This window comes from Barbus barbus (genome assembly GCF_936440315.1).
Source record: "Barbus barbus genome assembly, chromosome: 4".
Lineage (NCBI taxonomy): Eukaryota > Metazoa > Chordata > Actinopteri > Cypriniformes > Cyprinidae > Barbus > Barbus barbus.
Window position 1 is genome coordinate 31,824,427 of NC_136732.1, and position 101,329 is coordinate 31,925,755.

At 37.5% G+C, this 101,329-nt stretch overlaps 3 protein-coding genes across 5 annotated transcripts; 2 read left to right on the forward strand and 1 right to left on the reverse strand.

Annotated features, from left to right (window-relative positions):
- Positions 1-1,857: 1,857 nt before the first annotated feature.
- Positions 1,858-15,353, forward strand: LOC306860836 (phosphatidylinositol N-acetylglucosaminyltransferase subunit Q-like). 3 transcript variants are annotated; one of them, XM_079402786.1, is made up of 11 exons: positions 1,858-1,936; positions 3,126-3,835; positions 3,924-4,055; positions 4,428-4,548; positions 5,107-5,233; positions 5,320-5,473; positions 12,558-12,669; positions 12,741-12,821; positions 13,884-13,998; positions 14,212-14,273; positions 14,500-15,353. In XM_079402786.1, the coding sequence occupies exons 2-11, from the start codon at positions 3,159-3,161 to the stop codon at positions 14,650-14,652; spliced, it is 1,734 nt and encodes a 577-aa protein (XP_079258912.1). In that variant the 5' UTR covers positions 1,858-1,936; positions 3,126-3,158; the 3' UTR covers positions 14,653-15,353. The 3 variants fall into 3 exon arrangements, with proteins under 3 accessions (XP_079258912.1, XP_079258911.1, XP_079258913.1); XM_079402785.1 differs by lacking the exon at positions 1,858-1,936 and adding an exon at positions 2,539-2,790; XM_079402787.1 differs by lacking the exon at positions 1,858-1,936 and adding an exon at positions 2,549-2,798.
- A 2,587-nt stretch (positions 15,354-17,940) lies between these two features.
- On the forward strand, positions 17,941-38,234 carry LOC306869125 (ras-related protein Rab-40C). The gene is made up of 6 exons (XM_079415740.1): positions 17,941-19,120; positions 28,512-28,572; positions 32,049-32,109; positions 32,415-32,492; positions 34,389-34,611; positions 35,709-38,234. The coding sequence occupies exons 1-6, from the start codon at positions 18,979-18,981 to the stop codon at positions 35,981-35,983; spliced, it is 840 nt and encodes a 279-aa protein (XP_079271866.1). The 5' UTR covers positions 17,941-18,978; the 3' UTR covers positions 35,984-38,234.
- A 659-nt stretch (positions 38,235-38,893) lies between these two features.
- On the reverse strand, positions 38,894-48,320 carry LOC306868698 (transmembrane channel-like protein 5; the record flags this gene model as incomplete). Its single annotated transcript, XM_079414989.1, is given in 17 exon segments — positions 38,894-38,956; positions 39,357-39,440; positions 39,566-39,644; positions 39,747-39,911; positions 40,968-41,124; positions 41,127-41,257; positions 41,349-41,444; positions 42,582-42,679; positions 42,775-42,850; positions 42,945-43,114; positions 43,199-43,354; positions 43,433-43,580; positions 43,990-44,132; positions 45,326-45,580; positions 45,680-45,749; positions 45,838-45,940; positions 48,230-48,320. Coding segments are annotated over 17 exon segments (2,085 nt in total).
- Between the last annotated feature and the right edge of the window lie 53,009 nt (positions 48,321-101,329).

Below are 101,329 nucleotides of genomic sequence, written 5' to 3' on the forward strand. Positions count from 1 at the left end.
ATGGAACATTGTGGAAGTGCTTTAGAATCAGAATTCTGATTCTGTTTTTATGGAACATTGTGGAAGTGCTTTAATAAAATTTTGAAAAAAAAAAAAAGAATTCTATATTTGAACAAAAAACAGAACACATTGTGTTACTGTATGGCACAATTAAACAGTTTCGGTTCCTATTGATTGTATTCATTTGTTCATACAATGGCAGTCAATATTTAATACATTTTCTTATGTTCTGCAGATTAAATTTATTTATTCATGTCGACTATACCTTCAAAGAGCTGCAGGCTAAAGTTAACTCTATTGAACTGTACTGAACTAAACATCTGATTTACATTCGGTCTTCCTGTAATTAATTTTCTCCTTCACGGAAGTAACTTGTACCTTAATAAGCAAACAGTGATTAGTCATGTGAGTATGTATGTTTTGTCTTAAAGCTTTTGTGTCTGTATTGAATTTCCTTTTATTGCAGTTTAGCAAACTCCTGTTATTCCCATTTAAGTTCCATTTCAACATCCTGAATATTGAATATTTTCATGCATTTTCATGACTTCATCATTGTTATTGCAACTCTAGCGCCATCTTCTGGAAACTATACAATGTCTACCTCTATCAGTTAACACCTCATTACTCCAAAAATGTAGGCCTAATTTATTACTCGTTACTAGTTACTCCTTTCAAAAGTAATATTATTACTTTCTGGCAACAGTAATTAGTTACACTATAATTACATTACTTTTCCTTCCACTTAAGTTGTAATTGTGTCTTTCCCACAAAATTCTTCTAAAATGTTACTAATAATATATTTCTGCCTAATCATTTAAGCAAAATCCACATTGGATCGCAGTCAAAAGTTATTACAAACACTCTTTTATGATTTCTCATTTACGCATATATGATTATATTTAATGATGTATTTTATCAAAAGAAGTGACGTGTTTGTAAGATTTTTAATTATAGTAATACAGTTTATAAATCACAATCAGAGGGATGTGGGTGGGCAAGCCATGTAATGCCAAAACTTACACATTGGTGTTCAGATCATTTTTTTCTCCTGACAAAATCAATGTAATGGCAATATTTTCATCCGCTGAATATAATCTTTTCCGTATTCCAAGCTTGCTTGATGCACTGCTGACTTCATGTGAATTATGAAAATAAATCTAGTAATTATTGCATTGTTGGATTTCAAATCAGCAGGGTTTAAGATGGTTAAGGCATCAAAAGTAACTAACCGGCTGTTTTATGGATGGTAACTGTAATATTACAAAAATCTTATTAGTAGTTAGTTACACTACTAGTTACTGTAAAAAGTAATATTATTAGTTGCTAGAAACTAGTTACCGCCCAACACTGGTTAACACATAATTTGAGATTGAAAAAAGGCAAATAATGTTGCTAATAATGTCTAGTGACCAGTGTAGACGGATTTGGGCTGATATATATATATATATATATATATGTGTATATATATATGTATATATATATGTATATATGCATACATACGTATAGATAGATAGATAGATAGATAGATAGATAGATAGATAGATAGATAGATAGATAGATAGATAGATAGATAGATTTCCAACATAGTTTTCTCATTTGTCAAGGATCATGAAACATTTCAGTGCAGATGGTGTTATATGAAGTTTAAAAAAGTTCTGTACACCTTTGAAAAAAAGGTGAAAAACATAAAAAAGACAATTTACATTTGCAGAGTGACTTAAATAAATGTTCATCCACAGCTCATGTTCATATTTGCTTCGGTTCCCTCATGAAATTCAAGTCTTATCATGTGTGAAGCTGTTATCAGGAAAGAAAGGCTGGTTGTTTAGAGGACCTGTTTGTCTTGAATGTTAAGATAGCTAACGTTTCATTTAAGTCCCATTCAGACACATTCACCGGTCAGCAGTTCATGTGACTCTTCTGGCTTTTAAACGAGGCGAGTATATTTAGCAAATTTCATAATGGTAATAAGTGCTTTAAATGAAATTAAGTAATCATAACAGATGTCTAAGAAAAAAATATTAAAAACAAGGAAAAAAGAGAAAAGAATAGCTACATAAGATGCTACCGAGCACTCAGAAGGACTCATTCAGTAAACAGATGTGTTTTTAGTCTGGATTTATATGTGAAGTCTGTACATCTGATCTCTTCTGGAAGCTGCTTTCTTCCAGCTGACTTGCTTTGAGTAAAACCTTGGTATTTCTAACTGGTCCTAATGATCCTAATGGTCTGTTAGGTTTACATAGGCCTATAAAACAAAGACAAAAATGTGTTTGAGTACGACGAGATCAACACAAAATTACAATGGTTTGTAGAAAGAAAAATACCACCCTAAAATGCTATGATTGTTATTAATGATTTATTCGCCTTTGCTACAAAATTGGTGAGCAATGAGCAATATTGATCTCTTCATATACTATATGAATATATTCTGTTTACTTCTGGGTTAAACCTGTTGTTGTGAAATAAAGTCAAATAAAGCAAACGCTACTTGATAATTATTTGGGTCGGAACTGAAAATGTCCCTTGAGTTCCCCCGACGGATTTCAGTGACGGACTATCAACAATACGAGAGGTTATGGTCTGTCTACTCCTGTGATAAACCGGTTTTCAGTTAGCTTAGCAGGAGTCACAACTAGACTACTATCTCGGCTGCTATTTTCTCATGCTTTTTTATTTTTTGGGAGCATGCCAGCGTTGGTTATCGCACATGGTAGAATTAACTTGCACACTGTCGGATACCAGATAAGAGCAACTTCTCAGAAGTCTTAGCCCTGTAAATCCCACAAGGTAACTTTGTGAGTACTTAACTACTAATTACAACATAGAGTAGCATGTCCCTGCGTTTGGTCACGGTAATAGTGCGAATTAAATCGATATGAGTTTTGCCCGGAGCGTGTGCTTTCCATAGAAACGACCCAAATTCATGTTCAATTCATTTGAAGGGCACGAGTACAACAGAACTGTTCTCGCTAGATCCGTGGAGTCTTCTAAGCAAACTGCATGTTTATTTTTGACTTGACGATTTAAAACTTTGCACTATTAGTAATATATATATACACATGCATATTAAAATGCAAGTATTCTTGTTTCCAGCCCTTTAATGGTGCTTTTTGCCCATACAGGAGTGTATCTTTCGGACTTTATAGCACACCATCATGGTGCTGAAGATCTTCTTTCCCCAGTGCTGCAACACTGCTGACAGCGGCCTGCTAGTAGGGCGCTGGATCCCAGGTCACAATTCTGCTGTGGTGCTGGCTGTCATTCACTACCCCTTCATACCGGGTCAGGTGAAGAAGTACTTGAGTGAGCTGCAGAGCCAGACTCAGGTGGATGTGACCGTTCTGGGATCCTGGAGTATGCCCAAAGAAGGCCAAGAGGGAATGGACAGCTTCCTAAAAGACCTGAGTACCATCTTTCCTCAGAAATCTTGGCTGCAGTTGAGCCGTGAGATTGGCAAAAGAGGCTTTACTTGTCAGGAGGTCCAAAACAACGGGAAACTTCTGCAGGAGCAGAAGAACGGCGACGATAAGATCGTCCTCATTCACTACGACCAGAGGAAGGTTATGCTGTCCCAGCTTCACCCGGTACAGGATGTCGGACAAAATTCTGATGTTGGGCCCTCAGAGCTGCGCTTGGTCTTCCAGACAGTTGCTAATAGTCAGCCTCTCTTTTTCCTGGACAAATATGACGACGGACCTCTCAAACTCACCCACTGGCAGTCTGAAGGCAGGGAGGCTAGTATTATTGCAGAGCTTCTAAAGCAAGCCTCAGTTCCAGTCTGCATCTTCCTAACATGGCTGCTGTCTCTGTGGCACTGGTTGTGCAGCTTCAGGTGAGTTGATGTGTCTCGGCTTGAACCTGTTGTTGAGACTGAAGAGTGATGATGAAAATTCATACTCGGATCTTTTGGTATTTTACAGGATTTTGCATTTGCGTCCAGTGCTGTTCATCTCAAGCAAGCTGTCCACCTGTGTTCAGTCGGGATACAGAGCAGTTCATTTCAAGACTGTTTTCTCTCCCAAAAAAGCTGCCACACACATGGAATTCATGAGGTACAGTACTTGGATCAGTGACGTACAAGAGCATCATCGGGTTTAAAATACATGTGCCAACTTCTTAGAAACGTACTTTTTGAGTTCATGTTGGTTTCATATGGTTTTGAAAAACGTTTCACTAATTTTGAGAAAAGTTTTAACTTTATCATGAGTTATTAATTGCTAAGTATCATTACACTAACCTTGCCGAAGTCATAAAAAGGTTAAAAAAATCTGATACTCATTTTTTAAAGACTGTCCTTATTAGTTTACATTTACACAGTAAACATGTTACTTATTATTAAAATGTTATTTTATCAAATTATTATTATGTTGCTCCTTTATTTAATAAATCATATTCTCACACCCTTCTTTTTTGATCCTCTGCAGAAAAGCAAACATTTTTGTGTCCTTTCTTGTGGACATGGCCCTTGGTTTGCTGCTTATCTCATGGCTTTATAGGGAGAATCGTATCAGCAAATTAGCAGATACTTTGGTACCTGTGGCTGATGTAAGTGTGACACATTACATCACATTTGCAGAAAAGTTTGGGATCAGTAAGATTTTTTTTTTTTTTTAAGTCTTGTATGCTTGACAAAGCTGCAATTATTTAATGAAAAATACAGTAAAACAGTAATATGGTGCAATATTATTACAATAACTGTTTTCTATTTTAATATTAAGTAAAAAAAGTAATTTATTAATGTGCTGGTAAAAGCTGAATAATCTTTAGTGTCACACGATCCTTCAGAAATTATTCTAATATGCTGATTTTGTGCTCAAGAAATATTTCTTCTTATCGTTAACGTTGAAAACAGTTGTGCTGCATATGTTTATGGAAACCATAATACATTTGTTTCAGGATTCTTTGATGAAAAGAAAGTTCAAAAGCACTGTATTGATTTGGAATAGAAATTACAATCTCTTTACTGTCCGTTTAGATTTTTTTTTACTTGCGGAATAAAAATCTGAATTTATTTCAAAATAAACATCTTACTAACCCCAAAGATTTAAAGGGTAGTGTGTGTGTATATATACATGTGTAGACAGATCTTGGGTTATCTCACAGCGTGTGGCTAAAGAGCTGCAGGAGCTGTTAGAATGGCTGATGGGAGCTCCTGCTGGACTGAAGATGAACAGAGCTCTCGACCAGGTGCTGGGGAGATTCTTTCTCTACCACATTCATCTGTGGATCAGTAAGTAGATCTTCAGTTCAAGCATTCTCATAGTGTTCCATGTTTAATGAATGAATCACATCTGTGTTTTGTGATTGCGTCCGCAGGTTACATCCACCTGATGTCTCCTTTCATTGAGAGGATCCTGTGGTATGTTGGACTCTCAGCCTGCTTGGGATTGACCTTTGCTCTTTCCATATTGTCCGACATTGTGGCCCTCCTCACTTTCCACATCTACTGTTTTTATGTATATGGGGCAAGGTGAGGTTCAGTTTTGTTGCGACTTACTGTCATGTTTGTGCTTTTCCAGTAGAGGGCAGTGTCAGCCTTTATATTTACATTTACATTTATTCATTTAGCTGACGCTTTTATCCAAAGCGACTTACAATTGCTATATATGTCAGAGGTCGCACGCCTCTGGAGCAACTAGGGGTTTAGTGTCTTGCTCAGGGACACATTGGTGTCTCACAGTGGATTCGAACCCGGGTCTCTCACACCAAAGGCATGTGTCTTATCCACTGCGCCATCACCACCCCATATTTGCGCCTCCTTAATGGATAGTTCACCCAGAAATAAATATTCTGTACCCATTCACTTTATTTTGTCATTCCAAACCTGTATGACTTTCTGTTTTCACAAAATGTCCAATGTCCAGGCTGCTGTTTAACGTATTATAAAAGTGGATAGGAACCATAGACCACTAAAGTCACCATTACCTTTCATTGTATGAAATAAAAGTGAATTTTAGGTTCCATTCTAGAAAGAACGTTACACAGGTTGGGAAAGACATGAGTGAACATAAGCCATGATAACATTTTAGGTGTACTATCTCTTTAAGGTTCTATCTCAGATCTGTTTGGGCAGTTACTTGTCATTAGGGCCCAAGCCAGTAAGGCGCAGGGCCCTATTGTTCTTCTAAGGATTATTAGGGCCCAAGCCAGTAAGGCGCAGGGCCCTATTGTTCTTCTAAGGATTATTATTATTTTTTTTTTTTTTTTTTTTTTTTTTTTTTTTTTTTTTTTTCGACTATCCGGGCACTTTTGGGGGCCTTAACGTGCCCGAAAACTCTTGAAAATTGGCACGCACGCTGGAATCCGCGGCCATTAGGACGCCAAAGAGGCTGGGACCCGGGCGTGGCACAAGGGCTCTACGGCGCCCCCTGGAAAATTGTCAGAAAGCTTGATGTATAGCTCACACATACTTGCACGTATTCATATGAAACTCGGTACACATATAGAACTCATTGAGCCGAACAACTTTCGCGCAGCATCTCATAGGCTCCGCCCAACAGGAAGTCGGCTATTCAGGGCTGTTTAAAAAGCGCATGCTCTGGAATTTGATATACTCCTCTGAGGATTTCCATACGATTGCCACCAAACTCGGTGAACATGATCTCAAGACATTGGGGACGCTAAATTGCGAAGATATTTTTGATATGTCGAACGGTTTGCCCGTGGCGAGGCGATGAAGTTATGGCGAAAAATGAGACCCAGGAAATGCCTAATAACGTCCACATACATTGTATGATGTAGATCAAACTCCAGTGGTTTGTTCGTTGTATGATACCGATCGGATAGATGTGACTATAATGACTGAAAGTTATAGCGCCACCAACTGGCTGCAGGAAGTGTGTCGTTTTCAAAATGCTTTGAATTCAGCATCTTCTTTTACCTCGATTTGCTTCAAACTTCACCAGAATAATGTCAAAACAGGGCCGATGTAAAACTGTGAAGGGAATATTGATATCTAAAAGTATGTTGCCATGGCAACGTGTCAAAGTTGAAAATTCGTTTCTGGTGATTTTGAGGCAGATAACATGTTTAGAATGTCATGAAACTCAACACACATATCAGTATTAATGATAGTTAGACACTGGAAAAAGCTCATAAACGGGCGTGGAAGAGGCACTCTATAGCGCCACCTTTTGTCAAAAATGGGGGGGTTAGTTTTAGCTACAGAGACCAAACTCGGTACATAAATTGTTCTTATTAATCTGGACAACTTTCTAATTTACAGTCATTAGCTACGACCAACAGGACGTCGGCTATATTTATTTTAATGTGGGTTTTTAAAAAAAACGGGCTGTAAACAAATTAATACTCCTCCAAGCAGAAACACGGAAATCACACGAAACATTTTTTATCATGATGCCAAAATACTGAAGATGCTAAATTGCGGACGGATTTAGGATATCTTGAACGATGATTTAATGGAAATTTATTAAAGTTACAGTAAAAAAGAGAATTTTTTTTTTTTTTATCTTTTAAGAGCAGCTTCCAAACACTTCATAAAAAATTACATACACAGAACAATACAGTCTGAGGATATGTGATTAATTTCATGAATTTACAATACACTATGCAGAGGAGAAAATTAAAAAACTATCAGCCTGCTTCTGAGTGAGAGCTCCCTGTCACTGCTACTGAGTGAGGGGTGGGGGTGGGGTGGGGTGTGAGTGACTGTGTGAGTGACTGTGTGGATTGAGCCAGTGGGTGAGAGAGAGAAAGAGAGAGAGAGGGTCTGTTTTTTAAAATCTTTAAAAAATGCTTATAAATCATTAAAGATTTTGATAACACTTTATAATAAGGTCTCATTTCTTAACATTAGGAAATGCATTAACATGAACTAACAATGAAAAATATATTTTTACAGGATGTTAATTCTTCCATGATAGTATGAACTAACAAAGAACAATTTTTTTTAAAGCATTTATTAATCTTTTTAATGTTAGAAAAATAATCATGTTCAAAAGATAAACTTTAAAATGTAATAATATATAAACACATTTTGGAATTAATATTGATCAACATTAAATGGTATATAATTATTAATGATTATATATATATATAATGATAGCTACAGACACCAAACTCGGTACATAAATTGTTCTTATTAATCCGGACAACTTTCTAATTTACAGTCATTAGCTACGACCAACAGGAAATCGGCAATTTTTTTTTTTATGTGTTTTTTTTTTTTAAAACGGGCTGTAAACAAATTCATACTCCTCCAAGCAGAAACCAAAAATTCACACCAAACATTTTTTCACATGCTTCCAAGATACTGAAGATGCTACATTGCGGACCGATTTAGGATATCTTGAACGGTGATTTAATGGCAATTTATTAAAGTTACAGTAAAAAAGAACACTTTTTTTTTTTTTTTTTTTATCTTTTAAGAGCAGCTTCCAAACACTTCATAAAAGATTACATACACAGAACAAGACCGTCTGAGGATATGTGATTAATTTCATGAATTTACAATACACTATGGAGAGGAGAAAATTTTTTAATTGATCAGAGTTCTCCTGTCTCTGTGCTTATAATGTGTGCGGTAGGTGACTGGATGAGTGACTGACTGTGTGAGTTCAGTGAGTGTGGAGGGGGAGAGAGAGAGAGAGAGAGAGTCTGTTTAAACTTCTCAATAAAATCCTTAAAAAATGCTTATAAAGCATTAAAGGTTTTGATAACACTTTATAATGAAGTCTCATTTGTTAACAGTAGGGAATGCATTAATTAACATGAACTAACAATGAAAAATATATTTTTACAGCATGTTAATTCTTCATTGATAGTATGAACTTACAATGAACAAAATATTTTTAATATTAGAAAAATAGTCATGTTCAAAAGATAAAACTTTAAAATGTAATAATATATTAACACATTTTGGAATTGATTTTGATCAACATTAAATGGTATATATTTATTAATGATGTAAATTAACAACAGTTAAATAATGTTGTTTTTAACATTGGTTAATTCACAAATAACATTAAATATTAACAATATATTTTTTACTTTATTCATTTGTGTTAGAAAAAATTATTCACGTTAGTTAATGGAAAAATAAATCATTAAAAAATGCTTATAAATCATTAAAATCTTTGGTAACTATAATAATTTCTCATTTGTTAGCATTAGTAAATGCATTAACTAACATCAAATACCAATGAAAAATATATTTTCACAGAATTTAAAGTTTTATATGTTGTTCTGTGTGTCTGTGTTTCACAGAGTTGATGGTTTGGATTAACCCTTTAATTGCCGTATCCCTTAAAACCAAACTGCCAGAGGGTTACTGTGATGCTTGTGCTCGCTGGGCACCGTTTTATCGATGCCACCGGGGTGGCGTATGCTGACGGCTTGGGCCCGTCATCGCTGCTCGCAGCTATATTTATTTATTTTTTTTTTTTTTTTTATTTTTTTTTTTATTTCAATCATCCGGGCACTTTTGGGGGCCTTAACGTGCCCGAAAACTCTCGAAAATTGGCACGCACATTGGAACCTGCGGCCATTAGGACGCCGCTGAGGCTGGGACCCGGGCGTGGCACAGGGGCTCTACGGCGCCCCCTGGAAAATTGTCAGAAAGCTTGATGTATAGCTCACACATACTTGCACGTATTCATATGAAACTTGGTACACATATAGAACTCATTGAGCTGAACAACTTCCGTGCAGCATGTCATAGGCTCCGCCCAACAGGAAGTCGGCTATTCAGGGCTGTTTAAAAAGCGCATGCTCTGGAATTTGATATACTCCTCTGAGGATTTCCATACGATTGCCACCAAACTCGGTGAACATGATCTCAAGACATTGGGGACGCTAAATTGCGAAGATATTTTTGATATGTCGAACGGTTTGCCCGTGGCGAGGCGATGAAGTTATGGCGAAAAATGAGACCCAGGAAATGCCTAATAACGTCCACATACATTGTATGATGTAGATCAAACTCCAGTGGTTTGTTCGTTGTATGATGCCGATCGGATAGATGTGACTATTATGACTGAAAGTTATAGCGCCACCAACTGGCTGCAGGAAGTGTGTCGTTTTCAAAATGATTTGAATTCAGCATCTTATTTTTACTCGATTTGCTTCAAACTTCACCAGAATAATGTCAAAACACGGCCGATGTAAAACTGTGAAGGGAATATTGATATCTAAAATTATGTTGCCATGGCAACGTGTCAAAGTTGAAAATTCGTTTCTGGTGATTTTGAGGCAGATAACATGTTTAGAATGTCATGAAACTCAACACACATATCCATTTTAATGATAGTTAGACACTGGAAAAAGCTCATAAACGGGCGTGGAAGAGGCACTCTATAGCGCCACCTTTTGTCAAAAATGGGGGGGTTAGTTTTAGCTACAGACACCAAACTCGGTACATAAATTGTTCTTATTAATCCGGACAACTTTCTACTTTACAGTCATTAGCTACGACCAACAGGACGTCGGCTATATTTATTTTAATGTGGGTTTTTTTTTAAAACGGGCTGTAAACAAATTCATACTCCTCAAAGCAGAAACACGTAAATCACACCAAACATTTTTTCTCATGATGCCAAAATACTGAAGATGCTAAATTGCGGACGGATTTAGGATATCTTGAACGATGATTTAATGGCAATTTATTAAAGTTACAGTAAAAAATAGATTTTTTTTTTTTTTTTATCTTTTAAGAGCAGCTTCCAAACACTTCATAAAAAATTACATACACAGAACAATACAGTCTGACGATATGTGATTAATTTCATGAATTTACAATACACTATGCAGAGGAGAAAATTTAAAAACTATCAGGCAGTTGTTACAATGCTTCTATGAGTGAGAGTTCCCTGTCAGCCTGCAGCTGAGTGAGGGGGTGGGGGTGGGGTGGGGTGTGAGTGACTGTGTGGATTGAGGAGCTGGGTGAGAGAGAGAAAGAGAGAGAGGGTCTGTTTTTTTTAAATCTTTAAAAAATGCTTATAAAGCATTAAAGGTTTTCATAACACTTTATAATTAAGTCTCATTTGTTAACAGTAGGGAATGCATTAATTAACATGAACTAACAATGAAAAATATAATTTTTTACAGCATGTTAATTCTTCATTGATAGTATGAACTTACAATGAACTAACAATGAACAAAATATTTTTAATGTTAGAAAAATAGTCATGTTCAAAAGAGAAACTTTAAAATTTAATAATATATTAACACATTTTGGAATTAATATTGATCAACATTAAATGGAATATAATTATTAATGATTATATATATATAATGATAGCTACAGACACCAAACTTGGTACATAAATTGTTCAACAACTTTCGGACAACTTTCTAATTTACAGACATTAGCTACGACCAACAGGAAGCCGGCTTTTTTTTTTTATGTTTTTTTTTTTTTCAAAACGGGCTGTAAACAAATTCATACACCTCCAAGCAGAAACCACAAATTCACACAAAACACAGAACAAGACAGTCTGAGGATATGTGATTAATTCCATGAATTTACAGTACACTATGGCGAGAAGAAAATTTTAAAACTTATCAGAGATATCCTGTCACTGTGCTTCTAATGTGTGCGGTGGGTGACTGGGTGAGTGACTGACTGTGTGAGTTCAGTGAGTGTGGAGGGGGAGAGAGAGAGAGAGTCTGTTTAAACTTCTCAATAAAATCCTTAAAAAATGCTTATAAAGCATTAAAGGTTTTGATAACACTTTATAATTGAGTCTCATTTGTTAACAGTAGGGAATGCATTAATTAACATGAACTAACAATGAAAAATATATTTTTTAAAGCATGTTAATTCTTCATTGATAGTATGAACTTACAATGAACTAACAATGAACAAAATATTTTTAATATTAGAAAAATAGTCATGTTCAAAAGATAAAACTTTAAAATTTAATATATTAACACATTTTGGAATTGATTTTAAACATTAAAACATTGATTTCAACATTAAATGGTATATATTTATTAATGATGTAAATTAACAACAGTTAAATAATGTTGTTTTTTAACATTGGTTAATTCACAAATAACATTAAATATTAACAATATATTTTTTACTTTATTAATTTGTGTTAGAAAAAATTATTCATTTTAGTTAATGGAAAAATAAATCATTAAAAAATGCTTATAAATCATTAAAACCTTTGGTAACTATAATAATTTCTCATTTGTTAGCATTAGTAAATGCATTAACTAACATCAACTACCAATGAAAAATATATTTTCACAGAATTTAAAGTTTTATATGTTGTTCTGTGTGTGTGTGTTTCACAGAGTTGATGGTTTGGATTAACCCTTTAATTGCCGTATCCCTTAAAACCAAACTGCCAGAGGGTTACTGTGATGCTTGTGCTCGCTGGGCACCGTTTTATCGATGCCACCGGGGTGGCGTATGCTGACGGCTTGGGCCCGTCATCGCTGCTCGCAGCTATATTTTATATTTACAGTCTTGCATCTTTTATTTACATATTAACCTTTACACAGCGTTCCAGGGCTTTTAATCCTTTCTAAGAATTGCAGTACAGATTCTTTGTTTGTGAAGTGTACTTTGCTATCTCTGCTGTCAGACTCTACTGTCTGAAGATCTATGGTCTCTCCTCCCTGTGGCGGCTCTTCAGGGGAAAGAAATGGAATGTATTGAGGCAGAGGGTTGACTCGTGCTCATACGACCTGGACCAGGTACATTTCCTGCACCACTATTTAGCACATCCCTACAGAACACGTATGACACGACTCTGTTTCCTTTGCAGTTGTTCATTGGCACTTTGTTTTTTACGATTCTGCTGTTCCTGCTTCCCACCACTGCCCTGTATTACCTCGTCTTTACCCTGGTGAGTCTATTTTCACACTTTTTCCATCTCACATTTTTTTTAAATGTTACATCAGGCCAGAAGTCAGCTACATTTCTTCGTCTCTATATGTGACCCTGGACCACAAAACCAGTCGCAAGGGTCAATTTGAAATTGGAAAGCTGAGTAAAAGAAAGCTGGAAGCTGAATAAGTAAGCCTTTCCATTGATGTATGGTTTGTTAGGATAGGACAGTATTTGGCCGAGATACAACTATTTGAAAATCTGGACTCTTGAGGGTGCAAAAAAATCTAAATATTGATAAATTCGCCTTTAAAGTTGTCCAAAGCAATGCATATTACTAATCAAAATGAAGTTTGATGTATTTATGGTAGGAAATTTACAAAATATCTTGGAACATGGAACATGATCTTTAATTGATATCCTAATGATTTTTGGCATAAAAGAAAAATCTGTAATTTTGACCCATACAGTGTATTGATACAAATTCACCCGTGCTACTTATGACTGGTTTTGTGGTCCAGGGTCATGTATGATTATTTTTTTATTTTTGGGGGGTATTATGAATTTGGTCATTATGAATATTAAGTCATTATATGGTAATTATTAAGTTTTAGCTCTTGATGATTTTATTGCTTGCAATGGCCTATATAGTACTGTTCAAAGGTTTGGGGTCTGTGTGATTTTATTTTTTATTTTTTTTTATAGTTAAGTATATAAAGGTCTTTTATACTTACCATCACTGCATTTATATGTCATTACAGTGTCACGTGATCCTTTTAGAAATCATTCTAATGTGCCTATTTGCAAGAAACATTTACTTTTTACTTTTAGTCATTTAACAGATGCTTTTATCCAAAGCGACTTACAAATAAGAAAAAGTAACTAAAACTAAAAGTCAAAACTCTGTAAATACTATGTACACACATTTAAGAAAATTACAAAATTGCATTTCTTATCAATGTTGAAAAAAGTTGTTGCTTAATTATTGTAGAAATCATAATGCAGTGTTTTTAAAGATTCATAAAAATCATAAAGAATTTTATATATTGATAACATAAGTATCATGTTTTTGTGTTTGTAGCTGCGGCTGGTGGTGGTGCTGTTTCAGGGAATGATTCATCTTAGTGTGGACTTCATCAACTCCTTCCCCCTGTTTGCCATCGGCTCACGTATCTGCAGACCATACAGACTGGCAGGTGAGCCATACTGCATCACATTGAAGAAATCAATAAAAAAAGTCATAAATTTTGTAACTTTCTCTTCTTACGTAACACTTGATAATAAAGATGAAACTATGAATGTACTTCTAGGCCATGTACTGCAGTCATATACTGACCTTCTGAGAAAACCACTTGCTTAATTATGTTTATACAACTGATAAGTACTTTATGAATGTCTTTGTATTCCAGAGGGCGTTAAATTCAATGTGCTTTGTCAGGAGCCGGGAACTCCTCTTCACCTGATGATGGAGGTAGGTTGATTGTTGCTAAAACAGCTTGTCGTCCCATAGTTTATTTATGCTTGGGTTTCATTTATGGTTTGGGTTTGACCTGTTGATTTTGTGGGATGGATATGAGGGTTCTTGAATAGCTTTGTTCAGCTCACTGTGCAGTGCAAACACTGGACATCCTTTACTTGTCTCTGTACCAGATGAGCAAAAATGAATGAAAAATGTCTTTTCTTTTCTCCACCTTCAGATCAACCCACTGAAATGTAGCTCTGTACTGCAATGTTACCGGATGCCCACCTATAGCTGTTACCCTAAGGATTCCTGGGCCGCATTGTGCAAGAAGCTGTTTGTAGGAGAACTCATTTACCCCTGGAAGCAGAAGACTGCCAAGACCGACTAACTCTGGGACCTACAGCCAGACACATGAACACTGGGAGAATGTTGCTCTATTGGTCAGACTCCACTGAAGCTCAAAATAGTCTTACTTGGGTTTTTAAAGGAAGTAGATATTCCTTCATTGTAGATTTAAATCACAATCTTTCCTTTTCCAAACATTGATTACAATCTTTGATTGAAACTGTGATTATTTTTTGTATTTGTTTTAAAACTTCTACTTTTATAACACTCAAGATGTACCATTTAAAAAAAAGAGTATTACTTCTATTATAACTTTGATATTTAAAACGTGTTGCTCAATCACAACCATAATTTAATGAAGATCATTTGAACTGGAAGTGACACTGTTGACGTCGTCTCAGTTGTTGTTTTTTTGCTGCCTCTCACGATGGGCAGATAGAAAGGGAATGACTGGTAAAACTGAGCTATAAAATGTTAGGCATTTATGAGTCTAATCTATCTGACTAATATGTACTGGCTCTGAATGTTGAATTTAATACAGATTAGTGTAAATTATTTGACCATGAACCACTTATATGTCAGTGTTGCCAAATTGTTGTTTTGTAGCTATTATTATTAATGTAAATGACTGAATAAATACTAGATTTTTATAAATGCAGATGAACATGATCAAAATATGCATTTGTGCTGTTGATTTTCAAACTCTACATGTACCTCAATAAAGTTTATTTAATAACTTTTTATAGATTGCCGTATCATTTTTCATCTTAGATCATATGATTCATGTTTGGACTATAAACAGTTGGTATTTAAAGTTTACCCAATTTCCAAAACGCTCTAGTTTAACTAGTCTTGCATATTTTAATTGAGAGAACAGCCTTTGAAGAATGTGCTCAGACTGGACTGAGAGCACAACACAGCAATGACAGGCTTCTGGCTATTCAATGAAAGTTAAAAACATCTGAGCTGGGGATTCACCTTCATGTTTTATAAGGGCAAAATACCCTTGTGTATATCTGACACAAAGATGGGTAGTCGAAAACGGAAATATATATGTTATTCCAAGTATAACTATAACTCCAACTCACTTTCTGTCTCTATATATACAGTATGACAGTAAAGACTTATATAGTGTTACAAAATATTTCTATTTCAAGTGAATGCTGTTCTTTTATTAATCAAAGAATCATGAAAACAAATGCATCATAGTTTCAACATAAATATTAAGCAGCACAACTGTTTTCAAAATTAAAAATAATATGAAATGTTTCTTGAACAGCAAATCAGCATATTAGACTGATTTCTGAAGGATCACGTGACACTGAAGACTGGAGTGATGATGCTGAAAATTCATCTTTGATCACAGGAATAAATTACATTTTAAAATATATTCAAATAATAATAAAAAAATTGTAGCAATATTTCTCATATTCTACTGCACAGCAGTTCTTCCAAAAACATAAAAAATATTTTGTATTATAACTATTGTATAATATATTATTTATTATTAGTATGTCTGTGTTTTACAGTGTATATAGTCATAGTTTATAGTAATTTATTATAAGTTCTCTATATATGACTGTAAAAATGGAAATTGACAGAATTCTATTCAAAACAGCTGTCTCATATTTCATCCTAGGGGAACAAGCGCTATTATGCATGTGTTGGGGGAGAGCGTTTATGTTTTTTAATGGCTGGTATAGAACTTGAAGCAGGGTCCAGATGTCCCCTTGTCTCCCTTGAGACCCTCATGTAGCTGTAATCTCGATGGGCTGACACAAAGACTTCATACAGCAATTTGCATTTTAATCTATTCAGGGGGAGGGGGATTATCTTCTTTTGATCCCTGAAAGTGCAGAGACCTCTGGCTTGTCCCAATACATTAACCCTCCTGCATCTGCCACAAAACCAACAACCTGTAATATAAGTACTGGAAACAGAAGGTGAAAACAATACATTTAGATTTTTTAAAGATAGATTTAAAGGGATAGTTCACCTGAAAATCATTATTTACTCACCTTATGTATGCAGAATATTGGGTACTGACAGCCTCAGTCACCATTCACTTTCACAGCATAAACATTTTCCATACGCTAAAAGTGAAGGATGACTGAGGCTGCCATTCAGTCTAGCATTTTCTTTTGTGTTCCACGGAAGAAAGAATGTCATACAGGTTTGGAACAATTCTGGCTATTCAATGAAAATAAAAAACATGAAAAACATCTGAGCTGGGGATTCACCTTCATGTTTTATAAGGGCAAAATACCCTTGTGTATATCTGACACAAAGATGGGTAGTCGAAAACGGAAATATATATGTTATTCCAAGTATAACTATAACTCCAACTCTCTTTCTGTCTCTCTATATATATATATGACAGTAAACATGAGTGTTTCTAATACAAAATATTTAACAATAGACAGACAAAAAGAAACACTCTCAACTTAAACAGTTTCATAATTATAAAAGAAAGATTGTTGGACATATGCATCACTTGTCTTTATACACACTGAGAACAAATAATAATTTCCTCTAAACAATTTATCCTTAGAAGGGTTGTGGTTATTTATTTGTTTATTTATCTTATGTTAATTTTGTCTAAATATTTTAATTATGCTTTATATTAAATTATTAACATTGTTTATTAATTATTTGTTAATTTACTGTATATCACAATATTTTAATTATACTTATACTGTATTTATTTATTATAATATAAGTATTAGTTTATATATTTTTTAATATAATTATTCAAAATATTCTTTATATTAAATTAGTAACATTGTTTATTTATTTTTATTATACTTATACTGTATTTATTTATTATAATTTAAGCATGTTAGTTTTTATTATGTTTATATAAATATTTTAATTATTCTTTCAAAATAGGTTAAATCAAAATATTTTAATTATGCTTTGTATTAAATTATTAACATTATTTATTTAGTTAGTGTTCATTTGCTGTATATCGCAATATTTTAATTATACTTATTTTATACTGTATTTATTTATTATAATTCAAGTGTATTAGTTTATATTAATTTTATATAAATAATTACATTATTAACATTCAATATTTTAAATATTCTTTCAAAATAGTTTAAATAAAATATTTTAATTATGCTTTGTATTAAATACCTTATTAGCATCGTCACCTTATTTTATTAATTTGTTTGTTTTTATCCCTGTTTGTGGTTTTATTGTGTGTATTGATATTGATGTAAGCAAAAATAATTACAGTACTTTGATGCCCAAATCTCTCTCTCTCTCTCCCTCTCTCTCTCTGTCTCTCTCTCTCTCTCTGTATACTGGGGGAGGTACAGTTAGAGTCAGAGCGCAGAGGTGAAAGCTCAGCGTGACAGTTTGTGTGTGATCTCTCCTCTGTGAGTGAACATGGGACGTATTATACGTATTTGGATATCCGAGAGCATTTACAGCACAAGAAATAATATCCAGCGGCTCGGATTATCGTTTAATAATCCCTCACCTTCCGCGACTCGCCCCAGAGCCGCTTGATAACGCGCACAGATCCCGAGACGAGACGCGTGAACGGAAAACAGAAAAGGAGCCGTGATTTCTGCCAGACGCGCTAGCATCTGCTGCTCAAGCTAACTCAAGCGCGACTGTGGATATCCTTAATTTTGTCAGCCTAACGTTTCTTTCTCACATTTCAACAGGAATATATTGTAATCGTGAGGAGTTTATGCTGGAGCACAGAATTATGGTATAAAATCAGTGTTGTGCGCCTGTTGTTGACTCGCTAGGCTCATAGCTAGTAGCGTTAGCCGATGCTGTGTTACTACACCTGAACAACGACTCATCTTAATTGGGTTTTAATTAGTTTTACGATAACAAATATACATTCTTATTAGTAATATTGACATAACCGTGCAGGTGGTTACTAGATACAATTGTAATAAGATTATTTCTTTGTGTTGACAGCTTGGCAGGCGCATGCTAACAATGCACTAGCTCGATAGCCCAATTGCTTTTCTATCATAGCAATAACTTGCCATGATGAGGTATATGTCTTTGTAAATGTTTTTTTACGTGTGTTCTTTTCATTTTGTATAATTAACGATGATTTGAGCTCGTGTGAAGAAATTAAAACAACCTAGCTGTTCAGTTTGCCAGCCATTGAAGCATTTGTACACTGATATTATTTTAAGACTGGACATTTTTAAGACTAAACACTTCAGGGTCTGGACTGGAAGGGAAATTATTTGATTTGGTCTGTCTGTAGATTTGGCCCTGCACCCTTTCAAAGATAGACCTGACACAAGAGACTCATAGAGCTCTGGAGCAATCAGAGAGGGACACACACAGTTGTCTCCTATTTTTTCTGACTCTGGCTCTGATGTGAGCAAACATGGGCACCCAGGGCAGCCCTGTGAAGAGCTACGACTACCTGCTCAAGTTCCTCCTGGTGGGAGATAGCGATGTGGGGAAAGGAGAGATCCTGGACAGCCTTCAAGATGGATCTGCTGAGTCTCCATATGCCTACAGCAGCGGTGAGTTAGTCAACACTTCCCACACATCTTCACACAGACTGCGAGTAACACATCCTTCAGCCAGAATAATCTCACAGCAAGGCTGGCGCTCCGCGAGCCATTCATATAATTGTGATTTTAACAGGTTTACCAACTAACATGGTCAATATTGTTTTTTTGAATATGGCAAGTCATTCAGCGGGTGCCATATTGTTGCAGTCAGCGACTTACAGGAGGTGGAAACACAGTTTATTCTCCTCTTTATCTTTTGCAGGATTTTTTAGATGGTTATATAAAAACTGCACGTTTTTCTGCTCAGTGGTTGTATGACATACACTTCATGTTTGTTGGAAGAGATCCGATAATCGGTTTGAACAATATCTTTATTTAAAAAAAATATTACCCAACTTCAGTTTAATTGGTTATTGGTCCACAAATATATGGCTCAGTGAACTTTGTAATGACTAGCCATTCATTTTCAAGCAATGATTTATGCAAATCAACTTTGCATATTTATATATATCACAAATAAATCTGATATTATTAGTAATAAAATATTTATTATGCATATGATTGTTATATTACAATGATCAGTAAGTTATTATTGTGTAAAAAGTATTAAATCATTAAAATCAGTTCCACATTTTGCGTATTGGACACTTAAACATAATAATTGGATTAACCCATATTGTTTTTTATGACTGATAAGTGCCAATAACCGATCTATTTGAGAACCGGTCTTATAAATGACTTTTTTTTTTAAAGAATTTACTAATCTTCCCGTTATAATCATTATAATACATAGTTACTGCACGGCTGAATGTTGTAATTAGGTGCTCCTTTATTCAAATGGTATCTTTTTTTTTTTCTTTAGGTAACTCTTTCACTTAAAAAGTATGAAATGAAACCCCCTTATCAGTAGTTCTAGGACACTATCAAAAATAATATGTGTTAGTATTGGTCATAAAGTCAATATTGATTGACTTTTATTTATTCAAAGGCAGCAGACGTTGCTCAAGTTGCAAAATCACACAACACTGAAGTTGCACAACACCTCAATGTTATCTATATATGGTTTCCGTGATGGGATAAACGTGAATGGAATCCAGTCATAAAAATGGAATTTACTGTAAAACGCGGAGTCAAATTTGACAGGCTATTAGTGTTATAGTTTCATTAAAATAGTTGCGGTCTTCTTTGCAACTTCTACAATGGAGTAGAGGACTTCACGGAGGACCCGGGAACCGACCCTGGACCCGTACGGGTTCGGGTCTATATTTTAAATGGTCAGCCGGGTCGGGTCCCAATCTATTACTTCGGGTCCTGGGTCATTGTGTGTAATACAAAGTGTAACGAACTTCTAATTCTGTGCGTTTTAAAAAAAAAAAAAAATAAAATTCTTTATTACAACCAACTAAAAGTATCGTTATTGTAGTTCAAAAGGGTAAACGTAACAGTCCAAGTTGACTCGAGATGGAAAAAAAACTGCAAAGTTGCATTAGTCATCGGTCTCCGTGACAGCAAGTACACTTTTGAAGCTGGAATAATGAGTGGATTAAGAAGGCTTTTTCAGACGGCAAGAGAGAGGAACAGCCTAACATGAATGGAAATTTGTTGGCAAGGAGGATTGTATGCATCGCAGTCAGGGAGAGGGCTACAGTAGTTAAGGCAAAAAGGGTTTTTTTTCGCAACGTGTTTATTGACTTAATAGCATTCGCTGTGCAATATGTGCCGATCTCGACGGGTGCAGTCGGGTCTGTGTCTTCCCAGCTGGGTTCGCGTCCAACTTTCGAATAATGGTCGGGTCCGCGGCGGGTCCGGGTAGTACATTTAAGGCATTTCTCAGGTCAGAAATCATTTGCGCAGCACATTTTCGGGTACGAATTTTTGGACCCATGAAGACCTCTACAATGGAGCTATAAAGACAATTAAATTATTTACACTTATTATATACATTGTGCTTTTTAAGTTAATCAATTGATGCGCATTAGATGATGAATTGAATAGTCACCTCTTGTAGGTTATGATTTAGTCATCAGCAAATAATTAATGAAGAATTATGAGAGGTTATGCTATTACAAATACATTTCTAACATGTAAATTATTGAAGCCAAATACTTACATTTCCCCAAGCTGTTTAGCTGTAGTACAGTATTCATAGGCTTCATCATGAAGCATACAGTGGAAGCACCCACTTTTAACTCTCTCTTTATATTACCATTATTGCAGATGGATGCACGGAGGAACACAAGAGTAAGAACCAACAACCAGGGAAGGTGGTTTTTGTCAGAGCCCTTGTTATTCTTAATTTTGACATACATTTTTGTTTTTACACCAGACATATATATCGGTTCATAATATCGGTTAGGGCTGGGCGATAAAACGATAACGATATGTATCGCGATAGACACGTGAACGATATCAATAAAAAATGAGTTCGATAAAACGTTCGATATTTTTTATTCTTCATCGGAAGAAAACAAAGGCTGCGAAGCAAGTTTGGTTGCATTAACAAAGGCACTCGCTCTCTGGTAACCTAGCAACGTAGGGAGTGACACGCTAACAGCCAATCATGTAACAGTATCATGTTTGGTTGCGCCATATCGTTGTCTCGTGTCTAAGTGCGCACGCGCGGCTGAGAGTGCACGTCTGCAGCCAGACCCTATTGGCTGGTCTGCTGGATTCCTCTTCATAAGCAGAAAATGAGTGCCGCAGCGAGCGAGGAAATTGTAAATAAAAGAGAAAGTCAGCTCGCCAGTATGGCAGTTTTTTGGATATTATAAGTCTGACCGTAGTCAGACCAAATGTCGTCTGCAAATTATGCAAGACCGTCGTCCCCGCCAAGACTGGTAATACCACAAACTTGATGTACCACCTTAAAAAAAAAATCAATAATTATCGATATCGACCGATATGAAACACTGATATCGTGATACAGTTTTCAGCCATATCGCCCAGCCCTAATATCGGTTATCGGTCTACTTGGCATGTAATAATCGGTATAGGCATCAGCCCTGAAAAACATACATCGGTCGACCCCTACTAAGAAGTGTGAAGTGTATTCTTTGAACAGGTCAGTACAGCACTTCGTCAAGACAGGTTATGCACAAGCTTCTTTTGATTTTATTTCTTTCACAGCTTTCCATTTGCTGTAATGAGATCATCCACGGTCTGTCATTAGGCTGAAGCCATTGAGCTGATAGACCAATTATAGACAGATATGCCTTTCATATCCAAATGAGCTTCATGTGTGCAGGCGAACAGGAGCTGGGTTGCTCTTGTTCTGTCCCTTTTCATACATATGGGCTGCTGTTTATCTTGTTGGTTGAAGCTGTTAGGGGACAGTGTGTGTTTTATGGGTGTGAGAGATCTCAGCGGGATGGCTCTTCTCTGAGATCTCCTAGGGGAGCTTGCTGGTCCAGCTTCAAACGAGTTGCCTTGTACCATCACTGAGAATCAGCACAGATGGCTCCACGATTTGTCCGTGGATTCAGCGATGGTGAATTACGCTGCAGGCATATATATTTCCCTGAGGGAGATACCATCCTGACGTGCTCAGATGGTTTAAATTTTGAAAGGCTTTTTTTTTTTTTTTTTATGAATTATACATAGGGTGAGTAGAGGAACTGGCAGTGTGCAAGGTGGAATATTAAAGCCTGATGCATAGAAAAGCTTCCTTTTTTTGGTTTAAACTTCATCTCATTATATAAAACTGCTTTTAGATTATTTTTTTATGGAGGACATGTGGTTGGTGTTAAGGAGCTAGACTGGCAACCCCCAATGGTCATGGTCATTTAACCCCAGTTTGCCTCAATGGGACTGTCGCTATAATAAGTGTACTGTAACTTGCTTTAGATAAACGATTCTACTAGATTATAAATTTCATTTTTGATTTCTTGAGTTCAGAGAAGCCTTTTTTTAAACTGCCTTATGCAGTGGTTTTAGATTGTGCAGTTTGCATTCATATAAATTGGGTCTTTGCTGTTTACGCTGATTGATCTGTCTTTGCGCTGGTTTTGAGTGGACATCTGTAAATATTTAGAGTCTAAAGTTGCAGATGCAGACATCTTGGTTGGCTGCTAGTGATCGGCAGACGGATTTGGCACAGACAAGCACAGCGGTAACAACATGACCAGAGAGTGTTTTCCCTGTAGACAGTACTTTTCCTTTCCTTATTTATCTGTTCTGTTCTGACTAAGTCACGGAATGAGAGGAAACAGCAATGCAAGTGAAATAAATGTAAAATGCAACAAACTATATAATTGTGTATTGTAAGGACAGCATAATAAATGGGCGCGTTGACCTTTAAAAAGGAGGAGATGTATATACTTTCCCATATCCTCTTTGCTTTGTTTGGTTAATTATTGTTGGCAAGACCATGAAATCTTTTAAAGTCATCAATCTGGAATTTACATTTTTCCATTTCAGCTTATGTCATGTTGATTAATTAAGTCACTGTTATTTGTGTAGCGCTTTTAACAATACAAATTGTGTCAAAGCAGCTTTACAGTATTTAGACGGGGAAATAGTGTGTCGAAATAGTGTCATTCTCCTCTGGCCAGACAAAATCAGCAGTTTAAATCTAGGCTAAAGCAGAATCAGATTGTGCAAAGGACTCATCTGGTTCCTGTGGTCTTGTCCCGATGGCCGTCTTGGAGATAGGGTCTTCACTGGGGTTCGGTCTCTGGGGCTCATCCAGTTGTCCTGGTCTCCGCTGACGTTCAGGGCTGTAGAGGTCATCTCTAGGTGCTGATCCACCATCTGATCTGGATACGGACTGAATCCACGTGGCTGCAGTTACCATCTGATCTGTATACAGTCTGGAGTATATTAATGGATTTTTGTGGTTCGTAATTCTTTTCGGTTGCCATTGTCCAATATTAAGGATGGGTCTTAGTGGTTGACTACAAACAGCAAGTTGATTAGAGAGTTGTCTAGTTTATCTTTTTTTTTTTCTTAACTACATAACTTGCGTTTTGACATCTTTAGTGGCAGGGCTTTATTTAGTATGCTGGTAGTGTACTTGAGTTGTTTAGACCCTCTCAGAAATGTGCATTTTTGAATTTATCCCAGTGTTTTTTAAGACTTCATGTCAAGTTAAAATTGTCCACAATTTAAAAAAATGCATCTTGAGATTAATTTTTGTTGCTCTGTGCCTAAATGTTTATGAATCCATGAATGAATGAATGAATGATGCATTTATATAGTGCTTTATTGTTTATTGCTGTACACCCAAAGCGCTTTACAATTATGTGGGGGGGTCTCTCCTCAACCACCACCAGTGTGCAGCATCCACTTGGATGATGCGACGGCAGCCAAATGTTAAATGTTTTTAAATGTTTTTTTTTAAAGTCTCATGCTAGACAAGGCTTGTTTATTTGATCAGAAATACAGTAAAGATATTTAATATTATTAAAGTTTGAAATAACTGTTTTGTGTATTAATATATTTTAAAATGTATTTTTTTCTATTATAATATTAAAATATACTGATTTGGAGTTTAAAGTCTGTGTAAAGTGATATTAAAATGTGTTCTGAGTTTGCCAAACAACAGAAAAATGTGTTATTAACCACCCAGCCAAATTTGAATGATAAAAAAAATCGCCACTAAAATAAGTTCTTTGTAAAATATCTTTGAAAAATAAGCAGGACTCTCTGCTCTCAAACGCTGGGGGTGTGTCCACTGTCGGCACTAAAACCACGCCCACTCGCAGGAAAGCGTCCATCTCTCTCAACTGTCAAATACCACTACAACCTGAATGGATGCTACTGATACTATCTCTAGTAGCTTAATCGGATTTATACATGTTTAAGCGTGCAAGTTCTTTATGTAATTAATGACTTAATTATCTCAGAATTATGAGATAATTTTTCATGAAAAAAGTTTTTTCTCTGTTTTTCTGAATTAATGACTTAATTATCTCAGAATTACGAGATAATTAAGTCATTAATTCAGAAAACCGGGCAAAAACTTTTTTTTTCATTAAAAATTATCTCGTAATTCTGAGATAATTAAGTCGTTAATTCAGAAAAACAGAGCAAAACCTTTTTTTTTCATTAAAAATTATCTCGTAATTCTGAGATAAATAACTTGTTAATTCAGAAAAACAGAGTAGATTTTTTTTCCTCAAGTGAATGCAATACGCTTCCGTACCTTTAAGACCAATTAGTTGACCAGTCCATTTTGAAAATATGTAGCACTGCCCTAGTCCTGGTACAAAACCACTGCTTTAGACTTTTCCCCCAGTGTAGTTATAGTCAAAGTTTCCATTAGTACTTCAACCAAAATTAGGCCTAAACTCTTAGCGTTGCAGCTAAACCTCAGAGTTATTCTGAATGTTATTTTGAGCAAAACCCTCAAAAAGACATCATCATGTCACTGCTGTCATTGTATTTAATTTTTTGTGAAAAGCGAGCATCCGCAGTTCTTCTCCTTCTGATGAATGATAAAGTGGTTATCAGATATGGAAGTCAGAGTCATGTTGTATGCTGTTTAAACACACACACAAGCTCCTGCTGAAATGCATGGTCTCAATGAAACCAGCTTTTCTACCTTTCTCAGCCTCAGGCATGTTTGTTTCATTGCCCTCATGTGCTCGTAGTCTTTGAAATTTCCCTCAAAATCAGACGCACCCTGTTCTAGCTCACCAGCATAGCTGGGCACATTACAATTCACAGCATCTAAATATGTCATAAATAAACCCATCAATGAGACAAAGACATCATGCTCTGAAAGTAAAGGCCTCCTGCTATGAAAAAAATCCAATGTAGTTACAATTTTCCAATTTAATTAAATTTTTTGTTTCCTCTGTCCATTGATAATAGGCTGTTTAAATCAAATTAAACATGCCCACACATGCCCCTGTCCACTTGATCCCTCTCAGGTGTCCTCAAGTCTTGCTGGATCTTTCCCTTCCAGGCTCTTCCTCAAAACTAGCCTCTTCAGGCTGTCTTTGCTCAGCGTGGCTGGGAAGTCTTGGCCTGCGGCCCGAACTGGAACTTGAGATAATAATTACACCGTACTGCCCTTGTCAGGCTTCGTAGCCGAGCCATCTGCCCATACAATTACCCAGAACGAAGGACGAGGGATGCTAGAGGATGGAAGTGCGATGCTTCTTTGGCTTGATGTGCTGCCCTGCTTAAGAGCAAAGCTTTTGCAAAATGGAGAGCAGCAGGAATCAGCCCCAGTGAAGTGCAAGCCATGTTCCCTCTTGTTACATTCTCTTGTAGATGTTTAATAATGGAGGACTGAAGAAGTCTATGGGCTCAGAAGCAGCTGACATTCGCCTGTCAGGAGATCTTACGCTGCCTGTGTAGCTTAGCGTGAGAGGAGACCCTTATTCAGACATGTTTTGATTCAGAGTCATCAAAGCTTTACGAAGTATCTTAAAGATGACCGTCCCATCTCTCCCCTTTCTTTTCTCTCTTTAAAGCCTCTACTGTTAGGCTGCATGACTAATCAAAATAGTGAAAGACTGAAAACTGCATCTTGACTGTTTCCAAAATAAAAACATTTGAAAATGAAGAAATTAAGGTTTTACTATTGTAATTTACTGTTGTGTTGTAACAACAAAGTAGGTTTTAGCCAACAACAATATTAAATGTATCTGCATTACTGTAAGGGTAGGTTTAGGGTTAGTGTGGATGTAGAGGTTAATAAACCATAATTTTACAGGTAGCATTTTCCGTTGTCGAATTGTACTACCTACTGTTTTAATAAGAGGTGGCAAAATCTGATAGGGTAAGTTAGCACAAATCGACAGAACACCGGCAGACTCCAAAGTTGAATATGCATCACAAAATTAGATTGCATCCATTTGTACCCCTCCAGGCTTTTGAAGAGTCTCCGGAGTAGGACGAGGGAAAGTTGATGAGGTAGTTTAGATATCAGGATACTGTAGGTCAGGAAAGCTATCCGTTCCTTTATTGAAACACGTTAAAAGCACCCCAAAGGCATTACAGGGATCTGTTCTGTTTTATCTAAGTTTTGCTATGTACAGATCTATGTCTTTTGAATTAAAGTGCGCAGTGTTCTCTGTTGCCTTGAAACTCATGCTGGCATGGTGGTGTAAACCGAATGGGTCACTTGATGTCTGGAGCTCTATATGTTACTTGCCAATCCCCCCATCGTTTGGATTTTTTTTATAGTAATAAAAAGAATTTAGTTCAGCTAGAGAACAGACACTATAATTAAAAACTGAATGCGGCTGCTCAGTCGAGCTGACTGACAAGAAGAGGTGAGACACAAGACGATGGCAGAAGATTTAGTTTTGAAACGAAATGCAAAAGCGCCTGTTTGGCAATATTTTGGATTTTGAAAAGCCTGTTTTGCCGTTTATCTAAGGTGATTTTGGAAGTTTTTTTTTAAACATTCGTTTCTTATTTATTTGGTTCCACAGTGTTTGCTGATTTTTACTTTGTGTAATTTATTTTACATCAAGGTGTTTGCCGTGCCTCCAAGCTAATACTTGCTTTAATTTTAATTTAGTAACAATATTCTAACCATATTGATTTTCAATTGTTATTTTTATGATAAATATTGTGATTTAGTTTTCTTCCCTAATTCATGCAGCCCTACTATACTGTGTCCCTTCTTTTATGACTTTGGAGGAAGTAAACAGCAGATATAAAAGTGGAATAGATGACCGAAGGGTGTGACTTTGTTTTTGCCTCTAATCAGAGAGGAACAAAGTTGATTTCCTTTTTAGAACTGGTGTACCAGAGGAAGCAATGGCCAAAACCACTCTTATGATGAATGAACTCTCCCGACTACTCCAGGTTGGGGACAAGTCCATGTTGTCAGCATTACGGATAATCAGATTTTTCAAGTGTGCATAAAGATGATCCACTGAGACCAGCGCTTTTGGCATGGTGAATATTACAGTCACTGGCCTGTATAAAAAGAGACGCAGTGAGCCTTTGTTAGAGACAGAGCTGTCTATTAAAATGCAAAACAGGCTTGAATGCTGACCTGCTGTGAAGCGCCCAAAAATGCAGATACTGCCATTCAGTTGATGGAGCTTGTACTGTGTTCATTTTTTAATTTTTTATGAATGATATATGTAGATAAGCAGTCAAGGTAATCGCCTTATGGGAAGCGTCCTGGTCACATTTCAGCTATGATAGCATTAGGTAACAGCAGATTGGTTGCAGCTGTCAAGCTTTCCACTGAATGTGCACAGTCACTATCAAGATGGTCATTTCAGCTTTAGTGCCTTCTAATGAAAGGAAGAATTGGCTGAGAATTAAATTAGGTAGTACACCAAATGCAATTATGCTGACGGCCGAAGCTTTTCGAGTTTCCCATCCTGTCTAGAGTATTTTCTTTTCAGTAGACAACCTTGTGTGATATCTGATGACAGACAGACAGGTATGTGTCTTATCTAAATGTTCTCTGTCTCTCATTCTGCAGGAATCGACTATAAGACCACCACAATCCTGTTGGATGGGCGGAGAGTGAAACTAGAGCTTTGGTAAGTGCATCACAACTCCTGTTTTTTTGTTCTCCTCTAGACAGAACAGTGCTTCACGCGCTTAAAGCACGAAACTGTCAGTAATAAGCGTGACTGGTGTAAATAATGGTAAAAGCAAGTGCTGCTTGCTTTGTATATCCACAGTTCTTGCTTTTCTGGTTTCTCTGATTGAATGCTGAATACAGACTACTGCCACCTGCTAGTATGGTAGAGTTATGTTCTCTCGTGCAAACGCAGAGCGTATACGCCATTTGGGTGTCAACTGTAGTCTGTCCGGTGTGTTCTAGTACAACTTTTTTTGCCCCGATGCAGGCGATGTGAGGCAACGCCACAGTTTGGTGTGTCCCTACCCTTGAGCGCAGTCGTGGCCTAATGGTTAGAGAGTCGGACTCGTAACCCAAAGGTCGCGGGTTTGAGTCTCGGTACCGGCAGGGATTGTAGGTGGGGGGAGTGAAAGTACAGCGCTTTCTCCACCTTCAGTACCACGACTGAGGTGCCCTTGAGTAAGGCACCGAACCCCTAATAAATGGCTGCCCACTGCTCCAGGTGTGTGCTCACTGCTGTGTGTGTGACTTCACTTCACTTTCACTTTGAGTTGTGGTATAATAAGGATTCGTTCTACAGACAGCAGGCTTTCCTTCTCAAATGAACGCAGAGACAGAAGGAATCTTGATTTGCGAAATAAGTAATCCGTGTCCATGTTTACCAACTTTACGGATATGTGTGTTTATTTCCCAATCGTCAGGAAATATGAAATAGGAAAATCATACATTTTAGATTTATTTCATTTATTAATTATATTAAATTTCATATCATTATAAAATTGTTTCTGCTTCAGTTTGTTGTTTTAATATGTGGCTGTAATAGCTTATCATAACGGATTTATGTAAACAATTAAGATATCTCTTTCAGGTTAAGCAAAATATAATGAATACATAGGCTAATATAGTGCATATATTAAGCAAAATGCCCTTCTCTAGACTTCATTTCTCTCTCAAACTGACGAGCTATTAACGCCGAATGACTTTTCTGAGGTAAATGTGACACATTGTTCACAACTGGTTTATTGACCTCTTTTCTACAGTTGAAACACTGATTACATGGGACATGATGCATATTAATAAGTTGTTCTTTCAACATACTTTATGTATTGATATTTGAATGTATTCATGTGTATTTCGTGCTATAAGTAGTAGTAAAAAAGGAAGGGCAGGTCGCGTTCAGTCATGCTCTGCACTGCGTTGTGTTTTGGGTCATTATGCTTTGGCACAGTATCTGTCAAACTAATTAGAACCGAAAGAACAATATGGCTTAATCCCTTCATCAAGTCTGTTTTCGCTGTGTGTTTCAAAGCGAAGTGCTCACATTATTGAGGCGATCAGCTTGTGATCCGCTCTTTTCCACGCCTCAGAACGGCTCAGTTCACAGTCGTTTATTGCATGTGCTGTGAGTTTAGCGTGCATTTGGGAACGCAAGAGCCGCCAGTTAGGCTTTATTTTCACGGCATTTCACTAGATTTACAGTGAGCCGCATTTTTGTAATCATGTTTTCACTGAAGCTGGAGTTTTTCTTCAAAATAAAAGCTCTACTGCAGTTTACTTCAAAATAAAAGCTTAAAAGTGCAGTATGAATTGCTGACCGCTAGCGGTTTAAATGCAGTCCAAATTCAAAATGTCTCTTTCAAGTGCAGAAATTAGGAAAGAAGTATTGTAATTTCCCTTCTGTATTGTAAATAATATACCTGTGAAATATAGATTTTTATTTCATTTGCTGTGCAATTTTTTTACTACATATGGCTATTACTGTCATTCTTGTTACTATTATTATTATATTCTAATTTGTTTGGCTTCCTAAAACACCAGTGTGAATGTAATTTAGACTGAAACAGTATATCACAAATAAAAAGAGGGTTGAGTCCCCTTTAAAGTTCAGGTACAAGTCAATTAATTGACTTTAGTTTTCTTAGTTAAGAACATGGGTTGGAGCTCTTCATTTTGAGATCCCAAGGTGCATTAGATGGAATAATTAAACTTTAAAATGTAAAAAATTTTCTTCTTTTTTTCAATTCTTTTATTTGTCTTTTTTTGTATATCACAATAAACATCATCATATCGCGGACTTCATTTCATCGTATCGTATTTGATATCGTTACACACACACACACACACACACACACACACGTATAAATGTACATTAAATACATAATTGCAAGAGCTCATAAATCAAGTAAACATTCCATTATCTGAAGGAGGAAAATAAATCTCGAGCCCACTTTCTGTTATACATCCATAAAAGCATTTAGCCACTTCCCCAGAGAGAAAGAAAAGTTACCTAATCAGGGAGGCATTGGAGTATAAGACAGCAGAATTACACATTATGAAGACAAACAACAAGCTCATTAGCGTTAACACACAGTGTGGTAAGTGCCTGAGGAGCAATTCTCAAAACCCTTTAGGAAATTCCCATGGTCCGCTGTAATGTGCTGGGCTGTATATAATGTAATGCTTTATAGTAATTGGGCTTCTTAGTGCATATTCTTTATAGAGCCACTCCACAGGGCTTTAATCTCCACCTACATCTTTGCTAATGCACGTTTCAGAGATCCCAGGTATATCTGATGAGCTCTCTGACGTGAATGTGGAGGTGCAGCTCTAAACAGCTTTCCCAAGTGTGGGTTCAGCCCCACAACTTCAAAAATGCAGCTGCCATTTGGATTTTTTTAATGCAGATTTATTTAACACTTTCCACCCCATTACAGCCAGCTTAACTGTGTGAGAAAGTTTTCACTGATAGTGTAGGCAGCTGGAAAGGTTATTTGGGTGCGGATGTGCCACAGTGGAAAACTCGTTTTTCTAGCCTGTGACGCCAACACAAGTGCCTGAGTCATATTGTATTTGGGTTAACTCTAAGCTCAGCATCCAAAACAGTGTCGATTTCAAACACATGGTTTTGTTCCAAAATACAGTGAGCCGCCTATCTATTTACTGCCTACATAGGCTGCTGCCTTTTAAGGGAGCATTGTAACTGAAATAGAACCTCTTAAGAGACCGATTTGGAACGCTTTTCATAGGCAGAAACTCTCAGTGCTACATATATAGTGCTGAAGCATGGTGCATTAGTTTGACGTTAGCTTGTTATTAAGTTAATGCAATGCTCTTAAAAGCAGAGGAAATGGATAACACAAATAATGTATTTTTATTTAAGTTTTTTTTTTTTATATATTCATCTGCCATATTGGATGAAGAGTTTGTCACAGTGCATTCTGGTATTGCCTTGTTTGCTAAGGAATTAATTGTGGCCAAAAGACCTTTTAGAACAGCTTTCACATTATAAATGCATTTATGATGCCTTAAAATGCTATGAAAGAAGCTCACAGTGTTTTGAAACGAAGCTCATGTGTCAAGCTTAACTGATCTAGTATTTACCGGCTGTTTGCTCTGTGATTTTTGTCCTGACTTGTCTTTGTTTGCTTCCAGGGACACTTCGGGACAAGGCAGGTTCTGCACCATTTTCAGGTCGTACTCCAGGGGAGCGCAGGTAAAAGCATTTTTAGTGTTCGAGCTTCACCGTTTGATCTTGCTCGGAGGATTGACTTTGTACTAAGTGCTTTGCTGAAGGCAAAAATGGACAAATATGACATACTGTTTACATAACCTACAAGGATACATACAAATGTTTATGGTAAAATGTTATTTGGTCCAACAAGAAAAAAATCACTAGTGGTCTAGTGTGTTGAAATGGTTTACGGAGTGCAGTTCATGTCCTGTAAGTGCTGTTAACGTCCCTCTTCACTGCATGAACAGGATACCGGCTAACAATACATGTTTGTTTGTCCTCTACAGGGGATCCTGTTGGTGTATGACATCACCAACCGCTGGTCGTTTGACGGGATAGACCGCTGGATCAGGGAGATTGATGAGGTAAAATTAAGCTGCTCCTTATGATAAAGTGAGGTCAGTAATATACCCATAGTCCTGTGGGCTATAAGATTTAGACTGATAGATAGATGTCCCTGCTTTACTGCATGTATGTGTATATTATGCACATTTGTGTATTCATAAAAGAATATTGTTCAGTATAACAGCAAGGTGAACCCAGAATCATAGCATACAGTGTTACTGTGACTCTCCTTTCCTTTCCTCCCCCTGTTACCGTTGTTGTTTTTGATATCCAGAGAGGATGTCCTCTCTTACTACAGCCCCCTTCCTTTTAGGCTACTCCGTTACAGTTTCTTCCTTCCTTCCTTGTTTGAGAATTGTATGTTCTTGTGTATGTATAAGTGGATATGTGTGGATATTTGTGCTTAGGGAGTGTGTTTGTTGCGTGGCTGAAGATTTCTTCACACAAAGAGCTGCAGAAAGCACAAACCGCACATATGACGGAAAGAGGGAGTGTGTTGTATTAGTTGGCAGCAGAGACTTAAACTTGAGGACTTTTGACCTGCTTTGGTAAACATTAGAAGAATACTTGAGGCTCTGCTTTGACTTTGCTGCATTTACTTGAGTCAGACATCTAAGCTGATGATTCACAGTGAGTCATTTCATTACAGAATGAGCTTTGACCTTGCTGAGCTTCAGAAGGGTGCACGGTGCAGTGCTTTGCTCAGTAAGCTTCGAATTAGTGTAGGGAGGAAACTATTAAGGTCTCTTGCAGTCGGTTGATAAACATTTTGTAATCTAAGGTTGAGACAGTTTAGGTTCATAGTTATGTTCACAAAATATTTACTCTACCGTTCAGAAGTTTGAGGTTGGAAATATATATTTTTTATGTTTTTAAAGTCTCTTATGTTCACCAAGGCTGCATTTGTTTGATCAGAAGGAAAAAAAAAGAAATTGTGTGAAATTATTACAATTTAAAATTGTTATTTACTATTTAAATTTATTTTAACATGTAATTTATTCCTATGATGGTAAAGCTACTCAAAAAATAAAAGCTCTTCAGTGTCACATGATCTGTCAGAAGTTATTCTAATACACTGATTTTCTGCTCAAGAAACATTTCATATTATTATCGATATTGAAAACAGCTGTACTGCTTCATATTTTTGTGGAAACTTTCACTTTTTTGTGGAAAGTTCAAATGATAGAGCGTTGATAGTATTGGTAGTGTAAATATATTTTTCCATGTGTATATTACTGGTGTGTACTTTTTTTCTTTTTTTTTTTTTATTGGTGCCAATAATGTAACATTATTATGTATTCATCAGTAAGAAATCATCAGAATTTATCATTAAAAATGAAACCATATTTTACTAATACATAATATAATACAATTTAAAATTAAGTCCTAAAAAGTCAAATCAATCATTTTGTTTTAAATGTAAAAAATAAGTTTTGTCCACATTGTAATGCACAGTTTGAAAACGGTATGAAAAATGTATTTTAGAGTTCCTTTAAAATTTGCTAAAGATTACATTGAACTGTTATTAAATTATTAGTGTTTTCACCGATTAAAGGAAAGAGCATAATTATTCAATATCCGATATCAACTTGTAACTGATATGATACGTGTTTCAGAGCATTATTTGAGATTCAAGATTCGAAGAATAAGACTTGACTGTGATTTTATTTGAACACACTCGTTCTGTACTTGCTCAGTACAGCTCCTAGAGATGGGTGAGTGCTCTTTTCTCTGTGGACTCGAGAAAGGCACAGATATGACAGGCCTCATTGAATAAATAAATGAGACAGGCCAGCTGTGACGCTGTTTGAGATTCACTCAGCCTGACAGGACTGTGTATCTGCCTCGGTCTCATCTCTCCGGTCCTCCCATCCCCCTTTTGTAACCCACTTTCTTGTCTCTTTGTCTTTCCTCAGCACGCACCTGGTGTACCTCGTATTCTTGTGGGTAACCGGCTGCACCTGGCGTTCAAGCGACAGGTCCCCACAGAACAGGCACGGGCTTACGCAGAAAAGAACGGCATGACGTTTTTCGAAGTGAGCCCTCTCTGCAACTTCAACGTCATCGAGTCATTTACAGAGCTGTCGCGCATCGTGCTGATGAGGCATGGCATGGAGAAGTTCTGGAAGCCCAACAGAGGTGAGTCTTCCTCAAGCATGTGTTCTTTAATAGTCCGATGATGCACCAACATCTCTTCACTTTGAAATCAGTAAAAAAGTGGCGAAAAGGTCCATTCTTTCTGCTATTTTAGATTGTAATTCCACAAATACAGTGGAAATCTTTGGTTTTAGCCTTCTGGGTGATGCAGGAAGACTGGCACGATCAGCATAGCTTTCCATTAACATAGAAAACCACACTGTATGTCGTCCAGAGCTGCGTAATTAGAGGCAGAAGGCTTTCAGTGAAGCACTTCTTTCTCTGTCTGTTTCCACTATTATGTGGAATTTTCCCATGAGACCTCACAGTGCCTCAGATGAGCTGTTTAGCAGAAGCAGCGTCCTGCAGTTCTGAGAACGGGAAGCGCTTTCAACGCCTTTCAAAATGGCAGAGATTTACACTCTTTATTGCTCTCCTATTCTATTCTATTCAAAGATTTGGCAATTTAAATAGATCAAAAGTTTCAGATATTTATAATACAGAAGTTACAGAATATCAGTTACAGAAGATTTCTATTGCAAATGGTTTTTTTATATATATTTACATTGCATTTTAAAATTTTAAATGTAATATTTCACTATTTTTTACTGTACTTTTGATCAAACAAATCCTTAGAGAGTGCAAGATATTTCTTTCAAAAACAAACAGTACTGACCCCAAACTTTTATTATATTATATTATTTTATATTATATTATATTATTGTTGAAGGCTTGCTAAAAGCACGTCGCTTTTTTTGCTAAACATACCAAATGTTTTTCCTTGTAGATCACATTCTAACACCGTTAACCAATATTCCCATGTCAGGCTTCCCATGTGAATCTCATTTGCATTCGACTCCATCTGAACAGAAATGCAGGCAGCGTGTTAACATCTGCTGAGGGAATGTTGAATAATTTAAAACATTCTCATTACTTTTGTAAATGATCTCAGCATGCAGATGCATTGAGGCAGCTACTGTTGAATCCCTGGAGTATCACATGCTTATTTTTTTTTGTTTTTATGGTTCGATTATGTAATTTTGATTGCCTTTGTCTTGTAACTCAAGTGTGTGTGTTTTGTCTTTTGTTTTTCGTTGCAGTTTTCAGTCTGCAGGACTTGTGCTGCCGTGCCATTGTGTCCTGCACCCCTGTGCACCTAATCGATAAGCTGCCGCTTCCTGTGGCCATCAAGAGCCATCTGAAGTCATTCTCCATGGCGAACGGCATGAACGCTGTCATGATGCACGGACGGTCCTACTCACTAGCCAATGCCGCCGGAGGCAGCAAAGGCAACAGCCTCAAACGCTCGAAATCCATCCGGCCGCCTCAGAGTCCGCCACAGAACTGCACCAGGAACAACTGTAAGATCTCCTAGCTTCTGGGCACAGGGGCGGGGCCACCCCCTTCCCTTACCTTACATAACACTCAGGTGCACACGGACAAACACACAAGGAAACCGACACGGGGCTGGGCCGCTGACGCAACAGAGGTGTGGCGCCTCCCGGTGCGAGGAGAGCAGGATGTGACCAAACACATCCTGCCTCCACAAACGGCTACATTTCTCCCCTCACATTGCTGCAGTACATTTGATTCCTCACTCACAGGTCGTGAATAAAAACAAACCCTTCGTCAGACTCTGATTTTGTTGCAGTGACCACTGACAGCATGTTTCCTATTGCGCTAGCGCCCTCTGCTGGAGAGTTCATGCCGCTCTAACCCTGCATTGGCTGGGAGGCCTCGTTTTTAAGTTGTTTTATGGGCTTATAATACGCTTTGTGTTCTCATTTGCTCATACTCATTATCCTCACTGCTCTGCATATGGTGTTCCTCTTTTTTGCTCTTTGCAGAGGCCTATTCTCCCTGCAAAACCTGAAGTACATCGGTCACATGGTCTTGCATGCTTGCCAATGAGAGAGGGCTGATGCGAAATGACATGTAGTGCTTAAGTATGAACTGATGTATTAAAAATGTGATTTGCACTGCAAATTGGTGGTCTCTGAATTTGCTGATCTTTTGCACAATGACTGTGTTGTTGAATGTGGACTTTGGGACCACTCGGCTGAGAGCGATGGCACATTTCCATTTCCAGGCACCTTCTGTTCAAAATCTTTCCTCGCTGAAGATCCAGAAAATGGTGTTTTTGGGTCAGAACTGTCTTCTCCTTAAACGCGGATTACAGGAAATTTCTCCTCAGGGGACAGTATTGGCAAAGTTTTTTTTTTTTTGTCTTTGTTTACTCTGATTTGCTTTTTCCTGCATGTCTTGTGGGATTATTTGTCATATTTACAATAGTGTTAAGCTTATACTGTAATTACCTCTCTTCTCAAGTCCAGAATTCGATACCACAACTGCCTTGCAGCCCGATTTTCTCACTCAAACCCACGCATTTCAGTACTTTCCCATTACACTTTCCGTGCATTTACAAGTTTCCACCCTTTTCTGGCTAAAATGTGCAATGATTTCAAAGTCCACGTGTTCTACCAGTTTTCAGTGTTGTAGCATGAGTTCAAAAGTCAGGTTTTTGCTCGAAGCCCTTTTAATCTGCATATACAGCATGGTTTCTCTATAGATGTATGTCAGAATGAAGGATAATAAACCCATTCAAGCTTGCTTCTAAATATCAAGCACAAACCAAACAAGTGGCGTCACAAGTGGAATCTACAGCACTTCTTTTGCTTCACAACGCATTTCTTCCAGGTCTGATCAGCCGTAGTTGTTGAATAATGGATGCTCTTCATTTCATCAAACCTCCCAACAGTCTTTTCCCCCTCTCTCCTCCACCCCCTTCATCTCAGGGATGAGCCCTGGCCTCCAGCGGCAGACCTGCCCAATGAAGCCTGTTTAAACCGGGCTGAGCGAAGGGCTGCCAGCAGGGGGCCTTTAAACTTCCCCAGAGGGCTGTGAGCTCTCAGTGTTTAACCTATAAGCTATTTGCCACAGGCCTTTTGCAGTCGCTATAGCTGATAGAATGATCCTGGCACATGTTGGCTGTGTGTTTAGAGCAGTTGTGCATATTGGTGTCCATCTGTTGGGTAACGTAAATGTTAAAGGGTCCACAGAAGGTGTTATTGCCCCCCTCTTAATCTTTGAATCCCAAAAGGTTGTGGTAATAGAAATACTACAAAGAAGTGTTGTTTTATTCCTTTTTGGGCACCTGTAGGAATTAGTTTATCCCTCTCGCTTGAGAGCAATGGTTGTTCTTCTCTGTTATATGCACATCATATAGTGCAAAGAAATTCTGTGACTTAGTTAGAAGGTTCCATTTCAACTTTTTTTGTATTGTAAAGTGTTTTTCCTCTTTGTAACTGAAGACTGATTATATTTTAAAAAACACGCTCGTGGTTTTTAAATCGGGCGGTGTGATGGGACCCTCCTGGTGTTGCCAAAGGGGTGGTTTCTTTAATTCTGTTTGAACGGGATAAAGGGAAATGTGATTTGGTGGAGCAGTCGGAACACAATTGTAAACACTATTTTCCTTTGGTTGAAGCTAAAAGCTGCTGAATAACTTGCGTAATTATCAGACGTTCTTGCAACAACAACGAAAAACATTTTTTTTAAATTATTGATTGTACAGTTCTTAGTGTATGAAAAGCAATGACTTTTTCACAATAAAATTGAAAATGGTATCAGTAAAACAAAGCTTTGAGGTTCTTTGCATCCAATATGCTCTTCACAGATGACACTTACGGTATTTACATATTCAAATATTTATTTGTTATTTACACATCACTTTAATCAGAATAAATTATTGATATGTATCAGAATATGTGTTGAGGAAAAAAACAATCAAATTACTCTAGGTAAAATATTAGGTTTTCTCCTAGTACAGTGTTTTTCCTACTTGGAAATGAGGAAATTATGGAGCATTCCACGTGAATGTGAATTGTTCTCTTGTTTTAGTCATAGCTATTATTTAACTAAATTAAAAATGAATGAAAATTCAACTGTACTACATGGCCATGATTTATCTAAAATACAGTGTGATATTGACTTAACTAAAACAAGGGACTGAATTAATAAAACATGGCCACAAATAAATCTTGGGAACACGTTTTTAATTTGTGCCCGCACTAATTTATTTCACACATATATGTGAGACTCAGAAAACACATTGTCACCTAGTAGACAAGCACAAAATGCAATTCCCATGGCATTGCTGCTAATATTTCCAAATCATTCCTCTTCAGTAGAGAGATGATAGTTGGAATTTTCTAAATAAGTTACAGATTAATGTAATATTTATAAAAAAGGCATTTACAGTATAAATATAATTAAAGAATATATTTCACATATCCAAGGGCAGCGTATTCATCCAGTTTGGGTTGAAATGTGGTGTCTGGTCAAAGTCCTACATGACAGAAATTAAGATCACAATGTGTAAAAATGCTTTCAAATGAGCAAAATGACTTTACAATAGCAACTTAAGCAGAACTGATCAAACCCATAAGCTCCATTTCAGTTTTACTCAATATATGATCTATAAATAAATGCTGTAGGTACTTTTTTCTGCTTTTACAGGCCATCATAACAGGTGAGATACATAAATCTAGCTTCCTGTCTGGTTGTGGTGTTTGAAGGCACAGCCCCAGGAAGTAATCTTCATTAGGTAGGTGCCCTATTCTGGTGTTTGTTGGGCTAAAATCTCCACAACTACAATATGTTTCTCTTTCTTTTGAGTACAGCATTTTACTAATGACAACTAGATGCAAGGAGGAAGCAGAACAGACAGAACACATGAGAGCAAGCACCTGAGGTCTGTAGGATGCCATTTCCCTTCTCTCCTTCTGTAGATTTTGCAGTTTATTCAAGAGAAATGCTTTGTCCTTTCCTTCCTGACAGGCAGATGGAAGAAGAATGGAGTCAGTGAGGTTAAAACTATTATCCATATATAGTAGTTTCTGATGACACTGAAGTGCGGTGGATGCTAGAGTGAGGTTCGTATGAGCTCAGGACTCACATTCACAATCTGCTCTCGCAGAGTCTTGATGAGCTGTTTCCGTCCCTGAGTGATTTGCCAGAGAAAATAAGTGATGACTCTGAAAGAAGAGAGAGAGAGAGAGGAATGAGAACAGATCAGAAAGTCTCAGATCTGCCCAGTGGGAAAAAAAAAGGTTTCCTTGAATATCTTGTGGACTTACAGGACAATGAGGCTAATCAGGAAGTAGAACAGTTCACTTCTCAGTATGTTTTCAAATATCCACCCGACCCAGTGATATTCAGGCAAAGAATCAGTCCAAGTGAAAATGGTGTGGAAGGGGGTGTCGAGACCCTGGAAGGGCCCACACTGATCTGAGGGCTTCAGACTGTAAGACAACCAGAAAAAAACTAACATATAGGAGTCTTGTTCACACAACGCATTTTTTGACCCACTGCACTACTTTTGAATTGTTTTTCTATGTAAACAGTGTACTAGATCAGTGGTTCTCAAAGTTTTAATGGCAGGGTCCCCCATTGTCCATAACAATTTTCAAAGGCCCCGTGACCAAATGTTCATAATTTACTGGATAGGGATTTAAAAACTTTTTTGGACTCCCATTATAGATTTGGTAGCTTGGCGTAATACAAAAATGTATATTATTTACATTTAAATGATATAATTTTTTATCTCATGTCATGTTATATCATTTTTAATTGATTCAGTTAATTTACACATCTTTTCTAGGTTCAGAATTCACACTTTAAGAATAGGCTTCATCGATGTTTCGATTTTTAGTTGTTTTGGCTTATTTTAATGCTCGGTTTGTCTTATTTCAAATTGTTTTAAATAATCTTGAAGTGCCCTTGGAAGTTGAAGTGCTGAGGACCCCTGGTTAAGGAGCAATTCATCTAAACGGATGTCTTTGACTGTTACACACCTCTCACCGATTTTTTGGTGTCTCACGCACAAGTGTCTTTCCTAAAACCTAGTATCAAATTAAAAGATGTTCAGCTTTTAAAATGTTTTTTTTTTGCAATGCATTTTTTAAAAGAATGCAAACGGCAGCCTATGATTTAAAACACAAGGTGCAGTGGAACTGTCTTGAGACATGTTTATTTTTAACTTGACAGTTATTTACTATTTTGTTCTTTCCATGAACATAAGAAAAACAACAAAATGAATCAATTTGACATGGTTTTTAAAAAATATAGCACTTGCGGAACAAAGTGTCCATTGAGTGCATGTTTACATAGACAAAAGATTAAAAAAGCAGCACAGTGGAATGCAAAAACACTTTGCATTTATTATATTAACTGGTGCCGCTCTCCAGTCTGTCATCTGAAAAGCAGCTTATGAGTTCAAATTGAAAGTGGCAAAAAATTAACTTGGTATGAAGACAATTGATGGACCAAAACTGAAAAAATCAAATGAAGGGGTGCACCTCCACACTGTGAATGCTACCATGGACAATGCTCCCACAAACGAAGGGAAGAAGAGTAGGCCAATGAAGACTGTTTGTATCTGAGCGGCTCTGCCAGTGTGTTTGGGAGGCTGACAGTTCATACTCAAACTGATCTGAAACAGGAACCATAAAACTAACAACATGCAATATAATATTGACTGCAAGTGCAAAGTGATGCTATAATGGTGTTTACCTTTTTCAAGTAAAAGATTATAAACAATTTTAGGACTTGCATTACGGGAAGTAGCGGGGAGAAGTAAATTCCAATCCTGGACAAACAGGAAGAGAGATAAGAATCAGTGCAATCAGCTGGAAGGAATATCAAAGTATAGAGCTGAAGAGATGCAGATATTGACTTACCAAGCCAGAGTCTGGGCATAGATCAGATCAAGTACATTCCTAGCAATGTCAAACTCTGGGACGCCAAGACTTTGGATGCACATGGTTCCGATTACACTGTAGCAATTTTGAAAAAGTAAAATGAAAGGGAATCTATTGATTCTGTGTCATGAGTAATCGGTATTTACTCTTCATATGGAAGAATCCACAGTATGCACATGAATAGAACTGTAATGTGAACCATTTCCTTAGATTTATTTATTTATCAGTTTGTAAAAACAGTTTATATACAAAGTAGACGGCAAATATATTATTTACAGCATACACTACCGTTGAAAAGTTTGGGGTCAGTAAGATTTTTTTTTTAAATGAATATTTAAAATAATTTTAAATACATTTTATGCAGCAAAGATTAATTAAATTGAACAAAGTTTAACATTATAGATATTTGAAATTTCACAAAATAATTGTATTTTAAATCAATACTGTTTGTTTGAACTTTGTATTTAGACTATGCCTGTTTCCACTTATAATAATAATAAATGTGACCCTGGACCACAAAACCAGTCATAAGGGTCAATTTTTCGAAACTGAGATTTATACGTCATCTGAAAGCTGAATAAATAAGCTTTCCATTGATGTATGGTTTGTTAGGATATTTGGCCGAGATACAACTATTTGAAAATCTGGAATCTAAGGCTGCAAAAAAGTCAAAATATTGAGAAAATCACCTTTAAAGTTGTCCAAATTAAGTTATTAGCAATGCATATTTTATATATTTACAATAGGAAATTTACAAAATATCTTCATGGAACATGATCTTTACTTAATATCCTAATGATTTTTGGCATAAAAGAAAAATCAATAATTTTGACCCATACAATGTATTTTTGGCTATTGCTACAAATACACCCCAGCGACTTAAGAATGATTTCTCAAGGATCATGTGACACTAAAGGCTATAGTAATGATGCTGAAAATTTAGCTTTGCCATCACAGAAATATGTAATATGTAGAGACTTTTTCAAATTTTACCAACCCCAAACTTTGGAACAGGTAGTCTGTTTATTATTTGGTAACTGTGAAACAACAGTAAAGCTGCAAAATATTTTTAACTGTTGTAGCGTTAGTATAAGGTGAAAGTTGTCCTAAATAGTTACTTTTAGTAGCTGTCTTTTTCTAGCTGTGATCAACTGGTTTTTGCAGACCTACTTCAACAGCCAAAATGTACTTGACTTGCTGTGTTTGACTCACTTGCGTAGGAACTCCCCAAAGAAAATGCCAAGTAGACAGAATATGAAGTCAATTATCAGCAGTCGATACACGCTCTGCCCCACAAAGGACTCCCAACACTTGAATAAAAAGATCACAATCGAGTAAAGAGAGACATAATCATGCTTTGCTAGAAACCCATAATAAAATGAACTCTTAGTGCACCTACTAAGTTGGTACGTTGTTTGGGAACAAAATCCAGCCAGTAAAAGCAAAGGATTCCAAGAATGGACATCTTCAAAATAACATTTCTAGGAACAAAAGAGACAATAAAGGCGAGGTCATCTGACATTGTTAGCAATGGAAATCTGATGCTTCTGGTAACTAACGAAACAATGATCACACCTCACAATGCTGATGTAGATCTTTGCGCGTGGGTTGGAGTAGCTCTCTATTTTGCTGATGAGAGAGTAGAGAAGAGGCACTATTAGGCTGATGAGCGACACAACCACAGGCAGAAGCAGAGTAGATGCCTCAGCCCCTAAATCACTTGGATCGGGATTGAAACTGAAGGCCTGCAGCAAAACATAAGCACGGGAGTATTAAATGCAAGCAAAATACATATTTCTGTGATAATATTACACTGTAAATTAACTCACCAGTTCTTCATTTGTCCCCAGGAAGTAGATGCCTGCACCAGATCCTAGGGCAAGTCCTAAAGAGAGTAGCCAGGCCAGAAAGTGGAGAGACAGACGCTTTATTCTGTCAGACAGAGACATTTTGTTTTTCTCCTGTAACCTTTCTGATAAGGACTCCTGGAAGACATGTGCAAAATGAGCCAATGGAAACAGAAAAGGGATGACATCTACAAGAATATACGAATAGGTATGAACCTTCAGCTGAATGGCGAGATTGTTCTTGTTGTACTGTATGGCTTTTTCATTGACAACACTGAAATCCCAGCTGCACAGGAGACGCCATGCTCCTCCAGAGATAGGTCCTGTCTCGAGCACAAAGTTCTTCTGAAAGGATCTGGACATGCTGAGGAGGAGGAAAAAGAAAACCAGATCTTTCTGCATTCCCTTCTGGCATTGAAATGGTAGTTTGTTGCATCATTCATTACTTCTATTCATATGGTGACCTTTGAGTCCCAGTATGTAAATATTCAAACATCAACCCATCCATGTTTTTAGGGAAACAATCAGCCATTGACTTGAATGTTCAGTATTCAATATGGCATTCAAATGGCACATATTCCATGTGTGAAGTCTGGGAAAATGTTTAGATGCTCAACAGGAAGTGATCTAGCTACAAAACAAGCTTTATATTGATTGTATGCTGTAAAGGCCTTAACCCTTTAAGCCATGAAGGCATTTTCAAATTTAATTTTTTTTTTTATCTTATGCTGAGAAACTGCTAATATAAGATACTGTACTGCTAAATATGTTACCTGTAGATAAGAGACACCCCACACAGCACCAGATATGCAGCTATGGTGAAAAAATAGGCCAACTGCATGTTGTAGGCTGGTTTGGATACGATCACTTCACCATTGTAACCACCATAGAACAAGACCGTCTGGTTGAAATAACCCTGTTGACAGAGATATTGCCACTCCATAAAACCAGTTTTGTATAATGTTTTGTATATTGAACATTTGACAATTAGGATGATTTATTTAAATGAATACTTTTTACTTACTCTAAAGCCATCCAAGATGAGTTTATTTTTGAAGATTTCATATGTAGATCTGGAGAAATTTACATCACTTGCTCACCAATGGATCCTCTGCAGTGAATGGGTGCCGTCGGATTGAGAGTCCAAACAGCTGATAAAAAAGCATCACAATAATCCACAAATAATCCACGTGACTCCAGTTCATGAGTTAACATCTTGTGAAGTAAAAGTCCATCAATCAATGTAATGTAAAGTGAAAAGCTGCCTGTTTGTAAGAAACAAATCCATCAAGACATTCTCACATTCAGACGTTGTTTCCAGCTAAAATTCAAGTAGGCTACTCATAGCATTTCTTTCTCCAGTGAAAAAAAGTCATCTTGTCTGAATCATGAGAGAAAAAGCGAAAAAGTCCAAAACAGTTCTAAACTAATATGTTAGTGAATATTGATGTGAGAGAACAACAGCGGATGGACTTTTTTCACTGGAGAAAGCATTATGGATTATGGATTGTATATTGGCCAGACGTGACGATTTAAATTAAAAATGTCTTGATGTATTTGTTTCTTAAAAACACACAGCTTTTCACTTCATATTACATTAATTAATGGACTGGAGTGTGGATTATTGGATATGGAGGTTTTTATCAGCTATTTGGTCTCTCATTCTGACGGCACCCATTCACCTCAGACTGAGGATCCATTGGTGAGCAAGTGATGCAATGCTCAATTTTTCCAAATCTGTTCCGAAGAAGAAACAAATTTATCTATATCTTGGATGGCCTGAGGGTAATTTTCAGCACACATATTTGGGTGAACCATTCCTTGAAGATAAGTTAATGCATTAATTAACATGTTGTTAACAATATTTTTACAGCATTTAATACAGATCAAGGAGAATATCTACATACATGCTAATATATTTTTAACTTTTAAAGCTGTATAAATTAAGATGAAACTATTATGAGCAAGCATGAATTAACAATGAATATTATTCAATCATTTACCTTAATACACACTGTAAATGCTTATTGTTAGTGCATGCTAATGCACTCGCTAATGTGAACAAATTAAACCTTTTTGTAAAGTGTTAATTAGTATATTTGGACTCACCACACCAGTGAGGAGCTCAAGTCCTCTGAACCCCGTGATGCTGCTGATATTGGGCTTGTGTGCAATTTGTGGGATTGTAATGAAGCAGAAGTTGATGATGAGGGAGAAGAGGTTGAATTTCAGCAGCCATTTAAGGAACAAGAAGTAGGAGAGGACAGAAGTGCCAAACCTGCTGCCGATCTCCTTCAGAGAGTCCTGCCATATAATCAAATGCTGCCTGGCTGATGCCAAGCTGGCACAAAATCTGCGGAAAGACTGGAAGTGGGGTCTCATTGGATTTGAAATATCATGCAGCACTTTTAGGAATGTGAAACTTAATAATAACAAATCTGTATTTAAAAATTGCATTTTTACCCGAGACACCTGTTGACGACAGTCTGCAGCGAGGATGGTCTTTGAGAGTTTGACAGAGTTCACTCTGTTCCTGTTGAGACATGTACAATTTCACGTTTAGATAAAAGTTAGTATTGTGGGCAATACTGCATAAATGTATAATCATAAAAGAGGTTAACCTGATTGTTTTCTTCTCATTAAATGGCATAGGTAGTGATCGTATGGCTTGAAATCTGGCTCTGGCTGACAGGTTAACCATGTCAGATACAAGTTCAGATGTATCTGGGATAACAAGTATCTTCAGTTAGTTCACATCTAAAATGTAATTCTGTAGATACATATACATATACAATACATATACATTTATATTTTTTATATTTACAGTCGTGGCCAAAAATATCGGCACCCTTGATAAATATGATCAAAGGCGGCTGTGAAAATTAATCTGCATTGTTAATCCTTTTGATCTTTTATTTAAAAAATTCACAAAAATCTAACCTTTCATCGCATAATAAGAATTTAAAATGGGGGGAAATATTATGAAATAAATGTTTTTCTCAAATACACGTCGGACACAATTATTGGCACCCCTAGAAATTCTTATGAGTAAAATATCTCTGAAGTATATTCCCATTCATATTTACAATTTTGAGCACTCCAGGGTGATTATGAACATGAAATTATCCAGCCATGGCTTCCTGTTTCACAGAAATATAAATAGGAGGGAAAACAAAGCCCAGATTCCCTTAATCATCCATCACAATATGGAAAACTAAAGAATATATTTCTGATGTGCAGCAAAAGATAATTGAGCTTCACAAATTAGTGAAGTGGCTTTAAGAAAAGAGCTAGAGCAGTGAAAATCCCCATTTCCACCATCAGGGCAATAATTAAGAATTTCCAATCAACAGAAAATGTTACGAAACTGCCTGGAAGAAGACATGTGTCTATATATCGTCCTAATGCACGGTGAGAAGGAGAGTTTGGGTGGCCAAAGACTCTCCAAGGACCACAGCTGGAGAATTGCAGAAAATAGTTGAGACTCGAAGTCAGAAAACTTTAAAATAAAATTGTCAAACAGCACCTACATCACCACATGTTGTTTGGGAGGATTTCAAGAAAAAGTCTCCTCACTCATCCAAAAACAAACTCCAGCATATTCAGTTGTCAGATACGACTGGAACTTCAAATGGGGCTGGCTTCTATGGTCAGATTAAACTAAAAAAATGATCTTTTTAGCAGCAAACACTCAAGATGGGTTTGGTGAACACAGGGATACAAGTACCCCATGTGTCCAATGAAATATACTGCTGTATTTTTGATGTTGTGGGCCTGTATTTCTGCTGGAGGTCCTGGACATCTTGTTTAGACACATGGCATCATGGATTCTATCAAATACCAACAGATAAAAAATCAACAAGTGACTGACTCTGTTAGAAATCTTATAATGGGCCATGTTTGGATCTTCCAACCGGACAATAATCCAAACTCAAACCTCAAAAACAACACAAAAATGGGTCACTGAGCACAAAACCAAGTTTCTGCTGGCCATTCCAGTCCTCTAACCTGAACCCTGTAGAAAATGAGTGAGGTGAACTGAAGAGAAGAAGCACCGTCATGGAGCTGTGAATCTAAAGGGTCTGGAGTGATTCTGGATGAAGGAATGGTCTCTGATCTCTTGTCAGGTGTTCTCTAACCTCATCAGGCATTATAGGAGGAAATAGAGAGCTGGCAAATGGAGGTTTCAAAAAGGATTGAATAAAAGGGTGTCGTTAATTGTGGCCAATGTGTATTAGAGAAAAACATTTATTTCATAATGATATTTACCCCCATTTTAAATTCTTATTATCCAATGAAAGGTTAGATTTTTGTGAATTTTTTAAATAAAAGATCAAAAGGATTAACAATGCAGATTCATTTTCACAGCCGCCTTTGATCATATTTACCAAGGGTGTCGATATTTTTGGCCATGACTGTATATATATATTTTTCCTTTACATAAATCATTTATATTTATATACTACAACTATGATTTTTTTTTTTTAAAGAAAAGACATTAATACATTTATTCAGCAAGGACACATTTAAAAGTGACCGTAAAGACATTTATATTATGTTACAAAAGATTATATTTTAAATGCTGTTCTTTCGAACTTTCTGTTCATCAAATAATCATGAAAAACTAATGTTTTTTGATTTTCACAAAAATATTAAGCAGCACAACTGTTTCCAACATTGATAATAAGAAATGTTTTTATGAACACCAAATCAGAATGATTTCTGAAGGATCATGTGACACAGAAGACTTGAGTAATTGCTGCTGAAAATTCAGATTTCCATCGCAGGAATAAATTACATTTTAAATGACATATTGTAATAAATAAATAAATGCAACCCTGGTGAGCATTTATAGACTCAATGTTTCAAACTTTCAAAAACATAAAACTTTACTACACCAAACTTTTGAACGAGTGTGTGCAAATATATTTACATTTATGTATTTAGGATACACCTTTATTTAGCAACTTACGTTGCACAAAAGCTATACAGAGTCTGTAAACCATGACTTACTGTTTTCAGTTTCCTGTCGGATTTCGTTCGCAGTAAGTCCCAGGTTTCCCAGAGCAGTGCCATGCTGAGGGAAGACACTCATCCTCCTCATCCTGCTGTTTTGATCATAGATTTGTCTTGACAGAGAAGAAATAAATTCATTTATTCCAGAAATAGCAGACTGCTGGGTTTGCTGGCCTCATTGAGGAACAAGGAAGTTGTGGTTTAATTGTAGGGCACAAGGTACAAGTGGGCTGTATCTTATTTTATCTTTATGTCCTGTTGTCCGGGTGACAGGTTTCACCAAGCAGGAGGAACTCTGTGGCCAGGTGTTGGATTACATTTAAAAAGGTAGTCATTAGTTATTCATTAACTGTCTTCCGACTGGTCAGCAGCAATATAAGGAGGACATATACAACTGAACAACTTCTGTTGTTTCTTTTAGAAAGGACGCATAAAATCCATCATCCTTGGCAGAAAGTTGTAGCCTAATTGTTGGTTAAGAAAAACTTGTCTTGATTGTTAAATCTTTCACATTGGGACATACAGGGTTGCCAATACAGCAACCTGGTTGATTTGTCATCCTTTTGTTTCCTTTTTGGTCATTTTACGATTTTGATTGTTCTGTTGAAGAGCACAACGTGTGCAAGTCAAGCCATTGTGTTTAAGATTTAGCATCTTAAACTAAGATTTAGTTTAAGATGTGTCTCTGCCACCTTTTTCTTCAAGATTCATTCATGTTGTTGATGTTAGTGCAGTTAGTTGTGTTAAAAAAACGAATAGCCTATAATTCAGCACTAAATGATCAGTTAAATCAATATATTTTAGGCCCAAATATTTAACAGTGGCTATGCCTTGTTTGCCTTATTTGTATTTTGTATTTTGTTGGGAGTAAATATTAAAGTAAAAAAAAAAAAAAGTCACGTGACGTCCAAAATGAAACCAAAACATTATAGGCTATTCGCATTGTTTTCATGTAAATGGAAAACGCTTATGAATGCTTTCTCCTGGTAGACATGCGTACCTAAATTTTAACATGAATGATTGAATGATGAATGATGCTTTTTGGAGGAGTCACTGCATGAATCAATATCCCCTCTATTTCGGCTTTCTTTGTCGTGAAGGACTACTTTACCTATTATGGATATTCTCGGGGATGATATGTTATGACAGGTAAACTAAACGCTATCCTGAAACTTGTATTGTTCTTGGGTTGCTGCTGTCGAACTCACTGAAAGGCCACAGTAAAAGTGTTCATTTCATTCATTAACCCACAGTTATTGTCGAACACTATAACACCATAAAAAATAAAGCATTTAGATTTCTCTCAACGGTTTTTACCTGATTTACTGTAACTGCATTAGCCACCGTTGTCATTCTGAATAATTATGAATGTTTGAATGATATTACATTATTTAAATGATGTTTTGCTGTGAGAATGCAGAAGTCTTCACTGCGACTTTACAAGCACACTTATGCAGCTACAGCACACACCAGGCAGCAGATGGCAGTATTGAAACATTCATCTTTTTTCTTTTTTTGACATGTCAGTCCTCTGCAGCTGCGAAAGCGGGCATTTATAAAGTCAAATAGTTTTTATTATTGCTTTAATAAGTTTAAATGTAGGCTAGGCATGTGCAAGAGCTGAATGTGTATGAATGCTTTTAGTTGGGGTCACTCCTAATGGCAGTTTTTGACACAGGCAGAGCAATTATACTGTTGAAAATGATAATGGGGTCGAAATTAAAATGTTCACTCTAGATTTCATGAAGATAGCTTGGATAATCTATGCCTTTTCTTCCTTTCAGCCTGGCTAAAAATTAAAAAAAATAAGAGGAGTACTGATAATCGTGGTTAACAGTATGCCTTGCATAATTCATGAAAATATGTGAAGGCTTCATTGAGATTGTTTTAAAATATACTTGGGATAATGCATGTTTAATGACATATTATTATCACAGCTCTTTTCTGAATTGTCTTTATAGTACAATGCGCATTCATTGATTTTGCAATGAGGACATGAGGCAGACAGATTGGATAGTGTTCATTACTTTTAATGCTTTTTGTTCAAATTAAACATACACTGCAATCCTATAATGTAACATCGGATCTGGCTTATAATTCTGAGAATCATGTTATTGTAATTGTATCATTACTTTTGCCCAGAAAACTCCAATATATTCATTCCACACCCATCTGACCCTTCGTATCTCTTTCAGGGTGGCTATACTTGCAGCTGACAGTAATACTCCGACATGTGATTCGCAGGCTTGATCAAGGGCCATTTAACTGGTGTGAAGCTTTCAGCGGCAAATCCAGGCCCTGCCAGAATCCGGACCGCAGCTGTGTGATGTGTCTGACCTGAGTAACGTGCCTGTCCAAGGGCAAGCCATTCACACCAACACATGACGGCATTTCACACTAATCTACGTGCCCTGAAGGATGTGCCGCTCGACGTGCCACACAGCATCATGCGCAAGGTGTGTAGTATATCCAGGCTGGTAGATCCATGGCATAGGCCAGGGCAAAGCAACAAATCCTGCCAATTCAGAGATTCCCCTCAGCTAAATGTCATGGGGTTTAGTATCACTAGGACTGAATCACGTCGACCCTGCTGCACACAGACATATTTGTAGAAATAGCTGTATGGGTTTGAGCCAATACCACTGTGCTCCTTCAACATGCTTTCAGTCGATCGTTGCGGCAAGGGGTCACGGCCATGACAAATGTCATTTGCTTCTGGGAGACGGCTGAAATGTGCCAGCGCAGTGACCGTTCAGGGCAGGGGTGACACTGGGGGCAGACCAGGCCATGGGCCATGTGCCACTTAGCAACCAGTCACATTTGTTGATGAATACGTAAACAGTGTTAGACAGTGGCTGGGACTGATAAGAATGGGGGGTCGTTATGGTGACAGGATTGGAGGATGAAAACCAAAAAAATAAATAAAACATCATCGGATTAATATGAGGCCTCAGTGACTCCTTTATTCTGTCAAAATGATTCATGAAATATTTATGGCAATAATGGGGAGGATTATTCTAGTGCAGTGAAACCCGATCAGAATGGGTAATTGTATCCACTGCCTCTGTGCTGGCTAGCAGAGGGTGCAGCGAGAGAGGAGGGTTGTGCCTCTAAATCTGAACCAAATAGTACTTTATGCCAGTCAGAATGAAGGCGAGGGAACACACTCTGTCACTGCAATGGGATGCGAGTCAAGGATGAATATCTTGGCATAATTAAATGATATCGTGGCCTCTTCCTTTGCCTGGGCACTTCACTGATTTGTTGTTTATTGTCCGTCAGCTCTCTTATTGGGCACATGCAGGCAATCTTACACGACCCCTGGTTAAAAATGTATATGTCAATACATAGCATTGTTTTTACTCTTGACTTGAACCATTAGATGAAAAATCATAAATATTGTCTAGAATGGAAATTAAAACAAAATAAAGCTAAATAGAAATATTTAAACAAAACTAATATAAATGACAAAAGCACATGATAAAATTACTGAAACTTACAAAAAATACAAAATATAATTCAAATTTGTAATAAATACTATAATAGTAAATAAATAATAGTAAATTAATACTGATACATAGGTCAATACTTATGTATCAGTAATATATTTATATGTATATATATATACTGCTGTTCAAAAGTCTGGGATCAGTAAGATGTTTAATGTTTTTTAAAGACGTCTCTTATGCTCATCAAGGCTGCATTTATTTGATCAAAAATACAGAAAAAACGGTAATATTGTGAAATTACTCCACTCCATTACTTCGTTCTTCAGTGTCACATCATCCTTCAGAAATCATTTTAATATGTTGATTTATTAGCAAGGATGGGAACAGTTGTGCTGCTCAATATTTTTTTGGAACCTGTGACACTTTTTTTTCTGTATACTTTGATGAATAAAAAGTTAAAAAGTATTCATCAAGCAGCACAACTGTTTCCAACATTGAAATGATTTCTGAAGGATGACACTGAAGACTGACACTGGAGTACTGATGCTTTTTTGAATTTGCTGACACAAATTCAGCTTTGTGTCACAGAAATAAATTATATTTTAAAGTATATATATATATATATATAAACATTTTAAATTGTAATAATATTTCACAATATTGCTGTTTTTTCTGTATTTTTGATCAAATAAATTCAGACTTGATGATCATAAGAATCCTATTTAAAAATACGTTAAAAATCTTACTTTTGAACAGCAGTTTTTAGAAATTATAGGGTCTGTAATATACTTCTGTCATGATTGAGTAAATAGTAAGATTATCACACTTTAGTTTTTCTTTCTTTATTGCAGTATTGTATGTACTCTTTTTCTATGTAAGTTTATTTTTTCAGGACTGTAGAGTAGATAGGATGAATGGGATCTGGACATGACGGAGGCCAAACTTGAACCTGCAATCTCGTAAGTCAACAGCTTTTATGTCACAAATGTGTACTACCCATTGGGCCATTCCTCTGACACAAAATGATTAGATCTTTGCGGTAGTAAGTAGAGTAATTGAGATGCAGTATCAGCACTAATGTAGCAAGCCATATGTTCAGTTTACATAGTAATTTAATCTTAAATTAAGTCAATCCAACCACACTAAACACAATTTTTTTTAGCAAATCATTGGCATACTGTAGATCAAGAAGATACAGCCCTATAGCTACAGTTTTCTACAAGCAAAAAAAGTCTCTTTTGCCACTGATGGCGTTTTAAAAATATTCTGATTATATACAGTGGTGGCCAAAATTGTTAGAACAGATCTGAAAATGATGACCTTTTTTGCCTCCAAAACATGATTTCATTTCATAATGTTCATGAAACATGCAGATGTTTGCTCTGAGCACAACAAATATCAGATGAAGTGAGTCATACTGTTTTTATCCACTTTTAACTTGACATTTATTTGGTATGTCCACCTTTTGAAGCAATTACAGCAGCACATCTCTCAAAATATTTCAACACTAACTTCAACACTAATGTTATCAGAATCAGAATCAGAAATCCCATGCTTTTTGCAACTCAAGCCAAAGGCTTTCCTTTGAATGTACAATAGATCTGTCCAGTTTATTTTCCAACTCGCCCCAAATTTGCTCAATGGGCTTGAGGTCCGGACTTTGGGGGGCCAGTCCATCATTTTCAATGATCCAGCAGATTCTTTCCATTGCAGGTAGTTCCAGCATTAGTTCGTTTTATGGGTATTGTAATGGCCAATTCAACAAAAACAACTGAAACCTCTTAAATATGCCAAGTCTTCTAACAATTTGGCCATAACTTTACATTTTCACAGCAATCACAAGTATTTCATTATATTATAGTAGATCTTTTACCAGTGACAGGTTATTTTTGAAGGACTCATAAAAGTGTGAAATTTACTTATTCTTCCCTGTCTGCTGCCTTTAATATCACAACCCATGACGCTAGTGAAGTGTGTGTTCTTCAGCCTTGTCATATATCATTTTCATCCAGAGTGATTAGTTACACAACATATACAGCAGGGGGTCAAGCTGAGCAGCTGCCATTAGGAGAAATGGAAATGCTAACGCATAACTCTCTTCAGGTAATGTACACCTCCTTGGCATGAACAAAGTGCCAAAGTCACCTCTGAATATCTGATTATTCTTAGCTTCCAAACCATGTAACACTAGTCCAACCTTGAGACCCTGATAGCAGCATTATGTCCATCACGGTGCTTTATGGACAGTCCGAAGCAGAGCGGTGGTGATGCTGGGGTGACCAAATCTTTCGTTTAAAAACTCCCAGGTAAGCGTGAAACAGCAGCTGAAACTTGTATCAGTTAAGGAGGAGGGAATCCAAACTTAAGTTCAGTATAGCTTTGTATTTCCCTTCAGCCTATCACCATGAACGAAGAGTAGATAGCAAGCCTGCCAGAATGTCCCATAGCTTCTGCTGGCCTGTGCTTTAAAGAAAAATGCTTTCCCGTCTCTGCCTTTAAAGGATGAATATTTTACATTTATCAGTGCCGACAAGATTTCAGTGACAATTTATTTGCTCCTCCAACTGAATTTTAAATGCTCGGTGTTTCAAGTTATAAACCTTCTGTCTGAACATGTGGCGAGGTGAGGTACTTATATCTGTGTTCACATGAATTTTCATTTGTTCTGCATTGAAAAACATTTCCATGCCTCAGCATAGGGAGTTTCGGACTGCCTTCCAGCTGCACGTTGTCACCATAAATATGTGTTTTCCAGGAAAGCTTGTAAGCGTCAGATGCATCAGCAAGATGTGCCCGTTTTCTCAGCCATGAGTCTGTTTTATCTCAGAGTGGAAGAACCTCTTTGGCTCCCCTGATCCTCCACATTGCATAATCGAAGCGGCCATGGTTTCGCAAGCTAATGACATGGTTCATGAGAGGGGGGTCTTTCTCACTCAGCCAACGCCTGTACCAGAAACGGCATCGAAAATGCGTAATTTGAAATTCTCGGCCAGCATAATTTGTCAGGCTGGCTGCTCTGTCATTACTCACTGTGTCAGGTCAGGCAAATATTTATTGGGTGCCTTCAATAATAAATGGAACATTGGAGCATCTGTCACTTTGGGTTTGGGAGATGAGTAATAAGTCCATGTTCAAGGGGCCGTACGGAAGATGTCCTCTGCGATCGGTAAAGCTCCACTGATACGAGCCCCCCCACAGTCCATCAGCTAACCGCCGCCATGGGGCATTAGTCATGAATGAGCTCCAAAATAATATCAAAGCTCGTAATGAGGTGAATTAATAAGGTTACAGTATAAGGAATGTGCCTCGGTATTTAAAATGCATCAGTGTTCAATGTACCCTGAATTCCCTCGTCCCATCTTTGCACATTTACTGTATATTTGCCTGGTTTTTCACTCTAAAAGGGGAACTAATGGCTGCAAATATGAAGCCCGGAAAGTCACACGCTTTACGGCAACCAAATCTTCCGCTTTTTAACGTCTAATGTGGCAGGATGGGTTGTTATGATAATATTTCTGCCAGCAGTACAACAGTCGGTTTTGCTTTAAGCCACCTGTCACACGAGTGCTTGTTTCCCTGGACATGCCGCTGAATGAAATCCTACAAAATATATATGTGCTGCCTTCTCCGCAATATTAGAATTCAGCCTTTTTCCAGCACCGCTAAAATGCCAAATGTTCAGATTCATGCACACTGTGAATAAGTGCATAAATGTCAAATAGATTGTAAACAGCCTCCTGTATTATTGTACGGTGGGAGTTCAACCTAGAAATGGTTCATTTAATTCTGACCAGGTGGTACCTGACTCTACAGGGCTTCAAAACAAACATTCATCATGCGAGCGAGAGTGCTCAACCACTCAACCGCTGGCTTAATATCTGTCCTGCCGTGCGCACGTGACCACACACAAAGCCCAGGTTGCTCCCCTGAGTGGAGAGACCACAGGCCAAATGCGTCTAGGTTTCATCATATTTATCTCCTTTTTTCAGAGTGCCTTTGAAAACCGTCCCCGCTGGTACAGTATGTTTGTCGCAGTTTTATGCTGCCGATGCCCCATTTGTCACACACGTCAGGAAATATTTCCCCTCCGCTAACACAAATACCAGCATTATGCATATGCAAGTTAATTCATGTTCATCCATTATGCCATCATTACTGTGATTAATTCTCATAACAAGCACTGTTGCCTGCAGAAAGCAAAGCCTTGCCCCGCAGTTTTGTGCCATTGGTGAGAATTGCTCAGATGCCGTGGAAGGGATGCATGTTTTTTCAAGCAGGCACCTCATTATCATCTGCGCAGGGCGTGTAATGCTCACAGTGAGCGGGTTGAGTACAAAGCAGCAGATGGAGGGATAGTTAGGGCCGCTTGATTAGATCAGTGTCTAAGATCATTTCATGATTTTGAGTGTGGTTGGGTTGTTAAAGTCAGAGCCTGTTGAGGATAGGATTAGTGACATTGAGGTCTGTGATCTCACACCAGTGAAAAACAAAACAGGTCTTGTTCCTGTGTTGCGTCGACTTCAGCACTTTCTAATGGGTGGAATGTGCCTTAATTGAATCCAGCTAATATATCCCATGCAGATGGTGCCTCGCGACAGCATAATCTAAACTGCGCTGGCAATTTTATGGCTAATTTGTATTTATAGTTTTCTCCCGAAACAAATAGAGGTGGTGTAGATGTTCCATGGGATTGCAAGCTCATTTAGCAGGCAGAATTGATCTTCTTGGCGGTGGGGACGCAGAAGGGGCTCCTCCTGGGAAGGGGTGAAGAGGAGCCAGAGACGTTTCACTTAATTGAGGCTTAAACTTGGCTGCCTCTTTTGCCCTGCTCGTACAATAAAGGCACCTCTGAGCATTGCTGGGAAAATGTAGGATATTTGTTTGGAGGGGTATTCAGATTCTTCCAGGCCATTAATCTAATTTCTTTTCCAATCCAGATCGCTATTAACGATAACCTTCTTGGCACATGGCTGAATCAAATTTGCACATCATTTGCAAAATTTGAAGATTAAATAAAGCAGAAGTCACTCTCTCGACACACTGTGCTTTTGCACGTTATAGCTCTTGGTCAGCTGTGTGTGTGATATTGGCTTAGTCTATGTATTATTCATTCAACTAATTATAGAGATATGCATATCTGATTCTGTCTGTTTCATGTCTTGTGGCACCAAGACAAACCTGATGTATGTAGGCTATAATATATAAAGACCCTCTTGCCTTTTCTCTTCTACTATCATGCCTTTTGACAGGCTGCTAAGGTTGGTGATAGGAGGGGCTCCTTGCTTTTGCAGTAAAAGGTTGACATATTTTATTTACATGAATATTGCCTGTTAGAAGTGTCAGCCAGTGATATATTTGGGATGTTTCAGAAAAACAGCAGAAAGACTGAATGAGAACGCAAATTCAGTCTCTGACAGCAGGTGGCGCTTATGGAACAGCACTAATATGATTATAAATATGATGTTAAACAGAGGAAGATGAAAAGAAAATACCATCTAAACTTCTCTGAAGACGCTCAATTCCCCTCATTACTATAAACCCTACCCCCATATGTCTCCCGAATCATTTAACATCTCAACGGACATGAATCGTCATATATTTTTTATCGATTTTCAACGCTGTTACATCCCTAATGAACAGATATAAAGACTGATAGATGCATAGACTGATAGAAGGATAGATGGATACAAAAGCTGATGGCTTGATTAATAGGTATGCAGGTAGGCAGATAGATTATGTATAATGCTGTTTTCATTGCATTTCCTCTAAAAAAAAAAGCACATTCTGTTTTCCTCTCAGCCAATCAGATAAGAAGTAACGATCAGCAGTGGAAGCCTGCATTGACCTGACCTTTGGGCTTATCTTTCCTTAAAATTTCCTTTATAATCGTGTGTTTTGGTTTCCTCCGGGAACGTTTGATATCTTATTTCTTCCCTCTTACAGGAAACAACTTCAGCTTTAGAACTAAAGCTCCTGCTGTGCTCGTATTTGTGAGTGAGCATGCAGGCTGTAATGGATGATAAACTTTATACTAGCTGCTGCTAATGTGGGCGCAGCTCCCTTTGTTCACCATTATGTGAGTATCGGTGTAAGAGTTTGTTCAGAGCTTCGCAACACGCCATATCGTGCATGCATCAAATTAAGCCAACCTGATCCCCAGCAGCACTGAACTCAGTTAATATGAGCTGCAAAAATGGGGAAATTTGTCAATACTCACATGCTCAATCTGTCTCCATTTCCCATTTGTGGGAAATGTTTGCCTCAATGAGCGTAATGGTTGCTGATTTATCCACATCAGACGGGTAATGGAAAGTTTTCCTTTTAGCTAATGGGAACGTAAACATCATCCATTTGAGTTTATATAAATACACAGTTAAATTGTAAGAAACTCAAATTGAATTTTCTGCTATTAATAGTTGTTATTTATTTACAGGTACACAAAAATCTCATTTGCTGTGTATATGTGTGTGTGGGGCAGATTTTTTCTTCATTTTTAGAACCAAATGTCCCCACCAGGTAAAACCTAGAGGAAAACGTCTCTCCAAAAACAATATAAAAGTCAGTTGACTTGTCTGGAGTTAAATGTTAAAAGTTCATCTTGGTGCTCCAACTGCCCAGGTTTTATGATCATGACACCATATATATATTTTTAAAAAATAATAATTTCTACTTTTAAAGTGCCTTTCCAAACCCCAAGGTTGCTTAATTAGCATTGGATTAAACTTTTAACACTCTTTCATGCATGTTGGCTTTATGAAGTTCTCTGTTGCCAGATTTTGTGGAAACAGGGTCTTCAAGGTGAATATTGAGGTTTGTTGTCACTTGCAGTAGTTCTGTATGGTTTGAACACAGTCAGTCTTTCTATTGTTCTTCATTGATGAAGTCTTGCCATGCTCTGTGCATGCAATCATAATTGTAAAGACTGTTGTTCTTAAAATACTGAAGAATTGGACTGTTAAGATTACAGATGCTTTTTTATGATTTGCCCTCACCCATTTCACTACACTGATAGAACAAAAAGATAAATAAAAGATAATCACAATGGGGTTTTTTTCACTGTAGCCCACAAAAATATATGAACCATTTTAATAATAATGGGGTTTTACATTATCTTGTCCAACCCCTGTTTATATACTCTGTATATATAGTGCTAATTTTTTGCAACTTGCAATATGTGTGTGTACAGTACATGCATGAATGTCTATTTCTGTTCATTTTAATATATATTTAGTGTATGCACGTGTCCACAGTGAGTGGGGGGCTGCGCAGGTGGCACCGCAGGACTTCCTGTCAGGGCTATCTGACAGCTGTTCAATAAGGCCTGATGTGCTGGGCTGCCAGTGCCACATTTATCTTCTGCCCGCATCTTATCTGCAGTGTCTCAGCACTGAGAAAGTGTCAGCCATTAATCAGTTTCATCAGTAGTTAATGCTGCCCTCTGCACCCCCTCCAAACACACACACTAAACACTGCTCACCTGGCCTTGTGTTGTTCCTATGTCTGGCAGTCTGCAAAGAGGTGGGAGTTTTCATTAGCTTCTTGTCAAGGTTTAGTCTAATCCAGGCAGTGGGTTTGAAGCTGCACTGCGGTCCTGTCTGTCAATCAAAGCAGCTTCACATTTTTGTGGGGAATATAAAGGTTTAAGTATTAGAGTCGTAAATAAAGTATCTCTTTTAATTGATCATGCAGTCTGATGCTGCCCTAGAGAACTGATCAATATATATAAATTTCCACTAAAATTCATTTTAATAATGCAGTGATGTATCATTTCTTCTGCTTGTACTCAAGAAGTAATTAATGAATTAACTGAGTAGTGAATTACAGGTTTTGTCAGTATCTGTGCTTTTTTACATTTAGAAATGTTTAGAATGCTTATTTTAGTTCATCTGTCAAATGCCTCTTACAAAGTTCAGATGTAGCTCAAAGGGCTAAGTTTGCATACTAAGGCTGCAGAAGCTTCAAGCTACGCAAGCTCAATTTCGTGCGTCATCGAATTCCAAAATATGTCAGATCGTAATTCATAATGCAGTGCAAGTACAGATTGCATTCTTCTAAGTGTTATTCTTGGTGTCATGGTGAAGCAACAGTTTAACGAGAATCTTGCCACAGAAGGTAGCTAAAGTCAATATGTTTTGAGCAACTTACCTGAATAACAACACATTTGATTCAGTGGTACAGTCTTCAGTGTCACACGATCCTTCAGAAATCAGTCTAACATGCTTTTTTTAGGCTTAAGAAACATTGTTAATATTATCAATGTAGAAAACAGTTGTGCTGGTTAATATTTCTGTGTAAATTATACATTACAATAATGCAGTATTTTTTTCAGTATTCTTTGCTTAATAGAACAGAACAGAATTTATTTTAAACTAATTTATTTTTTACAAATGTAAATGTCATTATTGATCATTTTAATGCATCCTTGTTTAAATATCTTATTAACTTCAAACCTTATACCTGATAAGTAGTTGCATCTTTAAAGCTGTTATATACTGCATTTAATGGAACCTACAGATTGGGAAATTGAACATGTATCATTATTTGTGTGTTGTTGTTGTTGTTGTTTTTAACCACGTAGCAAATTAGCCTATACCTAAATGTACAGCAAAATGTTTTATTTGTTTAGGCATTACGAACAGCTTCCCCCTGGGGTCCTAGGAAGACTCAACAGGCAGATGGAATTGTTCATAACATAGACTGATCAACGCAAGAGTGCACATTATCCGTGTGTTTGCGGTGCATCGGCTATGCACTTGTATCTGTGTTTGCATACTTGTTTGAGTATGTTTTTGGCCAAAAGCATTGATATACTGTTAGGATTTTACAGATCCATGTAAATTCTCTTCAGGGACAGCACCTACCTTTCACCTACCTTTGGTTGCTGTTGAGTTGATCTTTTAATTACGTTCCTCTCTTGATTTTAATCCCAGATACAATTTTAGAATTTCACCATTTTTATTTCAGCTGCAGCATATTGTGACAGTGATTGAAAGCTTAAAATGTTTTAAACAGGGTGGAAGGCCTCCAGTGCAGTTTAGATTAATGTCGCCACCCGGCTATGAAAAATATTTGCTTGAATAATTCATCGCACTTCCTTCCTTTCTCCTCATCATTCATTTATTCCTTCATTTTATTCTGGAGCAATTACTGTAGCCCATGTCCTGTTCATCAGTCCAGGGACTATTATTAAATCCTCTCCTCTTGTTTTTCCCCTTTTATAGCGCAGGTACAGCGCAGACCAGAGGTTGCGCCCACCTGCTTGATTTAAGACTCCTCTGAACAATTAATGACCGTGTCACATTATCACAAACAGAGAGAACAGAAGCCAGAGGATTTGTTGAGTGTTTTTTCAGCATTCGAAAATGGGCACCGCAGAATAAATTAGCTCAGTATTGACTTGGATCACGCTATTTCCTGCCAAATGCTAAAAAACATAAAACACTCCCTGCAGTTAAACAGGCCCAGATCCAAGGAGAAAAAGCCGCCCTGGAGGGACTGGTTTCCTAATGCTTCACATGCATACAGGGTTCATGTTTACAAAGACCATCAGTGCCACAGGTAGCATGTTAAACATGGAAGCAAATATGAGCTTTTTGGCTATTTTTGATGCACCAAAGATGTGGTGTCTGAGCTTGATGACTTAAAGAATAGGTTTGTGCCTTGTGACAAACCACAGTGGATGATTTAGGACAAATATACTGTTGGGATTTGCATTGGCAGGCTTGTACAGCATATGTGTCTTTGCTTTATAATCTTCGATTTGCCCCGGCTGGATTTCTGCCTCTTTCATGTTTGTGAATTAATTTGAAGTGCTAGGCAACTGAAGCATTTCAGAGAAACAGTGTTAATCCTCAATTACTTTAAAGCAGCACGCTGTTCCATCTTTATAAATTGAGCCGCTCACCTATGCTTTCTTTTAAAATGCTGTTGCTACACTTTGTGCAGCCTTGTCTCAGTTTTCATACACGTAACATTTATCTTGAGCTCAGTGCGACAGCAACAATAATTGGTAAGAAAGCACAGCTGGGATTCAGTTTTTATTTAGATGATTTTTCTCTTTAGAGAGAAGTTATTTGTTATGATGTGCTCCAATCTCCTGTTTGTATCAGAGCAGTGTGCCTGTGGATAAAAATACTAAGGGACTAGGAACTTTCTGTCAAAATTAAGGGGGTATTCTGGATGCTTGTTAGTGCATTGGGCTTTGTAGTTGCTTGGATGTTCTGGGTGATTGTTGGGTGTGTCTGAATAGCAGATTCAACCAAGCAACAATCTAGAACATCCTATCATGTGTATGGCTGTTAAGATGAAATGGTATAAATCCAAACTTTCTTCAAGCTTTTATCATATACTTTTTTAGCTATGAAAATGCTGACAGGCTTGTGTCCTTCCATCAGTGTTAGTATATATGTTACCACCTATCTTAGCCAAAATCGTAAGCCTCTTCTTGTCAAACTGCACAGTCTGAGATCTCATTCATTTCCATTACTCATTGACCCTTAGCAAAGACCCACCCTCCTTTGTTACTGTTGTTATGTCTGACATGCCAAGCTGCTCTCAAAATAACGTATTGTGGCTCTTTAATATGACGTGACAGATCACTGTAGCGCCTCTGATCAAATGGCACGTGAAGTGATCATCTCTTCCTCTTTACTAGTTATAGCATGAAATAAACATGAATAAACATCAGAAGGTATCTTCTTTCAACCGTGGAAATATGTCAGTTCACACCATTTTTCAAGTTCAAGTCCACCAACGTTAATCTACTCTCCTGCCTGGTTTGTTTGTCGGACAAAAATGGCAGATTCAGCATTATGATTGGTCAGATCACCTGTCAATCAAAATCCCTGTGAAGGGTCAGTTGGTGTGTGACTAGTTATGAGCTGGAGTTTAATACCCAAGTATAAGCAATAGCAATAGTTACTGTTCGATAAAATAGTGTTGTCATTTGCATTGTAGCTAGAACATCAATTCTATATTATGGCGAGATAAATGAAAACTTATCATCCGAATAATACTATTATTAGCATAATGGTTGCATGCATTCCATTTATTGGGATGATGCATATAAGTACTTGAAATGCAGAAGTAACACATTCAAATCGCTAATGAAATGTAAGGATGGTGGAAAAAGAGTGGGTGTTTTGACAAGTGTTAACAATCACATTATGTTTGGTGTTTATAATGGAAAACTAAAAATATTAACCCAGACTCATTCAAAAAATGTGCCTGTGCTGACTTTTCTGATGATATTGTGTTTCATCTTGCACATTTCACAACACTTTCAAAGTGAAACGTCCAGTGAGTGCACTAAAAGCACGTTTAATTTGATCCTAAACAGATGAACGTGAATGTGGCAACAATTTATTACACTGGTACTGGTTGTTGTACTGTATGTACTGTGTCAGAAAAGCCATGCATATTTTTGCCATGCATTTTATATATATATATATAAACTCGATAATCTGCCCCTTTTATTATCATTGCATGAAAATGAATAAAAGTTCTTTGTGCTTTACTGCTACTAGTGTACATTTCAGCATGGAGACACATTTTTACAATGAGCCTAGGTTGTGCAAAATATCGCTCTGAAATAAGTAATCCTGTCATGAAAAGCACCTCTAAATAAGATTTATATTTTTGTTATGAAGACTTTAATATACTAATTGATGCATTAAGCACTAAACATATGATATTATGGTGTTTATCATTTCTTTTTCCACCTGCTAAAAGCTGATATGCATTTCAAAGGTATGAGTTATATAATTACTGTTCAGAGAGAATAATTAGTCAAGTAACACCCATCACAATTAAGAGAAAGTGATTAAAGCATCTTCTGACTCTAAAATGTACATATTTTAAATAAAATTGAAATATGTATTTTAATTGCTTACATAGTTGTGAAGTGACTGAAGCTTTCTAGGCAGAAGCGATTTTGTCACCTCTTCACTTAGATCAACAGCACGCTCAAAAGACATAAACACTTCACTTCTTACTGACGTCTGACACATCTTCTCATCTTCCAGTGTGAGAAAGTGTGTCGGGCAGCGTTCCATCTGGTGCCGTGCTTCTCTCTCTCTGGTTCTGGTAAAGAGCAGCAGGCCCATTATCCTCTTATTTGTCTGACATTGTTGTTCATGTTGGCTTAATGATTGGAAACAGCACGGCTCTTCATTGGCAGTCTTGTCATTGTGTCACAATGGATGAGGTTCTGTAATTAACGGCGTGGAATTAGACAAGCTCTGTGGAACATGGTCCCCAGAGGTTAAAGCCGCAACGCTCACCTCGCAAAAAGCTGGCCAAACCTTGAGTTTAGGGTGGGCCCGTCTCGACTCGCTGGCTCCAATATATGTTATGATTCAGGATGCCAGTATTTTTAACGAAGTTAAAAGCCAAAGTTTTGTTTAAAGCCACACTGCGACTGTTGTAAAGTGATCAAGGAGGGCAGATGTGATGATCATTTAATACTTTATATATATATATATATATATATATACTGTATATATATATTGTGACGAGTCGGCTGCCTCCCCCTGTCCATCACCACCCCGTCCCGTATTCGCCGCCCTTCACCAGGCTCCCGACGGGAGTGGGTGTGTGAGAGAGGAGGGGCGCTGAACACCCAGGGCTGGCGGCGTGTGATGAGGCGCACCTGATGTGAATGGAGCCTCATCATCGCCGCTGTTTAAACGCCGAGCGCGCCTCTCCTCGGGAGACCGGTCTCTTCCCCGTGCATGCACGCTGGTGTCCTCGTGGGTCCAGGAAGGGTGCGTCGAGGAGGACTGCCGCACCCGCGAGACGGCTGACGGGCCAGGATGCCGGGCCGTCGAATCCCCCAGAAGCGCCGGGGGCTCAGGAGATGGACGTCGCCGCGCAAGAGACGCCGCCGCCACTCGCTCGCCCGGCCACAAGAGGGGAGCGCCTGCGGCCACCGGACTCCGCCCCTTCCCTGGACCCTTCCCTGTCGAACACTGCCTTCCTTCACAAGCCCCGCGGCACAACGAGGACACCAGGTTCCCTGTTTATTTGGACACTTTTCCCCCTTTTGGACACTTTATTTCCCTTTTTATTGTTTAATAAAAACCTCTCCGAGGCTTGACGCCACACCGACTGTGTCTGTCGTTTGCTCCTCCCGCCACTATATATATATATATATATATATATATATATATATATTTATATTTCATCTCCCGTGATATTATCCAGCCTGGGCGTAAACTAAGCCAAAACGCTGATGATATTGAACCCGAAACCAGTCAACAAGGACAGGAAGTGTTTGGGCTATTCTTAGCCAATGAAGCGAGGCAGCGGCGTTTGGGTCATATTTGGGTTGACTCTAAGAAGTGTGCATTTGTGTAGGGCATATTGTCCTGTCTAGATGAGGTATGGTTTGTTCATTTTCTTGTTTAGGAACGTTGCCCGTGGCTGGCGAGAGGCTCCCGTCTTTGACAATCTGTAGTGAGGTCATTTCCTCTGGCCCCTGGCTGGACTCGCTGTGCTCTGTTCTGATGGGCGCTGAATCTAAACAGCTCTGCCTGTTAGCCAAACTGTTTATCTCTCTGTTTCTGTCTCTCTTTCTACACCGTCAATTTATCATTTGTCTCCCCGGCCATTCAGCCCATGTTTGCAGCTACAAAACCAAGCCTTTTTGTTCCCCTCTGGTTAGAATTCACGTCACTCTGTTAATTGGCTATATTAACTGTGTCTGATTGAAGCACATTTGCTGAGGCAAAGAGAGAAAAACGCACAAATAGCCAACTCGGGGGACAATTATCTTTTAAAATTGAAGGGACATCTCCATTACATGTCAGATACTTTGTAGTTTAAATGATTTGCAGTAACCCCGGGCTCTGTGGTGTTTTTTTAATATTTTTTTTCATATTTAAATAACACACTGAATTCTGCTACTGTGTTTTTAGCAAGCAAGCAAAGCCTTCCCTCATTTGAAATACAGCTAGTTGATGCTTATTTTAATTAGAAGCTCATTCATACATTAATGATAATATAGTTTTGAACTCTGGGACTCTATATGTTGACTTTGTTTTTGAATGGACACTTAAGGTTTTTTTTTAAAGAAATTAATATTTGTGTTCAGCAAGGATGCATTGAATGAATCAAAATGGACAGTAAAGACATTTACAGTTTTACAAAAAAAGAAGTTATTTTTAAACTAAATGTTGTTCTTCTGAATATTCTGTTCATTAAAGAATCCCGAATAACAGTGTTTTGTGATTTCCACAAAAATATTAAAGATTAAACTGAAATATGAAAGACAAATGAGTAAAATCACAACTATAAGTAAGACATAATTCCTACACTATTGTCATCACTGATAATAATAAGAAATGTTTCTTGAGCAGCAAATCAGAGGGATTTTTAAAGGATCATGTGACACTGAAGACTGAAGTAATGGCTGCTGGAAATTCAGCTTTGCATCACAGGAATTAATTGAATTTTAAAATATATTCAAATAGAGAACCACTATTTTAATTATAATAATATTTCACAGTATTTGTGTTTTTACTGTATTTTTGATCAACGAATGCAGCCTTAATGGAACTTCTTTCAAAAACATAAAAAACATACCAACCCCAAACTTCTGAACGGCAGTGTAAAAGGAATCATTCTGCAGTGTAGTCATTAAATTTCATGTACTGCTGGTTGCTGAAGCACCTGCTGTCAAAGTGTGACAGTGTGAAACAGAGAGGCATAACACAATTGGTTTAATATTAAAGTAAAGTAAAAAAAAAAAATCCATTTATTATAGAAACAAGTAGCCAAGAAGATATTTTTATAATCTGAACTTTTGTGTTGAGAATTTTATATACGGATTTTTTTATTTGGAATGACATTAGTGTGTACATATATTTATTTTAATATTATATATAATTTATATTCAGTTATTTTTTGATCATTTGATCATTTTCACTTCCATTTATTTCATACAAATGGACTAAATTGATGCAAACTGTTGTTTCAAAAGAAAGATACTCTTGGTCTTTGCATTATTTACCAGACTATCTTATGTGTTAGAACACACACGTGTGTCTCAGTCAGGTGTTATAAAGGGTGTGGTGTGCCATCAAGGTTTTCCGTGTCTCGCTGCATGAAGGAAGAGGTGTTGGAGCGTCGTGAGCTTTCAGGCCTGCTGCTATAACTGTGGGGGTTATGACACTTGTCGTCGTTTAATTGCCTGCAGCTCTGTGTTGCCAAACTCCTGCAAACTTTTCTTAATTAGTACCACTGCCAGCTCTAACAATCACACAAGAGCTAGCGACGAAGGAGAGGATGAGCGAAGATATTTTGGCAAATAAGAAGCATGATAGATGATGTTCTTCTTGAGGGGGTAAAAGGCAAACTGTCTCTGCATGAGCCTCGCTTTTAAGATTATGGATGTCTTGTAAAGATGAGAAACACGCAGCTGATGCATGAAGGATCAGTAGACAATGACAAGTATTTGATAACGACGATTAATGAATTTAATTAACTGGTTATATGGAGAAGTACAGGAAATGGAAAGATGAGATATGTCATAAATGACATATGTCTCATCAGCAAAAGAGCAACGCAGAGAGTGTAAAACATTAGGGAAGAATTCAGTAAGAATGATTTGTGCCTGCTGATAGCGTTGATGTTGTTGTCTGTGTTTTTGTACCCAATTCACTAAAGGAATTATGCAAAACAGTAAATTATTGCTCTTATGGAAATTTATTTGGATTAGTTCAGACAGATTAAAATAGGACGTGACGTTCAGTGGATATATGGAATTGTTGAAATATAGCTTATAGTAAGTAACTTCTGATGAAACTGATGTTTTCAAAGTCGACAAGCATGAAACATGACAGTTTTTCATAGAAAATCCATATGGCCATGATTTATTTTTTTCTCCTTAGCAGATAGTCATGAACAGAACACATTAACAGCCTATGCAAGTGCATATCAACAAGAATTTACTGTGTGTAATTTTCTATTGGCTGTTGTAATAAAGATAAATTAATTTGTGGAAGACAGTTATTGGAGAGACAGTCAAAAGTACAAAATGTTTATTAAAATTAATAATGGAAGAAATGTGAGTGTGTGCGTGGCCAGTTTGTTGTCAAACTGTTTCTGTAAAAATGAACTAAATCTAAAGGATGGTAATCGGCATTATTTTAGTACCGTTTATATACGATTATAGTATTTATTAATATCTTAATTTTTCATTTTAGTTCATTTCCTTATGTTTTTGTCTTTTTTAATTCTTTTTTTTAAGTTTTTCATCTAACTTATATTTTATTTATATAGCCTACACTATATAAATATTTTATTTATATATAAATATATTTTATTTAAACTATTGTTTTTTTTTTTTTCAATTAACGAAAATGAATTGTAATAGTTTTAGTTAACAATAACAGGATTGTTGATAATACTGCACTTAGACACCCTGAATTTGATCCAGAACAGCACTTAGTACCACTAACAGAAGGAATTTGTTCATCATGGTGCAAAACACAAATCATCTGACACTGATAATTCCTGTCACAGAGCATAATTCAGCAGCAGTCGAATTGCCTTAGCTAATGCATTCGGAGAAAAACCTGAAATATAAAGACACAGAGGGTGAAGTTCTTTCATTAACAGCCACTCGGTAGTGTGAGGATAATATAATACATGGCTGTTGTCATGACAACTAATTTAGTGAAAAGCACTTCATTTGAGTTAAAACGTTTTTGTTTTGTGCTCTTCGGCAACCTGCTTTTGTGACACACAACACTAGTCATTTGTGACTGGTTAGAATGGAAATGATGGTCAATAATATGATTGTCACTGTGAGTAGATCGTGTGTATGGTGACCTAAAATGACAAACCACCAGAACAGGATGTTAAAATCCTTACAATGGGACTTATTTGACCAAAAAACCTGATTCTCAATAGGCATAAGTAATGTGATACAAATTCTTACTTTGTACTGACACCACCATGTTTAAGAAGTTATGTTAAGGCAAAGCAGGAACCGAATCACACTTGGTTGTTCATTCATGCATGTATCCACTGACCTTAAAAATCCCAGGACCAACAGTAGCAGATGCAGGGGATGAACCAAATATGTCTCAAGTTCATTTGAGTACTTTATGGAAGCTTGTTTTTGCCACAGAAATAAAATATTTAAAAGATAATTGTGATTTCCCTAGTAACAAAAACATAATATATATAAAATACTTTTATTTAGTTCAAAACTATTAATGTAGCATATCACTTGAGACTTTCTGATATAAAAATTATAATCAAACTTTATTTGGAGTACTACTTGTACACAATGCACATTTATTTCTTAATATTAAGCCTAAAATATGTTTTAATATCACTATTGATGAGGATTGAAATATACAATGAAATATACTCCCAGTATATCTTTAGTTGGACTTCAGTACTACTTCTGCACAATTAAAGTGCATTAAGCACAAATTTAGTTGATCCAATTTAGCAGATTTTAAGTATACCAGTTAAGTATACAAAAAGTACAACTGCAGGGTAATTGTCACGGTGCACACAGCAGGGAGGATCAAGGACACGCAAACGAGGATATAACTTCAAATAATAGTCTTTACTGATGACATCAAGGCAGGGCAAGACACAGACAGGAACACCGGGGAGTAACGAGTAGACCAGATAACATGAAACTCAACAAGCAGGAACTTAAATACACGCGCTAATGAGACAAACACACCTGAACAGAATGAACTAATAATCACATGAAACAAGGACAGGAAACAAACCAAATAAGGAAACATGAGGCGGGAACACATGACAGACACGACAGAACCCTGACAGTAATTTTATTAAGTACTAGTATTTGTAGTATACTTAGCAGGAAATAAATGTATTTCTAATAGATTTTAGTATATTTATTTACCCAATTCTGAAGAAGAGTCAGGTCACAATTCTGATATTTTCTTACAATTGCGCATTTGTCACAATTCTGACTTTATAACTTGCATTTGCAAGTTTATTTCTCGCAATTCTGACTTTATTTCTCAGAACTGTGAGTTTATATCTCACAGTTCTCACTTTATAACATGCGATTGTGAGTTTATAACACACAAGAGACAAAAGGTCACAATTACCTTTTTTATTTTTTTTATTCAGTGGTGGAAACAAGCTTTCATAGACTTGAATTGGTTTAAAAGTGATTCAAATCACTTTATATTTTGTTTTACGTTAAAAACACTAAGGTAATTATTGAAGTTTAAATGATTTTGACATTTCAAACCTTAATATTGTCATTTACATTTCAGATTTGACTTGGAAATTAGCAAATATTTATCTACAAGCCTGATCTCTGGATCAACAATAATAGAAAAGGCTAAAATATTTGAGCACATCACAGCCAGCAAGTTGTGCTCCTAAACACTTTGTAAAATGAATTGACCCCCATGTTTGGTGTCAGTATGATCTCAGATGAGTAAAATGGGAATTTTGAATTCCACAACTGGCACGAGGGCCGCCACCATCTGAGATGCGTTCACTTGCCGTTCACACACTTTTCCCAGCCCTCAGCAGCTCATCAGACCTGCGTTGTTCCTTCACGTCACCTCTCTGTCTGTATGCAGAAAGCTGGAGCGAGGAGGAGGAGAGTCTGATGTGTTTTGACTAAATCCTAGGAGGCAAAAGGGGTGATTGGGGGGCTGCGAGCAGATGCCCAGCTCTCTGAGAGTGGGTGGGTGTATCGCGTAATTGGATTTGTCAGACATGAGCCGTGTGGTGCGGAAAGAGACAGAATGAAATCTTTGATTAAGCTTGTCGCCCTCCCTTCCCTATAATGCTTATGGACAGAGCAGATATCCCAAATGCCATCACACAGAGCCAGTGCCCCAGCTCATTTTCAGCAATTTGATATGCTCATTCTCCTGAGGTTAAAACACACACACACACACACACACATATACACTCCTCTAGAAAACACATATATATGAAAAGATTCTGTGTGTGGCGAACAATTTGATTAAAGATAATAATGGAGTATCAGTCTGAGCCACATACAATTGCCCCAAACTAATTTGGATGATAGAGCCACACTTAAAGGGGTCCTATTAAGCTTTTTCACTTTTTGAATTTTAGTCAGTGTGTATGTTTGGGCATAAAAAAAGATCTACAAAGTTACAAACCTCAAAGTCAACTCCAAAGGGAGATATTTAATTTTTAAAAAAATCCCTTTTCAAGAACTACAACAAACGGCTCGTTTGGACTACAGTGTTGTTTTCCGGGGGTTTTGTGATATCACAAAGAGGCCCATCAGAATATCATTAAAATAAATCCCACCTACAGAAATTTGAATGGTTGAGGAGGGCTAAGGTCGTAGTTAGAACGCTTGGTTGAGTGCATCAGACAAGACAACGACGAAGTTTTCGCCATGTCGAAGAAATGCTATTTTTTTCACCCCCGTTCCCAAAACAACAATAACGTTACCACTCTAATATGTCTTGCAACATCCATGTGTGCAAAGGTTCTACGCGATCCTCTTGTTCAATATTCTTTGGGTCTGAATCCGGCTCAAATTGACATGGCAATATTGATGCTAGGGATGCACGATATTGTATTTATTTGTTAGAATTAAATAAACAATAATGAAGTTAATTTAAGCTTTGAAAAAAAACTATAAATAAACTATATGTCAATCCCTGCATTTTTTTTTTTTTTCAGAAAGATGCAGTAGTAACCGTAACATTTTATTTTAAGATTTAACATTTGTAGATGGTCTAAAGCAAACAGTGGAAGTGGAAGTGGAGTCTTTTAGAGCTCATAATTTGTTAAAAAAAAATATAACATATTACATGAATAAATCAGTATATATAAAATTATTTAATTTACAAGTGTTATGTTTGTGATTTATTTTTTGTTCATGTAAGCTATAGCTTCTGACTTTTAAATCAAAACATACTCATGATTTTATTACATAAATTACTGCTTTATTTAATCAGAAACACAGTCTAAATCAGGGGTGTCAAATGCAGTTCCTGGAGAGTTTTGTTCCAACCCTGCTCCAACACACAAACCATCTGGTTTTCAAATAAGCCTGAATGACTTGATTAGCTTGATCAGGTGTGTTTAATTAGGGTTGCATCCATCCTTAACTATACCGGAGCAGACTGTACTTGACAGAATTTGCTGCTTTGGCAAGGGGCGGGGCAGTACTAAAACACTGTCTAAGCTGTTCGCCAATCACAACACATTTCGTTTTTCGGAAGGCGGGCCTTCATCAAACCCAGAACTAATCGAGCCATTTGTACAAGGCTGGGGAGAGAGGTATTGCAATAATGTAAATTATGTGAAAAATAATGCGTTTTTCGAACCACCATGCATGACAGCATGTTCTAGTACACCCCCAAAACAAAATCGAGACTTTGTAAAAGAGCATAATAGGACCCCTTTAAAATGAATGCAATTGAATTTGATTAAAGTAGACCTTAGACCTTTTATATAATATTTTAGACCTTTTCTCAGAACTAATTTAACTTCTCTTAGTAATTTTTTGCCTAAATAATTGTTTATTCTGTGTCTAAAACTCAGATATATAGTATGTGAAATAGTGGAAAAATATTTTTTTGAACAATATATTTTTGCTAATGCTATTTAATATATATACTGTATGTGTGTGTGTGTGTGTGTGTGTGTAATTGTCATTTTAAATATAATTATATATCTATGTATAAAATATAATGAAACAAACAGTTGGCTGTTTATATACAGTATATTTATAATAATTATTTTGAACAATATATCCAACTATTTGCTATATGCATATATTATAATGATTATATATTGCTTCAGAAATATTATTTAATAATAAATGTACTTAATGTAGCAATGCATGTATCTAAATTTGTAATAACCCAAAGAAATTATGCCTTATATATTCAAATACTTTTTGGAAGTGACAGTACTTGTATACACACAAGGAATGAAAACCACTTTATCTTTTAGCAACTTGATTAAAGCTCAGCTAAGTTAGATCTTAGCTGAGACCTTTATTTCTCATTAAAACTGCATTATTAGTGCCAATATTCTGACAAATGCGGACTAATTAATGTCCTGTGCCCACAGAATGACAACGACTGAATGAAGATTCGGCTTCAGGGATTGTCAAGCTGTAATAAAGCAGCGCAGCAGACAACAGGCCAGGTGGGAACTGTCCCCAACAATTAAACCACATTGGCCCGGTAATGTTTTAGTCACTGTTAAATTGCCCTTGATCTCATGACCTTTTTAAAATGATGTTATGGACAGTGACTGCCAGCCATGCAGGGTTAATGCGGCCCATCTGTTCGAATCTGCGGAAAGCGGGCTAGTCTAATGGCAGGGGACACATACAACTGGCCAGTGCCCTGCCTTAATTGCCTTCAATAAAGAGCTCACCGCTGTACCTTGATGGGGGTATTTCACAGGAACGACATCTCTCTTGTTAGTCAGGGTTGTTCTACTTCTCTACATTACCCTTGATTGTCAAAGTTAAATGTCTTTGTGTGTGTACATAGATAGAATCATCCGTAGGAGTAAACTGCATCGGATGCACCGGAGGAGGTTGGTGCCTGTTTGACAAACAGCACAGGAACATTTATATGGGCCTGGAGGCATTTGCATAAAGATGGAAATCAATACTACGGGGTGCACAATTCAATGTAGCTCTGCTCGTGTATAAATCAGACTGTCTGTAGCTCCTCTGGTAAATTAGAGACAGAGGAATAATGAAGGGAAAACCTGAGCTGTGCATAGCACTGGCTCTAGGAGACAACAGAGAAAAGAGAGATACAATTGCACACAGTGGCCTGTGGATGGAGGGGATTTGTGGTGGAGGTAATTTGTGGGATGTGAGCTGAAGCCGATGCTAAAATCCCAACCTGATTAAATTGCATTTCTATAAGAAGTTCAGCCGTGCATGATGTCTTAATGCATAAAAAGCAAACTGGAGTTGCTTAAGTTTTCCTTTTTCTTACACTACACTTTATGAACAATATGTTTTTTTATGGAAACTGGGCCCCAGCATGGGATGCTAATGTAAGGCCTTAACCACCATAGACACCTCCAATAATCAACAAACTGTCCATTTAATTGATATTTTGATGCTACTCTGCTCCACTCCATTATACACTGTAGTCAGGTTAGATGCCATATTTAATTTTAACACGGATGAAAACGAGGCTGTGAGGAATAGACTTACGTTCTTCACAACAATACACGCTGTATAAAGGTCCTCGATCTTGTAATGTTTCTCAACTTTCAATACTGTTTTTATGGAGTTTTTGTCTAGTAACTTTTTTCAGAAAGATGTTTCATCAGCTGAACAATCGGTATGGTGTTAAACAACAGAACAATCCACTGAATGCGTTATACATTGTTCTATTCTCCATAGTCTTGTTTTCATTCTTGTCAAAAATAAAATATGGCACTACCCTGACTAAGATCTATATGCACTGCCGTTGTTAGGATGACAAAAAGTTTAAAAATTAAATTTTTAGGCTGATCTAAAAAAGGTTAAACAATGCTCATCAATATCAAATTCAAAATGATTGGGGTGGCCAAACAAGTCAAAGAAAGTGAACTACTGTTCACACAAACCAAGCTTCAGTTTATATTCAGTTTTAACAGTGAATTAGCACGAGGTAAGAAGCAACATTTAATAACCTTTAATAACCATTTTAAGATAGAAATGTTAAACAACCAACAGTACTATCCTGTAACTGCTTGACTTTTTTTTTTTTTTTCTGAAATTTGTTTATCATGCAGTTTTTGAATGAAGTTTTTTATTACGAAGGGAAAACAAAATCCAAATCCACATGGCCCTGTGTGAAAAAGTGCTTGCCCCCTAAACCTAATAACTGGTTGGGCCACCCTTAGCAGCAACAACTGCAATCAAGCATTTGCGATAACTTACAATGAGTCTGTTACAGCGCTGTGGAGAAATTTTGGCCCACTCATCTTGGCAGAATTGTTGTAATTCAGCCACATTGGAGGGTTTGAGCATGAACCACCTTTTTAAGGTCATGCCACATCATCTCATTAGGATTCAGGTCAGGACTTTGACTAGGCCACTCCAAAGTCTTCATTTTATTTTTCTTCAGCCATTCAGAGGTGGATTTGCTGGTGTGTTTTGGATCATTGTCCTGCTACAGAACCCAAGTTTGCTTCAGCTTGAGGTTACGAACAGATGGCCGGACATTGTCCTTCAGGATTGTTTGGTAGAAAGCTGAATGCATGATTCCATTTATCACAGCAAGTCTTCCAGGTCCTGAAGCAGCAAAACAGCCCCAGACCATCACACTACCACCACCATATTTTACTGTTGGTATGATGTTCTTTTTCTGAAATGCTGTGTTACTTTTACGCCAGATGTAATGGGACACACACCTTCCAAAAAGTTAAACTTTTGTCTCGTCAGTCCACAGAGTATTTTCCCAAAAGTCTTGGGGATCATCAAGATGTTTTCTGGCAAAATTGAGATGAGCCTTTATGTTCTTTTTGCTCAGCAGTGGTTTTCATCTTGGAACTCTGCCATGCAGGCCATTTTTGCCCAGTCTCTTTCTTATGGTGGAGTCATGAACACTGACCTTAACTGAGGCAAGTGAGGCCTGAAGTTCTTTAGATGTTGTTGTGGGGTCTTTTGTGACCTCAGTCGTCGCTGCACTCTTGGGGTAATTTTGGTCGGCCGGCCACTCCTGGGAAGGTTCACCACTGTTCCATGTTTTCGCCATTTGTGGATAATGGCTCTCACTGTGGTTCGCTGGAGTCCCAAACCTTTAGAAATGGCTTTATAACCTTTTCCAGACTGATAGATCTCAATTACTTTCTTTCTCATTTGTTTCTGAATTTCTTTGGATCTCAACATGATGTGTAGCTTTTGAGGATCTTTTGGTCTACTTCACTTTGTCAGGCAGGACCTATTTTATGCATAATATGTATGAACTGTATGAAATGTCTTATAAGCAATTTTGCAAAAAAGCACATTTGGCTTGATCCCCCCAACTGCATGCTTACGGCCTTCTGCTAGTGTTCAGGTGTCTGATCACAAACACCATTATTATTTTTTACCATTATTATTTTTGCTTATGTTTTTGCTGTTAAAAATAAGATGTCAGTCTACATTGACAAGCAATCAGTTTTCTTGCCACTAAAAGCTAACAAGTTTCTGGAGCAGAAAGTTTCTGTGTATAAATAGCTGCAGTGCATGATACATCATATGTGATGAACGATTATCAGCGCATGAGTCCAACTTGGAATGCTGACAATTTCTGTCACCCTTCATTTTATGAAATCAGTGTTGACTTCCAGTGTTGTGCAAGATCTTTTTCTTCAGAATCTAAAATCTCTTGCATATTTATTCTGAATATGTTATAAAAATGCTAAGTTTTAAATGACAAATTATATTACTGAAGCTGAAAATGGTCAAATAAAACAGCTGTCTTTTTTGTTTTTCTTTAGCATAGCAAAAACTGGTCAAGATACGTTTTTTGAGTAACTAGAACAAAATGAAACGCTACACTTTTGATCTTTTCGAATTCTGTGAGCAGTCTTGCAAGACACTAGTCGCTTTGCCACTGCAGAATCACTGTGTGAACGTCCTTCAAGATGGTCTATTTATCAGTGCAGCGTGATTGCAGTTATGCGTTAGAGCCATGTGATTGCCTAAAACGGTCACAATTCTTCTCTAAAAGTGCAGTTTTCCTCAAATCAGTTTCAGCGTATACTGTTATAAATTTGTGGCAGGAGCACATTACTATTCACGCTTGTATTTCTCCTCAGCGCTGAACTCACCTCAGGATCCCGTCATTGATATTGATGCCTGCTTTGTGTGCTTCCCTCCCTGAGCTGTTTGTTTCTAAAGCCTCTTTATCTTCATCTGGCTCATCCACACGCACACATGCTGTCTGACCATCCTTTATATACACACTACCCAACACAGCGTTTATCAGGGGCTGTAATGTGTGCTGCAGTGTGTGAGATATGTATATGTGGGAGTTATAAATGCTATGAGACTATATGTTGATTTGATTGCATTAGCATTTGAGAGTAAATATGTAAAGGGCATATTTGAATCTCTATACTGGTTTACTAGCAGCTTCTATGCACATTTTAGTGTTGAACTTGTGTTTAATGTATACAAAAGGACTTAACTATTTAGTTCAACCACACTGTAAAAAAAAAATCTGTAGTTTTTACAAAATAATTTTGGCTGCTGTGGTTGCCAGGATAATTTTGTAAAAAATACAGAAAAACTGTAAACACATTTACAGAACAAAACTGTATAAAACTGTAATTTACAAACAAGGAAATTTGAATGTAAACCACTAAATTCAACAACACATACTGCTATTAAAATCTGTTTTGTACCTTTAACAAACTGACAACTGCCATAATAATGCAGGTGGTAAAAGAGAAAGCCACATGAAGAATCAAAGCTCATCACAAGCAGAAGTATATACTAATATAGAGAAGTCATTCATGCAAACACAAAACACTGTCATGGTAGCACACATGATACTTAATTAATGCTATAAACTTTCACTAAATAACAGAAGGTGTAACATAAAGCCCAAATGTACATAACTGATAACAAAAACTATTAAAAAACATGATTATTTAAACAAAATACTTTCAAATGTGGAGTGTCACGCAGGGAATTCTGGGAATATCAGTTTACAGTTTTTGACTAAATTATATATTGATTTGTTATTTTTACTTCTAAAAACTGTACAATTAACAGGATTTTACTGTACAATTACATGAAATGTCTTTTACAGTTTTTCCCTGTATATACAGTAGTACAGGAACTTACTGTTAACCTATTAACAGTTTTTTTCAGTAGCGTTTTACAAAATTTTACAGTTAAAATTACACTTATTTTGTACGCATCTCCTGTTAATCAACAGTGTTCAGATAAGTGCTTTAACAGCAACCTTGCGGTCAGCACCTCAATCTGATCTTGTTATTCTGTCAGACAAGTAGCCTGGTTGTCAGTGGCAAAGCATATAGGCTGAAGCAAAGATATAATTGGATAAAACAAGTTTCCCACTGTTGTCCGTGGCAACTCATAAAGGTGAGCTGAACGGTGAATTAAGAGGTTAACCTGAGGAACCTGTGCTCATAAAGACACATTTGTACACATAACACTATCACAAGGCTGGCCAAATATGACTGTAGTCACTCATTTGTATTGTTAATGTTTGTGGATATGCTTTTTTACTTAAATGGTCAACCACTCACCATCATGCCTTTACAAACCTGTTTCTTTTTCTGATGAGCATAAAGGAAGATATTTTGAAGAATGCTTGGAACTTAACAGTTCATGGTAGTCATTGACTTAAGAAAAAATACAATGGAAGTCAATAGAGTCCAGCAACTGTTTGGTTTCCAATATTCTTTACAATTTCTTCTTTTGTGCTCAATAGAAGAAAGAAATTCATACAGATTTGGAACAACTTGAAGGTGAGTAAATGATGACCGAATTTTTATTTTTGGGGGAACTATTGCCTCAGATTGAATCGACACTAAACATACGGATAAATTCAGTTACATGGGGCACAAAATGCACCCTTTCAACTGGATCAAACTGGAACTGCAATGAAATTGATTGAAAAGAAATTGTAGCCATTCATCTCATTATAATATGATTACTGCCTGCGATTCACTGCCTAATCTTTCAGTGGCGGGCACTTGTGAGTTTGTTGAACGCTGTGCACACTTCCTCCGAATCTCTTGAGACTGATGTATAGTGCGCACAGTGGGACCCTGTCTTTCAGAGGCCATGGAAACTTATGATTTGCCCACAGCGAATTGGTGTTCGATGGCGGGCTGTGTTATTTCAAGAGCTGAGGTCTTCTCTGCGTGGATTTACTTGAACTTTCTTTTAAAGATTCTTCATGGTTGGGATGTGATTAAAGAAGGCTAGAAAACCAAAGCGGGCAGATAATTGAGAACAAAGTCATGAGCATTAAAGATTCGGGGTGTGAAATATAAATTTCAAAGGAAGATGTTGAAATGTTTTTGCCACATTTTCTATGAATTTATAAACGTACGTCCTGCTTTTAACTGTAAAACAACTATACAGTACTTACAATAACCTCTCCAAGTTTGTTGGGGTTCATGTCTTATACACATACAGTTATATTTCATATAAATGCTGTTCTTTAGAACTTCTCATCAAGGGGTCCTAAAAATGTTTCATGGTTTGCAAAAAAAATATTAAGCAGCACAACAATATTCAAAACTGATAATAATAATAATAATAACAAAATGTTTCTTAATCAGTAAATCAGCATATTACAATGATTTCTGAAGGAAAGGAAGGGACTGGAGTAATGACTGCAGAAAATTCAGCTTTACCATCACAGGGATGAATTACTATATTAAAAATGAAAACGGTTATTTTCACATTACTGGTTGTACTTTATTTTTGATCAAGTAAATATAGCCTTCATGATATTTATTTCCAAAACACAAAGAAATCTTTAAAAAAAAAACAACCCAAAAACTTTAATGGTAGTCTACGTTTGTCCTTCTTATGAACTTTTGGAGCCATACCATAGAAAATAGAGTTTGACATTGATATTCCAAAACACAAGTAGTTATTGTAAAGCTATTAATTAGAATAATGTCACTTTCACTTTCCAGATATTTTCTGAATATCACCAGTGAATTGCAAGAAGGCTTGTTCTTCAGTCGACAAAGTGTTATCAGCAACCGTTCCAGGTCTTTAGATGCATTTTGTTTGAATCAGGGCTAAATTGTGATTCTGATGATTACTCACTGTTATGTAGAGACGCAGCAACTGTGATAACTGCCCAGCACTTTTAGAAATGTTGTCCTCCCCATTTTTGGGGGAGTAATATTTATATTTAAACAACTTTGTTTTTCTGTGGTACACAAAAACACAACTTTAAGAGCAAGCAGAAGCATCTGCAAGCTGACTGCATCAGTCAAAGACTGCAACAAGCATGCAAGCAGTAAATCTAATCCTAATATAACTAGCGCCTACTTACCTGCCTCTCAGCAAATCAGATGACCAAATATTGTCACGTAATTAATACACTACTTTCTTGATAGTATGTCACTTTATTTTTAACAAAACTTTTTCACATTTAATCTATCATGTCCTTGACTGCAACACAGGCCTCTTTGTCACATCCAATGATTACTTTTCTGTTTTGCTTTTTCTCTGAATGGTAACAGGCATGTAGCTGTCCTTTCATCTGTCCTTCATGTAGCTGTGCTGGTGATAAACTGATTTCTCTTGGAGTGAGGTATGCCTGAAGAAGAACACAGACGGTTGAATCTGGAGGAACATGGAGAGGGTGCTTCAAAGACTTTAGTGTGTAGACTTTTATTCTTGTTTTTTTTTCAGTGACTTTTGGAGACTATAATTGATCTCTGAGATGAAATTGGCAAATTGAAGAGGAGCAAATGTAGAGAATGCTCCCAACTCATACATTTTAAAGGTAATTTGTTTTTCGAGATTGGACTGTGATTTTCACATGTCCTTCTCCCTCCCCTCCACTCATCCTCTTACATTTAGCCTGTAAGCTGAGAACATTCCGCCAGCTGTCATGGAAACTGGAACACTGTGTAGTCGGCAACAAACACTATTTGAATTACTTTTGATTTATTTTATTTCCTGCAGTATGGCATCTTAATTGCTGGGTCAAATGTCCTTCTAAGACATACAGTATATGTCCTTGTATGCCTTTACAATATCATTAGATGTTCCATCTTTCTTGCTTCTGAGAAATTCTTCAAAAGAAAATCAGGTTTGAGCAATAAAACATACAGGCAGAAGGCATTTTGAAGCATGTTCTATTCAGGCAGTTAACTGAAGGGCATCATTGTGCGTAAAGACTTTGCACAGATCATGTATTTTTAGACATGCATTTGAAGTACCTTGCCCTCCCATGTATGTATCATGCAATACAATATGGTAATAATTTAAAGCCATATTTTCAAACAACTATTTTGCATTTTTCAAATGGAATCTTTTCATTACTGACCCCAAACATTTAAACGATAGTGTAATTTGTAATACTTTTTAAAGAAATTACTTATTAATTACTTTCAGCAAAGACGCATTAAAGTTGATCAAAGACATTGTAATGTTACAAAAGATTACTGTTTCATAAATGCTGTGATTTAGAACTTTCTCTTCATTAAAGAATCCTGAAAAACTACTTTATCCTGGTTTTGACAAAACTGTTAAACAATACAACTGTTTTCAACATTGATAGCAATAAGAAATGTTTCCTGAGCACCAAATCAGCATATTAGAATGATTTCTAAAGGATCATGTGACACTGAAGGCTGGAATAATGATGCTGAAAATTCAGCTTTGATCTCACTGGAAAAAACATTCAATATTAAAACAGGAAACAGTTACAGGAAAATATTACTGATTTACTCTATTTTGATAGAACAAATGTAGCCTTGGTGAGCTTGGAATACTTTTACCCAATATTTTGTCTAACCCCAAACATTTGAACGGTAGTGTATAAGATCGTTATAGGAATTTGAGTGAAAAGTTTGTTTTATTATTATTATTATTATTATATTTATTTATCTATCTTTTTACAGGGTAGTATTTAGTGTGCCCCCACCCCCCTGTTGTTATAACAAGTAATATCTGACCTTTTGTGCAAAGCAGAAAAAAGGGGTTAAAATTTTACCTTTTGGGGTACAACAGCTTGTCCCTGGAGCAGTACCCTTAAAAGGACATTTTACCTTTTTTACCCCTAATAGGTACATATTACTACCTTAGAGTAGTAATACGTACCCTTAAGGTACTAATGTGTACCTATTAGGGGTAAAAAAGGTACAATTTTGACCTCTTATTTTTCTGTGTGGGTCACATGGTCTGTGTCACAAATTTGCTTATTTGATGAGTCAACTAGAAATAGTGCAGGATCTGAAGTATTGTTCAAAATTTGTACGTCCTCTAACTTTATCATCATCTAAAAATTACTCTTAGGCCCGGTTTCACAGACAGGGCTTATCTTAAGCCAGGACTAGGCCTTAGTTAAATTAAGATATTTAAACAGCTTTTATAAAAATTCCTTAGAAGAAAACATTACATGTGTGCATCTTGAGACAGAACAATGGCACTGACAGATTTTAAGATATATCAGAGCAAGATATTTTCAGTTGAGAAAGCTCAAACATGCATTTTAGTCTGGGACTAACCTTAAGCAATGTCTGTGAAACCGGGGGTTAATTTCTAAATTTATTGAAACTGTGATGCTATGGATTTATTTCCAGATTTAAAATAGATTTTAAATCCCAGATTTTCAATGTGATATCTGACTTTTGTACCCCACTACAGTACAGTATATATCAAAGTACCATGGTCTTACCATCTGGTACCATCACCGTGCCATAGTAGTACAGCAACAGCGGTTTGTGGCACTTATTGATGATTTAAGCCTGCCATTGAAAATCCTGTTTTCTCATTATTCTCTTAGGCTCAGTCAGGCCACTGTATTTTTCAGCCTGACGATCACTTTTTGATTGCTGTGCCATTAATCCACTCCCATTTCTCACTCATGTCAGTGCCACGTGTCTTCGGTACGTGGGGCCAGCGGGTTCCCACCAACAACAGAATTAACATGACCCAAAAATTATCCTAGCATGCAATTACCATAATGGCATCAACGGTCTTCTACAGCCAATGCTGTGTGTATTTCCTGATTGCAGACTCTTTGGAGAGCGACGGCCTCCCACACACAGGCCTTTGTTTCTGCAGCAGCACAGCAGGTCGAGGGGCTGACGGATGCTGACAGGTCTCTGGGGCTCAGGTGATTGCTGAATCTTGCGGCCCTTTTCATCGCTGACACGGAGCGAATGATACGAGAGCCGCAAGCTTTGCCACTGACTCAGATGGTGAGTCTGATTGATACAGAGTTGATGGAAAGATTATAAACTTAGCTTTTACTCTTAGACTTGCAAATATACTCATATACATGCAAAACACACTCCTCTGCTTTTTAAGTGGACTTGCTGGCTTAGATTTTATCCGTCAGTTTGTCAGTGTAAACGAGGCAACAGCCTTCAATCATCGTCTCAGAAATGACACAGCTCGTGCGGTCATAATTAAGGTGCTAGTGATTTCCATGAATAATGTCTAATTCCGATTGCGGTTATGGAGGCTCGTCTTTACCGTGTGGTTGCAAATAGCTTCATGATAATTAGACCATGTAAGCCTAGCATAGGCAGAGGAGGAGTGTGTTTCTGCTCTTTGATTGTCGGTTGGCTTGATTGTGGATGCTTTTGCTAAATTTAGTGGCGCTTTTTATCTTTAAACAGCTACATGCAAAATTAGCATCGCCACCTACACTTCACACTGAAGCTCAAGTATTTTGTTCCAATTGCAGAAGTTTTTCTCAGTGATGTTGGCAGGTATTAGTGTCTGTGTCATAGGCACTCAGAGATAGGTTGAACTTATTTTAATTGTGGCTTTATTTAACATGAAACTTAAGTGTAAACTTAGAGACGTAGTGCAGCGGAAACAGAACCGAACCAAAATATGTGCCAAAGTTCAAATTCAAACTGAAACACTTGCAGTAAACTATTAGCTAGCAAAATCCCACACTAGCATGCTGGATCTTTGTTTGGACAACCAGAAATAAAGAAACTCCACAACACAACGCATAGGACTAATTTCATAGGGTTGTACTAATGTTGTTGTGTTGCAGCTTGTTTCCATTGTGTTGTGCCGTGCTGGGCCATCATAGGCAAGGCAAGGCAAGTTTATTTATATAGCACATTTCATACACAGTGGTAATTCAAAGTGCTTTACATAAAAGAAAGTGAAATAGACATTAAAATCAATAAAAACATGGAAATAAGAATAATAAAAACAAGGAATTTTAAAATGATATAGAAAATGATTTAAAATAAATTTAAAGAAAATGATTATACATAAAATGTATTGCAGTCAGTTCGGACATATAGCACAGTGCTCATTCAAATGCACAGTTAAACAGGTGAGTTTTGAGTCTTGATTTAAATGTAGCTAATGTTTTAGCACATCTGATCTCTTCTGGAAGCTGGTTCCAGCTGCGGGCCGCATAATAGCTAAAAGCAGACTCCCCTTGTTTTGTGTGAACCCTTGGTATTTCTAACTGACTCGATCCTAATGATCTGAGTGGTCTGTTTGGTTTATATTCAGTGAGCATATCAGCAATATATTTAGGTCCTAGGCCATTGAGTGACTTATAAACGAGTAAAAGTACTTTAAAATCAATCCTAAATGTAACTGGAAGCCAGTGTAAGGACCTGAGGACTGGTGTGATATGCTCAGATTTTCTGGTTCTAGTCAGAATCCTGGCAGCAGCGTTCTGGATGAGCTGCAGTTGTCTAATGGTCTTCTTGGGAAGGCCGGTGAGGAGACCATTACAGTAATCCACCCTGCTGGTGATAAAGGCATGAACAAGTTTCTCCAAGTCTTGATTGGAGACAAAACATCTAATTCTTGCAATATTTTTGAGATGATAGTATGCTGATTTAGTTATTGCTTTGACATGACTACTGAAACTAAGGTCTGTCTCCAGAATCACCCCAAGATTTCTGACTTGATTTTTCGTTGTTTGACCCCTAGAGTCAAGGTATGCATTCACCTTGAGAACTTCATCTTTGTTTCCAAATGCAATGACTTCAGTTTTCTCCTTGTTTAACTGAAGAAAGTTCTGGCACATCCAACTGTTAATTTCATCAATGCATTGGCAGAGGGAGTCAATGGGGCTGTAGTCATTTGGAGATAAGGCTAGGTAAATCTGAGTATCATCAGCATAGCTGTGATAGGCAATTTGGTTCTTCCTCATTATCTGACTTAGTGGGAGCATATACAGGTTAAACAAGAGCGGTGCAAGAATTGAGCCTTGTGGGACTCCACATGTCATGGCCGTCCACTTAGACTTATGCTCTCCTATACTCACATAATAACCTCTCCCTTCTAAGTATGACCTGAACCATTTGAGTGCCATCCCAGAAAGCCCGACCCAGTTTTCCAGTCTCTCTAAAAGTATGTTATGATCGACAGTGTCAAACGCAGCACTAAGATCTAGTAGTACCAGCACTGATATTTTGCCAGAATCAGAATTTACGCGAATATCATTTATTATCTTAATGAGTGCTGTCTCTGTGCTGTGATGCGCTCGGAAACCAGATTGAAAATTGTCCAGGTATCCATTTGAGTTTAAGTAGTAGTTCAGCTGATTAAAAACTACCTTTTCAATAATCTTACCTATGAAAGGAAGATTTGATATGGGTCTATAGTTGCTCAACATGGTGTTATCAAGATTGCGCTTTTTCAGAAGGGGCTTAACAACTGCAGTTTTGAGGGAGTTTGGAAAAGTCCCAGAAAGAAGTGAGGCATTCACCACTTCTAAGAGATCAGCTTCTAAACAGTTTAGCACATTTTTGAAAAAGGATGTGGGAAGTGTGTCAAGATAGCAGGTTGAAGATTTAAGGTGCTGTACTATTTCTTCCAAAATTTTGTTATCAATTTCTTTAAAAACACACATAGTCACTTCTTTTTGAAATTGCGGTCGAATCTGTGTGACCTCTGCATAACTTGAGGATGTGCCAATCGCCTTTCTGATATTATTGATCTTCTCAGAAAAGAAGGAAGCAAACTCATTGCATTTGCTGTCGGAGAGCATTTCACTGGGAATCTGACTTGGGGGGTTTGTCAGTCTCTCAACAGTCGCAAAAAGAGTGCGAGTGTTGTTTAAGTTACTGTTTATAAGGTTTGAAAAGAAAGTCTGTCTAGCTGTGGCTAGTTCCACATTGAAAGCATGAAGGCTGTCTTTATAGATGCTATAGTGAATTTCGAGTTTCGTCTTCCGCCACATCCGCTCAGCTTTTCTGCATTGTCTTTTCATGCTCTGAACTGCTGTTGATTTTCTCCAAATTGATTTCTGTTTCCCCGTCTTCTTGCTGACCTTTATCGGGGCAATATCATCAATAACATTCTTAATTTTTGAGTTAAATGACTCCAGGAGAAGATCAACAGAGTCTGCAGAAATGCTTTGTGTTAATGATATTGCCTCCATAAATAGCGCACTAGTGTTCTCGTTAATGCATCTCTTTCTGATAGAGACAGATCTAGATTCAGTGGTGACCGAGATCAATATATCAAAGAAAATACAGAAGTGATCAGATAGTGCTACATCCTTGATTACAATGGATGAGATGTTTAGACCTCTACTGATGAGTAAATCTAGGGTGTGTCCACGATTGTGTGTGGGTCCGTGCACATGCTGACTCAGGTCAAAAGTGTTTAAAACAGTTATAATTTCTTTTGTAGTTTTGATTTCTGCATTATCTATGTGAATATTAAAATCCCCTGCAATAGCAAAACAGTCAAACTCTGAGGAAATCATTGATAACAGTTCAGTGAAATCATCAACAAAGGCTGGAGAATATTTTGGAGGCCTGTAAATAATGATAAACAGGGTGCGTGGAGCACCTTTCAGCACAATACCTAGGTATTCAAAAGATGAATACTGACCAAACGACATTTGCTTGCACTGATAAACATCTTTAAACAGAGCAGCTACACCTCCACCTCTCCTAACAGTCCTGCAGACACTTATAAAATTAAAGTTAGGAGGGGCTGTTTCATGAAGGACTGTTGCACTGCAGCTGTCTTCTAACCATGTTTCATTTAAAAACATAAAATCCAGGTTGTTTGTGGTTATTAAATCGTTGATCAGAAATTATTTATTTTTAAGTGAGCGAATGTTTAAAAATGCTAACTTGATGGAATTACATTTTGTCTCTACAGCAATCTTAGATTGATGCATTATAGGCCGCAGGTTAGATGGGATAGCCGTACGGCTTGAGAAGGTCTTAGACTTTCTATTGCTTAATAAAACAGAGATAGAGGAGGCTACAGGCACACTGGGTTCCCGCTTGTTCTGTAAACATTTGTGAATGTTGCTGCTAATATAGCGGGGACCCGACACATATCACTGAGAGCTGTTATCAGTTGTTTTTGGTTCACCTACACCAGATGGAGAGGGGTTTGGGCCTTGACGTTGTGGCAGCGGCCGGAGAGCTCTCGCAGGAGGAGGAGGGTGAGCTGGGCCTGCAGTCTTTGGTGGTTGTGGGGCCCGCCGTTTTTTAGTTGATATCTGGGGGCTTGAAGCGAAAGAGTGGGAGAGTTTGGTCCCAGCATACACCAGTTCCTCCATTTTCTGTGAGAAGCTTAGAAGTGGAGATTCTGGGGAGAGTGATAGTGTATCTGGTGAGCAGGGCTCTGGCTCTGGTGTTTCCGCTGGCTGTGAGATGTCGTTCTGGCTTCCCTGGCTGTTTTCCAGAAGGTCGTCCTTGGGTGCTGAGTCTTGGAGCTGTTGTAGTACGTCACAGTCTGCATGTGATGAGCTCTGTGGGCAGGGCTCAGCTGGGATGTCCATGAGCAGTGCTTGTTGTGGCTGCGTGGTGTTATCATGTTGACTCAGAAGCTGACATGAAGTCCTGTGGTCACTCATATACTGTCCAGGTGTGTGTGTGCCATTCAGGCCGAGTAGATTGGCACACACCGCTGAAGGATGACGGAGGGAGAAATAGATATTGTCCTTAAGCACTCTTGCACCGAGTCTGTTTGGGTGGAGGCCATCTAGTTTAAACAGTTGTCTGTGGCCCCAGAAAAGGTTGAAGTTGTCGATGAAGTTGACTCCTTTTATACTGCAGGTTCTTTGTAGCCATGTATTCAGCCCAAGCAACCGTGAGAACATGTTAGTTCCCCTTGCTGGGAGTGGTCCACTGATGAACGACTGAACTTCAAGATTTTGAAGCGTTTCAAAGAGTTCACTGAAATCCTTCTTAAGGAGTTCTGACTGCTCCTTCCGAATATCATTCTTCCCCACATGGATGATGACTCGATTTGCAGTCTTGTGCTTCATCAGAATGTTCCGAAGTTCTTTGTTCACATCAGAGACATTTGCTTGAGGAAGGCAGTATGTAGTTGTAGTCCTGCTGCTGATGTTTCTGATAATAGCATCACCCACTATCAGAGTCCTGGGCTCGGCTGTGCTCTGAGCTGAAAGCCGCTGTCTGCTCGACCTTGAGCGCCTGTTAGTAGCGATGTTAGCTGCTGGCTGATTCGATCCGTGTTTAGTCACATTTGCAGATTTCTCACCCACATTCATTAATGCTTCAAATCTGTTCTCAAGATGTATAGGGGGTGGTAGAATGCCAGTGTTTACAAGTCTTGTCATAGCCGTATCTGGGGTAGAGGATGCTACAGCAGCAATACGAGATACTCGTGATAATCTGATGTCTCGATTGCCTTTGGGTCTCGCTCCCTGTTTGTGCCATCGATTTGTCTGTCGATCTGTTTCGGCTTTTTGCTCTACACTTTGTATAAACTTTTGAGATTCAGAGGACTCACCAGCTGTATGCTGAGGGGGTCCGTGATGACCGTCTGCTGTGTGTTCCGCCTGTTTTGGAAGTCCAGTAAGTAACTTTGTTTCAAGAACCGCAATCCTTTGTAGAAGTTTGTGGCAGTTCATGCAGCAAGTAGATTCCACGAGAGGCATTTTCTCTAGTCTGTTTGAATGTAGACAGCTGTGTTTTTCCGTCTCTGGAATGTAAACTGCTGGGAGAAAGTCTTAAGTTTCCCCCCAAAAAATGTGTTGTCTGAGCACTGTGCTGATCTGCTGAAGTTAAAGTTAAAATCTTGGAGAGATATGAGAAAAATGCAAAAATAGGGAGCAAAGCGGAGAGCAATAAGCAAGAGCGTCCGAACAGTAGCAAAGCCGGAAGTATGTATCATAGTATAATGTTATCTGGGAGTGCTGAGAATAAGAATCAGTTACACTCAACATTACAAGTGCTTCTCTTTGTTTCTCACCAGTTCCTCCATTTTCTGTGAGAAGCTTAGAAGTGGAGATTCTGGGGAGAGTGATAGTGTATCTGGTGAGCAGGGCTCTGGCTCTGGTGTTTCCGCTGGCTGTGAGATGTCGTTCTGGCTTCCCTGGCTGTTTTCCAGAAGGTCGTCCTTGGGTGCTGAGTCTTGGAGCTGTTGTAGTACGTCACAGTCTGCATGTGATGAGCTCTGTGGGCAGGGCTCAGCTGGGATGTCCATGAGCAGTGCTTGTTGTGGCTGCGTGGTGTTATCATGTTGACTCAGAAGCTGACATGAAGTCCTGTGGTCACTCATATACTGTCCAGGTGTGTGTGTGCCATTCAGGCCGAGTAGATTGGCACACACCGCTGAAGGATGACGGAGGGAGAAATAGATATTGTCCTTAAGCACTCTTGCACCGAGTCTGTTTGGGTGGAGGCCATCTAGTTTAAACAGTTGTCTGTGGCCCCAGAAAAGGTTGAAGTTGTCGATGAAGTTGACTCCTTTTATACTGCAGGTTCTTTGTAGCCATGTATTCAGCCCAAGCAACCGTGAGAACATGTTAGTTCCCCTTGCTGGGAGTGGTCCACTGATGAACGACTGAACTTCAAGATTTTGAAGCGTTTCAAAGAGTTCACTGAAATCCTTCTTAAGGAGTTCTGACTGCTCCTTCCGAATATCATTCTTCCCCACATGGATGATGACTCGATTTGCAGTCTTGTGCTTCATCAGAATGTTCCGAAGTTCTTTGTTCACATCAGAGACATTTGCTTGAGGAAGGCAGTATGTAGTTGTAGTCCTGCTGCTGATGTTTCTGATAATAGCATCACCCACTATCAGAGTCCTGGGCTCGGCTGTGCTCTGAGCTGAAAGCCGCTGTCTGCTCGACCTTGAGCGCCTGTTAGTAGCGATGTTAGCTGCTGGCTGATTCGATCCGTGTTTAGTCACATTTGCAGATTTCTCACCCACATTCATTAATGCTTCAAATCTGTTCTCAAGATGTATAGGGGGTGGTAGAATGCCAGTGTTTACAAGTCTTGTCATAGCCGTATCTGGGGTAGAGGATGCTACAGCAGCAATACGAGATACTCGTGATAATCTGATGTCTCGATTGCCTTTGGGTCTCGCTCCCTGTTTGTGCCATCGATTTGTCTGTCGATCTGTTTCGGCTTTTTCCTCTACACTTTGTATAAACTTTTGAGATTCAGAGGACTCACCAGCTGTATGCTGAGGGGGTCCATGATGACCGTCTGCTGTGTGTTCCGCCTGTTTTGGAAGTCCAGTAAGTAACTTTGTTTCAAGAACCGCAATCCTTTGTAGAAGTTTGTGGCAGTTCATGCAGCAAGTAGATTCCACGAGAGGCATTTTCTCTAGTCTGTTTGAATGTAGACAGCTGTGTTTTTCCGTCTCTGGAATGTAAACTGCTGGGAGAAAGTCTTAAGTTTCCCCCCAAAAAATGTGTTGTCTGAGCACTGTGCTGATCTGCTGAAGTTAAAGTTAAAATCTTGGAGAGATATGAGAAAAATGCAAAAATAGGGAGCAAAGCGGAGAGCAATAAGCAAGAGCGTCCGAACAGTAGCAAAGCCGGAAGTATGTATCATAGTATAATGTTATCTGGGAGTGCTGAGAATAAGAATCAGTTACACTCAACATTACAAGTGCTTCTCTTTGTTTCTGTTGCTAACTGAGATAAGATTTTCAGAATATCCTTGTAATAAACAATTTTGTTCATTCATGAACATCATTTTGTTCATTACAGCCACAGCCATATCACCCAGCAGCCCAAGACTGGTTGCCCACTGAAGCTAAGCAGGGTTGATCCTGGTCAGTACCTGGATGGGAGACCTCCGGTGAAAACTAGGTTGCTGTTGGAAGAGGTGTTAGTGAGGCCAGCAGGGGGTGCTCACCCTGTGGTCTGTGTGGGTCCTAATGTCCCGGTATAGTGACGGGGACACTATACTGTCAAAAAGCACCGTCTTTCGGATGAGACGTTAAACCGAGGTCCTGAATCTCTGTGGTCATTAAAAATCCCATGGCACTTCTCGTAAAGAGTAGGGGTGTAACCCCGGTGTCCTGGCCAAATTCCCTCCACTGGCCCTTGTCTATCATGGCCTCCTAATAATTCTCATACACTTGATTGGCTCTATGACTCTCTCTCCTCTCCACCTGTATCTGGTGTGTGGTGAGCGCACTGGCGCCGTTGTGCTGTGGCTGCCTTCGCATCATCCAAGTGGATGCTGCACACTGGTGGTGGTTGAGGAGAGACCCCCCCACATGATTGTAAAGAGCTTTGGGTGTACAGCAATACACAATAAAGCGCTATATAAATGCATCATTCATTCATTCATTCATGAACAGTGTGTTCATTGCGTCTGTCATGTGACAAATGAACGAAAGACTGCTGGTAAACTGCTCATTTATGTTTCTCATAATTTATCTTTGGCTGCATTATATTTATTAAAGATTGCACAGGTAGATGTGTTATGGGAATTTGGCTGTTGAATCTATAACATATTGGTAACACTTTATAATAAGGTCTCATTTGTTAAAATTAGTTTATGCATTTATATTAAATGTTACTTAATCAAAATGTCCATGTTCATTTCAGTTCACGGTGAAATTTACTACAAAATTTTAAGGTAAGTGGTTGCAATCAATTTATTTTAGCTACATTTAAATAAATTAATTAAATGGAGCTAAAATAAATTGTTTGCAACCATTTACATAAAAAAAAAATGTATAATTGTTTTCAGTGCATTTACTGACATATCGCTCGAGACTTACTGATATAAAAACTGTAATTCAACTTTGTTTGGAGCACTACTTGTGCACAATGCATATTTCTTATTTTAGGATTAATAATAATGAGGACTGTATGATCTTTGAATAATATTGGTCTTTAAATGCAAGATATTTAAAGTATACTTGCAATAGTCAGGGCCAGTTCTAGACATTTGGAGGCCCTAGGCAAAATCGGAGGCCCCCTGGACTCCTTCCCTCCAAATTTCAGAATAAATATAAAGCACTTGAAACAAATAACATTTCTAACCTTTTTATTTATACAAAACCTGTTATAATTACTTATATTTACTTAAATGTGCATATTAATTCAACTTTAACTAAGCTCAACACTAAAAAAAAAATGAAGGGTCATCTGGACCAGCATTCTTATTATTCCTTGGTCATGGCCACGGCCACCTACAGAGGCACTTTCTGCTTTTTTTTTAAGCAAAGTCCCTTCTGCAATTCTGAGCGCAATCCAGAGATTTGGATATATCTCCTGCTGTTGCTTCTGATGAAGAAATCTCAAAAGCTCCATGGCTGTGCTTAGTGATGGAAGGTTGAGGATCTCTTCTGCCATTTCCATTACTGAGATATCTGCATGTCCTTCCTTGCTGAGTGCTTTCTCAGTGTCTTCACAGTGTTTCCTCACTGTACTTCTCGACATAGTTGCAACATCATTAAAATTCAAAAGGATACCAAAAGTGTCCCTGACATTTTCCATGGTCTGAAATCTCTCCTCAAGGGAATAAAGTGCTACATCCACAACTGTGTTAAAAATGTCCCTTCCAGGTTTCGTAGTACATCAGTCAGAGGCTCATCAGCAGCCTCATAAGAGAACTGCTTCCTGGTGTTACATAGTCTCTTGTTTGAGAACCACCTTAGTGTTCGTTTCTTCACAGAGGTCTTTTGCAATTGCTTGTGCTGCAGTTAAGCCAGAAGCCCTATACTGTGAGAGTGCTGTTTTAGTGGAAGTAATCAGGTTTGAAGCAACATCCAGTTGCATACGGGATGACCGGAACAGCTAAATGACGTGGTTGACAAGTGTCCGAATTTGACACCATACAATAGACCCCAATTCTTCAGCAAGAGCTTGGGCCTCCACTTTAGAAACAGGGTCAGACAAACTCTGCCATACTTCTACAAGTGCTTCACTGATTTGGGCAACCTGGAACCTGACAGCCTGCACACTTTGTAATCTGCTCTCCCACCTTGTGTCACTCCACGACTTAAAAGTGAGGTCCACATATTTTTTCAAAATAGACCATCTTTGAGTGGATCCTGAAAAAAAGCTGAATAGCTTCTGCAGGTGTCCAAAGAATCCAACGGCATCCTTTGAAGCTCTTGCAGCATCTGCCAGAACCAGGTTTAACGTGTGTGCCCCACATGGGACAAACAGGGCTCTTGGGTTCTTTTCAAGCAGCCCGGCTTGTACACCTTGCTTCTTGCCCTTCATGTTAGAGGTATTATCATATGACTGGCCTCGACAATCCATAAAGTCAATCTGAAGGTCCTTCAACTAGAGCTGTCAATCGATTAAAATATTTAATCGCAATTAATCGCATGATTGCCATGAGTTAACTCGCGATTAATCGTAGCTTAATCGCACATTTGTATTTGTTCTGAATGTACCTTAAATGAGTTTTTAATACTCTAATCAACATGGGCATGGACAAATATGGATGCTTTACGCAAATGTTTATTATTATTGAAACCATAGTCAACATAGAGCATTAAGACTAGACATGTTTCAAAGGTCATAGATGTTTTTCAAAGAACTTGTTCATGTCTATTAGACACACGAAAAAAGAAATACCAGGTTCCCATTACTTCTCTTTCTTTCACTGAGCAATTTACTTACACAAACCCGTTTACATTTTTGCAGGACTTCTCACTTCTTCTGAACATGCAAAATGTACATTTATTATTTATTATTAGATTTGCCTCTCTCTCTGTACCCACGTACTGTATTTCGATGCAGCTAAATTCTCAATAAAACTGTTTTCATTGATATATTTTACTGTTTCTGTTGTCAGACAGCGGAATTAATATGAAATAGTGATTGAAACGCGACCCATTAAGACTACATAACCAGCTCCCTTCCAAGATGTTAATCTGCACAGAAATCCTGATAATCGAGCCGTCATCTGATGAAATCAAATACACATAAGATAAAGACAATAGCTGTGCTGTGATTTAGGCTATACTTGCATGTAAAATTAGAGAAGCAACATAATATCTGTGTTTAACTGAAAGCGCTGCTCCTCTCCGTCGCTCGCTGAACAATGCAGACGCACAGAGAGAGAGAGAGAGAGAGAGAGAGAGAGACTTTGACTTTTCAAAACACTTTAATTATACACACATTACAAGCTTAAAAACAAAAACCTAACCAAAACATAAGATTCCTAAACATTACCAATTAAAAACTAAATTTCCAGAATCACACACACTCACCAAAGCCCCCCCAACACCCCATTTCCATTCAAAATAGAGGACATTATTAGTATGTTGGTAATAGGTATATTCAATCACCACTCTTGACTCCACTAAAGACTTAAACAGAGTTACGAAACTCACATCTTCACCTGCATTTTTACACTGATGAGACTTTAAAATAACAAGTTTAGGTTGTCCTATTAAAAAAATTAGCAAGTGCACATTGTTGCTGCCAAGACCTCTTATATCTACAACCCAGAATAAATAGACTGTTGGTAAATGTAAAACCCAATCTTACAATAATTTTCTCCAATATTTCAAATAATGAGTTAAGTCTAAGACACTCACAAAACATATGAAAAACATTGTCAAGAGCATTACAAAAAGGACATGCTGGTAAAACAGTCTCATTAATCTTAGACACAAAAGAGTTTGAGGCTATAATACAATGTAGTATCCTCCACTGGATATCCCCACATCTCTTAGAGACAGGAGACCTCCATGATGGAAAAACCTCATCTGAAATAGAAAACCAAGACCTCTATTTTGTATCTGGTCTTTTGTTTCAATTGACCCAAATGTACAGATTTTACACAAATTTGGTATAACATTTTTTTGAATTTTTTAAATGAAAGGTAAAGAATGCACTTTCAAGGTCTTCTGCATTAAGAACAACTGTTTATCAAGACCAAATCTTCCAAAATAGTATATATAATCCAAACACAACCCAAGGCACAGGATCTGAACTACATAAAAGTTTTTGTAAAGATTGTAACCTCATTGCCAAGACTTTAGATTCCAAATGTATTAGTCCTTGGCCTCCCTCTGCTACAGGAAGATAAAGGATACCTGGAGGAAGCCAATGGCAACCATCCCCAAAAAAATTAACAAATGCTTTTTGAACTCCAGAAAGTAATTCTTTGGGAGGATCTAATACAGTAAATTTATGCCATAACATTGAAGCTGCTAGATTATTAATAACCAAACATCTCCCCCTAAAAGAAAGATATGGTACAATCCATTTCCACTTCTGAATTCTAAGAACTACCTTGTCACCTAGCCCTTCCCAGTTCTTTTCTGTATAGCTATTAGTCCCAAAAAATAAACCAAGGATTCTAAAACCATCTCTGGCCCATCTGCATTGCTGCGGCAGCCTAGGAGGTCCTGCGCCCAACCAGTCACCCAAAAGCAAAGATGTACATTTCTCCCAATTAACGCGTGCAGATGAAGCTTGTTGATATTTGTTTAAGGAAGAAATCAATTTTGTAACATCCTCTGAGTCTTTTATAACTATTGTTACATCATCAGCATAAGCTGTAAGTTTGACTGAATCTACACTGGGGCCACTAGAAATATTAAAACCACTTAGCTCCCTCCTAAGTGAGACTAATAAAGGTTCAATAGAAATTGCATACAGAAGACCAGAAAGAGGACACCCTTGCCTTATGCCCCTGGTTACAGAGAAGGGCCTAGTTAAAGAACCATTAATCTTCAACATACTATAAATTTCATTATATAACATTTTAATGAGGGATACAAAATAAGGACCAAAGCCAAGAGCTTCCAGAGTCAAACGCTTTTTCTTGATCCAATGAAAGAAAACCAATGTCCAAATTGTGCATTTTTGCCACTGTAATCATATCCCTCATCAAGAAAAGATTATCAAATATTGTTCTTTTGGGAACACAAAAAGTTTGGTCCATATGAATGACGGATGCCATATATTTCTTAAGTCTGTTAGTCAAAGATTTTGATAAAATCTTAAAATCAACACATATCAGTAATACCGGCCGCCAATTCTTCAGAGACCCAAGATCCCCCTTTTTTTGGGATAAATGTTAAAATTGCTCTTCAACAACTCAAAGGAAGGGTCGCTTGATTAATGCATTCAAGGAAAACTTTGTATAAGTCTTGCCCCAGTAGATTCCAAAAGGATTGGAAAAATTCTGCAGTAAGCCCATCCAATCCAGGTGACTTCCCAGAACACATTTCCTGAACAGCTTGTGAAATCTCTCCAAAAGAAATTTTGTTCAGTCACCTAATTATTAGTACATCTCAATTTTGTATGTCCGTAGACCCCACAAGGGAAGCATTTCATTTATTCAGTGCTGATTAAAACGGTATAATCTTTACCTGTCAAAGTCAATTTTGCGTCCAAGAATCACAGCAGTTTGCCATCTAAAAGACATAACATGTTTTAAATCTGTATTCTTAACACCAAGAGGGATCATTTTAATCGGCATCATAATTTTACCATAACGCTCAAGTGAATCATTTGAAATGAACTGGGGCACATTGGAAAGAGTTGCCCTCTTTGAAGGGCTCAACAGCGGCAAAACAGACAAAAAAAACATCACCAACAGATAAGCCAACTTCCACTAAATGGTGAACCATAGACTCTTCCCTCACAAACACAACAACAGCTTTATTCATTCTAGATGCCGACAGAAGATTCCGAGCACCTATTTCTCTACTAATAGCAGCCAAACAGTCTTCAACAGTGATTGATTCATCCGGTAAACATTTACAACCATGCCGGGCTGTTAATAGCAAACCCATCAGAGTCTGCCGGTATTGTCCCAACCCCCAACTAATTACAAGTGACAACAAACTAAACAACACTAACTTTTCAAAGTAATAAAAAGAAAAAGAATGAAAACTCACTCAAACAAGCCGCCACTCGCTCAAACACTCACACACTCCTCCCAGCCGATCCGCACACAGACAGAGAGAGAGAGAGAGAGAGAGAGAGAGAGAGGAGAGAGAGAGAGAGAGAGAGAGCGAGAGAGAGAGAGAGAGCGAGAGAGAGGTGTACAGGGAGAAGACTTAAATTGTTATTTGTATGTACAAATAACAATTTAAATATATATTAAAATAACAACATTATGTGCATATTTACTTTTGAGTTGAAAAATGATTAATTAACAAATATTTAGTAAAATCTTCATTAGGGGGCCAGGCCCTTTATTGTTCACTATATAGGGAATGCTGAGATTAACATTAAGTGAGACTAATAAACGCCATAGAAGTATTGTTCATTGTAGTTCATGTTAACTAATGTATTTAACAAATAAAACCTTATTGAAAAGTGTTACTGACATATTAAGTTTTTTAATTTGCTGAAAGAAACCAAAAGAGTCAATAAATTTCCCTTCACTAGAACATCCTATAGGAACAAGCTAGAGATTTTCTGTGAACAGCAGAATTTTCAGTGAAATTAGCTCATAAAGGAAAAAATTGTTGGATATTATTCTTACGTGGACTGGAATGGCACATGGTATCACAATGCGGTTTAATCTGCTGTTTTTCTGTGATGAAATGTTTAAAATATGCAGTAATGTGATAGGATCAAGACAAAAACTGAGACAAACACAGAGTCAGTTAACAAATGAGAGAAGCTTCATTTGAAACAGATTACAAGTGGAAACAGTGTAAAGAAAACAGAATGTTTCTTATGGTACTTATTGTAATTAGACTGTTATTTAAGCTATCATTTACTGACTCAACAATTACCTAAATCAGTACATATAGTCAATGTAATGAAATTACCCTTCATGCAGTTCCAATACAAAATCATGAAGTATTTGCATTTTATTACCTCAAATTTATTGTGATAAAGGTGATAAAAATCAAGAATTGTGTTGCATTACCTTATTTTAATTAAGCAAATTGAGCAGAAATCAATTTTTTAAAGTATTAGAGTATTTTCATCTATTTGCAGTAATTCCAGGTTGGATTGTCCCGCGGTCCTCTGTGCAGCAAGCGATTTGTCTATTACCGTAAGGGTCATCCAGTCAGACACCCAGAGGTCACCGATGACAGCCGGGTTCCCTGGCAGTGATTGAGTCAGTACCGAGGCACTCCAGCTCCCTAACCACTCTCAGACACGTCTGGCCGCGGGCTCCTCTCGTTTATGATGGATGAATGTTTATGGGCTAGTTTGGCTCTGATATCTTAATGGATGTGCTCCTCTTGGGGTAGCAGGAGTGCTTTCTGTTGGACAAGTGGATGGATTTATCATCCGTCACGCTGGAGAGTCTGCTGCGTACTGCGCTCACGCTACCTGCTGTAACCCACTGTGATGTCAGAGCTAGAAAGCAAGCTGCTATTAGGTCTGTCAGAGACATTTATGTTAGAGCAGCGCTGTAATGCCATTACAAATGTCAAGAAATTCAAAGGATACAGCCAGAACAGCTGCTCCGATTTCTTAAATGCAAGTTTAATGGGTGGTCCGACAGGGAGGGGCGTGTTTGACTCATGTCCCGATGGCAGACCCCTTTCAGGAGTACATTCTGCCACACGTCGGTGGCGTTATGTTTTTGCGTCCTCATCTGCTTGCGTGCAGGGACATCTGTTCCACCGATGCTTCAAGGTGTCTCCAACATTCCCCAAAGGCCTGAAATGGAGAACCCGGCACTCTGAAAACAAATGAGTTCTTGGATCCTTGTTGTCCCAGCTGACCCTCCTGTCGCTGTAACTGACGCTTGCCTGGGAAAGATAGCAGCGCAATCGCACAAGACGCAGTCAAATCGCAACGGGGTGAAAATAGAACAAGCCGTTTGAGATGTGGTTACTGTGCAACACAAGCTCTGATCTTTTTGACATGTTTTGTTGTTTACAAGGATTTTGTCATCTATTAAACAGTCTTGGGTGAAATGACGTACAGCATGGTAAGAAATAAAAATCTGATATTGTTTACTGTACGACTAACTTTCTTCTGTGGAACGTGAAATATTTTGAAAAATGCTGCTCTTTCAAATTTTCTACTTTCAAAGAATAAAAAAGTATCACCAGTTATACAAAAATATTAAGCAGCACGACATTTTTCAACTTTGATTATAATAAGAAATGTTTCTTGAGCAGTAAATCAGCATATTAGAATGATTTCTGAAGGATCATGTGACACTGAAGACTGGAGTAATGGCTGCTTGACATCACAGGAATATATTACATTTAAAAATATATCACATTTTAAATAATAATATTTGTTATTTTAAATTGTAATAAATAATATAATAATATATTTTATATTTTTATAATATAACATAATTTTCAAATAAACGCAGCCTATATATAACAAAAAAAATGTAGCAACCCCAAATGTTTGAACTGTAGTGAACAACTGTAGTGGCTTTCATTGTATGACAAAAACGTAAGGTTTATTATAGTTAACTAAAGCTAAAACTAAAATTAACTATATACTAATTTAATCATTAATATAATACACTAATAATCTTTACTAAAATAACTAAAATATTAACTAAAACCATAAAAAACAGTTTTGTTACTTGCAACAAAATAAACCTGAAATAAAACTTTCAGCTAGCTCTCAAGGTAACATATCTCATTTTGATTTAGCTCAACTTGATGTACTAAAAGAAATGAAAATAAAACGAAAATAAAAATTAATAAAAACTCTAAAGACATTTAAAAAAAAATATCAAAATGACAAAAACAAACAACAAAATTACTAAATCTTTAACCAAAATTAAAATGGGAAAAAAATATAAAAATAAATATTCAAAACACTTATAAAATCTACAATATTACAGTATGTGTATACTACAGTATATATTATAATATAATGATACTAAAATAACACTGAAAAGACATTTTTCCACAATATTTTCAGAAGAAAGTCATTTGTAACGACACGAGAGTGTGAAACAATGACAGAATTTTCTGGGTTTTTTTGTCTGAACTATCCCTGAACTATGTCCACCGATGCTTATGAAGCCACCATGAGGCTGTGCTGAGATATGGATTTCTCCCAAAGAAAGAGTCTTTTATTTCACACTCTCTCAGGCAGCGTGAATGCCGTGTCGACACGGTCCCACTGCATCAATTAAAAATGTGTTGCTTGAGGTTAGACTGGATATGAGCAAGCAAACACTTATTAATACTAGCCACATAAAACTTGCACTCTCTGTAATTAACGTTGACCCTGGCTGCCTTTATATACCGTTCTCAAGAAGTTGCTGTTTTGTGCAAAGACTCTGTGGTAAAGTTTCACCTTATGCTTGTGTGTCCAGAGATGAATAGATGTAAATATGCAGTGAGGTGGGGAAAAAACACAGGGAGGAAATGGGAGCTGTTTGCTGCACTGCATGAAGGTTATGAATGACAGTAGCATCATTGAGCTTGCATATTAACGTGTGAATGATCATTTCAGGAGAGAATGGCGCTAGTGCGGTACTCTGTGAAGAATGACATTAAGAGCTTGATTTATTGTATGTGAAGGAGCCTCTCAGCAGCTGTTAGTCAATGGAGAATTCATAATGATGCCCTTCGCTTCATCACTGCTTTAACTGAATGAGAGGAAGGCTGTTACTAAAAAGATCTGCTTTTTGTTTTATCTAGAGAGCTGTACAGTGGTCTGTTGTGCATGTTTTACAGGATGGTAAGCTTCTTTAGACATTCATTTAATTTATATATATATTTTTTTATTTTTTTTATCAGCATGAAACCAAAAATTGACCCTGTTTATCTTTACTTACTGTATTAATACATGTTGCTTTTGCATGATTTATCTGTGCATGTTGTTCCAAGTGAAAAAAAATGTGGCCCTTCAACCACCAGAACCTATTCTGGTATGTACTGCATGCTATTTTAAAACTGTAATAATATTTCACAATATTACTGTTTCATACTGTATCGTTGTTCAAATAAATGCAGTCTTGGTGAGCATAAGATACGTATTTTAAAAACATAAACAGTAGTAGTTGTATTTTTTTCAAAGTGCGTTATAAATAACTAACTTCCTTTTTTTTTTTTTTATAAATGTATTATTTTTTCATGTTTAAAATAGTGTCTTATAAAGTAGAATTATTTAGTTTTAGTGTGTGTTATGATATTTTACTGGACAATAGTAATATTTTTGAGAGTTCATGCATCTATTCCTTCTCAAGAGCCCTTCTTGATCTGTGCTGCTTGAGATCTTTCCCCTTTTGTTTCATCTGAACAGGTTTTCACTTCTGAAGGATACAGGCATGTATCCGTGGTCGTAAGAAAGAGCATCATCTTTTATTCAGCATCCTTGTGTGTTCACATTTAACATGTGAAAGGAGGGAAAGAAACACCAGGTGAGCAAAGTCTTTACTCGTTTTGCGTGATCCCTGAGAACCATCAACCTCACAGCTGCTCTTTCATCCTACTCATGATTTTCCCCTGCACTTGTTCTTCTTCAGGAACAGATAGATGATGACGGAGGTCTCACTGTTGTGTCTTGGGATCAGCTCAGTGGTGTGTGATTGATTCCCGGGCAGAATCCCAAGTGAGGCTGAGTTATTTTACACACACCTACACACTCTTTCACACTGAGACATCCACTTGCTCATACACAAAGAAATGTGCGCAAAGGCATTGATCAAACATCTTGACACCTGGGTGCACGTGTTTATACGCCCATAAGCTCTCATAGTGACATAACACAGCAAACAATATTTACTCATACGTTCTTGTTACTTTAGGTGTCGGATTGCAGAAGACAGGAAGATCAGGAGAGGTAAACAAGGATATGGATATTAATTCAGTTTGTGGGAGATGTTTGAGTGAACAAGTGGAGGGAAA

What these genes read in the sequence shown, in the direction of transcription:
- LOC306860836 (XM_079402786.1), top strand. Translation starts at nt 3,159, where the DNA reads ATGGTGCTGAAGATCTTCTTTCCCCAGTGCTGCAACACTGCTGACAGC. An exon ending in CTTTGGTACCTGTGGCTGAT is followed by an intron (nt 4,549 to 5,106) that starts GTAAGTGTGACA and finishes GTTATCTCACAG; the next exon opens with CGTGTGGCTAAAGAGCTGCA. An exon ending in CTCTTCACCTGATGATGGAG is followed by an intron (nt 14,274 to 14,499) that starts GTAGGTTGATTG and finishes CTCCACCTTCAG; the next exon opens with ATCAACCCACTGAAATGTAG.
- LOC306869125 (XM_079415740.1), top strand. Translation starts at nt 18,979, where the DNA reads ATGGGCACCCAGGGCAGCCCTGTGAAGAGCTACGACTACCTGCTCAAG. An exon ending in AGAGTGAAACTAGAGCTTTG is followed by an intron (nt 28,573 to 32,048) that starts GTAAGTGCATCA and finishes GTTTGCTTCCAG; the next exon opens with GGACACTTCGGGACAAGGCA. An exon ending in GGATCAGGGAGATTGATGAG is followed by an intron (nt 32,493 to 34,388) that starts GTAAAATTAAGC and finishes GTCTTTCCTCAG; the next exon opens with CACGCACCTGGTGTACCTCG.